General features: G+C 46.4%; 2 protein-coding genes and 1 long non-coding RNA gene across 3 annotated transcripts; 1 reads left to right on the top strand and 2 right to left on the bottom strand.

Annotated features, from left to right (window-relative positions):
- Positions 1 to 7,291: 7,291 nt before the first annotated feature.
- On the bottom strand, positions 7,292 to 91,095 carry LOC140719464 (SH3 domain-binding protein 1-like). Its single transcript, XM_073034162.1, has 19 exons — positions 90,897 to 91,095; positions 64,050 to 64,089; positions 62,581 to 62,685; positions 57,666 to 57,742; positions 52,562 to 52,673; positions 51,217 to 51,293; positions 47,287 to 47,404; positions 44,113 to 44,181; positions 43,474 to 43,564; positions 43,020 to 43,147; positions 40,074 to 40,185; positions 36,000 to 36,081; positions 32,167 to 32,247; positions 28,698 to 28,811; positions 26,823 to 26,920; positions 21,587 to 21,728; positions 17,513 to 17,667; positions 14,964 to 15,425; positions 7,292 to 8,496 (listed from the first exon to the last, which is right to left on the bottom strand). Exons 1-19 carry the CDS (start codon positions 90,950 to 90,952, stop codon positions 8,450 to 8,452), a joined length of 2,166 nt encoding a protein of 721 aa, XP_072890263.1. The 5' UTR covers positions 90,953 to 91,095; the 3' UTR covers positions 7,292 to 8,449.
- A 35,841-nt stretch (positions 91,096 to 126,936) lies between these two features.
- LOC140719358 (uncharacterized) lies at positions 126,937 to 129,898 on the bottom strand. Its single transcript, XR_012096898.1, has 2 exons — positions 129,775 to 129,898; positions 126,937 to 127,540 (listed from the first exon to the last, which is right to left on the bottom strand). It is a non-coding gene; the product is annotated as an uncharacterized lncRNA (long non-coding RNA).
- A 61-nt stretch (positions 129,899 to 129,959) lies between these two features.
- Positions 129,960 to 139,292, top strand: LOC140719357 (ATP synthase subunit f, mitochondrial-like). Its single transcript, XM_073033943.1, is given in 5 exon segments — positions 129,960 to 129,990; positions 134,300 to 134,367; positions 134,369 to 134,412; positions 137,799 to 137,911; positions 139,152 to 139,292. Coding segments are annotated over 5 exon segments (270 nt in total). The 5' UTR covers positions 129,960 to 129,974; the 3' UTR covers positions 139,181 to 139,292.
- Positions 139,293 to 144,179: the final 4,887 nt, after the last annotated feature.

Here is a 144,179-nt window from a genome sequence, read left to right on the forward strand (position 1 = left end):
CTTGCAACTGTCTGGGAGGGGTGGTACCAGAGGTGGCGTGGCCCCTCCCATCGGTACTGACCTCCAGTTTCGCGCAAGACAAGCTGGATGATGTGCATGTGTGCATTCGTCTGCAGACTGCTGAGGGCTTGATCTTGCCAATAACGCTTAAGCATCATCAATGTACAGGTCATTTCACTTGGAGACTTGGGCTATATATCCATTTGCCGTATGACTGTATGTTTACCCCCTTATTGTGTTGGCGCGTGGCCAAGTGGTTAAGGCATTGGTCTAGTGATCTGAAGGTCACTAGTTCAAGCCTCAGCTAAGGCAGCGTGTTGTGTCCTTGAGCAAGGCACTTAACCACACATTGCTCTGCGACGACACCGGTGCCAAACTGTATCGGCCCTTCCCTTGGACAATGTCGGTGGTGTGGAGAGGGGAAGGCTTGCAGCATGGGCAACTGCCGGTCTCCCATACAACCCTGCCCAGGCCTGCACCCCGGAAACTTTCCAAGGTGCAAATCCATGGTCTCTCATGACTAACGGATGCCTATAATTCAAAGATTCAAAGTGCATTTATTATCAAAGTATGCAGTATACAACCCTTCCCACAGACCACTAAAAAGCAAAAAAAAATCATTCAAAGAAAAAATTCAAACTCCCAATGGGCAAAGAACAGATTACACAAATGGTACAAAAAATGATCAAAAAACACAGATATGAAACTTCAAACCACGTCATCGAAGCAGTCCAGGAATATTCAGTTCAGTTCAATCTGGCACCCTGACTGCAGGCTGCAGTCAAAATAGCAACAAGACACAGGAGTGACCAGATACATATCACTACGTGAACTACAGAGTCCGACCCACAAACCACATCGATTAAACCCTGCCCCAGACCCAGAGCTCTGGCAGCAGCAAGTGATATGGAGACTGAGCAAAGACAGGCACCTTCCACCTAGAGAGTGAAAGAAAGACTGGTCTTTCACAGGCTTATAAAATGGCGGATGGAAACGTGGACAATGTAACAGGTTGAGCTGGAAAGATAAAGGGCTGGAGCGGAAGGAGACTGACAGGAGAGGAAAAAAAGTTGGGCACCCAGTGGGAAGTGATAGGCATTTGAGAAGAGTGGCCAGAGTGGTGAATAAAAGAAGAGGGGAGGGCGAGGGAATTGTTTCACTGGGAGGAGAAATCGATATTCGTGCCATCAGATTGGAGGCTACCCAGCTGGAATATATGGTGTTGCTATATATTCTGTGTTTTGCACCTTGGCTCCAAAGGAACACTGTTTTGCTTGGCTACATTGATGGGTACTTATGTATGGTGGACTGATCATAAAACGTAAACTTGAACTTAAGTTGTGAATCTGCTGGGATCGTCTCCCGATATGGCCTCCTCTGCATTGGTGAGACCTGTTGTAAATTGGGGGACTGCTTCATCGAGCACCTCTGCTCCATCCGCCACAGGCAGAACTCCCCGTGGCCAAACATTTTAACTCCAATTCCCATTCCCTTTCCGACATGTTGGTCCATGGCCTCCTGTGCCAAGATGAGGCCCCCCCTCAGAATGGAGGGGCAACACCTTATATTCCATCGGGGTAGCCTCCAACCTGATGGTGTAGATAACGATTTCCCCTTTTGGCAAAAAAGAAATTCCCTCTTCTTTTATTCCCCACTCTGGCCACTCTTAACTGCCTATCACCTCCCACTGGGTCCCCTCCTCCTTCCCTTTCTCTGAAGGTCCAGTCTCCATTTCTATCAGATTCCTTCATCTCCAGCCCTTGAACTTCCACACCCATCTGGCTTCACCCATCACTTTCTAGCTATTCTCCTTCCCCCCCCCCCCCAGTTTTTTATTCTGGCATCTTACCCCCTTTTTTCCAGTCCTGAAGAAGGGTCTCGGTCCAAAACATTGACTGTTTGTTCATTTCCACGGCTGCTGCCTGAGCTACTGGGTTCCTCCAGCGTGTCGTGTGTGTTGAACATGCCAGACAGGGTAGTGTAGCCGTACAACCCTACCTGTAAGGTCAGGATTCAATTCCCACTTCAGTCTGTGAGGATTTTGTGCATTCTCCCCGTGATGGTGTGGGTTTCCTCTCGGTGCTTAACTTCCTTCCAGATTCCAAAGATGTGCGGGTAGGTTTAGTGAGTTGTGGGCAGGCTACGGTGGCGTTGGAAGTGCAGTTACACTTGCTCAACTGCACAATCCTCGCTGATCGGAACCACACATTTCACTTTATGTCTTGATATATATACAACATACGTATACAAAGCCCAGCGGAACCGTTTCTACGGACAGAATGAGGGGCAAAGGTGGGTTACTGGCATCTTAAAACCAGTCATTTCAGGCAGATGGGCTCATCAAGCATGGTTGGCAGCTCATCTAGGAGAAGGAAAGCTCTGATTTCAAAGCTCTGCTGTTTGTGGCCGTACCCACTCACGGGGAAGGCTTCGGGAGTGAAACCCTGAGGGAAAAATCTGAAGCTGAAGTCCCAAAGCCAGTCACGCATTGACAATAGACAATAGGTGCAGGAGTAGGCCCTTCGGCCCTTCTAGCCAGCACCGCCATTCACTGTGATCATGGCTGATCATACACAATCAGTACCCCGTTCCTGCCCTCTCCCCATATCCCTTGACCCCGCTATCTATAAGAGCTCTATCTAACTCTCTCTTGAATGCATCCAGGGACTTGGCCTCCACTGCCTTCTGGGGCAGAGCATTCCACATATCCACCACTCTCTGGGTGAAAAAGTTTTTCCGCATCTCTGTTCTAAATGGCCTACCCCTTATTCTTAAACTGTGGCCTCCAGTTCTGGACTCACCCATCAGCGGGAACATGCTTCCTACCTCCAGTGTGTCCAATCCCTTAATAATCTTATATGTTTCAATCAGATCCCCTCTCATCCTTCTAAATTCCAGTGTATACAAGCCCAGTCGCTCCAATCTTTCAACATATGACAGTCCCGCCATTCCGGGAATTAACCTTGTGAACCTACGCTGCACTCCCTCAATAGCAAGAATGTCCTTCCTCAAATTTGGAGACCAAAACTGCACACAATACTCCAGGTGGGGTCTCACCAGGGCCCTGTACAGCTGCAGAAGGACCTCTTTACTCCTATACTCAATTCCTCTTGTTATAAAGGCCAGCATGCCATTAGCTTTCTTCACTGCCTGCTGTACCTGCATGCTTGCTTTCATTGACTGATGTACAAGAACACCTAGATCTCGTTGTACTTCTCCTTTTCCTAACTTGACTCCATTTAGATAGTAATCTGCCTTCCTGTTCTTGCCACCAAAGTGGATAACCTCACATTTATCCACATTAAACTGCATCTGCCATACATTTGCCCACTCACCCAACCTGTCCAAGTCACCCTGCATTCTCATAACATCCTCCTGACATTTCACACTGCCACCCAGCTTTGTGTCATCATTGAGTTCAATGTTGCCCGGCCACTCCTGTGACCCTGCTGGTGCCAAACTGTATTGGTCTCTGCCGTTCTTTTGGGTTCATCAGTTGTGTGGAGAGGGAGAACAGCTTGCTCTCCATGTCGTACAGCCCTGGCTTGCATATCACATAGAAAGCTGGGACGCAAGGTCCATGGTCAACCCCGACCAGCGAAGGGCCTCCATCTCTCCCTCTCAATGAAATGGTTGCTTGGTTGTCAGTGTGGACTCTATGACCCTATTAGATCTCTCGTGACTTTGTTGAATTGTGTGGTCGGTAGCCATTCCTATTTTTTTTGGCCTTTTGATAACTCTTATTTGCTGGTGAGGGCACAGCACAAAATCCTTTGGATTCAGTGACCGGTACTGAACGAGACCAGGGCAGATTATTGCCCCTCCATCGTCACTCCTTGAAAACGCATGTTCAGCATTTTAGGAAGGGGCTTCTCCCCCCCCGCCACCATATTTCTGAATGGCCTATGAACTCATGAACCTGCTCAGAGTGTCAGAGTTCAGAGGTCAATTCCAACACCATCTGTAAGGAGTCCATACATCCTCCCTGTGGAACATGGGGGTTTTCTCTGGGAGCTCTGGTTTCCTCCCATGGTTCAGAGATGTACTGGTTAGTAGGTTAATCGGTCATTGTAAATCATGCCATGATGAGGCCACAGTTAAATCGGGGTTGCTAGGCGGTATGGCTCAAAGGGCCCGAAGGACCCATTCGGTGTTGTATCTATCTCAATGAAAACACAAATAAATAAATAAACAATACTTCACTATATGAGGCCACTCTCAGGGTTGGAGGAGCAACACTATATTCTGTCCTCCAACCTATTGGCATGAATATCGATTTCTCCTTCTGGTAAACAAATTCCTCCCCCTTCCTCTATTCCCCACTCTGACATTTTACTTCTCACCCATCTATCACTTCCCCCGGGTCCCCTCCTCCTTCCCTTTCTCCCATGGTCCACCCTCCTCTCCTATCAGATTCCTTCTTCTCCAGCCCTTGACCTTTCCCACCCAACTGGCTTCAGACATCATCTTCCAGCTAGCATCCTCCCCCGTCCTTTTTATTCTGGCATCTTCCCCTTTCCTTCTCAGTCCCGATGAAGGTTCTCAGCCCGAACACAATACTGTTTATTCATTTCCATAGATACTGCCCAACTCACTGAGGCCCTCCAGCATTTTGTGAATGTTGTTCTGGATTTCCAACATCTGCAGAAATTCTCATGTTTACGATTTCATCACTATTTTGCTCTCTTTGTACTACTTATTTTTATTTTTTTTATTGTTACTTATGCTAGGGTGTATTCTGATTTCAACAGCAACCAGTCTTAAGATCTGAATGTGGATTGTAGACTGAATTTAAAACGCAGCTCCAAACAATGGTGTTCTTGGACCTGCAGGGCTGTCTACAAGAAGGGTCAGAGCCATCGCTATTTCCTGAGGAGACTTAAGTCCTTTAACATCTGCCGGACAATGCTGAGGATGTTCTACGAGTCTGTGGTGGTCAGTGCTATCATGTTTACTGTTGTGCGCTGGGGCAGCAGGCTGAGGGTAGCAGACACCAACAGAATCAACAAACTCATTCGTAAGGCCAGTGATGTTGTGGGGGTGGAACTGGACTCTCTGACGGTGGTGTCTGAAAAGAGGATGCTGTCCAAGTTGCATGCCATCTTGGACAATAACTCCCATCCACTCCATAATGTACTGGTTAGGCACATTCAGCCAGAGACTCATTCCACCGAGATGTAACACTGAGCGTCATAGGAAGCCATTCCTGCCTGTGGCCATCAAACTTTACAACTCCTCCCTCGGAGTGTCAGACACCCTGAGCCAATAGGCTGGTCCTGGACTTATTTCCACTTCCAGTTAAATTGGGGTTGCTAAGCAGTATGGTTCAAAGGGTCTGAAGGACCCATTTGGTGTTGTATCTATCTCAATGAAAACATAAATAAATAAACAATACCTCACTATTTTAATTCTGATTCATGATTAACTTATTATTATTTAATTATTTATGGTTTTATATTGCTATATTTCTTCACTATTCTTGGTTGGTGCAGCTGTAACGAAACCCAATTTCCCTCGGGATCAATAAAGTGTGTGTGTGTCTGTCTGTCTGCAGACTGGGGCCGATTGCAAACCAGGATTCATCTCATTGACATGCATATGTGTGGTGAATTACATATACCTGTCTGGACACGCCCCCCCCCCCTGCTGACTGCTCCTGTGGCTCCTCCCACAGACCCCGGTATAAAGGCGATTGGAGCCTGAGCCCTGGTCTCAGTCTCCAGGATGTAGCATGGTGGTCAATTGCTGCTTGTTCTTTCTTCCAGCCAATAAAAGCCTTTATCTCGCCTCACGTCTCGGAGAGTTATTGATGGTGCATCAATATGCATGAGTATAACTCAGAGACAGTGGTGATTTACAGTCAATCTAGGATGTGTGGGGTGCTGGTTGAAGATTGAGGTGTTTGAAAATTATATGAAAGTAAGCTCAAAGTAAGCATTGCCAACCCAAAGTATTGAAGGAAGCAATGTCATTGTAACTATTGAAACAGTATAGAGTTACCATTGATATTAAAGATATAAAAATGTGATGAACTTTGAGTTTATGAGCCTCTTCTTCCACCAGTGTCTCCGGTGTGATGCCCGCTTACTTTGCTGAATGAAGACTTTAATATTCACCAACTTCAGAGTCTCCCGGTTCATAGTCACAACAATTTGTGATATATTTTATATATTGATCTGTGCTGCTGCAAAACGACCAGTGTTATGACATTCTTTAGTGACAATAAATCTGATTCCCAATTTGACTGATCAAATTTGGCCACTCTCCCCTCGTCACTTTTATACCACTGCTCGTACGAAGTCAACAATTTAAAATCCAGATCAACACACACAAAATGCTGGAGGATCTCAGCGGGTCAGGCAGCATCTATGGAAAGGAATAAATAGTCGACGTTTCAGGTCAGGACCCTTCTTTAGGACTGAGAACAAAGGGGCAAAACGCCAGAAGGAAAAGGTGGGGGTGGGGGTGGGGAAGGAAGTTAGCTGGAAGGTGATGAGTGAAGCCAGGTGGGTGGGAAAGGTCAAGGGCTGGAGAGGAAGGAATCTGATAGTGGACCACGGGAGAAAGGGAGGAGGAGGGAACACGGGAGGAAGTTATAGGCAGGTGAGAAGAGGTAAAAGGTCAGAGTGGGGGAATAGAGGAAGGTGGGGTTGGGGAGGAACTTGTTCGTCCGAAGGAGAAATCAATATTTAAAATACTTGTTGGGGATTTGGATGGATATTAAGCAGAATTATTTTCATCCAGAAAGGTGCAAAGAGGCCTGAACTTTCCGCCTGAGAGTGTGGCAGAGGCAAGGGACACAGGACTGTAATGGTTGGCCTAATGCTATTACAGAGCCAGTGACCCCAGTTCAATTCCCACCACTGGCTGTTAGTAGTTAGTACGTTCTCCCATCGGACTGCACGGGTTTTCTCCAGGTGGTCTGGGTTCAATTCCTGCCACTGACTGTGAGGAGTTTGCACGTTCTCCCAGTAACGGCAGGGTTTCCTCTGGGTGCTCCAGTTTCATCCCACATCCCAGAGACATGCAGGCCAATAGGGCAATTTGTCAAATGTGGCATCATTCTGTTCCTATGCATTATGGTCTTATGGTCTAATTGGGCCTAATAGGTTGTTACCATGCAGTAGGTCTAACATTAAAAAGATCTTGTACAACTATAACCAACAGGGTTATAGACCAAAAGCTGAGACGAGGGATTAGGCCCGATTGTTCTTCCATGGCTAGCATGAACTCAAGGGACTGAACAAGCTGCAAAAATGTTCTTTTCTCAGATAAATGAATAGCAAGTCAGAAAACTCTATTTTCTTTTATTACTGTGGCATCAGACATATTTAAATTACACAAGGCACTTTTCACGTAGTATTTACAGTGAGATATTTTTGTACAAAAATAAAGGGGCCTGGGCCACTGGGGACAGAAGATGGCACTTCTGATCAGAGGGCTGAAGCAGGTGGAGGAAGAGGCGTCCCACCCCTCACTGGAAGCCCACTCACTGCGCCGCAGTCGCGGGCAGAGACCAGGCTGAATGCTCCACTGCGCTCACCGCAAGGTGCCAGCTCTGGCGCATGGGGTCGTACTCTTTGTCCTGAGGCGGGTGGCTGCGAGGTCGAGCTTCCCCCCACTTCAGAAACGCCGGCGCCGACGGGAGAACGGGACGGGCAGCACAGTAGCGTAGCGGCTAGCGCCACGCTGTACAATGCCAGCGCTAAGACCAGTGTTCAATTCCTGCTGCTGCCTGTAAGGAGTCTGGAATGTTCTCCCCGTGATGACGTGCATTCCCTCCCACATTCCAAACACGCAGAGGCTAGGGTCAGTAAGTTGTGGGGTTGCTACTTTGGTGCACTTGCGAGCTGCCCCCAGCACATCCTCGAACTGTGATGGCTGTTGACGCAAACGGCGCATTTCCATGTACGTGTGACAAATAAGGCTAATCTTTCGTGGAGTGACTACACGCTAATGGGAAATGCTCTGGAACGTCTTGCGTCTGAGGACAGCACCATTTTACCCCCTGGCTGAGACTGGGCAGAGGCCGCACTCAGTCCTCGGATCTCTGTCCCCGATTTGCATCCCCATGCCAGGGGGCAGAACATTTCCGGGGATGGGAGTTGGTCTTGAACTGGAACGCTCTTCTCCTGCCTGGTGACAGACTGCTCGCACTTGTCATGGTCATTGCTGGGTCCGTCAAGTCTCCTCCACCCTCACTCCAGACCTTCAGCCTTCCCCGTTGACAAAAGGAAAACCAGGATCTGCCCAAAGCAATTGGACACTTCTCCGGCGTGAGCTAGCCAATAGGACAGGCAGGTCTCAAATCCTCACTTTCTCATTGGATGCTGGAATGGTAGGGGAGCCAATAAAATAATTTGGATTACAGGTGCTCCAGTGCTGTCCAATCATAGGTTCTGTTTTTGGAACTGGGTGGGTGGGGGGAGTACAGGAAGGATGATGATGATCATGACTGCTCTTCTGTGGTGGCTTCTGGTAACTGCTCCTGGGAACCTGCAAGGAAACAGACGGTACAGGCTGAGTTCCCCTTATCCAAAATGCTTAGGGCCGGAAGAGCTTTGGGTTTTAGGCAAAATAATAGATCGGCATGGACTGAATTACCTGTTTCTGTGCTGTGTGACTAAGATCCTATCAGATCACTTCTTCTTCAGCCCTTTATCTCTTCCACCTATCCCTTCCCAGCTTCTTACTTCATCCCCCTCTCCTACCCACCCACCCGGTCTCTCCTATCACTTGCCAGTTTCTAATCCCTGTCCTCCCCTCCTCCCCTCTCATTCTGGCTTCCTTTTTAGTCCTGATGAAGGGTCTCTTTACAGCGAGCAGCACGGTAGTGTAGTGATTAGCACAACTCTTTACAGTACTATCGACCCGGGTTCAATTCCCGCCGCTGCCTATGCGGTGTTTGTATGTTCTCCCCATGACCGTGTGGGTCTCCTCCGGGTGCTCGGGTTTCCTCCCACAGTCCAAAGACGTACTGGTTGGTGCTCAATTGGTCATTGCAAATTCTCCCATGAATGGGCTAGGGTTAAATCGAGGGTTGCTGGGTGGCGTGGCTCGAAGGGCCGATTCCACACTGTATCCCAATAAATAAAGAAGAAAGACATCGACTCTCTATTCTTTTCCATAGCTGCTGAATTCCTCCAGCATTTAGTGCGTGTAGCTCGTGGTTGAGTTGTCCCTCTGTATCAAGTTATTATGATGTGCAGTGATCTGCTGCCTACTAACCCAATGCGACTGTGCAAGTTGCAGCAAGGCGAGGGTTGAAGGCAACGTCCAGGCAAGGATACCCCGGGGCAGTTGTGGTCCAGTGAGACCGTCAGAGACACCTTCGCTTAGGACAGACGAGATAGACTGGGGTGTCTGCGACAATCCAGATGAGTAAGGCCTCTGTCTTGTCACAGAAAGAGCTTTCTGGAACATAGCGCCCCTTTACACAGGGGATGCCTGAGACAGGTGGGATAAGGATGTGAAACCCTCTTTGCGGGCAGACAGACACAGATTGTGTCGGTCACTTTAATATCTATGTTTCTAAACTGTGGAATTCAAAACCTAAAGCTATAAGGGACGCAGCCTAAGTTCGTGCTTATAAATGGCAGGTCAAAACCTATTTATTTAACCTCGCCTTTAACTAACATCTTTTTGTCTTCTATTGCCATGTTTATTTTATTTTCATGTTTGTTCTTTTATCCTATTGTAAAGCACTTTGAATTACATCATCTTTCTTTAAAGCTCTTTAAATAAAGTTATTATGATTATTAAATCTCCTGAGGGATTGGCCATACTCCTGAGGGAGCCTGTGCTCATTTTGAGTTGTGGATTTTCCCCATTCCCACCACTCACAGCTCCCCCCATCCATCCCCTCCTTCCATCCTCACACCCTCCCCACCACCAATCCCCCCTTTCCTCATCTCTCACAACCCCCAACACCCATCCCCTATCCCCAGTCCTCATAACCCTCCAACACACAACCCCTTATTCCCACCCCTCACAACCCAACATCCATCCCCCTAACCCAGCCCTCATTACCTCCCCCAACACCCCTCCCATTATCCCCAACCCTCACAACAACCCCAACACGTTATCCCCACACTCACAAACCCCCCAACACCCATCCCCTATCCCGACCCCTCAGAACCCCCAACACCTATTCCCACCCCTCACAACCACCCAACACCTATCCCCCTATCCCTGGCCCTCACAAACCCCCAGCACATTATCCTCACCACTCACAAACCCCCAACAGCCATCCCACACCTCACACCCTCCCCACCAATCCCCCCTTTCCCCAGCCCTCACAACCCCCCAACACCCATCCCCCTATCCCTGGCCCTCACAAACCCCCAGCACGTTATCCCACTCCTCACATCCTCCCCACCAATCCCCCCTATACCCAGCCTCCACAACCCCCCCAACACCCGGCCCACTCCTCACATCCTCCCCACCAATCCCCCCTATACCCAGCCTCCACAACCCCCCAACACCCATCCCACTCCTCACACCCTCCCCACCAATCCCCCCTATACCCAGCCCTCACAACCCCCCAACACCCATCCCCCTATCCCTGGCCCTCACAAACCCCCAGCACGTTATCCCACTCCTCACATCCTCCCCACCAATCCCCCCTATACCCAGCCCCCACAACCCCCCCAACACCCATCCCACTCCTCACATCCTCCCCACCAATCCCCCCTATACCCAGCCCCCACAACCCCCCAACACCCATCCCACTCCTCACATCCCACCAATCCCCCCTATACCCAGCCCCCACAACCCCCCCAACACCCATCCCACTCCTCACACCCTCCCCACCAATCCCCCCTATACCCAGCCCTCACAACCCCCCAACACCCATCCCCCTATCCCTGGCCCTCACAAACCCCCAGCACGTTATCCCACTCCTCACATCCTCCCCACCAATCCCCCCTATACCCAGCCCCCACAACCCCCCAACACCCATCCCACTCCTCACACCCTCCCCACCAATCCCCCCTATACCCAGCCCTCACAACCCCCCAACACCCATTCGCCTATCCCTGGCTCTCACAAACCCCCAGCACGTTATCCCCACCACTCACAAACCCCCAACACCCATCCCACTCCTCACACCCTCCCCACCAATCCCCCCTATACCCAGCCCTCACAACCCCCCAACACCCGTCCCACACCTCACACCTTCCAGTTAGAAAAATCAGTCCTCTCTCTCCACCTTAAGTCATTATAAGCATCTTGACTTGAGCACCGTTACTTAAAGGATATGTCACCTAATTGTTTCTCCAAATTGCCGCAAGTTCAAAAATAACAGCTACCACACATAGAGGGTGCCTTGTTTTTGGCCACTCCGTTAAGAAATGGTTCCAAATAGATTTGCAAGGGCACTGTCAGAATTGTGAAACTTTACCGTTGGAAATGTGAAAGAGACGAGGCTCTTTTCTCTAGAATGGAGAAGACTGATGGGGCTTTAGAATCAGTAAAGGGATCTGAAGCATCTTCTCTGCTGGAAGGATGGACCAGAACAAGGGACCAGGGAGGTGGAAGGATGTGGAACTTGCTCTCGTGCAGTGGCTGAAGTGACCGGTGATGGGATTAAGGCAGGGCTTCTCAACCTGGGATCCACAGACCCCTCAGTTAATGGTAGCGGGTCCATTGTATAAAAGAGGTTGGGAACCCCTGGTTTAAGGTGAAGCACAAGAGGGAGAAGGGAGAAGGGTTAAGGATAGTAGCTGAAATGAAGAGGAGTGGGAGGAGGCACTAGCAAAGTTCAAAGTTTATTTATTATCGTAGTATTTATATGTCACCACATACAGCCCGAAGATTAATTTTCCTGCAGGCATTCATAGTAAAACAAACAAATGGAACATAGAAGAGGACAGCACCAATCTTGGCATCATCCACAAATTTACTAACCCACCCATCTGCATTTTCATCCAGACCATTTATATACATTATAAACAGCAGAGGTCCCAGCACAGATCCCTGCCGAACACAACTATGTAATAGAACCAATGAAAGACTACACACAAACCCAGAGTGTTCCCCAGGTTTTCTGTGTTTCGGATATGGACTTGGACTACAGACGTTTTTATGAGCGTTATCGTTTTTTTTATATTCTGCATTTTTGCCTGTCCTTTCTTGTTTCTCTGTGCATGGGGGAGGGGGATTTGGGGGGTTGACGTGCACCTGTTCCTTTTTTTTGTGTGGGGAGGAGGGATTTGGGGAGGGGGTAGGTTGATGGTCGCACTTTCCTTTCTTGGTTTCATGGCTATCTGGAGAAGAAGAATTCTAGATTTGTATACTTTGATAATAAATGAACCTTTGAACCTGCGGTCAAACAAAGACTGGCAGACAACCAAAGTGCAAAAGAAGCCAAACAGTGTAAATTCAAATGAATAAATAATCCAGAGAACATGAGTCCTTGAAATGAGTCCATTGAATCAGTTCATTGTTGAGGTGAGTGAAGTTATCCACACAGGTTCAGGAGCCTGATAGTTGAAGGGTTATAACTGTTCCTGAACCAGGCAGGACTGCTAACTGTGCCAATATTTCCATGTCGACAGCTGCACAAGAATTAGGGTGGTGAGAAAGGCACGCGTGGAATAGTAGCCTTTATATATCAAGGGACTGAAATCTAGAGTCAGGAAGTTATGTTGCAGCTTTGTAAAAGTCTGACTGGGCTGCATCTGGAGTTAGTGCATTCAAATCTGGTCACCCTATCACAGGAGGAATATTGAGGATTTGGAGAGGATATAAACAAGGTTTCCAGGATGTTGCCTGGATTAGAGGGCACGTGCTATAAGGAAAGGTAAGACGTACTGACGAAGAATCTTGGCCTGAAATGTGGACTGTTTATTTATCTCCATAGACGCTGGCTGCCTGACCCGTTGAGTTCCTCCAGCATTCTGTGTGTGTTGCTCTGGATTTCCAACATCCGCAGAATGCCTTGTGTGTGCACTTGTAAGACGCACTAGGGCAGCAGAAGCTGAGAGGAGACCGGATAGAGGTTTGCAAAATAATGAGATGCATAGAGAGACAGTCATTATCTTCGCCCTGGGTCAGAATGTATAATAACAGAGGGCACACATGTAAAGTGAGAGGGGGAAGTACAAAAGAGATTTGCGGGGCATGTTTTTTTAAAAAAACACAGAATGGTGGGTGCCTGGAATGTGGACGTTGTGGTAAGGTAAGAATAAAAGACAACATCCAGGTAAGGATGGCTGTGCTGTAGTCAAACCCAGACAAGAAAGACCTTTGAAGTGAAACAACCTCTGCTTACTACAGATGAGATAGGCGGGGGTGACTGTGACGGTGTGTAGTCAAGCCAGGTGAATGAAGCCCCTGTAGAGAGTCTAGAAAAGTCTCCCTATAACATAAGCTTCCCTTTACACAGTAGCGAGTGCCGGATACAGACGAGGTAGGACTAACGGAACGATGTGAAATACACCAACAGCTAAGGTCTGTACTAACTTCAAAATGACATCCGTTGTCAGCTTGAAGTTTTGATTGACTTTTAAAATCTCTACTGTGAACGGTGATTGATTTTATAAGTAAGAAATTCAAATAGATGTTCAATTTACCAAATGGTCAATATCCATAAATGGTAAGCCATTTCAGTATAAAAATAGTAGTTTTCTGTTGAGATCACCGTTGCCTCTAAGCTGTGCGGGTGTACAGTAACACAGTAACTGAAATGTCCCCGCATACGTAGCCTACACTGCCATGCAGCTAGAAAAAGTTTATGAAACGTTGACGGTTTTTTGTTGAATTTCATTATACCCTTTAGTTAACAAATAAAATCAAAAGTATGTGATATTTCTATTTTCATTCGAGATAGCCATAGTACGCATATTACAAAAAAAAATTAAAGTGTCGTGCAGTCTTCAGGCCATGTAAAAGTTTCCTGCCCAGAGCAATGGCTGGCCTGTAAGAAAAAAACATTTGAGGGAACACTGGTTCAGAACAGTGTGGGTGACAGGGCCATGCTGTTCTCCCTGTGCATGAGTACAGTATGCTTGAGTCATAGGAGAGTGTGAGAGAGAGGGAAGAGAGAGAGAGAGGAGAGAGAGAGAGTGAGAGAGAGAGTGAGACACAGTGAGAGAGAGAGTGAGAGAGTGAGAGACAGTGAGAGAGAGAGTGAGAGAGTGTGAGAGAGACAGTGAAGAGAGAGTGAGACAGTGAGAGAGTGAGACAGAGAGAGTGAGAGAGTGTGAGAGAGACAGTGAAGAGAGAGTGAGACAGTGAGAGAGTGAGACAGAGAGAGTGAGAGAGTGTGAGAGAGACAGTGAAGAGAGAGTGATAGAGAGAGTGAGACACAGTGAGTGAGAGAGAGTGAGAGAGTGAGAGAGAGAGTGAAGAGAGAGTGAGACAGTGAGAGAGAGAGTGAGAGAGTGTGAGAGAGACAGTGAAGAGAGAGTGAGACACAGTGAGAGAGAGAGTGAGAGAGTGAGAGACAGTGAGAGAGAGAGTGAGAGAGTGTGAGAGAGACAGTGAAGAGAGAGTGAGACAGTGAGAGAGTGAGACAGAGAGAGAGAGTGAGAGAGTGTGAGAGAGACAGTGAAGAGAGAGTGATAGAGAGAGTGAGACACAGTGAGAGAGAGTGAGAGAGTGAGAGAGAGAGAGAGTGAGTGAGAGAGAGTGAGAGTGAGTGAGAGAGAGTGAGAGAGAGAGTGTGTGTGTTCATTTGTTCTGGGCCTAATTATTTTAGTTACTTTATTTTATTTTCAGCAATGACAGAATCCGATACAATAGGGTGTTTAAGTGGCACATGAGTATGCAGATGATGGAGGGGTATGGATCAGTTGGTGGTAGAAGGATTAACTTAATTTGGCGTTATCCATTTAATTAGTTCAGTGTAACACTGTGAGCTGGAGGGCCTGTTCTGGACCTGTACTATACTTTGTTCAGTTTTATCAAACGCTTCTCCACATTCCCTCCCTCAACTGCTGCCCCCCCTTTTCCATGCTTACCACTTTTGTCCTCGGAGGAAGATCCGTTCATCTCCAAATTCACACCGGAAATCATCGCTTGACCGGCCGAGTAGACCCTGGTCCTGGGCGTTGCCTCAGGCTGCATGTCCCAGCAGACCAGCACCCGCTGGTGCGAGGGCAGCGTTTCGGGGATGGTCCGCTTGATCAGGGCCTCCAGCGTCTGCTTGCTCTTGTCCTTGGAGCCCAGCTGCAGGCCATCTGCCACCGTCGAGCTGGGCAGGTCCAGGCTGGTGGTCCGCAGGTGGGAGCGAGGGGCGGGAACGGGAGGGGGGGGCACCGCGGGCACCCGGACCGGACCGGTGGTGGCTCTGCGGTTGATGGGCGCCCGCTCCTCGCCGGTGTTGGTCAGGGTGCTGCAGACCGGCTTCGAGGTCCATGGCAGATTGGCTTTAGGCTGCTGTGGGGGAGGGTAGGACGGTCTGGTGGGGCCTGGTTTCTTTGCTGGAACAGAGAGACAAAACGCATTTCGTGTTACGGTCGGCGGTGGACCCCACTACACTGGAGTTCCTGGAGCCAATAGCTTTGCTGATGCACTCTTCTGCACAACGGCTTGGCACGGCAAACGACCACAAAATCTGCACAGAGTTGTGGACACACCTCAGAATTTAACCTCCCCTCCACGGACCCTGTCTACCCTCCTTGCTGCCTCGCTAAAGCAACCAACTCAATCAAAGACCCACCCATCCCACACATTCTTCCTCTTTTCTCCCCTTTCCCGTCAGGCAGAAGATACAAAATTCTGAAAGCATGCTCCACCTGGCTCAAGGACAGCTTCTTGTTATCATGGCAGACGACATGAACATTGAATTCTCCAACTTCCAGTAATTCTACCCCCCCCCTCCCTTCCCCCATCCCAGTTTCACTCTGCCTCCTCCTCCAACTGCCTATCACCTCTCTCATGATTCCGCCTTCTTCTACTACCCATAGTGCTTTCCCCTTACATTCCTTCTCCTGCCTATCCCCTCCCTGATTCCCCTCCCCCAATCTTTCCTCTGATTGGTTTTTCACCTGGTACCTTCCACCCGTCCCCCACCTTCTTTATAGGGCCCCTGCCCCCTCCCTCTTCAGTCCTGACGAAGGGTCTCGGCCCGAAACGTTGACTGCTCATTTCCACGGATGCTGCCCGACCTGCTGAGTTCCTCCAGCGTGTTGTGCGTGTTGCTTGTTATCAGACTCTCGAAATGGACCTCTTGCACAATAAGATGAATCCTGGACCTCATAATCCGCCTCTTTATAATCTTGTGGCTTACTGTTTACCTGCACACCGCACTTTCTCTGTGGCCGTTACACTTCATTCTGCATTGTTACCGTTGTACCTCGCTCTACCTCAATGCACTGAGTAATGGTCTGATCTGAATGAACAGCGTGCAAGACAAGCTCTCCACTGTGACAATAATAAACCAATACTAATGCCAGGCACAACTCTGCCACAGACGGGCCCAGTCCTGTCTGCGAGAGGAGGGGGGCCAGGCGTGGGCTAGCAACCTTATCCTGTAAACACCCCGTGCTACAGCCACACCAATCACCTCAGCCCTGGGAGAGGGAGGATTTTCGATGGGCTACACCTTGAAAGATTGAAAGACCGGCCCAGGACAGAGGACCATATTAAGTTGCTGTCGGCGGCCTATCTCACAGTAGGAATGAGGGGCCCTTAAGAAGAAGTAAGCAATACAAATACGTGCTGTGAGCAAGGCCCTGTAAAGTTGTTATGGTCGGGGTTGGTAATGGGGATAAGCTCCCACTACCTATTAAATAATCCCAGTGGCGTGCATCTCAAATAGCCTCTGACAACCGAGTCCAGCTCCTGGCCTTCACGTGTGGTTTAGCTACTAAGCCCGGCGGAACTATTTCTACTGACAGGAGAAGGGGCAAAGGCGGGTTACTGGCACCTTAAAATGAGTCACTTCAAGCAGATGGGGTTCGTCAGCCCATCTAGGAGAAGGACAACTCTGATCTCAAACCTCCGCTGCCTTGCAGCTACACCCACTCATGGGGAAGGCTTTGGGAGTGAACCGCGAGGGAAAGATCCAGAGCTGGGCACAGGCACAAAAATACACACACAAAAGCCATTCTGAATTCAATGATGAATCCACTCGATCGCACTGATAATCCCCGCCTGCACATTCCTCTAATCACAATCTTCACTCTTTCCTCACTACACTGCAAGTCTCCCTCTCTGTGATGTAGAGTTCTCACTTTCAATTGAAACATTTACCAAAATTACTGGAACAGAAACAGCAAACGCAGGAAATACCCAGCAGGTCAGTCAGCAGCTGTAGAAGCAGTATCAATAGTTTTCCATTCTTTCATTAATCAATAGCACCTCATTTTCATGTTCAGTTCCCTACCCCTCCCTCCCGCAACTCAAAGTGATGCAACAAAAAAACTCTCTCCAAAGTGGACCACAGCCTCTTCAACAAAAAGGAGACATGACCTCTCCCTCCAACCCGAACTGGAATCCTCAGCCTGACCCAAGCATCGTCCAATCTTAAAGTGACCAAACTAAGGTACGCTTCTTCACCGCTAACCTTTCTTCGCCGAGTTGTTAGGATTCTGGCTGGCGGTAACCTCGGCCTGGACGGATGGGGTCTGGTTCGGTCGGGCTTCCACTTTGCTGGGCCCCTCGGCCACGTGCGAGGGCGGCGATGGTGGAGGAACCAAGGGTTGTTCCTCGCTCGAGCACCTGTCCAGAGAAGCAGATGTACATTGACCCAGATCAATCTCAGCACGGTAGCGCAGAGGTTAGCACAACACTTTACAGTACAGACAACCCAGGTTCAATTCCTGCCGCTTGTCTGTAAGAGTCTGTACGTTCTCTGCGTAACCACGTGTGTTTCCTCTGGGTGCTCTGGTTTCCTCCAGCAGTCCAAAGATATACTGGCTGGTAGTTTAATTGGTCATTATAAATCACCCTGTGATTAGGTCAGGGTTAAATCGGGGCATTGCTGGGTGACATGGCTCAAAGGGCCAGAAGAGACTATTCTGCACTGTATCTCAATAAATAAGTAATTTATTCCTTAAAATAGGGATCATTGAGTAGACTTGAATTTAGTTTCCAGATAGTATTCTTTGGTTGTAGGTCAAAATCAACAGATAAGTATATAGGTGCATGGTCACTTACATCTATTGTCCCAATTCCACAGGTGTTTATTTTGTCTTTATCTTTTCTAAATGTTATGAATAGTCTGTTCTTGTATACACAGAATGGGGGGGCAGAATAATGAGTGTAATCCCTTCTGTCGGGGAAAAGGTCCCTCCATATATCAATTAGACCAACATCCTCAAAAAGTGTACTAACTTTCTTATGTAAGGATTTTGTTTCATAGGTTTTTCTATCGGAAGAGTCTAACTTTGGTTGTAATTGTAAATTTAAGTCTCCCCCACAGAATATACAATTCATAGAATTAGGGATCCAAGAACAAAAGTGATAAAAAATAAGTAATTTAAAATATTTAATCCAATCACAAACAAGAGAAAATCTGCAGATGCTGGACATCCAAGTGACACACACACACACACAAAATGCTGGAGGAACTCAGCAGGCCAGGCAGCTTCTATGGGAAAGAGCACAGCTGACGTTTTGGGTCAAGACCTTTTATCGGGACGAGGAGTCAGAATATGAGGGTGGGCAAAGGGGAGGGAGAAACACGAGGTGATGGGTGAAACCAGAGGGAGGGGGAAGGGGAAGGGGTGAAGTAAAGAGCTGGGAAGTTGATTGGAGGAAGAGGTGTAGTGCTGGAGAAGAGGGAACCTGATAGGAGAGGACAGGAGGCCATAGGAGAAAGCAAAAAAGGGGAGGAGAACCGGACGGAGGTGATGGGCAGGCAAGGAGATAAGGTGAGCGAGGGAAATGGGAATGGGGCGTAGAGAAGCCGGTGGGGGGAGGATTACCGGAAGTTTGAGAAACCGATGTTCAAACCATCAGGTTGGAGGCTACCCAGACGGAATACAAGGTGTTGTTCTTCCACCCTGAGTGTGGCCTCATTGAAACAACAGAGGAGGCTATGGACTGACATGTTGGAATGGGAATGGGAAGTTGAATTAAAATGTGAGGCCACTGGGAGATCCCGCATTTTCCGGCAGACGGAGCGCAAGGTGCTTGGTGAAGCCGTCAGCCAATCATCATCGGGTCTGACCGATATACAAGAGGCCACACTGGGAGCACCGGATACAACAGACTCTCAGAATCACAGGCAGTGTCACCTTGCCTGGAAGGACCGTCTGGGGCCCTGAATAGTAGGGAGGGGGGTGTAGGGGCAGGTGTGGCACCTGTTCCGCTTGCGAGGATAAATGTCAGGAGGGAGATCAGTGGGGAGGGATGAATTGTCAAGGGAGTCATGTAGGGAGCGATCCCTGGGGAAAGCGGGGTGGGGGGGGGTAAAGATGTGCTTGGCGGTGGGATCCCGTTGGAGATGGCGGAAGTTATAGAGAATTATCTATTGGATGCAAAGGCTGGTGGGGTGGTAGGTGAGGACAAGAGGAACCCTATCCCTGGCAGGGTGGCGGTAGGTTGGGGTGAGGGCAGACATGCGCAAAGTGGAAGAGATGTGGTTGAGGGCAGCGTTGATGATGGAAAAATTTAATCGCTGTTTTGCTGGCCGCTTCAACTGTATCCCTGAACACGTACATGTACGGTTCCTTAAAACGAATAATCCAGGAACATTATCAGGGAGAATTTGACACCAAAGAGCATGCACTGAATACAGACAGCCAACAGAGGTTTGAAGGAGATGGTTCAAGATTTTTTAGGAGCTGTTTAAGAGGCAGTTGGACAGTCATGGGGATAGTCAGGGAATAGAGGGATATGGATCGTGTGCGAGCAGAAGATAAAGTTTAATTTGGCTTCACGTTCAGCACAGAGGGCCAAAGGGCTTGTTCCGATGTTCTACAGTTCGATAGTGGCCACTTTATCAGGTACACCTGCTCGTTAATGCAAATATCTAACCAGCCAATCGCGTGGCAGCTGCACAATGCATAAAAGCATGCAGACATGGTCAAGTGGTTCAGTTGTTGTTCAGACCAAACATCAAAATGGGGAAGAAATGTGATCTAAGTGATTTTGACCCTGGAAGGATTGCTGGTGCCAGATGGGGTGGTTTGAGTATCTCAGAAACTGATCTCCTGGGATTTTCGCACACAACATTCTCTAGACTTTCCAGGGAATGGTGAGAGAAACAAAAAATATATATAGTGAGTGGCAGTTCTGTGGAGTAGAGACATTAGAGGAGAATGGCCAGACTGGCTCAAGCTGACAGGAAGGTGACAGTAACTCAAATAACCACATGTTACAACAATGGTGTGCAGAACAACATCTCTGAATGCTCAACATGTTGAACCGTTAAGTGGAGGGGCTATAGCAGCAGTTAAGACCATGAATGTATTGCTGTAGCTCTGGGTTTTGAATGGGATGGAGTTGCTAGCGGTAATGCCCAACCATCCTCCTTTCACAGCTGGCCTTGGGACAGTCCATGGTGGAGTTCCAAAGATAAATGTTTAGGGTCAGTGAGCTGTGGGCATGCTCTGCTAACCCTGGAAGAGTGGCCACTCTTCCCAGAACAATCCTCGCTGATTTGATTTGATACAAATGATGCATTTCACTGCAAGTCTCGACGTACTGTAAATGTGATTGGCAAAGCCAATCTTTAAATAAATAAGGCAAAGAGAGAGCAAATTAATGAGGTATATCATGGGTTCAAGGTCTGCTCAGAAATCTGATCATGGAGGGGAAGAAGCTGTTCCTTAAACATTGAGTGTGGATCTTCAGGCTCCTGTACCTCCTCCTTGACGGTAGTAATGAGAAGAGGGTGTGCCCCAGATGGTGAGGGCCCTTCGTAATTGCTGCAGCCTTCTTGATGTATCGTCTTTTGAAGAAGTGGACTGGTTTGATTCATTGAATTTGCAAGTTTGGGACCCAGGCCACTGAAGAAAGGGAAACAATTAATACTCCAGGCGGCCACTTTATTAGGTACCTCCCATAATTAATAAAGTGGCCACTGAGTGTATGTTTGTAGTTTTCTGCTGCTGTAACCCATTCACTTTAAGGTCCAACATGTTGTTATTTCAGAGATGACCTTCTGCACATCACTGTTGTAATGTGTGGTTATTTGAGTTCCTGTCACCTCCCTGTCGGCTTGAACCAGTCTGGCCACTCCCCTCTGACCTCCCTCATTAACAAGGTGTTTTCGAGCACTGGATCTTTTTTTGTTTCTTGCACCATTCTCTGTAAACTCTAGAGATTTGTGTGTGAAAATCCCAGAAGATCAGCAGTTTCTGAGATACTCAATCCACCCCATCTGGCACCAACTATCATTCCATGATCAGAGTCACCTTAGATCACATTTCTTCCCCATTCTGATGTTTGGCCTGAACAACAACTGAACCTCTTGACCATGTCTGCATGCTTTTATGCATTGAGTTGCTGCCACACGATTGGTTAATTAGATATTTGCATTAACGAACAGGTGTACTTAATAAAGTGGCCACTGAGCGTATAGGAACACACAACATCATTTTGTGTGTGTTGCTCTGGATTTCCAGCATCTGCAGAATCTCCTGTGTTTAGGAACACACGAGTTAAATTGATTGATAAACACTGAACCTACTCTTCCTTCTGCACCGCGAACTCCTTGACCGATGGGGCTGCAGTCTGTGTCGGCTCCATCGGGACAGTCTCTTTCTTTGGAGCTGTGTAACTCGAGTACAGGGAACTTGGGCCGAACATTCCCGACACACTGAAATCCAAATCTGCCAAAACAAAAGCACTCTGTGAACACCGATTGATCAGTAGGTTAAATGGTCACATGGGTATAGCTGGATAGCGCGGGCTCGTTGGCATGGAAGGGACTTTTACCGGGAAAGGGAAGGAGAAGGAGGAGGAAAGGTTGGGAGGGAGGGGGCAAGAGGGGAAGGATGGGGGGGGGGGGGAGTTCTTCATAGTTCCTAACTTGTTGAAGTGATGAAATCATTCCTTTTTCACTTCCGGCCGTTCTCTGAATGCTCGAAACCGCAGTGAGCAAAACAGTTCTGAATTGCCTTACTGCTTATTTCCCACCAACTATCAGTGACAAAAATCACTGCTTTTTGAACACAAGCACACACAACTGGTGCTATTTAAAAACTGTTCAGTCTGAGCACAGTGCAGGGTCCGACGGCCACACACGTGCACGTGACTGATGCTGGTTAGAAACTGTTTGGCAGCAGTCTCCTGCCCCAGTTAAGTGGAATATTGTCTAAATAAACAACGTTTAGAGGAAATCACTATTTTCTTGATTAGTTTTTCTCCTTTAAGGCGTGTCCCGAATAAACGGCTGCTCTGATTAACTGGTGGCCTAATTACCTGGATCAAACGTTCCTCATATGATAACCCTTTCATTCACTACTTTCATTGATTCTATTGTGTTTACTGTGAATGCCTGCAAGAAAATTAATCTGAGGGCTGTATATAGCGACATACATTTACTTTTATAATAAATTTACTTGAACTTTGAGACTGAGAATCTCCTATTAACACTGCTGTTGTGGTGAGCTGACAGATGATGGCGCTGTGGGACAGAATTGCCTCTCAATCCACTCTGACTGGTCAGAACAAAGTTTGAGTGTAGACTACTAGCCAAGATTCTCAGGATCTCTCACCTTTCCACTGTGCTGTCTGTGCAAAGGGTCGTTCGTGCCTTTTAAAGTCACAGCATGGGTTAGATACAGAGTAGAGCTTTCTCTAACCTGTCCTGTCCTGTCAAACATACCCGAAACTGGGGCATGCTGGTTACCGATACCAAAGCAGGGACCTTGCAGATTTTATACAGAGTAAATCTGCCTCTACTCTATCCCATAAACACAGCCAGGGATCGGACAACCTGGGTTAGGCACAGAGTAAAGCTCCCTCAAAGTTCACAAGGTTCGAAGTACAAAGTATGTATACCATAAGACAGAATCAGAGTTAGGCTATTCAGCTTATTGAGTTGGCACTGGCATTCAGTCATGGCTGATTTACCATCTCTCTCAACCCCATTCTCCTGCCTTCTCCCTGTAACCTCTGACACCCTTACTAAAGGCCAATTTATACTTCTGTGTCGAATCTACGCCGTAGGTACAGTGCAGGCGCGTACCCTACGCCGTAGCCTGACGCGCACCTCCTCAAAAATGTAACTACGCGGCGCGGCGACGCAGACAGCAACAACTGTGATTGGTCCGTTTGGTGGCATCGCATTTCCTCCTACGCATTTCCGGTTGCTTCTGAACGATGAACCAAATTGTCAAATCTACCTGCCACCATCCAAAAATATTTGACATGCATTTCCTCGTCCATGTCAGTGGCCAGACAAGCACAGAAAATTCACCCTCCTTCTGCCTCAATCCGTTCAATGGTTGTACACACCATCTCCTCCGACGGCTTCTCACTTTTCTGCGTTGCAGTAATTTCAATAAGTGTAACCCTTGTTCAACATTTATTAGCTCCAACTCCGACATGATGCGCTCAGTTTCAGTCGCCATTGTTTGAAATACACGAAGAAACTCAACACAGTGGCACAGAAACCCCGCCGCCAACCAGCGTTTTGGCGGCGAATTGCAGAGTGACGCAGACACACCAACGCACAAGTACAAATGCTCACAATGGTGTAGGCTATGGCGTAGAGCCTACACAGAAGTATAAATCAACCTTAAACAAGAACCTATCATCCTCTGCTCTAAATACACCCAATGACGTGGCCTCCACAGCCGGCTGTGGCAACGAATTCCTCAGATTCACCAGCCTCTGGCTCAAGAAATTCCTCAGGGACGTCCTTCTATTCTTCATAGAACCGTGAGATTCATCTCCTTGCAGGCATTCACAAAAGGAGGCAACACAACAGAACCCACTAAACCCCCCCCACTACAAACTCCATCAAACACCCGATGTGCAAAGAAAAAAAAAGAACAAATTGTGTGAGCAATAAAAAAAGAGTAAACAAGCTACACAGCACATGAACTGTAGAGTCCCCGAAAGCGAGTCCCCAGCCGTAGAGACAGAGTGGTGTTGTAGCGACTGCAGGCCACAGGTACACAACCGATCAGCACTGCAGACAGCTGCATTATTCTATTAAATATCACCAGGCAAGGACAACACAGTTTAGATACAGAGAAGATCTCACTCTAGACTAGACTGTCCCAATATACTCTCCCAGGACAGGGACAGCACAGGCCAGTGTCACGTTAGGTGACAGGACTGTGTATGGATGGACTATACCGATCCTCGCTGACAGCAGGGGCCAGTGTCTACCCACCGTCCCGTGCCCTAATTGTAGACATTTCTCCAACTGGTCCCTGGGTGAACCTGAGGAAGAGGATGATACCAAGCTCTGATTGGGTTAGTTGATGTCTTTAACTTGCCTTTCCTCAGATTACAAGAGCAACATGAAATTCCACTTGTCCCTCCCAAAATGATATTCGAAGAGCCTGTCGGTGGAGTGACGGCCTCCTCTCCACGGGCTCTCTCTTCACCTCCTGCTACCTCAGTGAGGCAGCCAGCAGAATCAAAAACTCCACCCTCCCCAGATATTCTCTCATCTCCCATCGGGCAGAGGGTACAAACGTCTGAAAGCATGTACCACCAGGCTCCAGGACAGCTCCTACCCCACTGTTATCAGACTATTAAATGGTTCCCTTGTACAGTAAAATGGTCGCTTGACTACCTTGCTATGACTTTGCACTTTGTTTCCCTGTTCTGCACTTTCTGTGTAGCTGTTACACTTTATTCTGCATTGTTATTGTTTCACCTCGTTCTACCCCACTGTACTGTGTAATGATCTGATCTGTATGAACTTTTCACTGTAGCTAAGCACACGTGAGAATAATAAACCAAATCCAATGATGGCATGGGCCAATCAATTGCCAGCTCTGAAGGGTGGGACGCTGAACATTTCCTCCCTAAATCTCCCACTGCCCCATCGACAACCCAACACCTTCCCACCTCAACGTTTTCCCCCATTCAAAAATCACTCCCTTTTCCACCAAAATTGATTAATTTTGAACGTCAGTCAAATATCAACCTACCCACCGCTTTCAATTTTCATACCACACTTGAATTTGTTTTAAACCTCCCCCCCCCCCCATGGTTTCTCTGCTAGTGCCCAAGACAATAATTCTATACGGTACAGTGCAAAAGTCTTAGACACATATGTATAGCTGGGGTGCCTTGTTGAAGAAAGGGAAGGGGGAGGAGCACCAGAGGGAGGTGATGGGCAGGTACGGAGATGAGGTGAGAGAGGGAAACGGGGATGGGAATGGTGGGGGGAGCGGGGCATTTACCAAATGTCTGAGAAACCGATGCTCATGCCGTTGGGTTGGAGGCTACCCAGACGGAACACAAGGCGTTGCTCCTCATTGCCACAGTAGAGGAGGCCAAAGGCTGTCTATTAAAATTATATTATTGGGGGGGGGGGGGGCAGCGTAGTGGTTTGCCTAACACTTTACAGTACCAGTGACCTCGGTTCAATTCCTGCTGCTGCCTGTTGCACGTGGGTTTCCTCCGGGTGCTCTGGTTTCCTCCCTTAGTCCAAAGGTGTACTGGTTAGTAGGTTAATTGGTCATTGTAAATTGTCCCGTGATTAGGCTGGGATTAATTGTGAGTGTAGGGTTCTCAGATTGTTAACTGTAATGTTAACCATATAACCATATAATAATTACAGCACGGAAACAGACCATCTCGGCCCTTCTAGTCCATGCCGAACGCTTACTCTCACCTAATCCCACTGACCTGCACTCAGCCCATAACCCTCCATTCTTTTCCTGTCCATATACCCATCCAATTTTAAATGACAATACCGAACCTGCCTCTACCACTTCTACTGGAAGCTCGTTCCACACAGCTACCACTCTCTGAGTAAAGAAATTCCCCGTCATGTTACCCTTAAACTTTTGCCCCCAACTCTCAAATCATGTCCTCTTGTTTGAATCTCCCCTACTCTCAATGGAAAAAGCCTATCCACGTCAACCCAATCTATCCCCCTCATAATTTTAAATACCTCTATCAAGTCCCCCCTCAACCTTCTACACTCCAAAGAATAAAGACCTAAATTGTTGAACCTTTCTCTGTAACTTAGGTGCTGAAATCCAGGTAACATTCTAGTAAAATCTTCTCTGTACTCGCTCTATTTTGTTGCTACCTTTCCTATAATTCGGTGACCAGAACTGTACACAATTGTACAATTGTACACAAACTGTACACAACTGTTAACTGCTTATACAAAATGGCTTCTCTGTAGCGTTATAATGAAGTGGCTTCTTTGTGGGTAACTGATGAGGTAATGCTCTGTTTAGTTGGAATGTTTGGGTTATAATTATTGATAACAAACCCGTGGAAGTGAAGTTGTTCTATCTGTATGTGTGGGAACCTGGAGTGAGTGCGCGGGATTTTCAGGATGTGCTGGACGCGCTCTGGTCGACCACGAAGGTTGTTCCCAGGCAGCGGGTCGAGGAGCTCGGAGATGGTGAACCGACGGCTTCGCTAATTGAGCTCCAACGGTTGTGCATGGATTGATTGAACTCTGATAAGTTCTGGCTCCTTTTTTCCCCTTTTCTTTTTATATTGTGTCGCTATTAATTACCTAGTTCCAGTAAGATTTATAAAGCGTACTCTGTAAACGTACATGGTGTGCGGTCTGATATTGTGTGTGCGAGTTTGCACAGCGTCCGTGCAAACGGGAGACACGGTTTGGCGGGTGGACGGATTCTCCCCTGGACACACACACAAGCCGATAGCCCTGGGCGTAACGTGAGGTTTACTGGATGGTGTGGCCTGAAGGGCTGGAATGGCCTATTCTGCGCTGTACCTCAAACAAATAAATGGAAACAGGACTGTACCTTCAGGGAAGATGCTGTCTGCGTTCTGTATGATGGGCTCGATGACAGACACTACCTGGACTGAAGATGCTGATGCCATGTCCATCATTGACACCTTCCTGGGAAATGAGAAAACACAAGCGTCAGGTCCTCAGTACTAATCGACCAACTTCGAAACTCCGGCCTCTGTACCTCCCCCTGCAACCGGATCCTCTACAGAGGGGCTGTGGAGAGCATCCGGTTGGTAGGTTAATTGGTCATTGTTATGGTTAGGCTAGGGTTAAGTTAGGGGATTGCTGTGTGGCGTGGCTCGAAGGACCACGCTGTATCTTAAAAAGCAAAATAATTTTTAAAAAATAATGAAGTGCTACACAATACAGTAGTATAGTGAACATAAAGGGAGCAGGAAAGACACAAGCTATCTGGAAAATTGACCCAGGTACCTGAGCCTTGGTATCTGGACCCCAACCCACAATCTGTACCCTGGCTGCAGCTATTCCGCCCCCAGGGTCATTCTGGACCAATGAATGAGTCAGATACTGGACTGTCAGGATTTCTGATCAACCAGATGCCATATTATTGTGTTACATCAGTTGCCATGGGATCTTTCTACTCTCAGGACAAAGTGATACAGAACAACTTACTGATCTAAGGAAACAGGAGACAACAGGCACCTCTCTGTCATAGAGAGCTTGCTGTGACTGAAGTCAAAGTGGAGTTTATTGTCATATATGTGTGTGCACAGACATAATGAGAAACTTACTTATAGAAGTATCACAGGCAAATAGCGTCAGATATGCAACATTTACAAGAAAAATATAAATTAAAGATAAACTGTACAAAATGTTTAACTCTTCCATGGACAGTCCCAAGCCCGGCTGTGAAAGGAGGAGGGTTGGGCATGGGGCTAGCAACCCCATCATGCAAAAACCCAGAGCTACAGAAACACCAAGCAACACAGACAAAATGCCGGAGGAACTCGGCAGGCCAGGGAGCATCTATGGAAAAAAGTACAGTTGATATTTCTGGCTGAAAAACCCTTCAGCAGGACTGGTTGTAGTTGTTTCCATAGATGCTGCCTGCCGAGTTCCTCCAGCACTCTGCGTGTGTTGCTCAGATTTCTAGCACCTGCAGATCTTGTGTTTGTGCTACAGAAACACCAACAGGAGCTCCAAAGACCTCATTCCTGGAAGAGGAAGGAACTTCACCTAAAAGACGTAGGAGGTTGTGCGGTGAAAGAAGCCACAGGGCTGATCAACCTTTGGCCTAGGACAGAGGATTCTCGGCGGCCTATACCACCAGAGGTGTGGTGGGCTTAAGGAAGAAGCAGATACGAAATTTTGATGAGAAGCAACCCATTTCCCTCAAAAAAGAAGCCAAGTGCATGGTAGTGCAAAGTGATCATAGTTTTGCTATGCTGAAGTACTGATCAGGGTTGCGCAGGTAGGTTCAAGAACAGAACAGATGAAGGCCGATAGCTGTTCTTGAACCTGGTGGTGTGTGGGACTTTGTGCCTCTGTACCTCCTGCCCAGTGTTAGCTGTGAGAAGATGGAGCAGCTTAGGTGATGGGTATCTCTGATGATAGACGTTGCCTTCTTGAGGCAGTACCTGACAGTAGGGAACGATGTGTCTGTGATGTATTATAATAGATGCAAGCTACACTTTGCAGTAAGTTCAAAGTATATGCATATATTACCATATATTACCTCATAAAATATTCCTTTTCCTTGCAGGCATTTAGAGGAAAAAAGAAATACAATAGAATTTTACAAAAAAGATTCAGATACCGACAGACAACCAATGAGGAAGAAGATGAATAGTGCAAAACCACAATACTGAGAACACAAGTTGTAAAGAGTCCTTGAAAGTGACCTCTTACCTGACCTTTAACCTACCCTTCATTCCTGGGCCAGAGAAGATTTGGCCCTAGCACAATGGCGATGTTGCTGGGCGTCATTTTGTTCACTTCCCGGTATTCCGCTAACTTCGCCAAAAATTTAATGAGATACCTGGTTTTCAAAACAAAATAAAGATCTATTTTCTCTTGAGGTAGATAGTCAGCCAACTGGGATCACCTTTGGCGGTGAGCTATTTAACTGTGTGAGGCATCGCAATACAATTAAGGCGACTTTGTACAAAAGTGGGTGTGGTATTGTGGGTGAGTTTGGTTAGTGGGTGGATTACAGAATTGGGACCTTCTCCTTGTGTCCCATTTGTAGCGGATTCTGTTAGTGGGGGTAAGAGCGATTCCCAAACCATACCCTCACAGAGATGGCAAACCTATGGCACACTTGCCCAAAATGGCACATGCAAACTTTTTGTTAGCATGTGGCACAATGAGAATAAAGGTCTACTGCCACAGTGATGCTAAACTCACAATGAAGCAACACCTCATATTCTGTTTGAGTAGCCTCCAACCTGATGGCATGAACATTGATTTCTCTAACTTCCGGTAACCTCTGCTAACTTCCCTTTCTCTCTTTTCCCATTCTCATTCTGGCTCCCCTCTTACCTTTCTTTTCTCCTCACCTCCCTCTGGTGTCCCTCCTCCTCCCCTTTCTCCCATGGTCCACTCTCCTCTCCTAGCAGATTCCTTCCCTTCAGCCCTTTACCTCTTCTACCTATCACACCCCACCCAGTTCCTACTTCATCCACCTTCCCCCTCACCTGGCCTCACCTATCACCTGCCAGCTTGTACTCTTCCCCCCCCCCCCCCCCCCCTCTGCCTTCTTATTCTGGCTTCTCCCTTCCTTCCTTTCCAGTCTTGATTATTTATTGAGATCCAGTGCCTTTCCTGCCCTTCGAGCAATGCCACCCAGCAATCTCCCAATTTAATCCTAGCCTAACCACAGGACAACGACCAATTAACCTATCAACTGGGAGGTCTTTGAACTGTGGGAGCAAAACCAGAGCACCCGGAGGAAACCCACGTGGTCGTGGGGAGAACATACAAACTCCTTACAGGCAGTGGCGGGAATTGAACCTGGGTCACCTGTACTGTAAAGCATTGTGCTAGCTGCCCTGATGAAGGGTCTCAGCCTGAAACGTTGACTCTTTATTCCCCACCATGGATGCTACCCGACCAGCTGAATCTCTCCAACATTTTGTGTGTGTTCCTCAAGATTTCCAGCACCTTGTGTTGACGAGAGTAAAGTGTGTTTATCTTCCTTCTCGTGATCTTTTATGAATTTGCACTAATGCTTACAATTCCAAGTTCATATTTCTTATGGTATATTTGAGGTACAACAGCAATTTTACATGTAAACTGGGCCGCAGGGTGGAGATACGTCCCTACCAAAGGAGGTGTAAGGCACTCCTTCCCTCCACTCGCCTGCAGGTCACCCTTGGGCAAGGTGTAGCACCTGCTTAGCGCCCTCAATCAGGGTCATGTGAAGCCATGGGAGCAGGTGGTGGACAGTCACGTGAGCAGCCGGTGCACATCACAAGTCCTGGTTATGTGACCACTGACACCAGGCAGACAATCTCTGAAGAGTATTGATAATGGCCAGGGTCACCCGTCTCGTGAAGACACTGCCCAGAAGGTGGCAATGGCAAACCACTTCTTTAGAAAAACTTGCCCAGAACGATCCTGGTCACATAGACCATGATCGCCCACATGATGACTAAAACAATACAGACACAGACTCATGGAATACTACAAGCACAAAAACAGGCCCTTCAGCCCATCTAGTCAATGCTGAACTATTATTCTGCCTAGTATCATCGAACTGCACCCGGATTGCTATTTAAAAATTATACACACAAAATGCTGGAGGAACTCAGGAAGCCAGGCAGCCGATCTGTAAAAGAGTAAATATTTCTGGGTGAGACCCTTTCTCAGTCCTGAACAAGGCTCTTGGCCAGAAACATCGACTGTTTGCTCTTTTCCACAGATGTTGCCAGGCCTGCTTCGTGTGTTGCTTTGGATTTCCAGCATCTGCAGATCTCGTGTTTGTGATTTAAAAATTATGGAATTTTTCCATTGTCCTTTTACAAGATTAATATTAATAACCTTAAACACGCTTGATTTTATTTTAATCGGTCTCTGTTATAGTTTTATTCATATTAAACAATGAATATATGTAAATAAGACCCAGGATTCATTATTTTTCCTTAAAAGGTTCATGATTAAAATTACTTATTCACTAATCAATGATAATCTCTTTGGAAAACCACCATGACATACAAGAGAATCTGTTGATCATCGCCAATATGGGCACATGATCTCACCAAGGTTTGTCACCCCTGCTCTGTCTTCCCCATTATGGGGGGCTCTGTCTAACAGAAGGGCGGAGGCACGGAGCCACAGCTGGTAGAGCCTGCCTCAGTGCACCTGAGAACAGAGTTCAATCCTGACCTTTGGCACTGTCTGTGCGGAGTTTGCACACTCTCTCTGTGATAACACAGGTTGGCCTCCTCTCCAGGTGCCTTGATCCGCTCCTGTAAGGCGTGCAGGACGGTCGAAGGTTCCAGTTCAAGGTTCATTTATTGTCAAAGTATGCATGCAGTATACAACTCTGAGATTCACCTTCTCCAGGGAGCCACGAAACAAAGACAGCCACAGAAGCCATACAAAGAAAAACATAACCCCCCCGCCCACGAAAAACAAATCGTGCAGACAACAAGAACTCTAACCCCTACCTGCGCAAACACAAATCGTGCAGGCAGCAACAAAAACATCACACCCCCAAGTCCCGTTGGCCGCTGTAAAGCACCCTGAACGTAGGTGAGTGGTGGGATCCAGTGGGTGGTGATGAGAACGTGGGGAGAACTTAAAAGATAAATACAAAAGAGATTCTGCAGATGCTGGAAGCCCAGATGAACACACGTAAAATCCTGGAGGAACTCAGCAGGTCAGGCAGCATCTATGGAGAGGGATCAAGATTTGATGTTTTGGGCAGAGACCCTTCATCAGGACATGAAAGGAAAGGGGAAGACAGCAGAATAAGAATGTGGAGAGGGTGGAGAAGTACGAACTAGAAGGTGATAGGTGAAGCCAGGTGGAAGGGGGAGAGATGATGAAGGAAGATTTGAAAGAGGACAGGATAATGTAGGCTAAGTATAAATAAGTCAGAATGGACATTGGGCCGAAGGACCTTTTTCTGCTCCTGGTCTACATCAGGAATTTCTGCCTATCCAGCACATGTACATCGCCCTCTCTGTCTCACCACGTTAAGACTATCCATTAAACCCACTGAGCCTCTGCTCATTTGCCCAGTATTGAGCTTGATATCTGCTCATTATTTACGCTTTATAAATGCAAGCGACCACTGCACCCTAGCTCAGTTCTTGGCCAGGGGCGGGGTGGGATGGGGTGGGGCATCATCGTACAGCAGCAAGCACCATTCTCCCGGGTGGCCTTACCGCAAGTTCTTGTAGAATTCTTCAGGCATCTTGGCGCACACGTCTTTCAGCCGTTCTATCTGCTTAGGAAGATCTTTCTCACTGCGCAGGGTAAAGTAGACAACATGAGTTTTGAAAGCAGTCTCTCCCGGCATTCGCTATTTTATGCCCATGCCTTTGAATCCACTCTGTCTGATCTTTGATCCGGCCACTAATTGGACCATTTCCCCTAATGCCCACTTTATAAGGTACCTCCTTTTCCAATCAAGCGGCCACTGAGTGTATATTTGTGGTTTTCTGCCACTGTAGCCCATCCACTTCAAGGTTCCATGTGTTGAGCATTCAGAGATTGTAACATGTGGTTATTTGAGTTGCTGTCACCTTCCTGTCAGCTTGAACCAGTCTGGCCATTCTCCTCTGACCTCTCTCATTAACGAGGTGTTTCAGCCACAGAACTGCAGCTCACTGGATGTTTTTTGTTTCTCACACCACTGTCTGTAAACTCTCGAGACGGAGAGACGGTTAGGCGAGAAACTCCCAGGAGATCAGCAGTTTCTGAGATACTCAAACCACCCCATCAGACACCAACAATCACTCCACGGTCAGAGCCACTTAGATCACATCTCTTCCCCACTCTGGTGTTCGGTCTGAACAACAACTGAACCTCTTGACCATGTCTGCATGCTTCTATGCATTGAGTTGCTGCCACGTGATTGGCTGATTAGATATTTGTATAACCTTATATAATCCAGTCAAATCTCCTTGCAATCATTGTGCTTCAGTGAATCAGCCCAGCCTCTTCACTCTAAATCTGATTGAAAGCTCTCACTGTATCATTAGGGTTTACTTACTATGTTGCCAGAGGCTATTCAGCCCATCAAGTCTACACTCCCAGGCCTACTTCCATCTTCCAGCACTGGGTCTGTAACCCTGTAGGAGGCAACTCTTGTAGATAATAGAGAGTCATTGTGCACTGTAGCACAGAAACAGGCCCTTCAGCCCATCTAGTCTGCGCCACCCTGCTTTGCCCTGAACCATCTTCCTGCACCCAGATAACAGTCCTCCGTGCCCTTCTCAACCATTGAAACATCTCCCAGACGCTGCAATTGAACCTGCGTCCAACGCCTCCGCTGGCAACTTTTACCACATTCACACCACCTTCTGAGAGGCAAAGCTCCCCCCCCTCAGGTTCCCCTTAAATGTGTCACCTTTCACGCTAACCCTGTGACCTCCAGTTCTAGTCTCACCCAATGTGAGGGGGAAAAGCCTGCAAACATTCACCCTATCAATATACCCATCATAATTTTGTATATTCCCGACCTGGGGCCCATGGAGCGTTTGGTTAAGGGCAGGGGTCCAAGACATAAGAAAGTTTGGGCACCCCTGGTCTCTAAGACCTCCTCCTGTATTGCAATGTATAAAGTCCTAACTTATTCAACTTTTTTCTATAACTCAGGTCCTCAAGTTGCAGTGACTTCCTTTTAGTTTTCCCTGCACTCTTTCACACCTTATCATTTTATTTGTAGTTAGGTGAGCAGGTACTCCAAATTCAGCCATACAATGTCATGTACAACTTCAAAATAGCATCCCAGCTCCCGTGTGCAATGCAATGTGCCCAGACCGCGCTCTACGCCGTTTGAATTGAAGCTGTACCTTATCGAAGCACTGCTCCAACGTGATGAGGGGTCTCTGCCTTCACCACCCTTTCAGACACTGAGTTTCAGACCCACCACATTCTGGGTGAAATATTTCCCCTCACCTCCCCCCATAATCCTCCTGCCTGTCACTCCGGTTCCATGCATCTGCTTTTCAAACCCTTCTACAGAAAATGGGTTCTTCTCGTTTGCACTGAGCCCCTTGTTATTTTACATGCTTAAGTCTCCACTCGGCCTCCTCAGCCGCAAAGTAAACAATGTTTAGAAACAATGTTCTAATGCACAGTATCTCCAGAACCTTCCCAGCAATCTTCTTGGCCCTTTGCATTTTCCCAAAGTCCAGCAACTAGAGATGAATACAGTATAAAGAATACTGTATACTGTATACAGATGAATACAGTATTCTAAATGTGGCAGACTGCGTGATATTCCTGCCTCATAGGTGGAGTCAATGTGGGTTAGGTGGGCAGACTTATCTACCAATGTGATTCATCTACACAGAACAGTTTACTCCTTAGACAACCAATCAGAGATCAGAATATAAGCCCAGATATCACCCAGTGGCTGTCTTTGGTTGCAGGCCACTGCATTACTCAGAAATAATTCAGAAAATGTGTAGCTCCGGCTGGGTTGAGTTGCTCTCCAATCTTGGCAATTTACTTGTAAATGTTTCATCACCATACGAGGAAGTATTGTCAGTGCGCTGTTATTTGTGGTGCATCCATAAGATATAGGAGCAGAAGTAGGCCATTTGGCCCGTCAAGTCTGCTCCGCCATTCCATCATGGCTGATCCAGTTCTTCCAGTCATCCCCGCTCCCCTGCCTTCTCCCCATACCCTTTGATGCCTGGGCTAATCAAGAGCCTATCTATCTCTGCCTTAAATGTACCCAATGACTTGGCTGCTTGTGGCAACAGATTCCACAGATGTGGGCAATGTGTCCTCCGAATGCTTGGCCTTTATATACTTTCCAACCAGCTGACTGGCTGTCATTTTGGAGACTCAGTTGTCACGCGAGGAGGAATTCTCATCGCTGATTGGTTGTGTGGTGAACTTCGTACGTTGTGGGTGCATTGTGCAAAATGACAGCCCGACTGCTCCAAGAACATAGAATTTCAGTTGTGCATAAGCTAACAGCAATGTTGAGGAGAGTACTTCGCAGACTGGAAGAATGAAACAGGCTACTGGATGAGACCAATGCAGCAAATATTACGTCGGCCAAACTGGGAGCAAACTATCCACAGGGATCCATTGACATCAACTGGCCGTAAAGCGGCATGGCCAACTCTCCCTCGTCTCTACCCATGGAGATCAAGAGGGACACAAGTTCGACTGAGCGTCGGTGGAAGTTTTGGCGCAAGCAAGCATGGCACGCAAGAGAATTCCTGGAAGCGTGGCTTTCTGCGAACAATTCTGTAAACAGACATGTAGACCTTGATCCTATTTATGAGCCAATGTGGGCAGAATTCCAGACCACAGTGCACGAAGTTTGCCACGCAGCCAATCAGCGAGATTTCCTCCCCAAGTCACAACTGAGTTTCCGAAATGACAACCAAACAGCTGATTGAAAATTATATAAAGGCCAAGCATTCGGAGGACACACCACAACCAACAGCACGCTGACCATGTCTCCTCGCACGGTGATGAAACGCTTGCAAGCAAATCGCCAAGGTCGGAGAACAGCTCCATTACCTTCGAAGAGGTTCCAGCTGTGGCACTGGAGGAAAAGGGATTGAAAGTAGCTTTAAAAGGTACACACGCTGCGCAGAACCACAAAATTCTCGCTGGTTTCATCACCATTTCAGGAGACACCAATTCACAGAATCTTTATAGGTTTCAGGTGGTTATTATGCAGCCACCTCCATCATCAGCAAAAGCCTACACACCATCGAGGACATCCTCAAGAAGGCTGCGTCCATCATTAAGGACCCTCAACATCCAGGACATGCCCCCTTAGCGTTACTACCATCAGGGAGGAGGTACAGGAACCTGAAGGCGCACACTCAATGATTCAGGAACAGTTCCTTTTCCTCTGCCATCAGATTTCTGAGTGGACATTGAACCCGTGAGCACCACCTCACTGTTCCTCTTCCGCATTATGCATTGTAACTCACAGCAACTCGTCCTGCCCGCACCGTACCGCTGCCCCAAAGCAACACACCCCGCGGCTGATTGCAGTGACGAGCGTGCCATCACATACCTGGCAGCTTGAAACCATTCATCGTACAGGTCAAATGTCATGAGCGGCTGAGGTAATTCACGCAGGTAGGACTTCAGTGCACCTGTCCCAGAGAGGAAGATTCATAGAGACACGACAATTGAATTCACCTGCATTCCACCCTTCCTAATTTTAAATCACCAGAATCCTCTTCTTTGACAAATACAAATATCTTAACATCCAATTTTCTCATTATTGATTATTTATTTAGTGACCTTAGGGTCAAAGTTTACATCTCAGCCTGTTGTATGTGACACACCAAGACATATCCTGCCATCAGATACCTCCAGGGCACTCCCGAGTGGGACAGGTTAGATGTGGAGGTAACGCGCCTCCCTCCACTGAACCATCAAACATCCCCAAGTCAGAAACAGCACAGAATAAAAGACAGAAAATGAAAATAATTTCAAAAAGCTGCAGGTGGAGGAAATCTGAAAAATGCTGGACACACTCAGCGGGTCAGGCAGCGTCTGTGGTGAGGAAAAACAAGCAGGGGAAGTATAGTGCAAATTAAACAGAGAGGGTCAGCACAGGTTAGATACAGAGTGAACCTACTTCAATACTGTCCCATCACAGACTCCCAGGACAGGGACAGCACAGGTTAGATACAGAGTGAAGCTCCCTCTACACTGTCCCATCACACACTCCCAGGACAGGGACAGCACGGGTTAGATACAGAGTGAATCTCACTCTACACTGCCCCATCACACACTCCCAGGACAGGGACAGTATGGGTTAGATACAGAGTGAAGCTCCCTCTACACTGTCCCATCACACACTCCCAGGACAGGGACAGTATGGGTTAGATACAGAGTGAAGCTCCCTCTACACTGTCCCATCACACACTCCCAGGACAGGGTCAGCACAGGTTAGATACAGAGTGAACCTCCTTCAATACTGTCCCATCACACACTCCCAGGACAGGGACAGCACGGGTTAGATACAGAGTGAAGCTCCCTCTACACTGTCCCATCACACACTCCCAGGACAGGGACAGCACGGGTTAGATACAGAGTGAAGCTCCCTCTACACTGTCCCATCACACACTCCCAGGGCAGGAACAGCACGGGTTAGATACAGAGTGAAGCTCCCTCTACACTGTCCCATCACACACTCCCAGGACAGGGACAGCACGGGTTAGATACAGAGTGAAGCTCCCTCTACACTGTCCCATCACACACTCCCAGGACAGGGACAGCACGGGTTAGATACAGAGTGAAGCTCCCTCTACACTGTCCCATCACACACTCCCAGGACAGGGACAGTATGGGTTAGATACAGTGTGAAGCTCTCTCTACACTGTCCCATCACACACTCCCAGGACAGGGACAGCATGGGTTAGATACAGAGTGAATCTCACTCTACATTGTCCCATCACACACTCCCAGGGCAGGGGCAGCATGGATTAGATACAGAGTGAATCTCACTCTACACTGTCCCATCACACACTCCCAGGGCAGGGACAGCATGGGTTAGATACAGAGTGAATCTCACTCTACACTGTCCCATCACACACTCCCAGGGCAGGGGCAGCATGGGTTAGAATCAGAGTGAAGCTCCCTCTACACTGTCCCATCACACACTCCCAGGACAGGGACAGCACGGGTTAGATACAGAGTGAAGCTCCCTCTACACTGTCCCATCACACACTCCCAGGACAGGGACAGCACGGGTTAGATACAGAGTGAAGCTCCCTCTACACTGTCCCATCACAGACTCCCCGGACAGGGACAGCACAGGTTAGATACAGAGTGAAGCTCCCTCTACACTGTCCCATCACACACTCCCAGGACAGGGACAGCACGGGTTAGATACAGTGTGAAGCTCTACTACGCTGTCCCATCACACACTCCCAGGACAGGGACAGCACAGGTTAGATACAGTGTGATGCTCTACTACGCTGTCCCATCACACACTCCCAGGACAGGGACAGCACGGGTTAGATACAGTGTGAATCTCCCTCTACACTGTCCCATCACACACTCCCAGGACAGGGACAGCACGGGTTAGATACAGAGTGAATCTCACTCTACACTGTCCCATCACACACTCCCAGGACAGGGACAGCATGGGTTAGATACAGTGTGATGCTCTACTACGCTGTCCCATCACACACTCCCAGGACAGGGACAGCACGGGTTAGATACAGAGTGAAGCTCCCTCTACACTGTCTCATCACACACTCCCAGGGCAGGGACAGCACGGGTTAGATACAGAGTGAAGCTCCCTCTACACTGTCCCATCACACACTCCCAGGACAGGGACAGCATGGGTTAGATACAGAGTGAAGCTCTACTACGCTGTCCCATGATTGGAAAATTGCAAATGTCACTCCATTTTTCAAGAGAGGAGAGGCAGGAGAAAGGAAACTATTGGCCAGTTAGTCTGACCTCAGTGGTAGGGAGATGTTGGAATTGATAATTAAGGATGAGGTTTCAGGGTACTTGGAGGTACATGATAAAATAGGCCATAGACAGCATGGTTTCCTTAAGGGTAAATCTTCTCTGATAAATCTATTGTAATTCTTTAAAGAAATAACATACATGATAGACAAAGAAGAATCGGTAGACCTTGTGAACTTGGATTTTCAATTGGCCTTTGACAAGATGCCACACACGAGGCGGCTTAACAATGCATGAGCCTATGGTATTACAGGGAAGTTTCTAGTATGGGTAAAGCAGAGACTGATTGGCTGGAGGCAAAGAGTGGGACTGAAGGGAGCCTTGGCTGCCGGAGAATAGTGGTGTCCCACGGGGACCAATTCTTTTTACGTTCTATGTCAATGATTTGGGTGATGGAATTGGTGGCTATTTTGCCAAGTTTGCAGACAATATGAAGATAGGTAGAGGGGCAGGTAGTTTTGAGAAAGTAGAGAGGCTACAGAAAGACTTAAACAGATTAGGAGAATGGGCAAAGGAATGACAAATGGAATACAATATTGGGGAGTGTATGGTCATGCACTTTCGTAGAAGTGACAGGGCTGCTTTTTTGCTAAATGGAGAGTAAATGCAAAAGACTGACGTGCAAAGGGACTTGGGAGTCCCTGCGCAGGATTCCCTGAAGGTTAATTTGCAGATTGAGTCGGTGGTGAGGAAGGCAAATGTGATGTTAGCATTCATTTCAAGAGGACTAGAATATAAAAGCAAGGATGTAATATTGAGACTTTATAAAGCACTGGTGAGGCTTCACTTGGAGTGTTGTGAGCAGTTTTGGGCCCCTTATCTTAGAAAGGATGTGCTGAAATTGGAGAGGGTTCAAAGGAGGTTCATGAAAATGATTCCAGGATTGAATGTCTTGTCACATGAAGAGTGTTTGATGGCTCTGGGCCTGTATTCACTAGAATTCAGAAGAATGAGGGGTGACTTTATTGAAATCTATTGAATGGTGAAAGGCCTTGCTAGAGCGGATGTGGAGAGGGTGTTTCCTATGGTGGCAGAGTCCAAGATCAGAGGACACAGCCTCAGAATAGAGGGGTGTACTTTTAGAACGGAGGTGAGGAGGAATTTCTTTAGCCAGAGAGAATTAAATCTGGAACTATATGCCACAGGCAGCTGTGGAGGCCAAGTCTTTGTGTATGTTTGAGGCAGAGGTTGATAGATTCTTGATTGGTCAGGGCATGAAGGGATACAGGAGAAAGCAGGAGACTGGAGCTGAGAGGGAAAATGGATCAGCCATGATAAAATGGCAGAGCAGACATGATGGGGCCCAATGGCCTAATTCTGCTCCTATATTTTATGGTCTAAACACCAATGGACCATCATCCTGCATGTTTTTGGGTGTGTGAAGAAAGAGGATATTGCAGTCACAGGGACAACCACAGGCTGCACCCGAGGTCGGCATTGAACCTGGACTGAGGGAGTTTTGGGGCAGCAGCACTACCAGCTGCACCACTGCTCCGCCAGGCTTGCTGTGAGCGGCAACACTGTATGGCGGCGAGGGGCAGAAGGGTAATTTCTACACACCATCCCATCAAAAGTCTCCGACCAGTTACAGCAAGGCTACTGTAAGGTGCGTACAAAAGAACCCCACGAAATCTGTGCCGGGAAAAATTCTTACCCGCTACAGCGTGTGGGTCTGAATTAAACTCCTGCGGGTCGAAGGAGCCACTGTCCAGCGCAGATTTTAAACGCTTCAGAACAGAAGCTGCAGCTGCCAGTCGGAACAGGCCCTGCAGAAATTGGAAGAGCATTATGGCTTAATAATTCAGACTGGATCACTCATAAACAAAGATTAAAAAAAATTATCTTAGTGTATCACATTAGATAAAACAAGCAAAACTGCATGTTGTGTAGTCTTAATCACTTGCATGGTCTGTGCCTTCCCTTTTGGTGTCATACCTCAAACCGACCACCAGAGGGAGGCAGATGAGAAGGCCAACCCCTTCCCACTAACCTACCCATTAGGCTAATTATTAGTTCATTGTAATTACCTGTGCTTTGTTTGCAGCCAAAAATAAGCTGCTTATCTTTGCTTTTATCTTTGTTCGCTCTTGGAGTTATATTTTGTAAGTGAAATTTGTAGGAATCTCTAGTTTCTGGAACTATAGTTAATGTTCTTTTTCGGATTTTGACTTTGCCTGTGAGTTTTTTTAAGACACTCTGCTTGTACCTTGCCTGTTAAGGAATCCACTAAAGCCTCGTTGGATTCCTTCCTCTCATCTTGTGCGACTTCTCCCTGCAATTCGGTTCACCATCATTCAGTGTGAGGGAAGTTCAACTGAAGGTCAGCTGTGACATTTGAACTGCCATTCCTTCCTGATAACTATATGATATGAACTTCACATTTACACACAGACTCAACTAGTGTCACAACCACAGGCTCTGCTGTGGGAGGTCTGCGTTTCCTTGTGGGCAGGCTGTGCAACAGTTCTGGCAATTCCGCTCGTGAGTAACCAAGCTTGAGCGAATCATTGTTCCATTATGGTGGTATTTAACTCCCCTTTTTCTGCGCTCCAGTCTTGTTGACACTTGACCAAAAGCGCAGCGACATTTACGCTCCCTGCTTACCCTCTCCGGGAAAGCGGACTACCATTTTGACTGACACTGTGAAGGAGCTGTATTCGTTTAGTATTTGGTTATTCCTTACAGCTGCAGTGTTGGTGTTAACTTCCAGTTTGAGAGTTTTAGTTAACTGTCCTGTAGGCTGAGTGTTTATTGCATTCCTTTCAATTCTGCAACAATTCTCGTTAAAGTCAGTGAACTGTCGACCCGCTTCGTTGTCTCTCTCTGCACTTTTGCCATAACTGGACGTTTTGACAACTCGATCTTTCTTTGCATTTTCCTCAAAACTCACTATTTAATCTATAGATTAGCTTTATTTGTCACATATACATGGAAACGTAGAGTGAAATGCATCATTTTGCATCATGATAAATCAGCAAGCTATGTACTAGGGTGTCGCCATGCTTCCAGCACCTTAAATAGAAAAGTATGCATGATCCTGACTTGGAAATAAATTACTATTCCTATACCTTTGTTAGGTTGCAGAAACAGGCCATTTAGCCCATCTGGTCTGTGCCGAACCATTTAAATTGCCTACTCCCATCGATCTGTACTGGGACCATGACCCTCCAGACCCCTACCATCTGTGTACCCACCAAACTTTTCTTAAACGTTGAAATCAAGCTCACAAGCACCACTTGCGCTGGCAGCTCGTTCCACACTCTCACCGCCCTCTGAGTGAAGAAGTTTCCCTCAATGTCCCCTGAAATTTCTCATCTTTCACTCCGAACCCATGACCTCTGGTCCTAGTCCCACCCAACCTCGGTAGAAAAAGCTTGCTTGCATTTACCCTATCTATACCCCTCATAATTTTGTTTAACTCTATCAAATCTCCCCTCAATCTTCTACGCTTCAAGGAATAAAGTCCTAACCTACTCAATCTTTCCTTATATTTCAGGTCTTCCAGATTCGGTAACATCCCTGCAAATTTTCTCTGCACTCTTTCAACCTTATTTACATCTTTCCTGTAGGTAGGTGACCGACACTGCACACAATCCTCCAAATTAGGCCTCACCAATGTCTTAAACAACTTCAACACAACATCCCATCTCCTGTACTCAATACTTTGACTTATGAAGACCAACGTGCCAAAAGCTCTCTTTACAATCCCATCTACCCGAGACATGTTAAGCATTCTTGTTTCAATAATTCATGTATTATATGTAAAAATACATGAATCACGCATGTCATCATGCTACCATGTGATGCGTGAGCACCTCGCTTAAAGTTAACTCAAAGTTAGACTTACATTTTGGACTCCCGTGTCTTCTATTGAATTAGTTCAATGTTTTGAAGTCACAAAGCACAACGCCTCCCTAACTATTGTGGGAATACCACACCTCAAAGACAACAGAGGTTCAAAAAGGCGGCTAATCACCACCTTCTTAAAGACAAGGAGGGACGGACAATTAAACATTTGCCCCGCCTGCGAAGCCCACACCCCTTGAGTGAATTATTTAAAATAAACACTTCACTTTTACAAAATGCTGGAGGAACTCAGCAGGTCAGGCAGCATCTATGGAGAGGAATAAGCAGGCAATATTTCAGGCGGAGATCGTTCATCAGGACTGAGGAGGAAAGGGGGAAGAAGCCGGATTAAGAAGGTTGGGGGGAAGCAGTACAAGTGATGGGAAAAGCGAGGTGGAAGAAGTGAGTAGCTGGGAGGTGATAGTTTGAAGAGGAAAAGGGCTGAAGAGAAGGAGGAATCCGATGGGAGAGGAGAGTGGACCATGGGAGAAAGGGGAGGGGACCCGGGGGAGGTGAGGTGAAGAGAAGGCATGAGCAGGGAACCAGAACGGGGAATGGAAAGAAAAAGAGAGAGGGGAGAAATTACTAGAAGTTAGAGAAATTACTGTTCGTCCGGGAGGCCAGCCGCGTTCCTCCAGCAGATTGTGCGCGTCGCTCTGGATTTCCAGCATCTGCAGAATCTCTTGCTCTCTCCCCTCCCCACCCCCGTCTCATTCATTTCACTCTCTCACTCCTCACCCAGCCCTCATCCTACCTCTTCTTTCATCCCTTTCTCGAGCAGCATCATGACGCAGGCCTCGATGGGAAGGGCGATGTCCTGCCCGCGGCTCTCCAGGTGCTCCTCCAGCGGACGTCCGAAGGCGGGGTTCTTTGGGATGACAGCTTCTCACGGAGAACGGGCAGGGGGTTAAGGACACGGGGCAGAGGAAGGAGCCGTCATTGGCATGTGACTGACGGCCGGGGGCCAATAAACACCCTGTGCCATTCAGCTGTGCGGGCGTGTATGTACGAGAGTGTGTGTGTGTGTGTTTGTACGTGAGTGTTCAAGTACGCCTGTGTTTGTGCGTGCGCACGTTTGAAATAATGAACGCGAGCACAGAAAGTGGCCTCGTTTGACGGTTCGAGCCGAGTCTGGTACCGGCCCACGCTGGACACGGAGCAGCCGAGTCTGGTACCAGCCCACGCTGGACATGGAGCAGTCTACTGACCTGGTGTGTTGGTGCTGGTCTTCAGTGTCGGCAGTAGGGTGTCCAGAGCATTCAGTGACCTCCTGTGGTAATCCGCCTGGGCTTCCATCAGCTTCGAAAGTTGAAGAAAACGAAGTTACATTAACAGGACCTCGAACAGCGTAGAGATGAGCCCAACGCCATTACCGCGTCCGCGGCCCGAGTTCAATTCCCACCGCTGTCTGTGAGGAGTTCGCACGTATCCCTGTGACCGCACGGGTTTCCTCCGAGCGCTCCGGTTTCCTCTCACATTTCAGTTTCAGGCCCAGTAGGCCCGTACAGTCCAGTTACACCCACGTGGCCAACTAACCGATTAACCGGTATGCCTTTAAAAGGTGGGTGGAAACCGGAGCACCCGGAGGAAAGCCTCGGGGTCGGGGAGGGGCGTGGGGAACGTCCAATCTCCTTTCAGACAGCAGTGAAATGGAACCCCCATTGCTGACCCCCCAGCACTGAAATAGCGTTACCTCACCACTCCATCCCTCCCATCAACCCTGAAGTGATCGTTCATTGATAATTGTGCCGAGTCCAACCTCTCGGATGAAGAGGTAAAGCCCATCCCAGGAGTGTTTGACGTCGAGGGCCTGGACTCAGTGTTGGCGTTCCGTTTTTCTGGCTTACCAAGTAAAAGTAGTTGGAGTACTCCTCCTCTTTGCTGGCGAAGTGATACAGGTCAGCAGCGTACTCGTCCTGTAACGAGACGAAGGAAATAGATGCTAGCGATTCTACTTCACACCAGGAGAGAGTTTGCTGCCGGTGCTCGAGTTGGGGGACTCGGAATAAGGGCAGTGCTGCAGACAGACTGTAACGTCGAATCGGCGACCGTTTGCCGCCGCCCCCCCCTCGCTGTGGGAGGAGCGATGCCCCCCCTCCCTTGTCAGTGAGGGAGGGGGGAGCCTGAGGGAACTGTGGCCCCTCTTCGGGGGGCTTTGCTGTTGCTTATATGGTGAGGGGGAGGGCTGATGTTTTTCTAATGGAATTAGTGAGGGTGGGGGAAAGAGGGAGGGGTTGATGTTTTTTCTACTGCATGTGTCTGGGAGGGGGAGTGGGCTTCAGGGTTCTTCTGTTTTTTTCCCTGTCGTTTGTTCTTTGTGTTTTCTTTCTCTGTTTTGCGGATGCCTGTGAAGAGTAAGAATTTCAGGTTGTATACTGCGTGCGTTCTCTGATATTAAATGGGACCATGGAAGTGACTGGTTCGGAAGGTACTGACCGAGGGGTAACTGCAGGGCAATTTACAAAGACCAATTAACCAATCATCCGGCGTGTCTATGGGACTGCGGGAGGAAACCGGAGCACCCAGAGGAAACCCACACGGTCACGGGGAAGAGCGTACAAACTCCTTACAGGCAGCGGCAGGAATTAAGGCAGAGGTTGATAGGTTTTTGATTGGCGGGGGGGGGGGTGTTTAAGGGTTATGGGGGGGAAGGTGGTTGAAAACAAAACTGTCATGACTGAACAGTGGGGACTAGATGGGCAGAATGGCCTAATTCTCCTCTCATACGTTACGGTTGTACGGTGTTATATGGTGTTAAAGGGGTGGAGAGAAATACGGAGAGAGGGAATGGGACAGACGGGCTACTCTGCTGGGGGCCAGTATGGGCATGGAGGGGCGAGTGGCCTGTGTTGTAGTGAGTAACGTTGGGTCACATTTCCTGGGATTCAGGGGACAGAAAGCTGATCTAAAAGAAATCTCCTTTCTTGCCGGGGCGTTGCATTGCAAGCATGTGTAGCTCGGGTGGTTGATGGTCAGATTGAGTTGTTCTTGGCAATTTATTTGCAAACGTTTTGTCACCATGCGAGGAAACATCGTCAGTGTGCTGTTAACTGTGGTGTGGCCCATACAGACTTTACAATCAGCTGATTGGACGTCATTTCCGAAACTCAAGTCCTGGAAACTTGGTTTTCAGAAACGCAATTCCCAGAAGCATGATTTTCTACGAATAATTCTGTAAACAATTATCAAAACACGTAGACCCTGATCTGTTTATGAGCCACTGAGGGCAAAATTCCAGACCACACAACACACGAAGTTCGCCCAAAAACCAATCAGCGACAAGATTTCCTCCCCACATCACAACTGAGGTTCTGTCATGACGTCCAATCAGCTGACGGGTAAGTACATAAAGGCCAAGCACTCACGATGTCTCCTTGCATGGAGACGAAACATATGCAAGGAATTTGCCAAGATTGGAGAACAACTCAACCCAACCGTTGCTAGGCAATGCTATCACGGTGCCGGCGAACTGGGTTCAATTCCCACCGCTGTCTGTTGAGGAATTTCAAATCATAAAAACAAGGACATTTTGCAGATGCTGGAAATCTAAAACAACAGTGAAAAAAAATGTTCCAGCTCCTCCAATATTTTGTGTGCGTTGTAAGAAGAATAGACATTCTCCCAGTGACCACATGGGTTTCCTCCGGGTGCTCTGGTTTCCTCCCACATTCCAAAGATGTATGGGTTAGTAGGTTAATTGGTCAGTAATTGGACGGCATGGCCTCGTTGTTACAGTAGCACGTTTCTAAAGATTCAAGATTGTTCAATGTCATTTCCAGTACACAAAGTGTAAAGGAGAACGAAAGAATTGTTACTTTGGATCTGGTGCAACACAAGAAACACACACTCACACACAAACACTCACACTCACTCACACTCACACAAACACACTCATACACACAAACACTCACACTCACACACACACACACACTCACACACTCACACAAACACACTCACACACACAAACACTCACACTCACTCACACACACACACACACACAAACACTCACACACACACACACACAAACACTCACACACACACACACACAAACACAAACACTCACACACAAACACTTACACTCACTCACACAAACACTCACTCACACACACAAACACTCACACAAACACACACAAAAAAGATAAAGAACACTATAATAATAAAAAAACACAGTAAATATAAATACATAAGATAGCTTACATAAATAAATTGATTATATGTCTACAAAGTGACACCAGGCTGAACATAAGGTGACTGACGGGAAATAATAAAGTAGTGGTGGAGTCAGTGGGTGGAGGTGTTGATCAGCCTCACTGCTTGGGGAAAGGAACTGGTTTTGAGTCTGGCGTAGCCTCCTCCATGAGCAGGGTGAGTGGAATAAAGAAATAAAACTCAATGCACAAAAGCATGTAGACATGGTCAAAAGGTTCAGTGGGGAAGAATGGGGAAGAAATGTGATCGAAGTGACTTTGACTGTGGAATGACTGTTGGTGCCAGATGGGGTGGTTTGAGTATCTCAGAAACTGCTGATCTCCTGGGATTTTCACACACAAGTCTCTAGAGTTTACAGAGAACGGTGTGAGAAGCAAAAAATAATGTCCAGTGAGTGGCAGTTCTGTGGGTGAAAACACTTTGTTAACGTGAGAGATCAGAGGAGAACGGGCAGACTGGTTCAAGCAGACAGGAAGGTGATAGTAACTTGAACAACTACACATTGCAACAGTGGCGTGCAGAAGAGCATCTCTGAACACACAACATGTCAGAACTTGAACTGAACCGGCTACAGTAGCAGAAAGCCATGTACGTGCGGTCAGTGGCCACTTTATTAGGTACAGGGGGTGCCTGACAGAATGTAGCCACTGAGTATATACCCGGGTCTCCACTTTCAGGGAGCTACGGACCAACACCCCAACTTTGCCATACATCAGTATTCCTAAGGTCCCTGAGCGTATGTAGCTTGTTTGTGTTTCTGTTAAGAGGACACGGTTCATTTTATCCCCGCCTCTGACGTGCTCCCCATGCACCTTAGATAGCTCGACTCTTCTCCAGATTTCCTCCACCTCTTCTTTGAGGAGGTCCACCTTCGTTGTCTGAGACTGAGCGGCCGCTCCTGCGTTGGTCGACTTGGTCGCCTGCGACAGCCTAGGAAGCAAAGAGTGGGAGTCAACGGGACCTTTTCAGAATGGCAGGCAGTGACTAGTGGGGTACCGCAAGGCTCAGTGCTGGGACCCCAGTTGTTTACAATATATGTTAATGATTTAGACGAGGGAATTAAATGCAGCATCTCCAAGTTTGCGGATGACACGAAGCTGGGCAGCGGTGTTAGCTGTGAGGAGGATGCTAAGAGGATGCAGGGTGACTTGGATAGGTTAGGTGAGTGGGCAAATTCATGGCAGATGCAATTTAATGTGGATAAATGTGAGGTTATCCACTTTGAACAGGAAAGAACAGGAAAACAGATTATTATTTGAACGGTGGCCGATTAGGAAAAGGGGAGATGCAACGAGACCTGGGTGTCATTGTACACCAGTCATTGAAGGTGGGCATGCAGGTACAGCAGGCGGTGAAAAAGGCAAATGGTATGTTGGCATTCATAGCAAAAGGATTTGAGTACAGGAGCAGGGAGGTTCTACTGCAGTTGTACAAGGCCTTGGTGAGACTGCACCTAGAATATTGTGTGCAGTTTTGGTCCCCTAATCTGAGGAAAGACATTCTTGCCATAGAGGGAGTACAGAGAAAGTTCACCAGATTGATTCCTGGGATGGCAGGATTTCATATGAAGAAAGACTGGATCAACTAGGCTTATACTCACTGGAATTTAGAAGATTGAAGGGGGATCTTATTGAAATGTATAAAATTCTAAAGGGATTGGACAGGCTGAATGCAGGAAGATTGTTTCCGATGTTGGGGAAGTCCAGAACAAGGGGTCACAGTTTAAGGATAAAGGGGAAGCCTTTTAGGACTGAGATGAGGAAAAATTTCTTCACACAGAGAGTGGAGAATCTGTGGAATTCTCTGCCACAGGAAACAGTTGAGGCCGGTTCATTGGCTATATTTAAGAGGAAGTTAGATATGGCCCTTGTGGCTAAAGGGATCAGGGGGTATGGAGAGAAAGCAGGTACAGGGTTCTGAGTTGGATGATCAGCCATGATCATACTGAATGGTGGTGCAGGCTCGAAGGGCCGAATGGCCTACTCCTGCACCTATTTTCTATGTTTCTATGAAAGAGAGAATGACCACAAGCAGCTTGAGGTTGGGTGGAAGACGGCCCAGTATCCACATCCATAATCAAACACGTTTCAATGTGAGAACAGCCCTCAAGCCTGGGGTAAACTGCGCGCAATAGAGCTCCCTAATCGGAGGGTTAAACGGAATACACTTGCCATTCCATTCCTCAACCTGCCTGCAATAATCCTGATCCAAGCTCAAATAATGATTTAACTGGGGGGGGGGGGCAGAAATAAACTTCATTCTGTCCAGCATGCGTGTGTGTGTGTGTGTGTGTGTGTGTGTGTGTGTGTGTGTGTGTGTGTGTGTGTGTGTGTGTGTGTGTGTGAGTGTGTGTGTGTGTGCGCGTGTGTGCGTGTGTGTGTGTGTGTGTGTGTGTAAGTGAGTGTGTGCGTGTGAGTGTGTGTGTGTGTGTAAGTGAGTGTGTGCGTGTGAGTGTGTGTGTGTGTGTGTGTGTGTGTGCGTGCATGCGTGTGTGTGTGCGTGTGTGTGTGTGTCTTGGCGCCTGTGATTTGGTGCTTGTGAAGTTGTTTCCTCTGATTCCGCGCCAGTGTCTGCATGCCCGCGTTTCCATGCCAGCGTCTCAGTGCCCGCGTTTCCGTGACCGCATTTCCGTGCCAGTGACTCCGTGTCTGCGTTTCTGTGCCAGCGACTCTGTGCCCGCGTTTCCGTGCCAGTGTCTCCGTGCCCACGTTTCTGTGCCAACGTTTCCGTGCCAGTGACTCTGTGCCAGTGTTTCCGTGCCCACGTTTCCGTGCCCACGTTTCTGTGCCCACGTTTCCGTGCCAGCGACTCTGTGCTCGCGTTTCCGTGCCAGTGTCTCCGTGCCCACGTTTCTGTGCCCACGTTTCCGTGCCAGTGTCTCTGTGCTTATTCTACTGTACCGGAGGTTCTCTGTGCATGAGGACTTGTGGCCCTCTATGAGGGTGTTTCTGTACTGTGCTCATGTTGCTCTATGACCTTCCCTCTCTGCGTGTGCTCCTCTCTGTGTGTTTTTCTGTATATGTCTGTTCTCTCTCTCTCTCTCTCTCTGAGTTGTGGCGTGTTTCTATGCGTGCGCACGTGCAGATAGACATTAAAATCAGGATCAGAACGAACCGTTACTTGGATAAAAATTTGGAAAGGCCAATATGGATGTAAATGGTCAGGGTCGGGTGGTAATTTCACAGATTTGTCTTTTTTTTTAAAAACAAGGCCAAGTTGCTCAACACTGAACCCAGCACGGATGGAAAGCAAGCAAGGAGCCAGCCCGATCTGAAGTCAGGACCTTTTGCTTCAAAGTCCAGTGTTGATGCCACTACACCACCAGCTGACTAGCTAGGCTGACTGGCCAAATTGAAAATCTTGTCCGACCAACTCTTTTTAGTGAGTGCCACAGAGAAAGCAGACAATGACTCTGAAATGTATGTAGGTTTAGCAAAGGGCACCAGTAAGTTATTTCACAATGGTCTATTGCAAAACATCAGTGAAAGTGGCACTGATTGTAGCAAGGCCAAAATACAGACCCTGGGACGAAGGAGTCACTTTTCACAAGGGAGAAAGATGTTCCCCAAGGACAGCACCGCTCAGTTGAAAATTCAAACCCTGAATCAGAAGCACAAATTCTAAATTGGGAGATGCTGTTAACTCAAAATAGAGCTGCCACAACTACAGGAGGACTTTAACAAACTGGCAAAATGGGCAATTAATTGGCACATTGACTCAGATAAATGCAGTGTAATGTTGCATTTTTCTAGAACGGTGGGAGTTGAAATGGCGTAGAGCAGGTGCTGCCAACCTGGGGTCCACGGACCCTTTGATTAATGGGAGGAATCCATGGAATAAGAAAGGTTAGGAACCCTGGCCTAGAGGGATGATTACAGTCCGTGGCATCTTTATTAGGTACACAGGCTCATTAATGCAAATATCTAATCAGCCAATCACGTGGCAGCAACTCAATGCATAAAAGCATGCAGACATGGTCAAGAAGTTCAGTTGTTGTTCAGACCAAACATCAGAATGGGGAAGAAATGTGATCTAAGTGACTTTGACCGTGGAATGATTGTTGGTGCCAGACAGGGTGGTTTGAGTATCTCAGAAGCTGCTGATCTCCTGGCATTTTCGTGCACAACAGTCTCTAGATTTTACAGAGAATGGCGTGAAAAACACATGCAGTGAGTGGTTGTTCTGTGGGTGAAAACACCTTGTTAGCGAGAGAGAGGTCAGAGGAGAATGGCCAAGCTGACAGGAAGGTGACAGTAATTCAAATAACCACACGTTACAACAGTGGTGTGCACAACAACATCTCTGAATGCACAACACGTCAAACCTTGAAGTGGATGGGCTTCAGCAGCCGAAGACCATGAACACACACTCAGTGGCCACTCTATTAGATACAGGAGGTACCTAATAAAGTGGCCGCTGAGTGTACACCAGTGTGGCGCGTGGCCGAGTGGTTAAGGCGCTGGACTAGCGATCTGTAGGTCATGAGTTCGAGCCCCGGCCGAGGCAGCGTGTTGTGTCGTTGAGCCAGGCACTTAACCACACATTGCTCCAGTCCGCCCAGCTGAAAATGGGTACCTGCAAAACGCTGGGGGTTAACCTCATGATAGACCGGTGGGGAGGGGGGGGGAGAGGCTCGTACTCTCAGTCGCTTCACGCCACGGAAACCGGCATAAGCACTGGCTTTAACTGAGTGTACACCAGTCACCGGAAATGGCTGAGTGTTGGGCTCTGCCCTCACTTACCGATTCTTTGCTGCTGTCCAGTCCTGCGTCAGCTTGGCGAGCTGCTTCTTGTGTTTGAGAATGTTGGGAAGCTCCTCCTGTTTCGCAAGAGAAAGCGAGGTTAGGTCGGGTGGGAGTATGTCTGGGAAGTGACTGGCCCCATTGGTTTCGCTTCCCAACAACCCTGACTCCCATCGGGGCCTCCCCGGCCCCACACTCCTCAGGGACCTTCCTCCTCGCCCAACACGTCAATCCAACGGGGAATCAATAACAGATGAACACAGAGTGGGTCAGGCAGCATCTATGGAAGGAGGAGAGTTAATGCTTCACATCGAAGCTTCTCTGTCTGAAATGCCAAGGAGTGGCCGAGAAGGTGGGGGGGAGGGGTTGAAAGGCCGCGGGCTTAGCATAAGGGTACATTGTAGAGGACATCTAGTTTTTGGGGGTGGGGGGTGAGAGGGATAGAGACAGAGAGATCCACTCAGTACAGAGTGACCACAAACCACTCAATGTGACACCACATCTCTAAAGGACATACCTGTCTCAATTGACCTAGGCCCGTTCTGCCTGAGACAGTGACGAGAATCCCAGAGTAACAGAACGCTCCTCTGCCCAGCTCGGAGTAACCCCGAGCTCGTTCTCTCTCTCAGCAGAGCAACCGCCAACCCACCCCCCAACCCCTCCGCTCGAGTGCCCGCCAACTCTGCAACGTGGAATTTTATTTTACTTTCTTTCGCGATAGAGCGCGGAACAGCCCTTCTGGCCTCCTGAGCTGGGTTGCCCAGCAACCCATCGGTTTACCTCTAGCCTAATCACCGGACAATTTACAATGACCACAAACTGGCACATCTTTGGACTGTGGGAGGAAACCAGAGCACCCTGAGGAAACCCACGCACATGTGCTCGGGAAAAACGTACGAACTTGCTGCAGAGAACGCCGCAACTGAATTTCAAAATCTGATACCCGGAACTGTATCAGCATCGCCCGGGGCCTACATACAATTCCATAAGGACACGGAGCTAACTCCTGGGAATTTTGAATGCACCCTTGGGATAATTCAGTTCACGGAGAAATAGCTTGTGAACCGACTATATATAGAACCATTTCCACACTCCCCTCATGGGTAGTGTGTGGAACTGACAGTTACACATCGTTAAGGGGAGCCGTTCCAGAGAATGACTGCACACAGCAACAGCGGCCTGCGGAGAACTTGAACCAGCCTGGAACAAATCAATCTGATACCCTTCTGTGCAAATGACCGGCACTTTGGAAGTGCCCGCTGTGCGTTAATTAGCTAGACACTGTCGGGACGGGAATGGGAATTGAAATGTTTGGCCACACCCCGTGACTGTCTTATTCCCTCACCTCGGATAACTTAATGAGAGGGTCCAGGATTTCTTTCTCCAGATGGAGTTCGTGTTCAACGTGCACCTTCGCCAAAGTACCTTCCACGTAGCAGCACACCTCCAACATTTTCCTGCGGGAGAGTCCAGGTAGAGTGAGAAGCAAAGAGAGCAGGTGAGAACCTGGGTCCAGGAAGGCAGGGTGTATCATGTCAGAAGCCCATTCCGAGACTCTCTCTGATGGGGCTACTAGGTGAATTAAATTGACTTTATTTCTTACATCCTTCACATACATGAGTAAAAAATCTTTACATCTCCAGCTAAACATGCAATGTGCAGTCGTAGTAACTTATAATAAATAGAACAGACAATGTAATATAGAGTACATTCAAATCAATTCATCAGGCTGATGGGCCTGGTGGAAGGAGCTGTCCTGGAGCCTGTTGGTCCTGGCTTTTATGCTGCGGTACCGCTTCCCAGATGGTAGCAGCTGGAATAGGTTGTGTTTGGAATGGCTTAGGTCCCTAGTGATCCTATGGGCTCCTGTTATACACCTGACCTTGTAAGTGTCCTGAATCATGGGAAGTTCACAACTACAGATGTGCTGGGCTGTCCGCACCACTCTCTGCAGAGTCCTGCGATTGAGGGAGGTACAGTTCCCATACCAGGCAGTGATGCAGCCACTCAGGATGCTCTCAATTGTGCCCCTACAGAAAGTTCTTAAGATTTGGGGCCCAAATCTTCCTCAACCGTCTGAGGTGAAAGAGGTGCTGTTGTGCCTTTTTCACCCCACAGCTGGTGTGTACAGTGGTAAGTGGACTAAACATTGAGAATCAGAATCAGGTTTAATACCTTTGGCGTAAGTCGCTAAATGATTGCATTGCGACTGCAGTGTATTGCAATACATAGTAACAAAAATAACTATGTATTTTAATTATATTATCAGGATGGCACGGTAATGTAGTGGGTAGCAGTGCCAGTGACCTGGGTTCAATTCCCACTGCTGCCTGTAAGGAGTTTGTACGTTCCCTCTGTGACCACGTTGGTTTCCTCCGGGTGCTCTGGTTTCCTCCCACAGTTCCAAGACATCTCAGTTGGTAGATCAATTGGTCATTGTAAATCGTCCTGTGATTAAGGTTAAATTGGTGGGATGGTGAGTGGTTTGGCTGGAAGGGCCTAAAAATAAAAAATATATACAGATCTGTGCAAAAGTCTTCGACATATATAGAGTTAGGGTGACTAAGAACTTTGCACGGGCGAAGGGGAAGGTGTTGTTACTCCATACCATCAGACGAGCATCTACACTCCGTCCGCCAGAGAAAGCAGGATCTCCCAGTGGCCACCCATTTTAATTCCACTTCCCATTCCGATGTGGCCATCTACTGTTGTGATGAGGCCATACTCGGGTTGGAGAAACAACACCTTATATTCTGTTTGGGTAGCCTGCAACCTGATGGCATGAACATCGTTATCTCAAACTTCTGGTAATGGTCCCCCCCCCCAACTTCCCCCCTTCACCATTTCCCATCCCTTTTCCCTCTCTCGCCTCATCTCCTTTCCTGTCCGTCGCCTCCCCCTGGCGCTCCTCACTCCCCCCCCTTTTCTTTCTCCCATGGCCTTCTGTCTCTGTCGCCAACCAACTTCCCAGCTCTTTACTTCAACCCTCCCCCTTCAGGTTTCACCCATCACCCTGTGTTTCTCTCCCCCCCTTCCCCACCTTTTAAATCCGCTCCTCAGCTTTTCCTCCTCCAGTCCTGCCGAAGGGTTTCGGCCCAAAATGCTGGCTGTACTTTTCTCCCCATAGATGCTGCCTGACCTGCTGAGTTGCACGGACAGGTCACTGGAAATGTGAGGTATCGGTTCCCCTCAGTACAAGGCTTCCCTGATAAACATAGAAACATAGAAAACCTACAGCACAATACAGGCTCTTCGGCCCACAAAGTTGTGCTGAACGTGTCCTTAGCTTAGAAATTATCTACAGTTACCCATAGCCCTCTATTTTCCTAAGCTCCATGTACTTAACCAAAATTCTCTTAAAAGACCCTATCATATCCGCCTCCACCACTGTTGCCAGCAGCCCATTCCACGCACTCACCACTCTCTGAGTAAAGAACTTACCCCTGACATCTCCTCTGTACCTACTCCCCAGCACCTTAAACCTGTGTCCTCTTGTGGCAACCATTTCAGACCCGGGAAAAAGCCTCTGACTATCCACACGATCAATGTCTCTCATCATCTTATACACCTCTATCAGGTCACCTCTCATCTTCCGTCGCTCCAAGGAGAAAAGGCCGAGTTCACTCAACCTATTTTCATAAGGCATGCTCCCCAATCCAGGCAACATCCTTGTAAATCTCCTCTGCACCCTTTCTATGGCTTCCACATCCTTCCTGCAGTGAGTGGACCAGAATTTATATTTTATTTTATTTATTTACTTACAAGTTTAGTGTGGAGCAGGCAACCCAGTAATTTTAACCCTAGACTAATCACAGGAGAATATCTCATGACCGATTCATCTTTGGGCTGCGGGAGGAACCGCAGAACCTGGAGGAAACCCAAGCACAGAGGGGGAAGTATGAGCTTTCTTACAGAGGACGTTGGAATTGAACTCCGACATCCCGAGCTGTAACAGCATCACGCCAACCGCTATGCTACCATGGCAACCCTATTCAGCGACGAGTCTCCGAGCGCACCTTCTAGTGGGTTGTGGTAGGACACACCATCCAGGAGGAACTGACAATTCCCTGAAAGGCTGAGGCCAACAGACGTGAAAAGTCAAACGCTGAGCACCTGCCCATCAGCAGATGATGGCTACAATGGGAAGAGGCGCCGGACTTTGAACGGGAGCAGGTACCTTAGCGGAATCTCTCATTGCCTCCTTAGAAATAAAGTGAAAACGGCATTGACTGGTGATAGAACGGGAGGTTCCACTTGGCTCATTACCGCGTGGTGGGCTATTGTTGATTGTGGCAGCCCGCAGGCATAGTGGCTATCATAACGCTTCCCAGGACCAGTGATCAGAAGATCCAGGTTCAATTCCAATCCCCACCGCTGTCTTTGAGGAGTTTGCACGTTCTCCCCTCGACTCCTTGATTTCCTCTGGGTGCCCTGGTTTCCTCCCACACTCCACCGACGGCGGTTGTGGGCAGTGTGACGACACCCGTGGACTGGCCCAGCGTAGTGTTGGTCAACACACTTCACTGCGCGTTTCAAAGTACTTGTAACGAGTTAATGGTTTCATGAAACTTGAGGCTTGTTGTGTGACTTTGTGGAAGATGTGGCAAGGCAGGGGTTGAAGACAACAAGCCAGGCGACGATGGCTAGAGACCTGAGAGAAGGGAAACCAGGAGCAGGAGGACCCCAGAGGTCCACGAGCCAGTCCTCATCGGGGGATCAGAGGTGGAGAGGGTCAGCAATCTAAAATTCTTCAGTGTTGTCATTTCAGTGGATCGGGTCCTTAAAGCAAGTGTGATTATGAAGAAAGCACAGCAACTCCACTACTTCCCTAGAAGTTTGAGGAGATTCAGCATATCTGAACTCTTGACAAACTTCTATAGACGTGTGGTGGACAGCATATTGACCGGCTGCATCACAGCCTGGTGTGGAAACACCGATGCCCTTGCACAGAGAATCCTGCAAAAGTAGTGGATACGGCCCAGTCCACCACGGGTAAAGCCCTCCCTACCACTGAGCACATCTACACAGAGTGGTGTTGCAGGAAAGCAGCGTCCGTCATCAGGGACCCCCACCACCCAGACCATGCTGCTGCCATCAGGAAGAAGGTACAAGAGCTTCAGGAACAGTTATTACCCCTCTACCATCAGGCTCTTGAACCGGAGGGGATAACTTCACTTTCCCCATCACTGAACTGTTCCCACAACTTATGGACTCACTTCCAATGACTCTTCATCTCATGTTCTGGATACTTATTGCTTATTTATTATTACTGATTTTCTTTTGTATTTGCAGTTAATTGTCTTTTGCACACTGGCTAGTTGTTCTGTTGGATGTAGCCTTTCACTGATTCATTCTATCATGTGTCTCGGATTTACTGTGTATGCCTGCAAGAAACGAATATCAAAGAAATGAATATCAAGGTTGTGTATGGTGCCAAGCGTGCACCTTGACAGTAAATTTGCTTTGAATTTTGAACTTTGAATGAAGTCTGCTGGGGCCAAATTTGCTTACTGCAGACGGAGAGGTGAGACCGGGTTTGGCATTGTGGACAAAAATCGAGAAGAACACAGTTATGGGAGCTGGGGACAGATGAGGCAGGAATAATGGAAGGACGTGAACTACACCCAACAACTAAGGTTGTCAGCTTAAAGTTTCAATCAATAAACAATCAATTGTCTTTACTAACACCAAAATATCGTCAGTTGTCAGCTTAAAGTTTCGATTGATTCAGTGTCTGCATTATTATTTTTCGTGTGGCTGTATTTGACTGATACTGTGTCTTGCTGTCTCATACGTGCTGAGTGTGACTGTCGGTGTTGTGTTTTGTACCTTGACCCTGGGGGAATGCTCTCTCAGCTGTGTTCATGTGTGGTTGAATGACAATTAAAATTGAATCGAACACCTCTATTGCAAATGTCGGTTTATCTTTTGCAAGTAAGAAAATCCAACGTACACAATCTGAAATAATCAATACCCGTAACTGATAAGCCAGTTCTCTATAAAGATTGTAGTTCTCGGTTCAGAATTCAGAACAGTGTGGGTGACAGGGGTTGTGCTGTTCTCCCTGCGCACAAGTAAAGTGACGTATGTTTGAGTGGTAAGAGCATTCCGTTATTTTATTCTGTTTTGCTCCTGCCCTTTCTCTGTGACCCTAACACTTTATTCTGCATTCCGTTACTGCCTCAGTGTCAACGTGGTGAAATGATTAGTATGAGCGGCACGTAAAGCAAGGACTTTCACTGCACCTCGGTATATGTAACAATAATAAACCTCAGATCTCATTAACATGACTGCGTCACCCTCAGACCAATCAGCCATTTTGATGTTATTTCCGTAACTATTTTCCCTCTGGTCATTCTCCACACCTCGCGGGGCATGTTTGGAACATTCCTGTCCCTCGTCCCGGCCACGTCTAGACTTCCACCTTTAACGGGCGGCTTCTGACTCACCGAATGAAGGACTCGCTGTCCAGCTCTCTACTGCTTTCTGCCATACACTGTGACAACACCATCAGCGGCATCTTTTTCTGCAGAACAAGAAACAGTTATTGTAGGCGTTGCCGAAGGGAAGAGTGTGATACAATCAGTGGCCATTTCATTAGGTACACCTGCTCATTAATGCAAATATCTAATCAGCCAATCACGTGGCAGCAACTCAATGCATAAAAGCATGCAGACATGGTCAAGAGGTTCAGTTGTTGTCCAGACCAAACATCAGGATGGGGAAGAAATGCGACTTTAACTGTGGAATAATAGTTGGTGGCAGATGGGGAGGCTTGAGTATCTCGAAAACTGCTGATTTCCTGGGATTTTCACATAGAACAGTCTCTAAAGCAAGCAGTTCCCGACCTTTTTTTTTTATACCATAGACCAACGCCATTACGCAAGGGGTCTAGGGACCCCGGGTTGGAATCTCCTTCAGTAGAGTTTACAGAGAATGGTATGACAAACAAAAAAAAATCCAGCGAACGACACATTGTGAGCCAAAGGCCTGTTTCTGTGCCGTACTGTTCAATGAAAATGCCTTTGTCAAGGAGAGAGAGGTCAGAGGTGAATGGTCAGACTAGTTCAAGGGCCAAGACAGTAGTCACTCAAATAACTGGACGTTAAAACAGTGGTGTGCAGAAGAGCATCTCTGAATGCACAACACGTCGAGCCTTGAAGTGGATGGGTTCCAGCAGCAGAAGACCGCACTGGGGTCCACTTCTGTGGCTAATAAAGTGGCCACTGAGTGCAAGGTGATGGCGGGGAGGGAGAGGGTAGTCACCGTGAACCAAGTAGGACTTCAGGAACATCGGAAGGATGCACACCTAAACAGTGAATAACAGGCTTAGGAAGATGCACTCCTTTTTATGCCAAGCGTGACCTCACCCATCTTATCCTCCCTACACTTTCGTCACCTTCCCTCCCTCCAGACACTACCACTCACCTACACAACAGAGGCGATTTACAGCCATTCCCCAATTTGTACGTCTTTGAGATGTGGAAGGAAACAGGGATAACCAGAGGGAAACCCCCCCGGGAAGGCATGCAGAGTCCACACAGTCGGCGGACCCCCGCCGCTGTCCGTAAGGAGTTTGTACGCTCTCCGCGTGACCGCCTGGGTTTCCTGCCGCAGTGTAAGAGACGCCCAGGTTTGGGTTAGTCCGTTGTGGGAACGCCATGTCGGTGCCAGGAGCATGTCGAAACTTGCCGGCTGCCTCCCAGCACAGCGTTGCAATTCCATAGATTACGGGTTAGGACGAGTAAGCTCTGGGTACCTTTCACTGCACGCTCTGACATACAATAACGTTGACCTTCTCTTTAAAATCGTAAAGGTGGCAGCTCCACCCGAGGGAAGAGAAGGTGAACTGAAGGGTCAAGTAGACGGTGGTAGGGACAGTGGAAACGTGTATGCCGGGGTGTGAATACAGGCAAGGTCGGGGGGTAAGTTAATTCTCAGCATGACTGGCAGCTTCTGGGGATGGGGTAAACAATCACATTTCAGGCTGACAACTCTCCATTGGCGCTGGGAATAGATACTTGCAGCAGATTCTCACTTTCGGCGACTCTTTACAACACATCTTCACCGTATTATTTTCATCTGCCATTTCTCGAAGACGCAACAGGTTCTACAGACGCTGGAAATCCAGAGCAACACACGCAAAATGCTGGCGGAACCCAGCAGGTCAGGCAGCATCTTTGGAGGGGAATGAACAGCCGGCGTTTCGGGATGAGAGTGGAAAGAAAGGGGAAGAAGCCTCTGTCTCACCTGCCAACACAGATGCCTTGTGCAGGAAGGCACAGAGTCGAATGTACTTCCTAAGAAGGTTGGCGTCATTCAATGTCTGTAGTGAGATGCTGAAGATGTTCTATAGGTCAGTTGTGGAGAGCGCCCTCTTCTTTGTGGTGGCGTGTTGGGGAGGAAGCATTAAGAAGAGGGACGCCTCACGTCTTAATAAGCTGGTAAGGAAGGCGGGCTCTGTCGTGGGCAAAGTACTGGAGGGTTTAACATCGGTAGCTGAGCGAAGGGCGCTGAGTAGGCTACGGTCAATTATGGATAACTCTGAACATCCTCTACATAGCACCATCCAGAGACAGAGAAGCAGTTTCAGCGACAGGTTACTATCGATGCAATGCTCCTCAGACAGGTTGAAGAGGTCAATACTCCCCAATGCCATTAGGCTTTACAATTCTACCGCCAGGACTTAAGAACTTTTTAAAAGCTATCATTAATGCTTTTTGAGATGGTGATTTAGATGCATATCATATTTTTTTTACTGAGTTAAGTATTGTATGTAATTAGTTTTGCTACAACAAGTGTATGGGACATTGGAAAAAAGTTGAATTTCCCCATGGGGATGAATAAAGTATCTATCTATCTATCTATCTATCTATCTATCTTATTCTGGCGTCTACTCTTAGCAGTCACCTATTCACCAAATTGCCATCAGGAAGATGCTACAAGTCCATCACCACCGGGACTACACATCATCTCTGAAGCACCTTTCCTGTAGCTGTCCAGCTTCTCAAAACTCACTCAGGTGTAATACCTGAACTGTCCCTGCACAACACTTGTTAAATGGATTTTTCCTGATCTCCTTGTCCTGGTGATAATTATTGAGTCTGTTTCTATGTATTTTCCATTGTTGGGAATCAGTTTTTTATACTTTTAAAAGATATTAGTTGAATTAATGATTTAAATTGGAATTGCAGTTTACTAACTCATATTTTTCACAATATGTGGTGTTTGCCTCCACCTACTGGTGGAAGAGTGGTATAGCAGTTACATAACGGTTTACCCTTTGAAGTGTTGGCACATGAGACATTTACTGTAACTGTGTGTCTTTTAATCGGCCCTTTGCTTATCTCAGGAATTTGCCTTGGCTTTGGTTAAAAGCGCCAGTCTCTGAAAAAATTGCCATCTTGTCTTTGTCTTAAGTTTCTTCTCTTTAGTTTCATGTGTTCTGTACCTGTTTTTTTCCCTTTAAACGTCAAATAAACAATCGTGAAGCGGTAAGTTTTTGCTCCTCCTTGGACTCTTATTAAAAAAAAAACCTGGGGATGGAAAACCGGGGCCTGTAGAGTCAGAGAGAAGTACAACATAGAAACACACCATTCAGCCCATCTAATCCATGCCAAACCATTTAAACTGCCCACTCCCATCAACCTGCACCAGAACCAAAGCCCTCCATACTACCACCCCCCCCCATCCATGTACCCATCCAAACTACTCAAACATCGAAATCGAGCTCGAATGCACCACTTGTGCCGGCAGCTCATTCCACACTCTCACCACCTTCTGAGTGATAACTTAAACTTCTCACCTTTCATCCTTAACCCATGACCTCTGGTTGAGGTCCCACCTAACCTCAGGTGGAACAAGCCTGCTTGCATTTACCCCATCTGTACCCCTCAGAATTATGTATACTCGCTGGAGTTCAGAAGAATGGGGGAGATTCTCATTGAAATATGACTAGTATTGAAATGCCTAGATGGAGTGGATCCTCTAAGAGGCCCACAACCTTGTTGTAGGGTTTGGAGGCTCGCGTGCCTCAATGACCCGGAGAGCTATGTTGGCCGGAGTCAGGGCTTTATGCTTTGACTCTTCATGGGGTCACCCATGCCAAACAGGTCAAAGGGTAGAGGCCAGACTGAGTGTTGTCCACCGGTCCTCCAGCTTCGGGGTTCAGCTCAGGGCTAACAACCCTGACTGATAAAATAGAATTGTTATGGAAACAGCAATTAAAAATCCTTCTACATCTGTGTGCGATGGTATAGGACAGAGAGAGACGGAGGGCCTTCATTACTGCCCCAAATGCCAGCGGTGTAACTAACTAACTAACTGGATCGAGTGAATGTTTTCTGTAGTGAGGGAGTCTGCAACCAAACGGCACAGCCTCAGAATAGAGGGCCGTCCATTTAGAATACAGATGAGGAGTAATTTCTTTAGCCAGAGGATGGTAAATCTATTGAATTTATTGCCACAGATGGCTCTGGAGGTCAAGTCATTGGGTACATTTAGAACAGCAGTTGGTAGATTCTCGATTAGTAAGGGTGTCAAAGGTTAGAGGGAGAAGGCAAGAGAATGGGGTTGAGAGGGATAATAAATCAGCCATGATAAATAGCAGATCAGACTCAATGGGACAAATGACCTAATTCTGCTCCCATGTCTATTCCATTTGTATCCAATAAATTAGCAACACTAGCCATGAATATCTTAATGATTATGATTTAAGTCACAATTCTATTTATCACACGTTCGTTGAAATAGTTCAGTATGGACTAGATGGGCGGAAGGGCCTGTTTCTGTGCTGTACTTTTCTGTGACTTCATGACACATACAGTATGGTGAAACACATCGTTTGCGCTAAGAACACACCAGAGGATGCGCTGGAGGCAGCCCGCAGGGTGTTGCCACATGTTCCGGAGCAAACATAGTGTGCTCACAATGCTTGGCAGAGCAACAAAGAACACAGCAAGCAACAAGACAAACCCAATTTCCACAGACACGCACACACTCACTCCTCTCATCTCAAGACAGGCCATCGTCTTCAGCCTCCAGCCTACTTGGATTCACGCTTGGACACGCAGACGCTGGGCTGTCTAGCCTCTGGGGTTGAGAAGTCTAAAGGTTCACAATCCTCTATGTGAAGAAAGTTTAGTCCCAACGTGGTCTAACCCCTTCTGCCAACACACTGAACCCCTCCCAATTCTAGGCTCTCCAAACAGGGAAATGGCCTCACACTATCTTCCTTCCAACCCCTCTCAAGCATCCAAGCTATGATTGGTGGTATCACTCAGGCTAATTTCAACTGCGCGCAGATTGAAGTGTGCGTGGCGGGGCGTCAGCCCGTTGTTATGAACACGGCGTTGCTTCACTCACCAGGCGTCTCTCCAGATCCGACCCCTGTTGGCCCTGAAGACAGGCCTGCAGCTTCTTGTATGTGTTGGATGTGGCGCGCCGCGCCGGTTCGATCCTGTTCTCAAACTGATCAATGGGGGAGACAAGAAAGAAGGTGCGAGATCAACTCACTACTCTGCATCGACATGGTAGTAGAGTTGCCATAGCAACAAAGGCCGAAGACTGATCGAAGAAAAAGTGTTTTGTTCAACTCTCTAAAAACCCAGGCCTCTTACCTCGCAGTGTGGCTTAAAGACAGAGTAATCAGTTTAGGCATTGCATCTCAGGCAATACAAGACTTCCTTAGTTACCAGAGTGACAGTGCCGCCTCAGTATTAGTTATCACTGGGGCCTCTCTTCCACCGTTCCGAGACATTTATCAGGAGCGCAGGGCCCTCGGTATTGCCAATGACCCCTCCCATCAGTCCAACCATCTCTTTGACCCCTACCATCAGGCAGGAGGTACCGTAGTGTTAGGACAAGGGTTGTTAGAATGGGAAACAGCTTCTTCCCTCAGTGAGACTACTGAACTCCCTACCCCCACCCAGGTCTTATCACTAGTTTAACTTCTGCATTTTAACGTGTGGTAAATATTACTACAAATAAATTAACAACTTGTATATAAATATTCCAGAAGGTCGTTGTAAATGGCAATCTTCTGGAATATTTATATATAATTGGTTAAATTATTTGTGGTAATATTACTTTATGTGTTGTGCGTGGAGTTAGAAGTACTGTTTTGTGCACCTTGGTCCAGAGGAACATTGTTTCGTTTGGCAGTATACATGTACCTGGTTGAATGACAATAAATGAACTTGAACTCGTCCCTCAGCACCTCTAACCTGCATGTACAAATACTGCCAGTGTGGTTAAACTGTGTGAGAACGTCAAAATGCGTGGGAGTTATGACTCCTTTGCGAAAAGCCTCCAACACTGGAATGAGCCAGTAGTCAGGAGAGCGCAGTGGGTAGCACAGTGCTTTACTGTACCGGCAACCCAGGTTCAGATCCTGCCGCTGCCTGAGAGGGCCATGCACATTCTCCCTGTGATCGTGCGGGTTTCCTCCGGGTGCTCTGGTTTCCTCCCCCGGTCCAAAGACACAACTGTCCGTAGGTTAATTGGTCACTGCAAATTGTCCTGTGATTCGGCTCGGATTAAACTGGGGGGGGGGGGGGGGGTTGTCGGGCAGCATGTCTCGAAGGGCCAGAAGGGGGTGGATGGGCGGGTTGTCAAGATCAGTGGGCAGTGAGAAGCCTCTGGGTTACAATTCTGTTTCTTTTCAGAACCTTTAATGTCAGGACGTTCTTGCAGGCGTGCCGGAGAAAATGGGACCATTTGCCTCAGCCCACTGCTCGTTTCCCAGCATGCCTGCTTGTAGTGCAAGCACAGCCTGACATTAAAGGTTCTGAGTTGCATAACAGGGATCTTCCAAGTTTGTAGCAGCAACGTACCTGGATGAGGTCCTCGCTGAGAAGCAGTGAATTCTCGGTTCTAGAGGGAAGACAGAGAGGAGAAAACAGGATTAGGTGTGTCGTTTATTTAAAAATATATGTTTCTGGTTGAAAGGAGTTTGTGAGCTGTGTGGTATAACACATCTATATTTATGACGTTCGTATATTTTCATTCCCCAGAACTAACTGGTAGGGTCTCCCAGACCTTCTGCAGTCCCTCAGCTGAAGAAGTCCTAAAGTTCATACCTTGCATAAAGCAAGATGGGGTGGGGGGCGGGGGGTGATGTTGGAAATTGATCATCCCAGCCTCCGGAAACAGAGCTGCAGTTCCTCGGGCAATGTCCCAGGTCTAACCAAACTCAACTGCCTTTCAGTGGTAGATCAAATCACCAACCTTCTCTTCTGTATTACGGCCAGAAGTGCGTACTTTCATTAACCTACATAGTACAGGCCCTTCGGCCCACAATGTTGTGCTGATCTTTTAACCTAGTCCACAAGATCAATCTAACCCTTCACCCCTACGTAGCTCTGCATTTTTCTGTCGTTTACTTTCCTAAGAACTTCAATGTCCCTAACGTATCTTCTTCTACCACCATTACCCACCACTCTTTGTGGAAAATACATCTCCTCCCCCCCCCCCCCATACTTTCCTCCAATCACCTTAAAGTGATGCCATTTCTGTCCTGGGAATAAGCCACTGGATCAATGCCTCTTATCAGCTTGTACATCTCTGTCAAATCACCTCTCATCCTCCTTTGCTCCAAAGTTATAAGATTATTAATCTCCACCTCCTTCAGGATCATTGCCGTAGGTCGACAACAATGACCAGAGATTCAACAGACCAGCCGCATAAATACCTCGGCTACAAGACCAGGTTGCTGGCAGGGTACTCACCTCCTGACACCCCAAAACCTTTCTAGCATCTACAAGACACAAATCAGGAGTGTTCACTTGACTGGAGAGGTGCACCTCCAACACTCCACACTGGAAAATAGTTACATTTTGGACCAATGCCTTTGAACGGAAAATCCTACCAAGATGATGGATTTGGCCCAGTCTGTCACAGGTAAAGCCCTTCCAACCAGTGAGCATGTCTACATGAAATGCTGTCGCAGGAAACCAGCATCCATCATCAGAGATCCCCACCACCCAGGTCATGCTCTCTTCTCACTGCTGCCATCAAGGTAGAAGGTACAAGAGCCTCGGGACTCGCACCACCAGGTTCAGGAACAGTTACTACCCCTCAACCATCAGCTCTTGAACAAAAGGGGATAACTACACTCACTCGCTCCATCATTAAGATGTTCCCACAACCAATGATCTCACTTTAAAGACTCTTTATCTCATGTTCTCATTATTTATTGCTGTTTATTTATATTTGCATTTGCACAGTTTGTTGTCTTCTGCACTCTGGTTGATCTTTAATTAATCCTGTTACAGTTACTACTCAATAGATTCATTGAGTATGCCCACAGGAAAATGAATCTCCGGGTTGTATATGGTGACATACATGTACTTTGACTTTGGAAGGTCAACTTGAAAGGCAGAATACAGGGTTAATGGCAGGATTCTTAGCTATGTGGAGGAACAGAGGGATATTGAGATTCAGGTCTACAGCTCCCTCAAAGTTACCACACAAGTTTATAAAGTTGTGAAGTAGGCATTCAACATGTTCTCTTTCATTGAGTTCAAGAGCTGCGGAGTAATCCTGCAGATCTAAAAGGCACTAGTTAGACCAGAGGAGATTCACCAGGGTGCTGCCTGGGTTAGAGAGGGTGCAGAGGAGATTCACTAGGATGCTGCCTGGATTAGAAAGGGTGCAGAGGAGATTGACCAGGATGCTGCCTGGATCAGAGAGGGTGCAGAGGAGATTGACAAGGATGCTGCCTGGGTTAGAAAGGGTGCAGAGGAGATTGACAAGGATGCTGCCTGGATCAGAGAGGGTGCAGAGGAGATTGACCAGGATGCTGCCTGGATTAGAGAGGGTGCAGAGGAGATTGACCAGGATGCTGCCTGGATTGGAGAGGGTGCAGAGGAGATTGACAAGGATGCTGTCTGGATTAGAGAGGGTGCAGAGGAGATTCACCAGGATGCTGCCTGGATTAGAGAGGGTGCAGAGGAGATTGACAAGGATGCTGTCTGGATTAGAGAGGGTGCAGAGGAGATTGACCAGGATGCTGTCTGGATTAGAGAGGGTGCAGAGGAGATTCACCAGGATGCTGCCTGGATTAGAGAGGGTGCAGAGGAGATTGACAAGGATGCTGCCAGGATTAGAGAGGGTGCAGAGGAGATTCACCAGGATGCTGCCAGGATTAGAGAGGGTGCAGAGGAAATTCACCAGGATGCTGCCTGGATTAGAGAGGGTGCAGAGGAGATTCACCAGGATGCTGCCTGGGTTAGAGAGGGTGCAGAGGAGATTCACCAGGATGCTGCCTGGGTTAGAGAGGGTGTCTTACGAAGAGAGGCTAAGTGAACGAGGGCTTTAGAGAGGAGGAGGATGAGAGGTAACGTAATAGAGGTGTGTAAGATGATAAAACAAGTAGATAGAATGGACAACCAGAGATTTATTCCCAGGGTGGAAATGGCTGATATGAAGGGGCACAACTTAAGGTGCTTGGAGAAGAGTATGGGGGGGATACCAGAGGAATGGGTTTTAAACACAGGGAGTGGTAGGTGCGTGGAAGGCTCTGACAGGGGTGCTAGTTGTAGAGATACTTTAGGGCAGGGGAGGGAAGGGTTAGGTTGATCTTAAAATTAAAAGGTTGGCACAAGACCATGGGCTGCACTGTGCTGTTCAACCTTCTAACACTTAAGAAGCTCCACACCACCCCGGGACAGGATAGGTCACCCATTCAACACCCCCCATATTCATTTCCTCCCCGACACGTTGCGACTGCAGCGGCACCCCCCACGTCTCTCCAGAAGGACAAGGGTAACGTTCCAACTTCCAAGTCCCACACCGCTAACTTGATAAGTACATCACCGTCCCTGCATCGCTGCCGGGTTTAAACCCTGGAATTCCCTCCCTATGGCACTGCGGAACACTTCTACCAGTGGGACTGCAGTCGTTCACCAGTGCAGCTCATGACCACCTTCTCAAGGGCACCTGTGTCACGGGCTGGCATCAGTGACCGGAAGTTCAACTGGACTAGCCGTACAAAGCCTCCAAGAGGACCACAAGTGCAGCGTGGTTTGGAGGCTCGTGCACCTCAATGACCCAGAGAGCCATGCTGGCTGGAGTCAACTCTTTAGGCTTCGGCTCTTGGTGGGGTCACCCATGCCAAACAGGTCAAAGGGTAGAGGCCAGACTAAGAGTGGTCCACCGGACCTCCAGGTTTGGAGGGTTCAACTCAGGACTAACAACCCTGACTGGTAAAACAAAATTGTCACGGAAACAACAATGAAGAACCCTTCTACGTCTGACAGGCCAAGGACGGGCAGAGATGGAAAACCTTCATTGGGACAAGTAGATTTGATACAACTAAATACCAGGTAAGTAAGCCACATCGAAAGTGTTTACAAGGGCAGGTTGGGACTGGCTTAGACAAGCTTCTTGTTTGGCTTGGATGATGTTGCAATAGACTGTATGAATGTTATTTTCTTTGCAGTTTAACTTCCTTCTGCTTATATGCTTTTAAAAAATTACAATTACCTATATAGAGTGTTTTAAGACGTATTCACCTCTCTGGGAAGTTTCATATTTTATTGTTTTACAACATTGAATCACAGTGGATTTAATTTGGCTTTTTTTGCCACTGATCAACAGAAAACGACTCTTTTGTGTCGAGGTGAAAACAGATCTCGACAAAGTGATCTTCATTAATTCCAAATATAAAGTAATTAGTTGCGTAAGTATTCACCTGCTTTAAGTCAGTATTTAGTAGGGGTGCTTTTGGCAGCAATTACAGCCCTGAGTTTGTGTGAACAGGTCTCCATCGGTTTGTAGATCTGAACACTGCAATTGCTCCCCCATTCTTCTTTACAAAACTATCAAGCTCTGTCAGATTGCACAGGGATCGTGAGTGAACAGCCCTTTTCAAGTCCAGCCACAAATTCTCAATTGGATTGAGGTCTGGACTCTGACTTGGCCACTCCAGGGTGTTAACTTGTTGTTTTTAAGCCATTCCTGCTTTGCTTTATCCTTGGGGTCATTGACTTGCTGGAAAACAAATCTTCTCCCAAGCTGTACTTCTCTTGCAGACTGCATCAGGTTTTCCTCCAGGATTTCCCTGTATTTTGCTGCACTCATTTTGCCCTCCATCTTCACAAGCCTCCCAGGGCCTGCTGCAATGAAGCATCTCCACAGCATGATGCAGCCACCACCATGCTTCACGGTAGGGATGGTGTGTTTTTGATGAAGTCTGATGCCCGAAAAGCTGAATTTTGGTTTCAACAAACCACAAAACCTTCTTCCTGCTGACTTCCGAGTCTCCCACGTGCCTTCTGGTAAACTCTGGCCAAGATTTCATGTGAGTTTTTTTTCAACAGTGGCTTTCTCTTTGCCACTCTCCCATAAAGCTGTGACTGGTGAAGCACCCCGGGCAACAGTTGTTGTATGTCCAGTCTCTCCCATCTCAGCCACTGAAGCTTGTAACTCCTCCAGAGTTATCATAGGTCTCTTGGTGGTCTTCCTCACTAGTCCCCTTCTTACACAGTCACTCAGTTTTTGAGGACGGCCTGTTCTAGGCAGATTTACAGCTGTGCCAAATTCTTTCCATTTCTTGACGATTGACTTAACTGTACTCCAAGGGATATTCAGTGACTTGGAAATTTTCTTGTATCCATCTCCTGACTCGTGCTTTTCAATAACCTTTTCGCGGAGTTGCTTGGAGTGTTCTTTTGTCTTCATGGTGTAGTTTTTGCCAGGATACTGACTCACCAGCAATCTGGACCTTCCAGATACAGGTGTATTTTTACTGCAATCAATTGAAACACCTTGACTGCACACAGGTGATTTCTATTTAACTAATTAAGTGACTTCTGAAACCAATTGGCTGCACCAGTGATGATTTGGTGTGTCATATTAAAGGGCGTGAATCCTTATGCAATCAATTACTTTGTGTTTTATATGTAACCAGGTGACCACTGAATGCTATTCATTGTCGTTAAAAGTGTGTTCAGGCATTCACCTGGGTAACGCTAGAATAGTTGTATGTGCCTTTAAGTGGAGATGGTGACGTAATTACGCACGCGCGGGATAGCGGGAAGACCATTTTGCTTTCTGCTGCTGAAGCTGGTGGGGCTTTGGGATTGATGCACCATCAATAACTCTCTGAGACGTGAAGGCGAGATATCGGCTTTTATTGACTGGAAGAAAGAACAAGTAGCAATTGACCACCACACTGCATCCTGGAGACTGAGGCCGGGCTCAGGCCTCAATCGCCTTTATACCGGGGCCTGTGGGAGGAGCCACGGGAGCAGTCAGCCGGGGGGGGGGGGCATGTCCAGACAGGTATATGTAGTTCACCACAGGGATCAAGCTCCCCCAGAGGTGCTACGCATGGTGAGGAGAGATTTTCACGAGTAGAGGTCTCGACGCTGGATAGCGTGGCTTGTGCAAGGTTCCTTACCAGCCAAGCAGAATGAATTGCCACTACCGTATTAGTACTGTATTAGTTTTGTGCGATTCCCTTTGTATTTTTTATACTGCATACGCAACTGGTGGACACACAAGTGTGCGGATTGAACATTAAACGGAGATTGTAACGGGGGATCTGACTGTAAAGTTCGTTCGTTTTGTTTTAAGACCCTCTTCTGGCACTTAAACATCTAAAACAGATAAAGGAATTAAAACCTGAAAAAGTAGTTGTTGTCAAATGTGTACTTTTCCCAAGGCTACAACATATAGTTGTAATTAATTTAGATCACTTTGTAGAGATCTGTTTTCACTTTGACATGAAAGAGTCTTTTTTCTAGGGATCATGGTCAAAAAAGACAAATTAAATCCACTGCGATTCAATGTTGTAAAACAATAAAACATGAAAACTTCCAAGGGGGTTGAATAGTTTTTTTTATAGGCACTGTACATGCAATTGTTAAAACTTTTTCAAAGTTTCAAAGTGCATTTAATAGAGTATGTACCCAGTACACGACCTGACATTCGCACACTTCACAGAAGACCACAAAACAAAGAAACTCTACAGAGCGACAGAAGCTGCAAAGTTATCAAATTTCACAACATGCGCCAATGATATTAAACCTGATTCTAAAGACTTGATGCTCACCCCCCCCACCCCAGCCCCACCCTCACCTGCAACAGCAGAAGTACCAAACCCCTCCCCCAAGCAACAGAAGCACCAAAGAGTCCATCAAAACTATAGATCTCGACCCAGTGAGGGAGAGAGGGTTTGCTCCTGCAATAATGCGAACATAGACCAGTTACTTGCTTTTCCAATGCTACAATCTTCTGCATTGCTTCTCCAAACCCACACTCCGCACCCCCCCCCCCCCCCACTCGAGGACCAACAGGCTCTCACTCGTTGAAAGAGAAAGGGGGAGGGGAAATCACGCCAGTACAGGGGCCATCCTCCGACAGCAGCAGGTGATGAGCAAACACACCGCCCGCTGCCTCAGGGTTCCAGTCCTGACGCTTCAGTTGGCGAGATCGACGAGGAACCGGGACACCCGCGGGGCTGCTCCCTGACCTCCGACCTCCCAGTCCCGAGGGCACACGTTCCTGGAGATAGCGAAGCGCTAGGCCACCCAGTCAGTCCGAAGATCCACCGCTTGTGCAGAACCGGAGTTTGAACTTCGGATCACAGACTCTGCCAGAACCACAACATGCTTCAGTGTGTTTCTTAGGGGTTACAGTTCTGTGTTCTTCTGGAAGCTTCTTGGGTATTGCATTATTTAAATAGGGGCTATCTGACTGGTTAACTCTTATCTACTAATTTTTAATGGAATGCCTGTTATCTATGGAGTTAGCACATTGGTACAAGAGGAGCAGAACACGTTGTCTTGAGCCCTCTTTTTCTGCCATCGGCTTTTCTCTCATTACTCTCCTTGCCCAATCTCTTTGTTCTCTTGATGCTTAATAACACTGGACAACAAAGATTTTGCTTCCTGAATGCTTTTGGGTGCATCTTGTGGATTTTGGGCTGCTGATCATGAAAATCACCGTGAAATTTACCTATCATGCACCATTTTTTTGAAATCGCCCAGATGCGTTATTTCAATCCATAATTCCAGACAGAATAAACGATGCCAAGATTAAGGAAGACATTTACGTTGGTCCACAAATCAAACTGGCAATTTGAAAAACTTCTACTGGGACCAGAGAAAATCGCATGGAAGGCATTCAAGGATGGTGTTGAAAGTTTTCTTGGCAACTACAGAGCACCAAACTACATGCAGCTGGTTGACAACGTGCTTCAAACATACAAAACCATGAAGTGCAACATGTCACTAAAGATTCACTTTCTACATTCCCATTTAGATTTCTCCCCCGCAAATCTTGGCTCTGTCAGTGACGAGCATGGTGAAAGGTTTCACCGGGACATTGCAGTCATGGAGAAACGGTATCAGGGCAACTGGAATCCATCAATACTGGCTAATTATTGTTGGACACTTAAGCGAGAAGCCTCAGACGCTGAGTATGAATGAAAATTGTCTACAAAACATTTTTAGCTTAGTTGAACGATTGCAAAGCATCAGCACCGTTACACAATTTAACACATCATATTCAATAGAAGTTAACTTCCTGTTTCTGCAGATTCCATGTGGAAACGGTCTATCATAACCAAAAAAATTTCTCAGGAAGTAACACTTTTGAAAAAAATTTGTTGTCCAGAGCAAGCAATCACAAAGCGATGATTCGTCTCAACCCTGATGGCTGAACGACCGCAGATGTCGAACAGCAGCATCCAATGATGATTTGGGCCAAAGGGCCTGTTTCCCTGCTGTACGACTCTCTAATTTCCAGCTTTGTCGACAACACACAGAAAACCATAAATAACTGGTGAGCTGCAGGATTTATATGATGAAGAACCAGCAAGATATTCGCAAGTCAGTGTGGCGTAAAACTTATATAGTACTAATTATGGATTGAAATAACGCATCTGGGCGATTTCAAAAAAATGGTGCGTGATAGGTAAATTTCACGGTGATTTTCATGATCAGCAGCCCAAAATCCACAAGATGCACCCAAAAGCATTCAGGAAGCAAAATCTTTGTTGTCCAGTGTTATTAAGCGTCAAGAGAACAGAGAGATTGGGCAAGGAGAGTAATGAGAGAAAAGCCGATGGCAGAAAAAGAGGGCTCAAGACAACGTGTTCTGCTCCTCTTGTAAACTTATAAGTATATAGTACTGGAGCTGCTCCAGTGATGCAGGTTCAATGTTGACGTCCAGCGCTCTCTGTGTGGAGTTTGCAGGCTCCCACATACGGCGCTCCAGTTGCCTCTCACACCCTGATTGGTAAATTGGCCACTTAAAATTTTACCTCAAAATTATATTTTAGTATTTATTTATTGAGATACAATGCAGAATAGGCCCTTCCGGCATTGAACTGAACTAGTGCAAGATTATTAGTCTGAGGTAATGTTAAAGGTCTTTCGGGTTGGTAATGGGAATATTCATGAACCAATAAACACTGCCTCACTATTTTTGCACTACTTATTAATTTTTAAAAATATATAGTTCTTACTGAAATTTATAGTTTATGTATTGCACTGGACTGCTGCCACAAAAATCAACAAATTTCACGACATATGTTAGCGATAATAAATCTGATTCTGATTTCACGTTAGTGTTGCCATGGGAACTGGCGGACATTTTGGGGAACTGGCTGCAAAATGACCCCACTCTCTGCTGCCATTTTGTGATGTAATGCTGTACGAGAGAGAGAACACAGGTTAGAGGGAAAAGGGGTTTGGATGGGATTAGTCTGAGACTCAATGGGCCGACCAGTGCTCCTCTACACTGTTAGAGAACGCAAGAATAATTGGAGGTGGCGGCAGCCCCATGAAGCTGCTGCCTTGGTGGTGAAGATGGAGATGCCTTGGTGAGTTGCCACAATGCATCTTATTCATAGACTACACTGCCCACGTGTGCTGGGGCTGGTGGGAATGGGGGTCTAGGGTGGTGGATGACATGCCAATCTGGTAGCTTCTGTTTGAGATGCTGTGGAGCATCAAACTTGGTGCCAGAGTTGCACTTCTAAGACCATACGTTAGAGGAGCTGAATTAGGCCATTTGGCCCATTGTCTGCTCTGCCATTTCATCATGGCTGATCCATTTCTCAACCCCAATCTCCTGCCTTCTCTCGGTATCCTTTCATGACCCTGTCTAATCAAGAATCTATAAATCTCTGCCTTTAAATATACCCAATAACTTGGCCATTTAGATAGATAGATAGATAGATAGATACTTTATTCATCCCCATGGGGAAATTCAACTTTTTTCCAATGTCCCATACACTTGTTGTAGCAAAACTAATTACATACAATACTTAACTCAGTAAAAAATATGATATGCATCTAAATCACTATCTCAAAAAGCATTAATAATAGCTTTTAAAAAGTTCTTAAGTCCTGGCGGTTGAATTGTAAAGCCTAATGGCAAATTTAGCCAATTTGCAGAGCTGATTGGCTTAATGTCTGTAGCTCTGTTGAGCTAAGACCACGAGAAAGAGGAGCATTATTAGGCCATTCAGCCCATCGTGTCTGCTCCTCCACTATTCTATCATGACACCCTTTATTTTCAATCCCATTCTCCTGTCTTCTCGCAGTCACCCTTAATCCCCTTATTAATCAAGACCTTATCAATATCTGCCTTAAATACACCTGTTGTGGCTACTCGAACAAACTATCATCGCTTGGAGACTAAGCATGGGGGGGGGGGGGGATTAATCCCGTGTGATGTGCCTTCCAATCAAATCCAACAATAAGGCTTCAAAGTCGAAGAAAATATTCAATCCTTTATTGAAAAACCAGCACAATGAACAACCTGGAAACGATAAAACTAATGAACTAGTACTAGTGATATAACAAAATAATCAGTCTTAGTGTAATAAACGTACTTAAGCTTTCTTCAACGTAATTAAGCCATTTTAAAATGTAATTAAGTGGCTTTGAGCAAAGTTAGGTGGTCAACATGAAAGATGTCATTTCCCACTGTCTCTAATTCTAACTGAACTAAAGACACAAGTTATGAATAAGTAACTAAAACTCTTCGCCCCTACCACACCCAACCCACGTGACTAATCACCATAATAAACATAAACACACAACATAGACTACCATGCGGATAGAGAACAGATTCCTGGCCCCTACAACAACCAATGACCTGGCTTCCACAGCCCGCTGTGACAACAAATTCCACAGATTCAAATTCATCACCCGCTGGCTGTAAAAACTCATCCTCATCTCCATTCTAAAGGGATCCCTTTACACTGACCCTCCTACTAATGGAAACAGCCTCTCCACGTCCACTTCATGCAGGCCTTTCAGTACTCCGTAGGTTTTAATGAGATCCACTCCACCCACCCATCCAAGCCTACAGACATTAAGGCTCCTCACATGTCAAACCTTTCGTTTCTGAGATCGTTCTTGCGAACCTTATCTAGACCCTCTCCAGGGCCTTAGATATCTTTTCTTAGATATGGGCTTCAAAATTGCTCAAATATAATCTGACCGGCGCCTTATAAAGTGCATTGTTGGCCAGAAAGAATGGAAGTTAGTGAACAGGAATGGAGGCGGCCATTTTGTGATACCGTCCGTGCATCGCCCCCCCCCCCCATTTTGTGAACTGATTCTCGCTCTGCGATAACGTAATCAGAGCAACTGAAGATGGGCACAAGGAATTTCAACCAATGACCTGCTAAACCTGAGAACAATCGCAGACCAGAAGCTATATAAAATGTAAAGTGGCGGGCTTGCAGGAGAAGCAATCTGTAATCTCGTTAGACTCACCTGGTTTGAACCAGTTAGAGGTGGAAAGAACAAAGGCACAAGGTTGAGAGCAGAGACGATAGAACAATGCCGGCTGTAGCCCCGGACCAGAATGAGCAAGGTGGTGACCCAGGTAGGTCAGGTGACCTTGAGCCAGTGGGATGGAAGAGCATCATGAGGAACACTACAAGAGCTATAAGCTTCAAATGCAAAGGAGCGACATCTCTTCAGATTCTAATCATCGAGGATGTGGAGGACCCCACAGACACGTGAGATGAAATCGGGACTCTGAGGAAGACATGGGCAGCATAGACTCCTTTCCCGGGTAATATCTTTTCTATTGTTTTAATGTTCAGGGTGGGTCAGAAAAACTTAGCAGGTGTACACACAGGTTGTGTAAATATACATGCTCTTCAGCTGAGACAATAAAGGTACTTGTAGGTAATCTCGGATTCTCTCTGTGTCTCTCTATTACTAAGGGGTAGATCCGTATCACAGAATGAATTACAAAGCCCATAGAGTAAAGGACTGAATCACAAACAAGAGAAAATCTGCAGATGCTGGAAATCCGAGCTGGAAATACGGGCCAAGACGTCAACAATACTCTTTTCCATAGATGCTGCCTGGCCTGCTGAGTTCCTCCAGCATTTTGTAATTTATATTTTTTATTGAAGTTCCTCATCAAACAAACATTCCCACAAGATGTATTTCAGACATTGTACATATATAGCATATAATCATATATATCACAAATCTCCACAAAGTATTTATCTGAGGTATACACTTATAGAAAAGAGTGGAAAGAAAAAAACAAGCAAAAGGAAAGAACTATGTACAAGTAGGGAGTGATCTTTTTTTTTTACAACAGATTCATTGATTTGTGAGAATAAAATCAGGCCTATGAGGCATTATGTAGTTAAACCATTTTTCCCCAGTATGAATCAAAATGTTCCAGCTTATGGTTAACAGATGCTGTTATCTTCTCCATTTTGTAAATGTCCTGATGCACCATCAATAACTCTGAGACGTGGGTTAAGGTAGGCTTTTATTGGCTGGAAGAAAGCACAAGCAGCAAGTGACCACCACACAACATCCTGGAGACTGAGGGAGGAGCAGTGCCTCCAATCGCCTTTATACAGGGGTCAGTGGGAGGAGCCACAGGAGCAGTCAGCAGGGGGTCAGTGGGAGGAGCCACAGGAGCAGTCAGCGGGGGGGGGGGGGGGGGCGTGTCCAGACAGGTATATATAGTTCACCACATGTCCATTGTAATTTCCATCCATGTATTTAAAGTTGGGCTCTCCTGTGATAACCATTTCCTAGTAAGAGTCTTTTTACCAGCCACCAACAGTATATTCATTAAATATTTATCTCTTTTCAACCATTCTTGAGGTATATATCCAGAATATATGGTTCCTCCAGCATTTTGAGTGTGTCGCTGAGAGTAAAGGACTGTTTCCTGTCCCGTGTGCTGTTGGCTCTTATGTCACAGTTTGAGCTTTTCTTAAAACCAAACACCAGAAGTGAAAGAACATGTTATAGTCCATTGCGCAAGACCCAGTAGGAACGGGTCAAACCAATTATACTTTCCACCTTTCACTGGAGCGTACAAAATCCTTACCGGGCTTGGCGGGTAAATGCAGGGGAGACAGGGGCATCACGGTAGAGTTGTGGTTGGCGTGACATTATTACAGCTTGGGGCAGTGGGGTTCGAAGTTCCATCGCCCCGCTGTCTGTAAAGGGTTCGGACGTCCTCCATGTGGGCTTCCTCTGGATGCTCTGGTTTCCTCCCACAGTCCAAAGACTGTTAGTAGATTAGTCCGTCTTTGTAAACTGTCCCGTGATCAGGCTAGGGTTAAATAGGTGGGCTGCTGGGTAGTGTATCTCTTTGGGCCAGAGGGGCCTGTTCCAGGTTACAGCTCAGGATCAAATAAATTTCTCCTGGCTGGGGTGTCACGAACCCAGGGTCACCATGTCAAAATTAGGGGCTTGTGAGAGAATTGAATTGACTTGTCTTTATTTTTTTTTAAATCCTTCATGTACAGGAGGAGCAAAAATCTTCACATTAGGTCTCTGTCTAAATATGCAATTTATAGTAATTTATAATAAATACTATGTACAACAGGACAGTCAATATAACATGGAGATACAATAGTATCAGCATGAACTTATCAGTCTGATGGCCTGGTGGAAGAAGCTGTCCCAGAGCCTGTTGGTCCTGGCTTTTATGCTGCGGTAACATTTCCAGATGGTGACAGCTGGAACAGTTTGTGGTTGGGTTGACTCAGTCCCCAATTATCCTTTGGGCCCTTTTTACACACCTGTCTTTGTAAATGCCCTGATAGTGAGAAGTTCACAACTACAGATGCGCTGGGCTGTCCGCACCGCTCTCTGCAGAGTCCTGCGATTGAGGGGAGTACAGTTCCCATACCAGGCAGTGATGCAGCCGGGTCAGGATGCTCTCAAATGTACCCCTGGTATGGAAACTGGGGGCCCATACCAAACTTCTTCAACCTTCTGAGGTTAAAGAGGCGCTGTTGTGCCTTTCTCACCACTCAGCCAGTAGGTACAGACCACGTGATATCCTCGGTGATGTGTATGCCGAGCTGTTCACCCTTTCAACCCCAGATCCATTTATGTCAATAGGGGTTAGCCTGTCTCCATTCCTCCTTCGCTGAGGGAGAGGTTGTTTACTTGACACCACTGTGTCAGGGTGATGACTTCTCTGTAGGCTGCCTCATTATTATTTGAGATTAGGCCAATCAATGTAGTGTCAATGTTCTTCACCCAGAGCGTAGTGAATCTCAGAAGTGATTGGGTTTCATTTTTATACTGTCTGTTGCCTTTGTCTACAAAAAAATGCCTTCATTATGGTAACTGTTCATTCACAGTATTGTAATGAATAGCACTTAAGACGCATAAAATGGATATGAAAGAATGATTACTAAAAGTGAAGTGGGGGAACTACTTCTGTTAATCAAAACAAATGTACGGATGTGCATTGGACTTATGAAACTATTAATATTATGGGAACTTAGTGAAACGGGAGGCCTTTGTCGGTCAAGGTCGACTATGGTCGCTATGTTCTAGCTGTCAAAGTATACAATAATTTACAACACAGTTCAAATATTGAAGACACGACAATGGGCTGAGTGACAAACAGTGAGAGAGAAAGAAACAGCAGGAGAGGGAGGGGGATGGAGACACACAAAAGAATGTGGAGATCTCTGATGAGCTCAGTCTGACTGTCTGTGTCCTCTCCAGTCACCGAGAAGTCAGCACCCGTCTCTGTTTTACCTCTTGCCCTTTGTCCTCTGACATCATGCAGCACTGTTAACACATAGACTGTGCCATTTCAGGATGAAGGTTCATTTCCTTCCCCCCACCCCTCCGGCACATTCCTGAGGGGAATTAGGAAGCAATAGATATTCACTTTGCAAGTTGGACCTTGTCATGGCCAATAAGCAAGTTGAGTGATACATTTCTGTGTTTCAGAAGATCACAAGACATAGGAGTAGAATTACTCTGCCCCCCCCCAATTCCATCATTAGCGATTTATGTCATGGGCCCCGCAGACCTCTGTGGCGTGACGTAAAGCATTGAGCAGCTATATTTACGAATTGTGGTCGTTAAGCTCTTGCGCTTTCTGTTTAATCTTGTGAAGGTAATTGTGACTTCCACGGGTTTTACGTATTCTATGGTTAGTTAAAGCGGACTCCGGTTTAGAGAACATCGCGGGGTCTTTGTGTTGAGAATGATTTGTCTCGCGGTGTCTCTCGGTTGTGCCTCTGATGTTCTGTTGGTATTCCAATGTACAACCTCCTGCTTCAGTCTCTTCACGGAAAGTCTGCCATTTCTCCACTCCCAGGTCCAGTTCTGTCAATGGCCACTGTGACAAATTATTATCCTTGTCTCATTTTCATGAGAGAGGGATAATAAACCCTAACCTCCAGCCTTCTTTTCAACCAAGAACTCTTCAACCTCCTCTTTAAATATACCCAATGACTTGGCCTCCACAGCTGTCTGTGGCAATGAATTCCAACAGATTCACCACTCACTGGCTCAAGAAATTACTCCTCATTTCTGTTCTATTCTGAAGCCTTGCACTCTGGTCCTAGACTCCACCACCACAGGAAACATCCTCTCAACATTCACTCTATCCAGGTCTTTCAATAGTCGTTAGGTGTAATATTCTCTGTGCCACACAGGACTTAAAAGCTTCCACTTTCAAGCATTCGATGCCTTGGCAGGATCTCATTTCTGGAGTCCACCCTGAGTGAGTCATGTTGCAGTTTAGGGATAGCACGCAGCACAGCTGGTCGAGCAGAGGTCTCACCTGTCCAGCTCAGTGTGGACCTTGACCTCACAATCTACCTCGTTGTGAACTTGCACTTGATTGTGTACCTGCTCTGCACTTCCTCTGTATCTGTTACACTTTATTCTGCATTGTTGTTGTTTTACCTTGCTCTAACTCAATGCACTGTGATCTGATTTGTATGAATTGTACGGAAGGGAAGCTCTTAACTGTATCTCAGGAGTCGTAGAAAGGTACGGTGCAGAAATAGACTCTTCGGCCCATCTAGTCCATGCTGAACCATTTAAAACTGCCTACCCCCATCAACCTGCACCGGGACCATAACCCTCCATACCCCTACCATCCATCCAAACTTCTCAAACATTGAAATCAAAATCGCATCCAGCACTTGTGCTGGCAACTAATTCCACACTCTCGTGACCCTGTGAGTGAAGAAGTTTCCCCTCCATGTTCCCCTTAAACTTTTTCACTTTCACCCTTTACACATGAACTCTGGTTGTAGTCGCACCCAACCTCAGTGGAAAAAGTCTGCTTACACTTACCCTATCTTAGTTTTATATATTTCCACCAAGCCCTCCTCTTAATCTTCTAAATTTCAAGGAATAAAGTCCTAACCTAGTCAATCTTTCCTTATAACTCAGGTCCTCTTGAGCTGGTAACGCCCTTGTAAATTTTCTCTGCACATCTTTCCTGTAGGTAGGTGACCAAAACTGCACACAATACTCCAAATTAGGCCTCACCAACTTCTCACACAACTTGAACATAACATCTCAGCTCCTGCATTCAATACTTTGACTTATGAAGGCCAACGTGCCAAAAGCTTTCTTTACCACCCTGTCTATTTGTGACACCACTTTTAATGAATTATGGAGCTTGTATTCTCAAATCCCTTTGTTCCTCCGCACTCCTCAGTGCCAAAAATAATCCAATCCCAATGTTATCGTGTCGGCCTACCCACTACAACCTGTGTAAAAAAAAAATCATGTCCTTCACATCTCCTTTAAATTATCCCCCTCTCAAATTAAAGCTATGCCCTCTAGAAGTAGACCCTGATTTGATTGTCTACCCTATTTAAGTTACTTATAAAAATTCTATGAGGTCTTTCCTCAGCTTCCAAAATTCCAGAGTAAACAGACAAATCCGTCCGGCTTTCGATTCAGTTGAGGTTTGGTCTGATGTCACGAGGAAATCACCCCGTGTTGTTTCGGTATCCAATGACAATATTCAGAATCAACATTATTTATTGAGATACGGTACGGAATAGGCCCTTCTGGCCCTCCGAGCTGTGCTGTCCAGCAGTCCCCTGATTTAAACCCAGCCTAATCAAGGGGCAATTTACAATGACCACTTAACCTACTGACCAGCATGTCTTTGGACTGTGAGGAAATCAGAGCACCCAGTGGAAACCCACGTGGTCACGGGGAGACAGTACAAACTTCTTACAGGCAGCAGCGGGAATTGAACCCGGGTCACTGGAACCGTAAAGCGTTGTGCTAACCACTACGCTACCGTGCTGCCCCCTACAAGAGAATTGATTGTGGGATGGAGTCACAGGATTCCAATCCTCTCCTCCCGGGCTGTCTATGCGGAACCTGCACGGCTTCGAGAGTGCTCCAGTTTCCTCCCGCTTGCCAGAGACATGCTGGGCAGTGGGTTAACCTTGCCCCAGGAGTGTAGAGGAGTGGAAGAGTCCCAAGGGAGAGGATGTTAACATGGAGAGAATTAAACGTGATTGGTGAGTTGATGGTTAGTGTGAACATGGTGCACTCTCATAAAAGATATAGTGAACTTAAAGTTAGATGGTTAGAACACAAGAAATAGGAGCAGCAGTAGGCCATTTGGCCCGTCAATCCTGCTGCACCATTCAATAAGATCTAGCCATGGACTCATCTCCACCTACCTGCCTTTCCCCCATAACCCTCAACTCCCCTGCTATGCAAAAATCTATCCAACCCTGACAACGAGTGGCTGTCCTGGGCTCCTTGCTACAGGGATATCACAGCAACTAAGAGCATTCAAGTCAGAACTTGATTTTTTATAGCCTGTGGATTTTATGCCATAATATTGCAGAAATTGACTGGAGAAAGAAAGAGAATTTCTCCCTCTAAAACAGCATGGAAAATAAAATGTAATTACAATCCAGGGTGCTGCCAGACTGTTCTATCCCTCAGCAGGAGGTAATCCCTCCCCATCGCTGAGCACATCTACAAGGAGAGCTGTCACAGGAAAGCAGCCTCCATCGTCAAGGTCCACCACCATCCAGGCCACGTTCTCTTCTCGCTGCTGCCATCAAGCAAGCCGTAGGTCCCACTCCACCAGGTTCAGTAAAGTTATTACCCCTCAACCATCAGGATCAAAGTACGTTATTCTCAAAGTATGCATGCAATACACAACCCTGAGACTCATCTTCCCACAGACTGCCAGGAAACAAAGAGAACCATGGGACCCGCTCTTGGACAATTTCACTCACCTCAACACTTAACTGATTCCACAACCTATAAACTTATTACAACTCAGTATTCTAATTGTTTTTATTGTTTGCACGATTGGTCTTCTTTTGCACACTGGTTGTTTGTCAGACTTTCTTATTTATAGTTTTTCCACAAATTCTACTTTATTTTCCTGTGAATGCCTGCAAGAAAATGAATCTCTGGGTAGGTACAGTACACAGTGACATATGCATACTTTGACACACACGCACACGATAAAAGTACAGGCCGAAATATCGGCTGTACCGTTTTTCCATAGAGGCTGCCTGACCTGCTGAGTTCCTCCAGCATTTTGTGTGTGTTGCTCGGGATTCTAGCATCTGCAGATTTTCTCTTGTCCAGGATCCTGATGTTAGGTTCAAAGTACATTTGTTTTCAAAGTATGTACAGCATATCCAACCTTGAGATTCATGCAGCTACACAAGGAGAGAGTGAGCAGTTCCAAATTCCTGGGCGTCAAGACCTCTGAGGATCTAATCTGGTCCCAACATATCGATGCAGTTATAAAGAAGGACGACAGTGACTATACTTCATTAGGAGTTTGAAGAGATCTGGTATGTCAACAAATACACTCAAAAGCTTCTATAGTTGTACCGCGGAGAGCATTCTGACAGGCTGCATCACTGTCTGGTATGGGGGGGGGGGGGGCTAATGCACAGGACTGAAAGAAGCTGCAGAGGGTTGTATATTTAGTCGGCTCCATCTTGGGTACAAAGTACCCAGGACATCTTCAAGGAGTGATGTCCCAGAAAGACAGCGTCCATTATTAAGGACCTCCAGCACCCAGGGCATGGCCTTTTCTCACTGTTACCATCAGGAAGGAGGTAGTGTAAAGGCACACACTCAGCGATTCAGGGAACAGCTTCTTCCCCTCCGCCATCCGATTCCTAAATGGACATCGACTCCTTGAACACTACCTCACTTTTTAAATGTATACTATTTGTTTTTGCACGATTTTTAATCTATTATACTGTAATCTGATATATATATACTGTAATTGATTCATTATTATTATTTTATATTTTTTCTTCTATATTATGTATTGCATTGAACTGTTGCTGCTAAGTTAACAGGTTTCGTGATACATGCCGGAGACAATAAACCTGATTCTGAAAAGAAATGCAACAGAATCAAAAAAAAAAAACCACATTACAAAGACTGTCAAACATCTAAATTGCAAAAAAATACTAATCGTGCAAACCATAAAAATATGACCAAATAACACACAGAACAGGAACTGCGGAGACCTCGAAAGTGAGGCAAATACAGCCGGTCAGGACTCCAGCACTTTGCGCCCAACGCTAGGAGCGAGAAAAGAGGGGAGGCGGGTTAGGCTCACGCAGCTGTCCTTTAAGACATAACTTGTGTAGCCCTGTTGATTTTGACTTTGTTTCAGAAACTCATTGAATCCCTGAGGGAGAATGTCACAGATAAAAGAAAAGGCAGCTAAGATATCTGGAACATGCTGTGTGGGGAAAATTTTGGGATCTGCCAATAGGCAGTGGAAATGGCTGAAAGCTAATTAAGGAGGGACTTTGGGGACATCTGAAATCATTTAACGTTTGGGATCCTCTGCACCCAGAACAAACTCCAGGGTCAAACACCACATCAGACCAAGACGCAGTGGAGTGATTCCTCTTGTGTCATATTGAGAGCAGCATTCTACAGTTCACAGGGCCGAGCTGGGAGGGATATGATTCAAGTGACCGCACCAATATGCCATTTAACAACTTCGTCACACACCAGACATCCTTCTGCCTGCAATGATCTAAAAAAAAAAATGGTAAAGATATGTCTGCAGAAATTGGGAAGACTTGAAGATGAAATGGACTGGAGCGTAGTGGTTAGCTCAGGGCTTTACAGAACCAGCGGCCTGGGTTCAATTCCCACCGCTGCCTGTGAGGAGTTTGTACGTTCTCCCCGTGACCATGTGGGTTTCCTCCGGGAGCTCTGGTTTCCTCCCACAGTCCAAAGACTTCCAGGTCTTAGGTTAATTAGCCATTGTAAATTGTCCTGTGAATATGGCTAGAGTTAAATTGGAGTTTGCTGGACGGTTTGAAGGTTGGACGGGCCTATTCCGCGCTGTATCTAAATTTTTAAAAATTAAAATACATTTTATTTTAGCAATTCAGTGCGGAATGGGCCCTTTTGGTCCTTTGTGCCACACTGCCCCACAACCCACCGACTTAACCCTAACCTAATCACAGGGCAATTTACAATGACCAATTAACCTACCGACCGGTAACTGAGCGGGAGGGAACTGCCGCACCAGGGGAAACGCACGCATTCCATGGGGAGGACATACACAGAGGACGCCAGGGCTGAGCTCTGAACTCCGACACCCCAGAGCTGTAACGGCGTTGCGTACTGCACACATTGCGGTAGGTTTGAGATGACGGGAATTTGGGAAAGTTATTACGTAAATTCCCCCCCCCCTTCCTCTATTCGCTGAACTTTTACTTCTTCTCACCTGTCTACTGCTTCCCCCTTTGTCCCCTCCTCCTTCCCTTTCTCCTATGGTCCACTCTCCTATCAGATTCCTCCCTCTCCAGTCCCCGACCTTCCCCACCCGCCTGGCTTCACCCACCTCCTTCCAGCTGGCCTCCTTTCACTCCCCGCACCTTTTCATTCTGGCGTCTTTCTCCTTCCTTCTCAGTCCCGAAGAAGGGTCTCGGCCCGAAAATTCGACCTCCTATTCATTTCTATAGATGCCAACGCTGCAGACTGTAACATCAAGTTAGCGATCTGCCCTCTCACTTTGGAAGGGGGTGACACTTCTGAGTGTAAACTGTGTACTCAGAAAAAGGCAATGCGATGAGAATCGCATTTGGCTGAAGAGTAAGTGTTGGCCAAGGGCCTCTTTTCTTCTTTCAGCTGATGGCCAAGGGATCTTTTTTGTAAGTCAGAGGGAGAGAGACGACCTCTCAAAGACCTTGCCAAGCAACAGAATCAGATTTAATATCACCGGTGTATGTCGTGAAATTTGTTGTCTTACTGGCAGCAGTACAATGCAATGCATAATAGAGGGAAATCTGAATTACAGGATAGAGAAACATAGAAAACCTACAGCACAGTACAGGCCCTTTGGCCCAAAAAGCTGTGCCAAACATGTCTTTACCTTAGAAGTGACCAAGGGTTACCCGTAGCCCTCTGTTTTTCTCAGCTCCATGTACCTGTCCAGGAGTCTCTTCAAGGACCCTGTCATATCTGCCTCCACCACCATCGCTGGAAGCTCATTCCACGCACTCACCACTCACTGCGTAAAAACTTTCCCCTGACATCTCCTCTGTACCAACTTTCAAGCACCTTAAAACTGTGCCCTCTCGTGCTAGCCATTTCAGCCCTGGGAAAAAGCCTCTGAGTATCCACGAGATCAATGCCTCTCATCTTATACACCTCTATCAGGTCACCGCTCATCCTCCGTCGCTCCAAGGAAAAAAGGCCGAGCTCACTCAACCTACGAGTGATGTTCCCCAATCCAGGCAACATCCTTCTAAATCTCCTCTGCATCCTTTCTATAGTTTGCACATTATTCCTGTAGTGAGGCGACCACAACTGAGCACAATAGTCCAAGTGGGGTCTGACCAGGGTACTATAGAGCTGTAACATTACCATGTACGTGTAGTGTATCTTCTGTAAGTTTGCTCATGAAGCCAAGCTGAATGGAAAAGCATATTGTGCAGAGGATGAGGAAAATCTGCAGACAGGTTCAGTGAGTGGACAAGGGTCTGGCAGATGAAATGTAACGTTGGTAAATGCAAAGTCATCCACTTTGTGTAAATATTGTTTCTATTTTTGCACTACATATAAATATAATAGTTAAATTAAATTAGTACAAAAATATAAATTAAAAAGTAGTGAGGTCGTGTTCATGGGTTGAATGTTCATTCAGAAATCGGATTGTAGAGGGGAAGAAGCTGTTCCTGAATCAGTGAGTGTGTGTCTTCTGGCTTCTGTACCTCCTTCCTGATGGTAGCAATGAGAAGAGGGCATGTCCTGGGTGATGGAAGTCCTTAATGATGGATGCCACCTTCTTGAGGGATTGCTGCTTGAAGATGTCCTGGATACTATGGAGGCTAGTGCCCGTGATGCAGCTGACTAAGTTTACAACCCTCTGCAGCTTACTTCTATCCTGTGCAGTAGCCCCAAAACCAGACAGTGATGCAGTCAGTTAGAACGTTGTTCATGGTACATCTGTAGAAATTTGCGAGCATATTTGGTTACATATCAAATCTCCTCAAACTCCTAATGAAATATAGCTGTGGTCTTGCCTTATTTATAACTACATTGATATGTTGGGTCCAGGTTAGGACCTCAGAGATATTGACACCCAGGAAATTGAAGAGGTGGAAATGGGTAAGGCCAGGCAACAGGGCTCTGGTGAAGCTGTATGGGTCAATCCCCTGTACCGTGGACACAGTGGATTACAGAAACATTGATGAACTCCAACCATACCACTGACTTTCGACAATGGAGACGGGAGATCATCGATGACGTATGCTCCACTGGGAGCTAAGGGCCCAAGAAGAAGACAGACAGACAGGGACATTACAGTAGCTTTGCATCTTGTTAAGAATGAATCACACTTCCTCAATCCCATAGAATCTCTGGCCTCTTGTTCCAATATGATGAAACCAAGAACGTTTCATGAAACAGTTGAAGTATGTGTTAAGATTCATAGAATTCAAACAGATATGTTGCACACTTTCAATATCATCATCTAAAAGATGCAAGAATTAGAATGAAAGCAATAAACATTCCACAGTGGTTCCTTAATTTTCATTTTAGGCAAAGATTCTTTAAACTCAGGTGGTGTGCCTGTGCGCACACGCACCCACACGTGCGTGAAGAATCAATAACGAACATTGGTGCTCCCAATCTAATTGGATACGTTTACTGTTTAACCACTGGGTGTGTCAAGAACCTTTGACAGATGCAGGAGATACGAGCCGCACATGGACATCATCACCTTTGCACATTGTGTCGCTGGCACGATAGCATAGAGGCTAGCGCTGTCGCTTTACAGTGCCCGTGATTATTGATTGGGCCTCAATTCCCGAAGCTGCCGGTAAGGAGTTTGCACGTTCCCTCCGTGTCTGCGTGGGTTTCCCCCGAATGCTCCGGTTTCCTCCCACTTTCCAAAGATGTACAGGTTAGAACTGGTGAGTGGTGGGCATGGTATGTTGGCGCCGGACACGTGGTGACACTTGTGGGCTGCCCCTACCACGTCCTCAGGTGGTATTGGCCATTGAACCAAAAAGATGCATGTCACTGTATGTTTCGAAATTTCAATGTACATGTGACAAATAAAGCTAATCTTTCTCTCTCTGTCCCCCCTCTCCCCATTTCTCCCTCCCTACCCCTCTTCATCTCTCTCCTTCCTTTGTAACGTAGATTAGTGACAAAGGACAGCCTTTTCTACCCCTCCCTTATTGCCCTTTGAGAATGTGTTGGTGAGCCATTTGCAGTGGTGGTGTGATGAAGACGCTCCTACAATCCCAGTAGGACGGCCACGGAGGGGGATCTCCATTACAGTCACGCAGCATGGAAATTGGCCCTTTGGCCGAACTTGAGCAGACACGTTTCAGTCCCGGATGGTACAAAGCTTCATGAGCATCATTAGTCACTGAGGCAAGCTCTCGCAAATTTCTCCCGATGTAACAGGTTGCCTCACAGTCTATGGAGGGGTCACTGCACAGGACCCCTTTGGCAAGTATCACAGCTTGTAAATGCTTTCTGTAGCCAGCTAAGAGTCTTTTAACTCTTGTTTGGGGGATTTTCACCCATTCTTCTTTGCAAAAGGCTTCTAGTTCTGTGAGATTCTTGGACCGTCTTTCATGCACTGCTCTTTTGAGGTCTATCCACAGATTTTCGATGATGTTTAGGTCAGGGGACTGTGAGGGCCATGGCAAAACCTTCAGCTTGCGCCTCTTGAGGTAGTCCATTGTGGATTTTGAGGTGTGTTTCTGATCATTATCCTGTTGTAGAAGCCATCCTCTTTTCATCTTCAGCTTTTTGACGGTTGCTTCCAGAATTTGCTGGTATTTAATTGAATTCATTCTTCTTTCTACCAGTGAAATGTTCCCGGTGCCACTGGCTGCAACACAAGCCCAAAGCATGATCGATCCACCCCCGTGCTTAACAGTTGGAGAGGTGTTCTTTAATTTCATGAAATTCTGCACCCTTTTTTCTCCAAACATACCTTTGCTCATTGCAGCCAAAAAGTTTTATTTTAACTTCATCAGTCCACAGGACTTGTTTCCAAAATGCATCAGGCTTGTTTAAATGTTCCTTTGCAAACTTCTGACACTGAATTTTGTGGTGAGGACGCAGGAAAGGTTTTCTTCTGATGACTCTTCCATGAAGGTCATATTTGTGCAGGTGTCACTGCACAGTAGAACAGTGCACCACCACTCCAGAGTCTGCTAAACCTTCCCGAAGGTCTTTTGCATTCAAACGGGGGTTTTGATTTGCCTTTCTAGCAATCCTATGAGCAGTTCTCTCGGAAAGTTTTCTTGGTCTTCCAGACCTCAACTTGACCTGCACTGTTCTTGTTAACTGCCATTTCTTAATTACATTACAAACTGAGGAAACGGCTACCTGAAAATGCTTTGCTATCTTCTTATAGCCTTCAAGACGCACAGAAAAGCTGGATGAACTCAGCAGGTCAGGCAGCATCCGTTGAAAGGAGCAGTCAACGTTTCAGGTTGAGGCCCTTCATCAGGACTAAAGAAGGAGGGGGCAGGAGCCCTATAAAGGAGGTGGGGGGGGGAGGGTAGAAAACCAATCAGAGGAAAGATCAAGGGGTGGGGGAGGGGAAGCAGGGAGGGGATAGGCAGGAGAGGTGAAGAAGGAATCTAAGGGGAAAGCACTATGGGTAGTAGAAGGAGGCAGAGTCATGAGAGATGATAGGCAGCTCGAAGAGACAGAGTGAGGGTGGGATGGGGGAAGAGAGAGGGACGGAATTACCTACGCTCCGTCCGCCACAACAAAGAGGATCTCCCAGTTGCCACTCACTTCAACTCTGCTTCACATTCCCAGTCGGATATGTCCATACATGGCCTCCTCTACTGCCATGTTGAGGCCAAAGTCAGGTTGGAGGAGCAACACCTCATATACCGTCTGGGTAGTCTCCAGCCCCTTGGCATGAACATTGAATTCTCCAACTTCCAGTAATTCCCTCCCCCTCCCTTCCCCCATCCCAGTTTCACTCTGCCTCCTCTTCTAGCTGCCTATCACCTCTCTCATGACTCTGCCTTCTTCTACTACACATAGTGCTTTCCCCTTACACTCCTCCTTCACCTCTCCGGCCTATCCCCTCCCTCACCCTTTGATCTTTCCTCTGATTGGTTTTCCACCCTCCCCCCACCTTCTTTATAGGGCCCCTGCCCCCTCCTTCTTTAGTCCTGACGAAGGGCCTCAACCCGAAACGTTGACTGCTCCTTTCAACAGATGCTGCCCGACCTGCTGAGTTCATCCAGCTTTTTTGTACGTCTTGATTTGACCACAGCATCTGCAGTGCACTCTGTGTTTCTTATAGCCTTCTCCTGCTTTGTGGGCATTTATTTTAATTTTCAGAGAGCTAGGCAGCTGCTTAGAGGAGCCCATGGCTGCTGATTGTTGGGTCAAGGTTTGAGGAGTCAGGGTATTGATAAAGCTTTGAAATTTGCATCACTTGGCCTTTCCTAACGATGACTGTGAACAAGCCATAGCCCTAACAAGCTAATTAAGGTCTGAGACCTTGGTAAAAGTTATGAGAGCTCAAATCTCTTGGGGCGCCCGAACTTTCGCATGCCACTGTAATATTGGTGACATTAAACCCAATTCTGAAATGAGGGAATTTCCTCCGTTTCTAATCTGTGCTTTGTGGAAGGTGGAAAGACGATGAGGCACTTGGCTTCCAGTTATTGGTTCACAGGATGTCTACGGTGTCTACCCTAACTGTACACGAGCTGAGAAACCAGCTTACAGCCAGTCACAGTGGGTCAGCCTGGAGTCAGACTGGCCAGACCAGAAAAGGGCATCCGATTATTTAATTTGCTTATAGATTTAACCCTAGCCTAATCACGGGACTGATTTCAGTAGCTTGATAGTCACTGTTACTAAGCCTTGCCTCAGTTTTTTTTTAAAAAAAAACGAAAGACAAGATTTACTTAATTTCTTACATTTGAATCCCCCAGCATCTGTCGTGGATTAGAACTCCGACTGCCCAGAAAATTTACAGCACTGAGACACCCTGCTGAGTGAGTCCTCCCGAATACCAAACCCTCACCTGAAGTCGCTGCCTCGGTAATTATGCGGCCAGTACCCCTAAGGTTGTGGTACAAGGTACTTTTCACCTGGTCAGTGTTGAGAGACTGAAGCAGTGGTAAATGAGTGCTGGGTGGTTAGATTCTGTCCTGCCGGAGATGGCCAACACTCAGTGTGGAAGTTCTCTCCAAAAATCCGGAGCATCCAGGGCATCTTTAAGGAGCGATGCCTCAGAAAGGCTGCGTCTATCATTAAGTACCCCCACCACCCAGGACATGCCCTCTTCTCGTTGCTACCATCAGGAAGGAGGTACAGAAGTCTGAAGGAACACACTCAGCGATTCAGGAACAGCTTCTTCCCCTCTGCCATCCGATTTCTGCATGGACATTGAACCCATGAACACCACCTCTCAGCTTTTTTTTTAAATTTCCTATTTTTGTACTGCTTATTTAACTATTATATATTTACTAAGATTCAGTTTTTTTCCCCTCTGCATTATCGCGTACTTCTGCCGCAAAGTTCGCATATTTCACGACGTACGCCGGGGATATTAAATCCGATTCTGATTTCTGGTTCAACCCCAAGGCCAGTTGCACAAAGGAGTGGAGGGACAGGGAGAGAGAGAGGGATCGCGTTTGCGAGCACATTTCTGGGTTATGATTGTGCAGTGAAGATTGAAAAAAAACCTGGCACGGCACATGCCTCCAAATCTCCAGCGGCCACCCACCTCCCAGATGTGTCCAGTCAGTACATCATTGAAGGCATTTACGACCTGACGGGAGGAGCCCCCTGCTTTTTAATGTAACCGAAGAGCAGTCAAACCAGCCAGCAAGACTTCAACTTCCTTAATCGAGTATTGCAGAAAGCAATTGTCAAGGCGTTCAAAACGACATTATGCAGGTCTCTTACCTTCCCGCAGCGTGGTTTGCCAGCTGTAACATCCGATTAAGCTGTTTCTTCATCATTTTTAAAAACTTTTTTTAAAAAACAAAACAAAACAGACAATTCCCTGCCCGTGTCTCCGTTAGTTTGCCTGTATCTGCAGTTTCTCCTCTACCAGGCGCTCCGGGTGCCGTGGGCGTGTGTAGATCCTCCCCTCCCACAACAGGCGAATATGAAACTTGTCTTAAAGTGACACCGACAACACATGAATCGGTCAGATGGCAAAGAGTTATGAGTTTAGAGTGGCGTCTCTTCCATAATGACCATAAGACATTGGACCAGAGTCAGGCCATTCGGCCCGTCGAGTCTGCTCTACCATTCTATCATGGCTGATTTAATATCCCCCTCAACCCCATTCTCCCGCCTTCTCCCTGTACCTATTGATGCCCTTACTGATCAAGAACCTGTCAACCTCTGCTTTAAATATACACAATGACTTGGCGACTGTCGGTGGCAATGAATTCCACAGATTCGCCACCATCTGGCTAAAGAAAGTGATCCTCATCTCTGTTCTAAATGGACGTCACTCTATTCTGAGGCTGTGCCCTCTGGTCCTAGACTCCTCCATCATAGGAAACATCCTCTCCACGTCCACTCTATCTGTGCCCTCTGGTCCTAGACTCTCCCACTATAGGAAGCATCCTCTCCATGTCCACTCTATCTGTGCCCTCTGGTCCTAGACTCTCCCACTATAGGAAGCATCCTCTCCATGTCCACTCTATCTGTGTCCTCTGGTCCTAGACTCTCCCACTATAGGAAGCATCCTCTCCACGTCCACTCTATCTGTGTCCTCTGGTCCTAGACTCTCCCACTATAGGAAGCATCCTCTCCATGTCCACTCTATCTAGGCCTTTCAATATTCAGTAGGTTCCACCAGTCTTCTACACCCCAGCGAGTACAGGCCCAGAGCCATCAAACACTCCTCGTACGTTAACCATTTAATTCCTGGGATAATTCTCATGAACCTCCTCTAGACCCTCTCCAACGCCAGCATAACCCTTCTGAGATAAAGGGCACGAACCTGCTCAACGTTCTCCACTTGTGGTCTGACCGTTGCCTTATAAAGCCTCAGCAGTACCTCCTTGCTTTTAATACTTTCAGCACTGGATCAGACAATGGAGTCTGGAGTTCAGTTCCCGGTGCCGTCTGTAAGGAGTTCGTATGTTCTCCACACAGCCACCTGGGTCTCCTCCGGGTGCTCTGGTTTCCTCCCACATTCCAAAGACAAACGGTGAAGTTTACTGCTATTTAATACATGCTATGTGTGCTTTGTGTTGTGTATGACTGTTGGTACTGGGTTTTGTGCCTTGGTCCTGGAATAACGGTGTTTGGTTTGGCTGTATTCATTGGTCCATATGTCACATATGTCAACCATTTGTCACGTATGGTTGAATGACAACTAAACTTGAAAATTAGTGGTGATTGGAACTCAGCAGGTCAGGCAGCGTCTGTGGAAAAGAGCAGATAATCGATGTTTTGAGCCGAGACCTTTCTCCAGGACTGCTGGGTTGCTGGACAGCATGGCTCACTGAGCCAGAAATGCCTGCTCCATGCTGTATTTCTAAATAAATAATTATATATCTTCTGTTCTCTTTAGAGAAACGGTGTCCCTTAATGTCAATTCTGTCTCCACGAATTCCACCCTGGCTCCCGGTCACGAACCTTGCGGATTTAACTCCCAACTCTGGACGACGTATGCTCAAAGGGAGAATTTGAGGCTCTTTCTCGAGGATTAGAGGTTGGACGGTGTATGTCAAAGATCTCATGGGCTTGTCCTGTGGCCATCCATCCATGCCACGTCACAACATACGTCAGTGACAATTAACCCGTCCGGTAGTCGAGACTGCCCAACACATCATCAGCACCAGCACACCCACTATCAAGGACATATACACAGAAAGGTGATGGAAGAGGACCAGTAACATCATGAAGGATCCCACCCACCTTGCTCATGGACCGTTTGACCCACTCCCATCATTTATTAATTAATTTATTTATTTTGCGATACTGTGCTTAGTAGGCCCTTTAAACATAGAAACATAGAAAATAGGTGCAGGAGTAGGCCATTTGGCCCTTCAAGCCTGCACCACCATTCAGTATGATCATGGCTGATCATCCAACTCAGAACCCTGTACCTGCTTTCTCTCCATACCCCCGATCCCTTTAGCCACAAGGGCCATATCTAACTCCCTCTTAAATATAGCCAATGAACTGGCCTCAACTGTTTCCTGTTGCAGAGAATTCCACAGATTCACCACTCTCTGTGTGAAGAAGTTTCTCCTCATCTCAGTCCTAAAAGGCTTCCCCTTTATCCTTAAACTGTGACCCCTCGTTCTGGTCTCCCCCAACATTGGAAACAATGTTCCTGCATCTAGCCTGTCCAATCCCTTTAGAATTTTATACGTTTCAATAAGATCCCCCCTCAATCTTCTAAATTCCAGTGAGTATAAGCCTAGTCGATCCAGTCTTTCTTCATATGAAAGTCCTGCCATCCCAGGAATCAATCTGGTGAACCTTCTTTGTACTCCCTCTATGGCAAGAATGTCTTTCCTCAGATTAGGGGACTAAATCTTTGAGCCAGGTTACCCCAGCAACCCTTGGTAAACACAATTGACCAACTTTAACCTAATCACAGGACAGTCTGAAATGAGGAATTAGCCTTCTTGGCGCATCTTTAGACCGTGGGAGGGAAACTGGAGAACTCGGAGATAAAAAACGTGCATTCCACAGGGAAGATGTGCTGAGAGCTCCGAACTCCAGAACTCGCCAAGCTATGACAGAGTCACGCTAGCTGCTACTCTATCATGAGAGGAGGCTGCGGAGTGTCCGTGCCAGGACCACCAGATCCAAAAAACAGTTCCTTTCCCCAAGCGGTAATGATCAACACCTCCACCCACTAACTCCACCGCTATTTTCCCGTCACCTACCTTATGCAGAGCCTAGTGTCCTTTTTGGGGTGGCAGGGGTGGAAACACATCTCTCTCAAAAGAGTTGTAAGGAGCTCCTTCCCTCCGCTGGCCTGCAGGTCCCCCTTGGGCAAGGTGTAGCACCTGCTTAGCCCCTGATCAGGGTCATGTGAAACCATGGGAGCAGGTGGTGGATGGTCATATGAGCAGCCAGTGCACATCACAAGTCCTGGTTATGCGACCACCGATACTGGGCAGACGATCTCTGAAGAGTATTGACAATGGCTGGGGATTCACCCGTCTTGTAAAGACACTGCCCAGAAGAAGGCAATGGCAAACCACTTCTGTAGAAAAATTTGCCAAGAACAATCTTGACGAAAGATCATGATTGCCCACATCATACAAAACAGCACATAATAGTGATTATGCTTTATCTCTGCATAGCATTGGAACGGTAACAGAGTCTACTATTACTGCACCAGTGACCTGGGTTCAATTCCCACCACTGCCTGTAAGAGTTTGTACATTCCTGTAAACGTATTGTACATTTATCTGTGGAATTCTCTGCCCAATGACGCAGTGGAGGCTACCTCAGTAAATATACTTAAGACAAGGTTGCATAGCAGGGGGAGTTAAGGGTTATGGGGAGAAGGCAGGTAGGTGGAGATGAGTCCATGGCCAGATCAGCCATGATCTTACTGAATGGCGGAGCAGGCTCGATGGGCCGGATGGCCGACTCCTGCTCCTATTTCTTATGTTCTTATACTGAAGTGACCAGAACCGAACACAATGCTCTAAGAGGGCTAACTGGGAGGGAAGGGTTAGATTGATCTTGGAGTAGGTTAAAAGGGTGGCACAACATTGTGGGCTGGAAGGCTGTACAGCGCCAGCGATGGGAAGATTGGGGCTCAGTTCCTGCTGCTGCCTGTAAGGAGTTTGTACGTTCCCAATGTGTCCACGTGGGTTTCCTCCACATTCCAAAAAAAAAAGACACACAGGTAAATAAATTGCAGGTTAGTAAGTTGTGGGTGTGCTATGGTGAGGTCAGAAGCATGGCAACACTTGCAGGCTGCCCCCCAGCACACTCGCACTGCATTGGTCACTGATGGAAATGATGCTGTTCACAGTCTGTTTTGATATGTATGTGACCAATAAAGCTATTAGTCTATAATCTTTAAACGGCTTGATTAACGCTTTATAGCTGCAGAATTCAGCCTGCTGAGGAGCTGACTTAAAGGGGGTCGAACAGGGAATGAGTGGGGGGGGGGGAGTGGAAGCAGGCTCTGTTATACAGCAGGGGCACACGGTTTGAAACTTTATTTGGAGTGAGATCAGACAGGAAGGCGGAGTGCATAACCTTTGGTGACTGAGTCTATTTAGAGCCTTTTGCAATGCTGCAGGCAGGTGTTGCACACACACTCACACACACCCCCCCCCCTTGGGTTGAACGTGGGGCACAATGATTTGCTGCATGTGGTAGCGAAACCCTCCATCGCTCCTGCACCAGATGTAAAGCAAAGCCTCGGGCTGCAAGAAATAATAGCACCTTGCATTGTCACAGCACCTCTAACTCAGCAGTGCCTTACGGCTGCGTGTTCACCGCGGTGTCTGACGATTCATGGCTGCATCCTGAGCTTGGTACTTTACACTGGCTGACACAGGAACAGCTATTACTCTACAACCGTCAGGCTCCTGAACCGGCATGGATAGCTTCACTCAACCAACACTCAACTGTTGCACAACCTACAGGCACACTTTCAAGGGCTCTACAACTCATGTTCTCAGCTTTATCTATCTGTCAGTCTGTCTGTCTAACTATTTCTATTTTTTCTATCTGTCTAACTATCCTTTTCTATCTATCTTTCCATCTGTCTGTCTAACTATATCTATTTTTTCTATCTAGCTATCATTCTCTCTGTCTAACTGTATCCTTTTCTATCTATCTATCTTTCTATCAGTCTGTCTAACTATATCTATTTTTTCTATCTAGCTATCTTTCTATCTACCTCTCTCTCTATCCATCTATTTATCTATCAGTCTGTCTTTCTGTCTGTCTATCATTTATCTGTCTATTTATCCATCTAATTATCTAACTATCTAGCTATCTATCCGTCCATCTATCTATCCATGTACCTCTCTATCTGTCTAACTATCTGTCTACTTTTTATTTTCATAATTTATTTTCTTATACACATTGGTTATTTTTATTTATTAGTGTTTTCACGTGTAGTTTCTCAGAAAAGCTATTTGTTTTTACTTTTCTGTAAATGCCCACAAGGAAATGAATCTCTGTATATGGTGACATATACGTAAATTGAAATTTACTTTGGAATTTGTCAAAGCCACACGAGGACGGCACTAGGAGGCAGATTTTGAGGTGTTTTTTGAAGGAGGAGAGAGAACCGCTCATCAGCTACTGGGAGGAATTTGCTGAGGTTTAAGCATGCCACAGAGGCACAGCTGTTAAACATAGAAATCTACAGCACATTACAGGCCCTTCGGCCCACAATGCTGTGCCGACCATGTAACCTACTCTAGAAGCTGCCTAGAATTTCCCTACCGCAGAGCCCTCTATTTTTCTAAGCTCCATGTACCTGTCCAAGAGTCTCTTAAAAGCAGAGCCGCGGCCTCACAGATTTCAAAGTCTGATCTGTCTGTGTGGGGTTTGAACGCTCTCCTCAGGACCACACGGATTTCCTCTGGACGGTCCGGTTTCCTCCAACGTTTCAAAGAGTGCAGGTTGATAGGTGAATTGGGTGCTGATAGATAGATAGGTAAAAAGATAGACATAGAGAGGTAAAAAGATGGACAGATTGAAAGACAGATAGATAGCTAAATAGATCGATAGGAATTGTCCTGACTGTGTAGGTGACTACTGTCATCCAGGAAGAGTTGAAGAGAATCTGGGAAGACCATGGGAACACTTCAGTGTAGTACAGGTCCACCGACCCAGGACGTTGTGCTGATTTTATAACCTACTCTAAGGTCAATCTAACCTTCCCTTTGACATAGCCCTCCAGTTTTCCATCACCCATGTGGCCTACTTGAGTGTTTCTTAAATGTCCTGAATTCACTGCCTGTGCCACCATCCCTGGCAGGGCACTCCACACACCCATCACTCTCCGTGTAAAGAACTTACTTCTGACATCACCCCCTCCCCATCTTTTCTTTCAATCACCTTAAAATTTCCCCTCCTGTATTAGCCATTTTTGCCCTGCAGCGGGAAAGGTAGAGGAGGCTTGACCAAACAGCAGAGCAGCAAAGACGATTTAGCAGTAAACAATATTTTACAAGTAAACTTCAAAATAACAGGCCACAAGAGGCCACAAAACCAGAGAGAACAGATATTTAGCATGACAAGGCAACAAGGTAACTGAACATAGAACATAACAGCACAGTACAGGCCCTTTGGCCCACAATGTTGTGCCGACCCTTAAACCCTGCCTCCCATATAACCCCTTACCTTAAATTCCTCCATATACCTGTCTAGTAGTCTTTTAAATTTCACTAGTGTACCTGCCTCCACCACTGACTCAGGCAGTGCATTCCACGCACCAACCACTCTCTGAGTGAAAAAAAAACCTTCCTCTAATATCCCCCTTGAACTTCCCTCCCCTTACCTTAAAGCCATGTCCTCTTGTTTTGAGCAGTGGTGCCCTGGGGAAGAGGCACTGGCTGTCCACTCTGTCTGAAGACCAGGAGTAACTGGCTCATGCTCGCTGCTTTGTATGAGTGAACATAGGCTGTGTTTAAATAGGCTTCGGATGCGAACTGGGTTTAAATAGGCTGCAGGTGATGAATCGGAAACGGGTAGCAGGTGGTTCCTGTTAGCTCTGAGTTGACCTGGAGACGCCTGCCTGTGCAGGGCTGAGGGAAAGGGTGTCTGGCTATTCATTCTATCGATGACTTTTATTATTGTGTAACCTTTATCAAGTCACCTCTCATCTTAAATCCCAATAAGAGATTATATTAATGTAGAATTAGTTTAAATGGATGATTGATGTCCAGTGCATATGCTGTGACAGAAGGTCATGTCTATCTATCTATCTTTTTATTTATCTCTCTATCTGTCTAACTATCTAACTAACTATCTATTTATTATTTTTATTTTCACACTTTGTCTTCTTACACACATTGGTTATTTTTATCTATATACAGTATACTGTTTTTACGTAAAGTTTCACATAAATTCTTTTCAATGTTTTAACTTTCCGGTAAATGCCCACAAGAAAATGGATCTCAGGATTGTACATGATGACGTACAGCATGTGAACTTTCATGATAAATTTTCTTTGACTTTGACTAAACTGCACAAGGACAGCACTAGGAGGCAGATTTTAAGGTGCTTTTTGAAGGAGGAGAGAGAAATGGAGGGGATAGGGAGGGCATTCCAGAGGTTAAGATGTTCACCAGCTGGTGGGAGAAATTGTTTAAGAGTGTCATAGTGACACAGCCGGTAGACTGCAGGACTACTGTGTGACTATCTCCGTCAGAAGCTGTTAATTTGCTAAGCTGGTTTATCATCGTCACATGCACTGAGCAACAATGAAAAACATTGTTCTACAGATAATTTCTGCACATCGGTGCATTGAGGTCGTACGGGCAGAGCAACAACAGAAGGCGGGTGAAATGTCACGGTCACAGAGGAAGTGCACTGCAGGCAGACAAAAGGTGCTGTCACGGTGTGCGTTGACAGACAACTGAACCCAGGTGCCGAGGAACGACAGACTCCCATGTTGAGATGGAAACAAGAGCTTATTTATCGGAATTCCAAGCAACACTGCCAACTGAGTCATTCTCAAAATACAAACAAGGACCCTGCGCTAATTGGGAATCCTCTTTAAGTAAGTGCGATGCGCTGAAAACCCATGCCGGTCAAAGTAAACTTCATAAGATTAAACTGAAAGCACAAGGGCTTAACAACTCCCGATAAGACAAACGCAGAGGCCCGGGCTCACGGGGCTCATGGCAATACCTCCCTCCCTAAGGCTGGCACCTGATGGCCCAGGGATACCTGATGCTTTCAAGACAAGGCTGGTAAACTGAGACAGATCTGATGTTCTTGAAAACTCAGGAACGTAGCACGTAACTCAAGAACAAAGCATATAACTCAAGAATGTAGCATCAAACTTGGGAGCATAGCTTCAAACTCAGGAGCATGAAATAGTACTTGGAAATATTGCATCAAATTTGGGACCATGGAATAGTACTTGGAAGCTTGCAATAGTCCCTGGAAGCCTGGAAGAGTCCTTGGAAACCTGGAGGGCCATGGGAAACTCAGGAAAACTTGACCACCTTGTATTAGACTAGAGAAGGTCAGGACATGGAAGCTAGAAACTCAGAAATCCTTGGGAAACTTGGGGTATTGCAACAAGCACTGAGAGTAGAAGGCACCTTTGCCTCTGGCCGGCCAATGCCCAGGCCTCTGTTGAACCTCTGTTGGGTCCGTTTACGGCGCAAGGTCCTTCTGTCACAGAGTACGCTGACCAATGACAGGCGCAGTGGAACGACAGCCTCCCACGTTGAGACAGAAACAAGAGTTTATTCATAAGAATTCAAACTGAACATCGAGCGACCCCGTGAGCTGAATCATTCTCAGAACACACACAAGGACCTGCGCTAATCGGGAGTCCGCTTTAAATGAGTGCAGTACACTGAAAACCCCGTGCCAGTCAAAATAAACTTGACAAGATTCAACAGAAAGCACAAAGGCTTAACAACTCTAGATGAGGCACCAATGAACTAATGCAGGTGTAAAACTGCAATGAGGTAGCTTGTGAGGTTGAGCCCTCCTTATCAGACCAGGGAACTGTTCAAGAGATATATAACCGCGGGATAGAAGCTGTCTTTGAACCTGATAGTACAGACTTTTGTGTCTTCTGCATTCAAATCCTGGAGCTAAGAATCAGCACCAGACAGACAGACAGACAAACAGACATACTTTATTGATCCCGATGGAAATTGGGTTTCGTTACAGTCGCACCAACCAAGAATGGTGTAGAAATATAGCAATATAAAACCATAAATAATTAAATAATAATAAGTAAGTAATGCCAAGTGGAAATTAGTCCAGGACTAGCCTATTGGCTCAGGGTGTCTGACACTCCGAGGGAGGAGTTGTAAAGTTAGTAAATTTTACCAGAAAGGGTAGAATTGCCTTCCCCTGCTATTTGGAAAGTGCTTCGTTATGAAAGGCATGTTCTTTTCATTTTCCTTCCATGTCTTCCTGAAAGCTAAGTTTTCCTCTGGAATAGGGCTCCACAAAGTCTCCAGATTTTCCAGTCAGAGCATTAGTTCAAGGTCAAATTATTATCAAAGTGCGTATATGTCACCATATACTGAGATTCATTTCCTTGCAGGCAGTCACAGTAGGACAAAGAAACACAGTAGAGTCAATGAAAACCTACATACAAAGACTGTCAAGCTTTCAATGCGCAAAAGAAGACAAACTGTGCTTACACAAATAAACAAATTGTAATAATAAATATTAACAACCTCAATAAATATTATTATTGGTGACACAGTAGTGTAGTGACTAACATGATGCTATTCCAGCAATTGGGGTTCAATTCCTACTGCTGCCTCTCAGGGGTTTGTACGTTCTCTCTGTGACTGTGTGGGTCTCCTCCGGGCGTTCTGGTTCCCTCCCACATTCCAAAGACGTAGGAGTTAGTAGGCTAATTAGTCACATGGGTGTAAATGGGTGGTGCAGACTCAATGGGCCGAAAGGGCCCGTTACTGTACTGCATCTCTAAGTAAAAATAAAAATGAATAAATAATATAAATGAATAAATAATACTGGGAACATGAAAATGAGTACTAACTAATCTAACAGTATCCCTAATCTCAGCATTCCCTTCATCCATGTTGGATCCAACTGTTTAATTCTTAGACAGTATAATTGATATTTTCTTTGTAGCTTAACAAGTAATTATCTGCGTGAATTTTATATAATTACTTATTTACATGTAACTTCTGTAGTATAAAAATAGCTGGCTGTAAGGCAGCAACATTCTTTTCGTAGCTTTCTCTCTCTCTCTTTAACCAGTAGACCTCTGTCAGTGGTTCATTTTTTCCTTTCTTCTATCAATAAAATGACCATGAAGCAACAAGTTTTGTGCCCTGTTCCTGACTTCTGAAAGAACTTTTGATTAAAACATCAGAATCCAATATGCACTATGCATGTCTGATCCTTTCTGGGCCCAGAGTAAAGGCACTGGCTTGTCACTTTGGAGTTTCTTCACTGCCCCATTCTCATTCAGCAAGATTAGTGAGATGGATGAAAGAGGAAGCCCAGTCATGTTATCAGCAATATAATCTGTTGTAAAAGGGGAAATTCCTTTCATTCTGTCATTGTTCCTCTTTTCCAGTTTATTTAAAATTCTTGGAGCATGGCTGCTATTGCTGAGCTCACACTTACTGCCCTCAAGTAGATGGTGGTGAGTCCACCTTCTCAAACCTTTGCCGTGCTCCAGAATTTAGTACCGATGCTGATGAAGGAATAGAAATAGATTGTTTAGGGGATTCTGTGTGATTTCAAAGTTCAAAGTAAATTTTATTATCAAAGTACACACAGTATACGTCACCATATACAACCCTAAGGTTCATTTTCTTGTGGGCATACTCAACAAATCTATAGAAAAGTAACTCCTATGGAATCAATGAAAGACCGTCCAACTAGGCGTTCAACCAGAGCAGAAGTCAACGAACTGCGCAAATGCAAATATAAATAAATATTGAGACCATGAGATGACGAGTTCTTCAAAGTGAGTCCACTGGGGCATGATGGGGCAAGTGAAGTTGAGTGAAGTTATCCCCTTATGTTCATGAGCCTGCTGGTGAATGTTCCTGAACCAGGTGGTGCGAGTCCTGAGACTCCAGCACCTTCCTGACGGCAGCAGCGAGAAAAGAGCGCGGTCTGGGTGCTGGGGATCCCTGACGATGGACGCTGCTTTCTTACGACAGCGTTCCATGCAGATGTGCTCAATGGTTGTGGGGGAAACCTATGAGTTCCTGTGCACCTGGAGTATCACAGTCTGAGGGGAGACCGAATAGAAGTGTATTCGTTTGTGGCTTAAGATAGCAGGAGTCAATTTTAGAAAACCTGGCACATTTATCTTTCAACATAGTCCCCTCCTACATTTACACACTTAGTCCAGCGGTCGTGGAGCATACGGATCCCTTCTTTGTGGAAGTGGTCCACAGCAGGGGTGATTGATAAGTTCGTGACCTAAGGTAGAAGGAGATGAGTAATTAACTTCAAACTAGAGTTGAACTGCACGTGCATGTAACAAGACCTGTATAACTCATCTCCTTCTACCTTAGCCACAAACTTATCAATCACCCATCTGTGGACACTTTCTGGAGGTCCAAGGTCCGTATGCTCCACGACCGCTGGACTAAGTGTGTAAATGTGGGGATGATGTTGAAAAATAAATGTGCTAGGTTTTCTAAAATTGACTCCTTCTACCTTAGGCCACAAACTTATCAATCACCCCTCGTAGATAGGATAGTCAGAGTCCTTTTCCCAGTGAGGAAAACTTTCCTCTCCAATCAGTTTCCTTCTTCTTAAGCCATTTATATTTTTCACCTATCACTTTGCAGCTTCTCACTTCACCCACCTTCACCCTCATCTGGCATCTTGTACTTCTTCCCCTCCCCCAACCTTCTTAATCTGGCTTCTTCCTTTTTTTCCAGTCCCGATGAAGGGTTTTGGCCTGAAACGTCAAGTGTTTATTCTTCTCCATAGATGCTGCCTGACTGGCTGAGGTCCACCAGCTTTTTGCATGTGCTGCTCTGGATTTCCACCATCTGCAGAACAGTCCTGAAGAAGGGTCCTGGGTCGTATCATCGACTGTTTATTCTACTCCACAGATGCTGCCTGACCTGCTGAGTTCCTCCAGCATTTTGTGCATATTACTGCAAATACAAGAGGTGAGAGGGGAAAAGTTTGAAGGAGATTTGTGAGGTGAGTTTTTTCACACCAAACACAATAGGTACCCAGAATGTGATGGCGGGGGAAACGGATGCAATAGAAACGTTTAAAAGGCTTTTAGACAAAGTTCAAAGTAGATTTTATTATCAAAGTACACACATGTCATCATATACAACCCTGAGATATGTTTGCTTGCGGGCATACTCAGTGAATCGAAGAACCATGATAGAAGCAATGAAAGACCGCAGCCAACAGGACGGACGGCCAGCGTGTAAAAGACAACAAATCAAAAGGAAAGAAAAAAGTAATAACATTAATAATAATAATAATAATAATAATAATAATAATAATAATAATAATAATTGAGCAATAAAAATCAAGAACATGAAATGAAAAGTCCTTGAAAGTGATAGGTTATGGGAACTTTTCAGTGATAGGGTGAGTGATGCTCTCCTGATTGATTCAACACAGATACATGAACAGACAGAAATTGGGAGATGTGGACCATATGCAGGCCGATGTCGGCACGGACAAGATGGGCCAAATGGCCTGTTACCATGCTGTACTGTTTTGTGTTCCATGTTCTTGATGGTAGAGTTAGCAATTTTAAAGTTCAGAGGCCATTTACTGTCAAAGAACATATATTACCTTGAGATTCACTTTCTTGCGGCCAATCTCAGTAGCACAAAGAAACACAATAAAAAACAAAGACTGGCAAACAACCAGTGTGCAGAAGAAGACAAACTGCAAACACAAAAATAATAGTAAAAAAAATAAATAATACAGAGAACGTGTTTTTGAGTCTTTGAAAGTGTTTCCATAGGTTGTAGAATTCGTTAAGAGTTGAGGTGAGTGAAATTATCCACGCTGGTTCAGGAGCCTGACGGCTGGGGAGTAATAACTGTTCCAGTTTCTGAATTGACATGGAACCATGAACATACCTCACTACCTCTTTATTTCTATTTTTGCAATACTTATTTTAATTGAACTATTTAGTATATATATATATATACTTAATGTAATTCACGGTTCTCTTTCTCTATTATGTATTTCAACGTACTGCTGGCGCAAAGTCAACAAATTTCGTAACAGATGCCGTTGACGTTAAACCTGGTTCTGACTCTTTTACAGCTTCTCTATGCTTGAGAAATAGGAAGTGAGGGAGCAAGGCTGGGTACGAGAGCTCTGATTTGAGGTGGATAGACGTTACTCTCCGTGGCACTACACACTGGCGTAAAGCCCGCGCTGCTTTGAGCACATGCGACACGGTCAGCGTGACGCTATTACAGCTCGGGGCGTCGGAGTTCAGATCCAATTCCGGCGTCCCCTGCCAGCGAGATTGTGCGCGTGCGGGTTTCCTCCGGGCGCCCCGGTTTCCTCCCACAGTCCAAAGGCGGGCCAGTTAGAAGGTTGATTGGTCATTGTAAGCCGTCCTGCGATTAGGCTAAGGTTAAAATCAGTGGGTTTTGGGTGGTGTGACGGGGTGGGCTGCAAAGGCCTGTTCTGGACTGTATCTCAAACAGATAGAAAAATCAAACAAATAGGTGACTAAATAAGCAAGCATGCATGCAGAATATTCTGCTCAAGATGTCCCAGTCAGAGCTTAGTACTGGGCAGGAACAGTCCCTTCTGTTCACAGCGCCTGTGCTGACCATAATGCCAATCCATCTGCCAGCTGGTGTCCATATCCCTCCATGAGCTGCCTCTAAGGCTGCTGTTGTAGCTGCTTCCAGCTCCTCCCTTGCCAGTGAATTCCGGGCATCTAGTATACTCCGTGTAAAAATACTTGCTTTGAAATCACCTTTGAACTTTCCCCCTCATCTGGAACCTGTGGCTTCTCATGAACATTTGACATTTTCGCCCTAAAAGACTCTCTCAGCTTTATATATGGCACTTAGTCCCCAGCACAGAGTCAATCACTTAACGCATTAATCTTTAGCCAGTGGATGGTGGAATTCGTTGCCACAGCCGGCTGTGGAGGCCAGGTCATTGGGAATATTTAAAGCAGAGGTTGATTGGGTCTTGATTAGTCAGGGTGTCAAAGGTTACGGGGAGAAGGTAGGAGAATGGGGTTGAGAGGGATAGCACATCAGCCAATGGTAGAGCAGATTCGTCGGGCTGAATGGCCTAATTCTGCTCCTGCGTCTCCTATGGTCTATCTGCGCCACAGAATCAGGGAAGTGTCCCGGGTTAAAACTTATGCACCAGTACAGGGGATTTGTTGTGGGGGTGTGGTTCTCCACTGGTCAAAGACAACCCCCGAGTCTCAGCACTCTTACCCAACCCGTGCAAGGACCCAAAAAGGAATCGTCCGCTCCAGTGAACGATGAGGAAGAAGCTTTATTTGTAAAGTCATTGACATTCGTGAAGAAAACATGCCTGAAGATGCTCTACAGGAGCACCTCCTATTGTAAATAACCCCCACACCAAGCTACAATGTGAGATCACCCCTCTGCAACCTCGCCACACCGCATCCCACCTGTGAATCCAGCGTAAGGAGAGGCCCTGGTCCCTCTTCAGCATCGCAGCCTCCTGTTGGATAGCCCTCCGAAAATCAGGCAGAAATGAAGGGGAAACGCTTTGGGCAAGGGGGAACGCAGAGCTTCCGACAAACTCCAGGAGAAAGAGCACTTGAGAGAGAGAGTCTAACTTGCTTCACTTTTCATTAGGAAGTCATTTCTGTAAGAACGTGAGCATCATTTGAGCGTTGCGGAAACCGGTTTGTGAAACTGACTAGAAGGTAGAAATTCGGTGTTACTCCATATGAGCAGAGCCCGTTTCTGCAGGCATTTTCTGTGCCCTGCTCTCCTTGAACAGCAGTGAAGCTCCCTCAAGATTGTCTCTTTACTCTCAGCACAGATATAGCAGTGGGAGGGATACAGTTTACAGCTCCCTCTGAATTCTTCTAATACACACTCCCTGCCCCTGGACCACAAGACCATAGGACTGTAAGATATAGGAGCAGAATGAGGCTATTTGGCCCATTGAATCTGCCCCACCATTTCACCATGGCTGATCCAATTTTCCTCTCAGCTCCAATCTCCTGCCTTCTCCCTTCAAGCCCTGAGCAATCACAAATCTATCAACTTCTGCCTTTAATAAACATAAAGACTCGGCCTCCACAGCTGCCTATGGAAAAGAATTCCACAGATTCACCAGTCTCGGGCTAAAATTCCTCCTCATCCCTGTTCTAAAAGGACACCCTTCTATTCTGAGGCTGTGTCCTCTGGTCTTAGACTCTCCCACCATAGGAAACAGCCCCTCCACAACCACTCTATCAAGGCCTTTCAGCATCCAATAGGTTTCAGTGAGGTCGCCCTCACTCTTCTGAATTCTAGTGAATACATCAAACACTCTTCATGTGACAAGCTGTTCAAACCTGGAATTACTTTTTGTGAATCTCCTTTGAACCCTCTCCAGTTTCAGTGCATCCTTTACAAGACAGAGGGCTCAAAACTGCTCACAAACACTCCAAGTGAGGCCTCACCAGTGCTTTATAAAGTTTCAACATTACATCCTTGTTTTTATATTCTAGTCCTCTTGAAATGAATGCTAACATCGCATTTGTCTTCCTCACTACAGACCCGACCTGCAAATTGACCTTTAGGGAATCCTGCACAAGGACTCCCAAGTCCCTTTGCACCTCAGTCTTTTGCATTTTCTCTCCATTTAGAAAATAGTCAGCCCTTTCATTTCTTCTACCAAAGTGCATGACCACCATAGATGTCTTGGATGCAATGGAGGTTAGTGCCCATGATAGAGTTGACTAAGTTTACAATTCTCTGCAGCTTATTTAAATCCCGCCCACCCCCCCACCCTCATACCAGACGGTGATGTAGCCAGTAAGAATGCTTTCCACGGTAGATCTGTAGAAATGTTCATGAAAATTAGAAAAACAATAGAAATTATGAAAAAACAACGAAGGATAAATAATGAATGTGGAAAAGGTGGGCAAATAAAGAATAATTACGTAGATAGATAGATAGATAGATAATACTGAGAACGTGAGTTGTAGAGTCCTTGAAAGTGAAATCTGTTCAGCTTTGTGGAGAGCCTGTGGTACGTCGAATGCTAGATGAAACGCGACGTCTTTGGGGTAACTGCAAGTCTGTATCTTTGCTATTGCCTTGCTTGCACTTGATGCTCAATGGTGGGGGTGCCGATGCTTTTTTTGCCGGTGGAGGGGGGGATTGTTGCTCGCTGCCGCTTACGCACGGGAGGGGGGGAGCTGGGGGGGGGAGGGAACTTTGGGGTTCTCACGTTTAACTGCCGTTCATTCTTTGGGGCACTCCTCTGTTTTCGTGGATGTTTGCGAAGAAGACACATTTCAAGGTGTTTATTGTATACAGTTCTCTGGTCCATTTCCAAATTGGACCTTTGAACCTTTGGATAGTGTTGACAGCCACACTGGCTCGGTAGCCTGATGGTTGTAGGGTCACGACTGTTTCTGAAAGGTATGATACAGAGTAAGGCTCCCTCTGTTCACTGCATTTACACACTCCTCCTCAGACACTCCACTCCACAGGAGGACTGAAGGGCCATAGGAAACATCGAAAGAGTTGAGATACCCGAAGAAATTAGTATTTGGAGGAATTCAAAAGGTTCAAGAGAATCTGATGAAGATATTTGTTTCTGGAAATTGGATTGTACAATGCTATTTTAGGAGAACTTGCAGGTTGAGCCAGGAGGCAAATGCAATGTTGGCATTCATTTTGAGAGGACTAGAATATAAAGGCAAGGATGTGGTGTTCAGGTTTTATAAGGCACTGGAGTATTTGCAAGCAGTTTTGGGCCCCTTATCTAAGAAATTATGATTGGAGAGGGTCCAGAAGAGGTTCTCAAAAATGATCCAGGAATTAAAGGGTTAATGTGTGAGGAGCCACTTGATGGCTCTGGGTCTGGGTCGCTGGAGTTTAGAAGAATGGGGGGGGGGGGAGCTTATTCAAATCTATCGAATACAGTATCGGAAGATTGGACAGAGTGGACATGGAGAGGATGCTTCCTATAGTTGGGGAGTCTAGGACCAGAGGGCGCAGCCTCAGAAAAGAGAGATGTCCATTTAGATCAGAGGTTAGAGGAATTTCTTTAGCCAGAGGGTGGTGAATCTGTGGAATTCCTTGCCGCAGACATCTGTGCAGGCCAAGTCATTGGGTATATTTAAAGTAGAGGTCGATAGGTCCTTGATTAGTTTGGGGGGGGGGGCAGGGCAGAAAGCAGAAGTTTGGGGTTGAGAGGGATAATAAATCAGCCATGATGGAATGCCAGAGCAGATTTGATGGGCTAAAAGGCCTAATTCTGTTCCTATGTCTTATGATTATGATCTTTAGGTCAATGTAATTAAAGTTTGACCCTTCCAGGAGTGTCGCACAGCGGCTACCATCTCACCATGTTTTGCATCACGTATAATATGCAGCCAAGTGGACGCTGCTGTGGGCCACACTCGAGATCCTAAAGCAGCTTCTGCCTTTGAGACGCGTGCTGCCGTCCTTCACCATGCAAGTGTTTAGGCAACCAGGTAGTCCCACTTGTGGTGGATGGAGCAGAAGCGCTCGACGGAGCGGTCCCCCAGTTTACAGGGGGCTGCATTGGGAGCATTGGACACAATAGATGATCCTAGCAGATCTGCAGGCGAAGTTTTGGCCCACCTGGAAGGACCGTTTGGTGTATGGGCAGGTGTAGCATTTAGGGAAAGTGCTTGGAGGGAGATTAGTAGGGAGGGACAAGGGGATCCAGGAGGGACTGACCCTGTGGAAAGCGGAGGGAATGGTTGGTAAAGGTAGGGTTCCTTTGGAAATGGCGGAAGTTGCTGAGGATGATGCGTTGGATGTGATGGATGACGGGGTGGTAGGCAAGGACAAGAGGGACTCTGTCACTATTACGACGGCAGGAAGATGGGGTGAGTGCGGATGTGCAGGAAGTTGAGGAGATGCAGGTCAGGATGGAAGCCCCATTCCTTAAAGAAGGAGAATATCTCTGGGATGTCCTGGAATGGAAAGCCACTTCCTGGGAATGGATGTGGTGGAGGTGAAGAAACTGAGAAAAGCGAATAGCGTTGTTACGGGAGATAGGGTGGGAAGAGGTCTAGTCCAGTTAAATGTGGGAATCAGTAGGTTTATAAAAGATGACATTTGACAGTTCGTCTCCAGAGATGGAAGCAGAGAGATCAAGAAAGGAGAGGGAGGTGTTAGAGATGACCCAACTGAACTTAAGGGCAGGTAGGAAGTTAGAGGCGAAGTTGATGAAATTCAGGAATTCAAGAGTTGGTGAGTCAGAGGATTGAGTTCAAGAGGTAAAATTGCAGCTCTATAAAACTCCAATTAGGCCACGCTTGGAGTATTGTGTTCAATTCCGGTTGCCTCATTATAGGAAAGAGGTGGAAGCTTTAGAGAGAGTGCAGAGGAGATTTACTAGGATGCTGTCTGGATTAGAGAGCATGTCTTATGAAGATGGGTTGAGTGAGCTAGGACCTTTCTCTTTGGAGTGAAGGCAGATGAGAGGTGTCAATTGAGATTACAAGATGATAAGAGGCACAGATTAAGTGAACAACCAGAGCCTTTTTTCCAGTGACAGAAATGACTAATATGAGAGGGCATAATTTTAAGGTGATTGAAGGAAAGTGTAGGTGGGATATCAGAAGTAGATGTTTTGCACAGAGGTTGGTGGGTACATGGAATGGGGCTGCCAGGTGTGGTCGTACAGGGAGATATATTACGGTCATTTAAGAGACACTTGGATTGGCACATGGAAAAAATGGAGGGCTAAATTAGAGGGAATTCCTAGATTAATCTTGGACTAGGTTAAAAGATCAGCACAACATTGTGGGTCAAAAGACCAGCACGGACCCATACTGTCTCATGTTCTAAAAAGGAATAAAATCTCAGATACAGAGAACATGCGGGACTGGCAGACAATAAGGTGCAAGTTCACAGTGACGTCAAGTGTCCTCCTTATTGTCCAAGATGTCTGTTCAATAGCCAACATAAGCTGTGCTTGAGCCTGGTTACTTGTCTCAGAAATCCTACCCCTCCAATTAACTCCACATCTCTAAAGCCACTGTCAAAGTTTCCATCTTCCTCAGCCCACATCTCTGTCCCAATATGAATTGGCACTCAGTCCAGATAAGTCACAGGAGCAGGATTAGCCCATTCGACCCATTGAATCTGCTCCGCCATTCCATCGTGGCCGATTCATCTTCCCATTCAACCCCATTCTGCTGCCTTCTCCCCGAAACCTTTGACGCCCCAACTAATCAAGACCTTCTCAACCTCTGCTTCAAAAATATCCAATGACTTGGCCTCCACAGCTGGCTGTGGTAATGAATTCCACAGATTCACCATGTTCTGGCTGAATGCGGAAGTTGTAAGCTAAGAAAGCCTCCGGTTTCCCTTTTGGCACGATCTGTTTCACTTTTCGGCATATGAGCACAATGCTGAAACCAACAAATTTATCATTGCAAAACTCAGTCCTCAAAGGCCAACCCCTACTGCTTACAATGTAGCTGTCAGCTGAGCCTGGGCATGTGATCAGAGTCTTTTTTCGAACTTTCCTGAGTAAAAGCTTCTGCTTTGCACTTCTCGTTTCCTTAGTGGTGAACCCACTCCTGAGGAACTACATCTGTGCTGGGGAAAATACACCCAGTATCAACTTTACTATGTATACCTGCACACCTGCTCATTAATGCAAATATCTAATCAGCCAATCATGTGGCAGCAGCTCAATTCATGAAAGCATGCAGACATGGTCAAGAGGTTCAGCTGTTGTGCAGACCAAACAACAGAATGGGGAAGAAATATGATCTAAGTGACTTTGACCTTTGAATGATTGCTGGTGGTTTGGGTGTCTTAGAGACTGCTGATCTGCTGGGATTGCTACATGCACCAGTCTCTAGAATTTACAGAGGATGATGGGAAAAACAAAGACATACATCCAGTGTGCAGCAGTCTGGAGGGACAAAACACCACAGAGGTCAGAGGAGAATGGCCAGACTGGTTCAAGCTCACAGGAAGGCGACAGTAACTCAAATAACCACACCTTACAACACTGGTGTGCAGAAGAGAGTCTCTGAATGTACAACACGTCGAATCTTGAAGTGGATGGGCTACAGCAGGAGAAGACCATGAACATACATTGTACTGTGTCCATTGTGAGAGAGAGGAGCTTCCTAGGAGGGAGTTCTGGGCTAGAACAGGTTGAACTCCAACATCAATCATTTTATAAGATGCCACAATTAGTTACAAGTGTGATCTTCTCTCTCCTTCTTCCCATCGAAAGCTCAAAGATTCAAAATTCAAGATTCCAGGTTAGTTATGATCTGGACATTGAAACATGCAGTCAAATGTGTGGTTTGCATAAACAGCCAACGCACGTCAGGATGTGCTGGGGGTGGTGGGGGGCAGCCAGCAAGAGCCACCACACATTCTGGCGCCAACATAGGATGGCCAAGATGCTTGGCACATCCAACACAGAACAGAACGAGCAACAAGACAACAATAGCAAAACAAGTCCCGTTCCTCCCTCTCTCTCTCTCTCTCTCTCTCTCACACACACACACACACACACACACACTCTTCTTCTTCTTCAACCTCCAGCCTCCGGAGGACTCAGACTCGGACTTACAGACATTGTGCTTCGACCTCCCTAGGAAACTCGTGGAGATTCGCATACTCGGCCCCAGAAACCGGTCTCGACTCCTGGACTTCTGATTTGACCCCCAGGTCTCGATGCTCGGCATTGATCCCAGGACACGCTGATCAGCAAGTACTTGAACTCCAGACTCTATCACCAAACACTAAAATTCAAAGTTCAAAGTAAACTTATTATCAGAGTACGTATATGTTGCCACATACAACACCGAGATTCATTTTCTTGCAGGCATACTCAATAAATCCATAATAGAATCAATCTTAGTACAACAGCGGTCTAGTGTGCTGGTGCTTCAGATGGTAATTGGGCAGGGATTTCCTCAAGCAAGCCCGCTTGAAGTCCATGACTATGATTTGAAAAGTGTTGGGAGGGACTGTTCCTTGTTTGGTGACGGCACCATGCATTATCTCAAGCACTTGATTATAATCATCGGCTGGTGGTATATCAACTGCAGTCAGACTTATGGAGGAGAACTCCCTAAGTAAATAGAATGAACAGCACTTGACCGTTAGGTGCTCAAGATCAGGGGAACACGAATTTGGCCAACCCACCACATCGGAGCAACACCGAGATTTTATCATGAAACGCACGCTTCCACCTTTTTGCCTTTTCTGAATCAGCAGTTCAGTCCATCCTGTGAATCGAGAAGCCTTTGGGCCTGATCATCAATCTGTCAGGCTAGGAGAAAGCCATGTTTCGTTTAAGCATACATTGCCTTGAAAAAATATTCAGCCCCCCCCCCCCCCCCCCAATCCATCGTCCATATAAATGAACATTACAGCCATGGATCAATTTAACTGAGATTTTTTATTTGTGAATCACATGTTTGTTTTTCACAGAAGAGCCCAAAAAAACAGGGAGAATTGTAAAGGATGAAAAACTAAAGATTCAAAAACTGAAATGTCAGCAGTTGAAAAGTATTCATCCCCCTTTGCCCAGTTGAACCGCCTCTCACAGCTATTACAGCCAGTAATCTGGACAAGACTCTATTAACTTTGTGATGGGGCAAGATTTGTCTAGTCCTCCTTGAAAAATTGCGCAGCTGCACCGGGTTAGGTGGGGAGTAGCGGTGGACAGCAGTCTTGGAGTCTTGCCAGAGATGTTCAATTGGGTTAAGGTCAGGACTCTGACAGGCCCACTCCAGGACATCAATCTTCTTCATTTGAAGCCGCTCCATGGTTGCTTTTGGCAGTGTGCTTTGGGCTGTTGCCCTGCTGAGAGGTGAACTTCCCCACCAGTTTGTTTTCTGACAGAGGCTAGCACCTCTCTGAACTTAGCAGCATTCATCTTCCCGTCAAACCTGACCAGAGTTCCAGTACCTGCTACTGAAAGGTATCCCCACACCATGATCTATCTCCACCATACTTTACAGCAGGGATGGTGTTACCTGGCTATTGCACAGTATTAGATCTATGCCACAAGTGCCACTTAGAATTGGGGCCAGAAAGTTTCACTTCACTTTCATCTGACCACAAGACTTTCTTCCATAGTTTTACAGCATCTTCCAAGTGACACTTTGTAGAGTCTTTACAGGCAAGGACATGCTTTTCTTCAGTGGAACATGTGACATTAATCTAACAATGCACATCAGCCAGGTAAGACCACATCTACTGTAAAGTATGGTGGAGACAGATCATGCTGTGGGGATATCTTTCAGTAGCAGGGTTTGGAAATCCGGTCAGGATGGGTGGGAAGATGAATGCTGCTAAATACAGAGAGATCCTAGATAAAAGAAAACCTGCTGTCCTCTGCCAGAAAGCTTAAATTGGGGAGGAAGTTTGTCTTTCGGCAGGACAACTCAAAGAGTAACCATGGAGCGGCTTCAGATGAAGAAAATTGATGCCCTTGAGTGGCCCTGTCAGAGTCCTGACCTTAACCCAATTGAACATCTCTGGCAAGACCTCACAATTGCTGTCCACCACCACTCTCCAACTAACCCGGCGCAGCCTGAGCAATTTTGCGAGGAGTACTGGGCAAATCTTGCTCCATCACATTGTGCAAAGCTAATAGAGACTTATCCAAAAAAGGACTACTGGCCATAATAGCTGCGAGAGGTGGTTCAACTAAATACCGAGCAAAGGGCGATGAAGACTTTTGAACTGCTGACATTTCAGTTTTTGAGTTTTTAATTTTTCATGCTTTACAATTTTCTCAGTTTTTTTTTTGGCTCTACTGTGAAAGAATGAGTGTGTGATTCACAAATAAAAATTCTCAGTTGAATTGATCAAAATCCCTGGTTGTAATACGCATTTATGTGAACAAAGGACTGGAACCCAAATACTTTTTCAAGGCAATGTAAAGCACAACAATATTCCATTTCCCTCTGATACAGCAATCTTGCCCTCGGGTCCTCAAGTTTGTGCTCCGCCAACTGCACATTTGCTTACAAGCTGAGAAGGCGGGGGGGGGGGGGGTTTCTCATTGTTCTGTGTTTTAGCCTGGCTTGGAGATCCCCCCTCCCCTTGCCTATGGCCATGATGAGGAACCTTTGTCTGCTCAAAGGTGTCGTGCCTGCCTGCTTGAGAGTTAAGCCCACTGAGTCCTTCAGAAGATCATGAAATCTGTAGATCATTAAGTCGATTTAAAAGTAGATTGTTTAAAGGGCAACTACATGCTGCAGATTGCAGTGAGAGTAATCCAAAAGAGGTACACTGGACGTATTGTACGTAGCTTGAGATGCACCATCAATAACACACTCTGAGACGTAAAAGTGAGATATTGGCTTTTATTGACTGGAAAAGGAACAACAGTGGTTGACCACCAAACTACATCCTGGAGACAGAGAGGCCGGGCTCAGACCTCAATCGCCTTTATACAGGGGTCTGTGGGAGGAGCCACAGGAGCAGTCAGCAGGGGGCGTGTCCAGACAGGTATATGTAGTTCACCACAGCTTGCAAAATCGTCACTGTGGTTCACCAGCGCCATCTTGGAAAGCATAATAAGCCTTGAACTTCAGATTCTGTTACCAAACACTAGGCCTCGAACTCCAGGCTAGATCAGCAAACACTAGGCCTCAATCTCCAGACTATATCACCAAACACTAGGCCTCAAACTCCAGGCTATATCATCAAACACTAGGACTTGAACTCCAGACGTCCAGAGCAGGAGAAGCACAGGTTAGGCACAGAGAGAAGCCCCCTCTACATTATCCCATCAAGCAATTCCAGAACAGGTACTGCAAGGGTAAGATAAAAATTAGAGCTTCAACAAGCCTGAGATTGTTTCAGAGTCTGGGACAAATCAAGGTATCTGCTTGCTGGTGAGGAAGGAGGCTATGGTTGGCAGGAGTGGATGTGGTGATGACCCGATAGTTGAGGAGCAAGCTGTAAAAAAGAACTGAAGCTCTCAGTCGATGCAGCGAGAAGATAAGCCTATGTGGGAGTCAAGTAGACTCTGATATGTGCAACGTGCTTAGCTTCACTCAGTGCAATCAGATTACTGGACCCAAGCCCCTAACACTCCTTAGCTCTTAGAAATGCCCTTCCTTATTGCTTCCAAAAAGTTTCATGCAAGGACTATTCCTGTAAACTCTCCACTTCCTCACCTCCCCCCCGCCAGCCATTATCTGGAAAAGGCATGAACGTGATGTGGAATCCCTCCCCCTTTAGACTGAGGAGCCGGGGTATAGATTCTTGTGCAAAGTGGTGTCAGGTAACAGGAACTTGATCTGTAAATACCAAGCACCATAGGGGATGGAGAATCTCACTGAATCAGAGTCAGAATCGGGTTTAATATCACCAGCATATGTTGTGAAATGTGTTAACTTTGTGGCAGCAGTACAATGCAATACATGGTAAATATTTTTAAAAAATGAATTACAGTAAGTATATATGTGTATATTAATTGTCAAGTTAAAATAAATAGTGCAAAAATAGAAATAAAAAAGTAGTGAGGTAGAGTTCATGGGTTGAATGTCCATTCAGAAATCAGATGGCCAAGAGGAAGAAACTGTTTCTGAATCACTGAGTGTGTACCTTCATGCTTCCTGATGGTATCAATGAGAACAAGGCATGACCTGGGTGATGGGGATCCTTAATGATGGATGCTGCCTTTTGAGGCATCGCTCTTTGAAGGTTGTCCTGGATACTACAGACACCAAGAACACTTTCATATAAGGATTTGTTGTTTTTATAAAATTTTAAACTCAACAAAAATAACACATAAAGATGAGTTAGATACAGAGTAAAACTCCCCCCCCCACAAAACGGAAACAAAACAATCCCAAGAGATGTACATCATTGATGCACCATCAATAACTCTTGGAGACATGAGTCAAGGTAGGCCTTTATTAGCTGGAAGAAAGCACCGTCAGCAGCAAGAGACCACCACACAACATCCTGGAGACTGAGGGAGGAGCAGTGCCTCCAATCGCCTTTATACAGGGGTCTGTGGGAGGAGCCACAGGAGCAGTCAGCAGGGGTCTGTGGGAGGAGTCAGCAGGGGTCTGTGGGAGGAGCCACAGGAGCAGTCAGCGGGGGGGGGGGGGGGGGCGTGTCCAGACAGGTATATGTAGGTCACCACAGTCATGGACTGATGGAACACCTTCAATACAGTCCCATCATAATTGGGCAAATAAAAAAGGTCTTGGAAATTATGAGTAGCAGCAAGGAGGCTATACAGCCCTTTGTGGCTGTGCTGGTAAAATGCCAAAGGAATCCTACCTTCCAGCACTTTGTCCAGAACCCTGAAAGGTACAGATCTTAAGTAGTATTTAAATTTGATGAGGGTTTCGCAGGATCAGAATCATGTTCATTATCACTGATTATATCTTGAAATTTGTTGTTTTGCGGCAGCAGTACAGTTCTGGATGCTGTTTGCTTGCTTTTATTGTTGCCTGATGGTTTATTTCTCCCCCTCTCTGAATACTGGGTGTTTGACGGCCTTCTTTTGTTTTTAATGGGCTCTATTGTGTTTTGCGGCTGCCTGTAAGGAGACGAATCTCAAGGTTATAGAAAGTACACATACTTTGAAAAGAAATGCACTTTGAACTTCAATCTCCTGCCAGTAAGTTTTGAAGCAAGTTTGCCACTCTCCCTTCGATCCGCTGCTTTGACCACTCTGATGTGGGTCAGACGCAGAGTGAGACTCCCTGCACACTGAACCATCAACCAAGCCCAAGGCAGATATAGATTTGTCAGCCTGAAACATTAGCTCAGATCCGTTTCCTAGCTATACTGTCTGAGCTGCTGAATATTTCAAGCGCCTCTTGTTTCTATTTCAGGCACAGCACAAGTTACATTGAGAGTTAGTCCCTACCTAACCTGTCCTGGGAGCGTTTGATGGGACAATGCAGAAGGAGCTTCACTATCCCCTCCAACACTGAATGGGGGTTAGATTACAGAGTAAAGCTCCATCTACATTGGAGAGGATGTTTCCAAGAATGGGAGAGTCTGGAATCAGAGGGCACATCCTCAGAACAGAAGGATGTCCTTTTAGAACAGAGATGAGGAGGAATTTCAGTAGCCAGTGGGTGGCAAATCTGTGGAACTCATTGACACATACAGCTGTGGGAGCCAGGCCATTGACATATTTAAAGCAGAGATTGATAGGCTTTTAATTATTAAGGGTGTCAAAAGTTACAGGGAGAAGGCAGGAGTATGGGGTTGAGAGGGATAATAAACCAGCCATGATGGAATGGTGGAGCAGACTTGATGGGCTGAATGGCCTAATTCTGCTCCTATGCCGTATGGTCTACCCAGTCCCAACAAACACTTGCAGAACGGGCTGGTTACAGAGGAAAGATATCTCCACGCTCTCCCATCAAAAAGTTAGCCGTGGAGCGAAGCTCTGTCTGCTGTGTCCCACCACCTCCAGGACAGGCAAAGCATGGGCTAGATAGAGAGTAAATCTGCCTCCGCACCATTGCGAAGTCCTAACTTCACTGCGGCGGAGCAAGAAACCTAACACAGAAAGGAATTTCTGACTTGGAGTTGGAGAGGTGGGTGTTAGTTAACTTGATAGATTTTGCACCCACCATTTTGTAAATATTATAAAAAATAGCCCAAAGCTGCAAATTTCCTGTTTGAAACCACAGGAAGTTCAGCTAAACGTAAGGACAGACTCTTTGTCTCATATTTCTGGAGGCGAGGGAGTTTATTTTTTGCTGAGAGGTGTGGAGTGGTTCTGATGCTTTCTGCTGATGTGGTCAACTTAATTCTCTTGGTTCTCAGTACAAAAGTGAAGCTAAAAGGGAGAATTTGGCTGCTCGGAACAGTTCAGTGCAAATCTGAATGGAATCTTGATTTTTGGCTCTTAGTTGTGTTTTATATATATTTGAAGATGAAAGCGAGAATCCAAAAAAGGACACAAGCTGGGCTTATGAGGTTCTATTTCATTCAGGAAGCGATTCCAATTTAATTAGCAGAGGCCTGGGATTGGGTGCTGCAAGTACTTCAAAGGGTTCAAAGGTTATTGGAAACCACAATTTAATGTTGATGAACTACGAATGTTCCTCCTCCAAATACTTCGCACGCCTCTTTAATTTTTTGAATAAAATTTAGCTTCAGTCCCCATTTTCATAAGTTATTCAGTCAGAATCAGGCTCGAGAGTCAGAATCAGTTTTCACATCTTTGGCAGTTGTCCTGAAATTTGTTGTTTTGCAGCAGCAGTAAATAATAATAAAACTATAAATTACAATAAGTATATATAAAATATTAAACTAAATAAGTGATGCAAAAAGACAGGGGGGAATACTGAGGTAGTGTTCATGGGTTCAATGTCCGTTCAGAAATCTGACGGCAGAGGGGAAGAAGCTGTTCCTCAGTCACTGAGTGTGTGCCTTCCGGCTTCTGTACCTCCTCCTTGATGGTAGCAATGAGAAGAGGGGATGTCCCAGGTGATGGGGGTCCTTTGCGATGGCCGCCGCCTTTTTGAGGCGCTGCCTTTTGAAGGTGTCCTGGATGCTGGGGAGGCCAGTGCCCCTGTTGGAGCTGGCGGCCTTGATCCTAACCCCATTAGCATGGAAGTTCCAACATGAAGGAACATAGGACACTGCAGAGAGTAGTGGACTCAACCCAGTGCACCCATGGGTGCCTCCCTCTCCACCGTCAGTGGACCTGTCTCGAGAACATGGCATCCACCAACTAGACTCCCATCATCTGGGCCATGCTATCAGCTTGCAGCCACCATCGGACAGGCGGCACAGAAGCATGAAGATTCCGGGAATGAGGGGGTTAACACACAGTACGAGGAGCATTTGATGGCTCCGGGCCCACACTCTCCTGTGTTTATGGGGTATTTCATTTAAAATTTTTGAATGTTACCAGGCCTAATTGGAGTGGATGTGGAGTGGATGTTTCCTCTAGTGGAGGAGCCTAGGAGCACGGCCTCGGAATAGAAGGGCATTCCTTTAGGACAGAGATGAGGAGGGATTTCTTTCGCCGGATCGTGGTGAATCTGTGGAACCCACAGATGACGGTGGAGGCCAAGTCATCGGGTATATTTAAAGCGGAGGTTGATAAGGGCGTCAAAGATTATGGTGAGAAGGCAGGAGAAGGGGTTGAAAGCGATATTAAATCAGACATGGTGGAATGGGAGTTCTGAATCGTTGGTGCCTGAAGGCACACACTCAGTGACTCAGTAACAGCTTCTTCCCCTCTGCCATCCGATTTCTGAACGGACATTGAACCCGTGAACACTACCTCACTACATTTTTTATTTCTATTTTTGCACTGATTATTTAATTTAATGATATATATATATATATTTACTGTAACTCAGTTTTTTTCTCCATTACTACACTGCAGTGTACTGCTGTCACAAAGTTAACAAATTTCACGAAATACGCTGTTGATATTAAACCCGATTTTGATTCTGAGTTCTTCTTGTGCCTTATGGTCTTATTAAATCCCACACCACCAGGTTCAAGAATAGCCACTTCCCTTCAGTCATTTAGTTTTCACACCAACCTACACCACTCTAATCATTACTTCAGTGTAGGGTAATACTTTGACCAGTTTACAATGCATTTTCTTTATTAGTACCAATTCTGTTCTTTCTAGTATAATTTTGTATAATTATACTGTGTCCTTCTGCTGTATGGATGACAAGCTTTTCTTTGTACTTCGGTAATAAACCAATTTACCAAACTAACTTACGTTTAGCTTACATTTTTATTTGGGAGTATTGCATCTCGGCTGCCGCGTGGGAGCTGTGTAGCCTCGGCTGCATTGAGAACTAGGCCTCAAGCCTTGGACATGCCTGCTGCTGCAGACCAGGTGAGAAGGCCGGGAAGCGTTACAGCGTGGCGCCTGCGCTCGGCTGGGGGGCTGGCCTCCCTCGTCAGTGCTGCCCTCCCGTGTTCGAGCGGTGGAATGACAGGCTGGATTGCGTGCGTCTGCGCACCGTCGGGAGACTGCACCACCGACCGCTGGACATTGTCGCTCGGGGACTTGGACTACACGTATTTCCTTTTTTTTTTAAACCCCGAACGATTATGATTCTTTGCTTGCTATTTTGAAGTTTGCTTGCTATTTTGAATGTTTTGCACCCTGGCCCCAGAGGAACACTGTCTCGTTCAGCTGTCTCTAGGTACGGTTGAATGATAATTGAACTTGACTTGATCTGATTTCATTTTGACATGCCTTTGATGCTGCTGTGAGTAAGATTTTCATCGCACCTGTGCATAAATGGACTTGGCCACATGACAATAAACTTTGTTTGGAACATCTGCATCCTCTTTAGCTCAGTTTTTTTTTAGCGCATCGCACCAGACAGTCGGCCATTCTTGTCTGGCGCGTGGTGTCAGGATTGGTCTCCTTTCGGATTAACCGGGTCACGGTATGAACGTTCCTGACCCGACCCTTTGTTTTTTTTTTACGAGGACGAGTGGCTAGCTCGACACTCAACCCGGCACGGATGGAAAACGTGCTCGGGAGCGGCCCGACTTGGATTCGAACTCGGGAACCTCCGCTCCGGAGTCCGGCGCTGATACCACTGCGCCACCAGCTGGCTGGTGCTCAGTAACTCTCGTTAATGAAAACGAATGTTTTTTTGTTGTTGTACAAACTTAATTGTCTCGTAGAACAGGTCTCCTGATGTCTGCTGGGGTCATCTACTGTGTCCTCTGTGTTGGTGAGACCTGTTGTAAATTGGGGGACCGCTTTGTCGAGCACCTCTGCTACCAGCAGAACTTCCCCATGCCCAAACATTTTAATTCCCATTCCCATTCCGGACATCTTGAGCCAAGATAAGGCCACCCTGAAGGTGGAGGAGCAAATCCTCATATTCTGTTTAGGTAGCCTCCAACCTGGTGGCACGACATCGATTTCCAGTAAAAAATCTTCCCTCCCCTCCCCCTTCCTCTATTCCCCACTCTGACCTTTTAGCTCTTTTCACCTGCCTATCACTTCCTCCTGGATCCCCTCCTCCTTCCCTTTCTCCTATAGTTCACTCTCCTCTTTTATCAGATCCCTTCTTCCCCAGCCCCTGACCTTTCCCACCCACCTGGCTACACCTATCACCTTCCAGTTAGCCTCCTCCCCCTCCCCACACCTCTTTATTCTGCCGTCTTCCACCTTCCTTCTCGAAGAAGGGCCTCAGCACGAAACGTTGACTTTTGATTTCCCCTCCACAGATGCCGCCTGACCTGCTGAGCTCCCCCCAGCATGTGTTGCTCTGGGTTTCCAGCATCTACAGACTTTCCCGTGTCCCTGATGTCTAAAAGCCTCTGTGCAAATTTGCCTCCTAAATAGCGTAGCTATTGCTTCAAGATTATCTGTGGAATGCTCTGCCTCAGAAGGCAGTGGAGGCCAACTCTCTGGATGCTTTCAAGAAAGAGTTAGAGAGAGCTCTTAAAGATAGCGGAGTCAAGGGATATGGGGGGGGGAAGGCAGGAACGGGGTACTGATTGTGGATGATCAGCCATGACCACATTGAATGGCGGTGCTGGCTCGAAGGGCTGAATGGCCTACTCCTGCACCTGTTGTCTATAAGATTATGATCCTTTTGTTTTTGATCTCCCTCACCCCCTTGCTCATGCTAATGTAAATAGATTCCATTAGAAAACATGGTTCATTAAAAAATTACTTTAGTTTAATTTGTCCCACTCCCATTAGGGAGGAGGCTACATAGCATCCATGCCAGGTCCACCAGAGTCAAAACCAGTTCCTTTTTCCCAAGCAGTGAGGCTGATCAACACCTCCACCCACTGACTCCACCACTACTTTATTATTTCCTGTTAGTCACCTTGTGTACAGCCCAGTGTCACTTTATGTACACACAATCAATCTATGTATATACGCTGTCTTAGGTATTTACATTCATTGTGTGTTTTGCTATTATTGTGTTCTTTATCTTTTGTGGGTTTTTTTTTGCACTGCACCGGATCCGGAGCAATAATAATTTTGTTCTCCTTTACACTTGTGTTCAGGAAATGACATTAAACAATCTTGAATCTCGAATCTTTTGTTTCACTTCATTTAGTAAACAGCAGAGTTACAGGGTGGCGCTGCCCGATCACACGCATGCGACCAATTAACCTACTAACCTGCGGGAGGAAACCGGAGCAACCTGAGGAAACGCGGGCGGTCACGGGGAGAACGTACAGACTCCTTACAGGCGGCGACGGAATTCACCCTGGGCCGCTGGCGCAGTAGGAGCGTCACGTTAACCTGGCCAGCTTTTCCTCTCTAGCTGAGGTCCTCAAGCCCTGGCAACATGCTTGTGAGGATATGTAGATAAGTTGTACGCCAATAAATAAATAAAAGTCTCTGAAGATCCTGCTTCTATAACCACTCCTGGCAGTTCACCCAACCCCCACCACAACTTCAGTATTTCTTGCCAGTCGCATTATGTATAGCTTAGTGTCACTTTATGGGCAGACAATCTATGAATATAAGCTATCTTACTTTATTTATTGTGCGTTTTGTTATTAGAAACTTAGAAATCTGCAGGCCCTTCGGCCCACAATGTTGTGCTGACCATGTAACCTACTCTGGAAACTGCCTAGAATTTCCCTAGCGCATAGCCCTCTATTTTCCTAAGCTCCATGTACCTATCTAAGAGTCTCTTAAAAGACCCTATTGTATCCACCTCTACCACTGCTGCTGGCAATGCATTCCACACACCCACCACTCTCTGTGTGAAAAACTTACCCCTGACATCCCCTCTGTACCTATTTCCAAGCACCTTAAAACAACGCCCCCTCACTGTGGTATTTATCTTTTGCGTTTTTTTTCTGCTATATTGGATCTACTATTTTCAATTATTCAATAATTCAATAAAATATTAAATAAAATCAATTATTTTCATTCTCCTTTACACTTGTGTATGGGAAATGACATTGAACAACTTTTCTAGGACTGATAAACGCAAAGTACACTGCAGATGCTGTGGTCAAATCAACACGTACAAAAGCTGGATGAACTCAGCAGGTCGGGCAGCATCCGTTAAAATGAGCAGTCTACGTTTCGGGCCGAGACCCTTTGTCTGACGAAGGGTCTCAGCCGGAAACGTTGACTGCTCATTTCAATGGATGCTGCCTGACCTGCTGAGTTCATCCAGCTTGTTTGTACGTGTTGATTTTCTGGGACTGATCTAGGAATAATGGTGCATAGTTCCCTGATCTAGAAATAATGGTGCATAGTTCCCTGAAGGTGGAATCTCATGTGGATAGGGTGGTGAAGAAAGCTTTTGGTTTGCTGGCCTTTATAAATCAGAGCATTGAGCATAGGAGTTGGGATGTAATGTTAAAATTGTACAAGGCATTGGTGGGGCCAAATTTGGAGTATTATGTACAGTTCTGGTCACCGAATTATAGGAAAGATGTCAACAAAATAGAGAGAGTACAGAGGAGATTTACTAGAATGTTACCTGTGTTTCTGCACCTAAGTTACAGGGAAAAGTTGAACATGTTAGGTCTTTATTCTTTGGAGCATAGAAGGTTGAGGGGGGACTTGATAGAGGTATTTAAAATTATGAGGGGGATAGATAGAGTTGACGTGGATAGGCTTTTTCCATTGAGAGTAGGGGAGATTCAAACAAGAGGACATGAGTTGAGAGTTAAGGGGCAAAAGTTTAGGGGTAACACGAGGGGGAATTTCTTTACTCAGAGAGTGGTAGCTGTGTGGAACGAGCTTCCAGTAGAAGTGGTAGAGGCAGGTTTGATTTTGTCATTTAAAAAAAAATTGGATAGGTATATGGACAGGAAAGGAATGGAGGGTTATGGGCTGAGTGCAGGTCAGTGGGACTAGGTGAGAGTAAGCGTTCGGCATGGACTAGAAGGGCCAAGATGGCCTGTTTCCGTGCTGTAATTGTTATATGGTTATATAACGCCCCACCTTTGAAATTACCTCCTCTCAAATGTATGCCCGCTGGTGAAAGATACTGTCTGTCTACTCTATCTATGCCTCTCACCATCTTATAAACCTCTGTCAGATCTCTCCTCAGCCTCCGACGCACCAGAAAAAACAACCCAAGTTTGTCCAGCCTCTCGTGATGGCACATCGGAGCCCCCTTTCGAAGACTCGCTCAGCTCTGCTGTCACAAGGATTGTTACAGAAAATCTTTCCTACCAAATGGAATAAGCGCATACAACACTTCATCTCTGTCCAACAGAACACACATCATAGTACGATAGTCTGTTTTATTATTATTGCAAATTATTGCACATTGGTAAATTATTATTGTCTATATTATTATTCTGTACTTTATTATTAAGGTCTGCTCACCGCTAAGTGTGTTTTTAAATGTTGCTGCTATAACGAAAAAAATTCCCACTTGGGATCAATAAAGTTGTTGTTATATCTTCATAAAAACACAAAATGCTGGCAGAACTCAGCAGGCCAGACAGCATCTATGGGAGGAGGTAGTGACAACGTTTCGGGCCGTTGCTGTCGATGCTGTCTGGCCTGCTGAGTTCTGCCAGCATTTTGTGTTTTTATTTATTTCCAGCATCTGCAGATTCACTCGTGTTGTATTATATCTTCATGTTTATTTTTGTGTTTTATTTTATATTCATGTTTGTACTTTTATCCCATTGTTAAGCACTTAGAGCTACATCATCTGTATGAAAAGTGGTCTATAAATAAAGTTATTTGTCAAGAATTGTTCCTGTTCAATTCACTGTAACAGCAATTTTAGGCTCCCAGGGATCCCTCTTTAGCTAGTTGTGGGTTCAGTCCCGAGACTGAAACATCCAAATTCCAGATTGTCTCCCAGAGCAATACTGAGAGGCTGCTACCTTGTGAGAGGAACCATCTTTTGAGTGAGTCATTATTGGCATTTGCTTATTACTTTCACATGTACAGTGAAAAGCTTTTTGTTCCCATGCCATCTAGGCAGATCGTACAAATATACGTAGATCATAGTGGTAAAAAGAGAACAGAATCGAGATTATAGTGTAGCAGTACCAAGAATGCGCAGATAAGGGCCACAGCGGGACATCAGAATCAGGTTTAATATCACCGGCATATGTTGTGAAATTTGTTGTCTTTGCAGCAGCAGTACAATACAATACATAATAGGAAGAAAACTGAGTTACAGTATGTATATATATATATATATATAATAGTTAAAATAAATAAGTAGTGCAAAAAATAGTGTAACGTGCTGTAATGTTCCACTGCTAATGTAATGGCCTGTCTGTAATGTTCCACTGCTAATGTAATGGTTTCTCTGCAGCAGCAATGTTTGGGTTATGACTAGAGATAATGGGGGCTTTGGAACGTGCGCCATCCGATGAGAGGCCTCTTGTGGGTCTGGGAGCAGGGATTTCACGGGCTTTTGTCGGCGAGAGATGAAAGAGAGAAGACGCGAATGGAAAGAGTTGGTAGACTGGCGGACGGAGTGGACTTGGAGCGAGGGTCCAACGGTCAGCAATGCTCAGAGGAGGTCGATGGGGAAAAAAATGTATGAATCTGTGAGCTCCACAGTGCAATTTAAACTGTTTCATTAAAATGGGCCCTTTTTATTTTCTTTACTATATAGTCAGATTAAGACTTATCAAGTTCAATTGTTTAATTGCATATGGTGTACAGTCCGATATTTTGCAGTTCGGATTCGTATCCGGGTAAAACATCACACCGCATCCACACAAACAAGATTCCTCAGTTTGGCTGGGCCAGAGGCTGTCTTCCCCTAGACAAATGCATGCAGGTCGAACCTGATGGTTACAGTAGAAATAAAAATTACTATTGCTTCAATTTTTTAATATACTTACTGTAATTTACAGTTTTTTATTTATATGTATTGCATTGTACTGCTGCCGCATGACAACAAATTTCACGACGTATGCCAGAGATATTAAGCCTGATCTGTGAGCCGTCTGTGACTGTTGGTTCTGTGTTTTGCACCTTGGCCCTGGAGTAACACTGTTTCATTTGGCTGTATACACATCTACAGTTGAATGATAATTAAACTTGAGCCTGAACTCGTATTATATTCCTTGGAAACATATTGATGCAATTATGAAGTGAGCACGCCTGCGGTTATATTTCATTAGATGTCTGAGGAGATTTGGAATGTTACCAAAGAGGGGCCAGTGCACAGAATCTGTAAAAAAATCTGCAGAAAGTTGCAAACTTGGCCAACACCATCGTGGGCGCTTAGCCACCTCACCATCGAGGACATCTCCAACCTCAGAAAGGTAGCACCCATCATTGAGGACCCTCATCACCCTTCTCATTGCTACCATCAGAGAGGGAGGTACAGGAGATAGCGTCTGCGGAATCTCTGGTGTCTTTCCTTCAGTGGTGGCATCACTTTAATTGTTCCTCCTTCCATCTTGACTGAAAACGCACTGACACACAACCACAGGCGGACAGCGCCCCCCAGTGTTCTGAAGACAAACTGCAGGGGAACTTCCCTTTTCAGCATCATTTACAGAACACCCCACAGAGAAATTGGATTAATCATTCGGAGCAGGGATAAGGAGCAGTTCTGGTCTCAATATTTCCTAGAATCAAGAGTTCTAGCTATAAAAGGAGGCTGGATAGTGTAATTGAATGCCACTCTCAGTTACCTCATCTTATTCCATCAGACAGCCTGAGCATTGATTTCTTTAACTTTTGGTAATTTCTCCCCCTCCCCCTTCTTTCTTTTTCCATTCCGCTTCCACTCTTAACCCCTTGTTTTTTCCCACCTGCCTCTGGTGCCCCTCCTCCTTCCCATTCTCCCGTGATCCACTCTCCTCTCCTGTCAGATTCCTTCTTCTCCCGCCCATCACCCCTCCCAGCTTCTCCATTCATCCTCCCCCCCCCACCCACCTCCTTCTCCCCTCACCCGTCTTCGCCCATCACCTTCTAGCGTGCACTCCACCCCCTTCCCCCTAAGTGTGACATTTATCCCGTCAGCGGTCGAGGGCTCTGAATTCCCACTGGTAAGGAGATTGCATGCTACCCCACCCCACCCCTGTGGCCATGTGGGTCTCCGGTTTCCTCCTACATTCAAAAGACATATGGGTTTGGGCTGGCATGCTGTGTTGGTGCCAGAGGCACGGAAACACTTGTGGGCTGCCCCCAGGACTTCCTTGAACTGTGTTGGTTGTTGTCGTAAATGACACATTGCACGACGAAAACGTTAATCTTTAAATTAAGATCATTATTTAATCACTCTCCAACTGCAGAGTAAAGTGTAACAGCTACAGACCTGTATATAGAGCTGGATGGCCTGAGTCCATTCTTATCGGAATACGGGAGGCCAAGGGTTGATCTCAAAGGGTTTATAAAATGGTTGGGTTGAGCTGTTCTCTGATCTTGGCAATTCATTTGCAAACGCTTTAAAAGCCAAGCATTCGGACGACACGCCGCAAGTGAACCGGCTCACCGACGCAACGTCTGCAAATGGATCGCCAAGATCGGAGAACAACTCGACCTATCCGTCAACCAGCCGAGCTGCACATTTTTCGAGTTATTTCCAGCTTATATAATCACGGTCAAGCTGGCGCCAGTGAACAGCGCGACCATGGGCAACATCTTCCAGATGGACCATTTGTTTTTTGAGCAGGGGGGATGAAGGTGGGGAGGTTTGATGTTATTGTTGCCATTTAAATGATTTGACTTTCCTCATGGGGGGGGGGGGTGGTTGATGTTCTTGTTGCCGTTTGCAAGATTTACTTTTCTTGTGCGTCGGGTGGGCTTGCTGTTTTCTTGTTGAACGGGTTCCGTGGTTTCCTTTGTTTCGTGGCTGTCTGTGGGAAGACGAATCTCAGGGTTGTTAGCTGCATACATACCGTGATAATAAATGTACTTCGCATCTTTGAATCTATAAGGGGCACAGATAAAGTGAATGGTAGGGGCGCCTACATGCCATTGGTCTATGGTGAGATGGGTACGATTTAAAGGGGGTGTGAGGGAGAGGGTGGTGGGTGTAGAGGCGGAAGAGAGGGGTACAACTGCAACGTTTAAAAAATATTTGGACAGATACATGATCGGAAGATACGGCCAAACAACGGCAAATAGGACTAACACTTTGAGTACTTGCATCATGGGCTGTTGTGGAAATTTAAATGTATAAGATGCTACAGACAGGGGTAGACTCAGACAGCTTCCTTGTGGGTACATTTCTCTCCATCTTTGAGAACATCAACAAGAGGCTACAGACAGGAGTAGACTCAGTTCCATTGTAGGTACAGCTTTCTACACCATTGTGGACATTCACAAGAGGCTCAGGCAGTTCCATGGTGGTACAGCTCTCTGCACCATTGAGAAAAACTACAAGAGGCTACAGGCAGGAGGAGATGCAAACCTGTTCCATTGTGGGTACAACTCTCTCACTTTCGAGAACATTTACAATAGGATCAGACAGTTCACTGTGGGTAGCGCTCTCCACCATTGTGGACATCTACGAGAGGTTGTGACTCAGGGTTGTGATGTCCATCATTAGGGACCCCACCATCTAGACCATGTTGCAGATACCAAGCAGGAAGTACAGGAGCCTAACCACCCAAGTTCAGCGACAGCATCTTCCTCACTGCCACCAGGATCTTGATTCTACCTGAAAAACCCTAACGCTTCCTCGGACGATATTTTATTTTCACTCTCTCTCTCGATGTGATTAGCATCATTATGATCACCATCCCAATGCAGATCTTGATGCGAAACATCAACCATTTCCTGACTTGCTGAGTTTATTTGTTGGGACAGAGCGTGGAATAGGCCCCTCTGGTCCCACAAGCCCAGCAACAGCCGATTTAATCCAACACTTTGTGTGTTGCTCTGGATTCCAGAACCTGCAGTCCCTTGTAATTATGTTTATTTTGTCATGCTAATTTATGGTTATGTTATGTTTATGCAACAAAACGTTAATTTTTGTGACCTGGATGAGGAAGTGGAGGGATGGGTTAGTAAGTTTGCGGATGACACAAAGGTTGGAGGTGTTGTGGATAGTGTGAAGGGCTGTCAGAGGTTACAGCAGGACATTGATCCAAAACTGGGCTGAGAAGTGGCAGATGGAGTTCAACCCACATAAGTGTGAAGTGGTTCATTTTGGTAGGTCAAATATGATGGCAGAATGATAAGACTCTTGGCAGTGTGGAGGATCAGAGGGATCTTGGGGTCCGAGTCCATAGGACACTCAAAGCAGCTGCACAGGTTGACTCTGTGGTTAAGAAGGCGTACGGTGTATTGGCCTTCATCAATCGTGGAATTGAATTTAGGAGCCGAGAGATAATGTTGCAACTATATAGGACCCTGGTCAGACCCCACTTGGAGTACTGTACTCAGTTCTGGTCGCCTCACTACAGAAAGGATGTGGAAGCCATAGAAAGGGTGCAGAGGAGATTTACAAGGATGTTGCCTGGATTGGGGAGCATGCCTTATGAGAATAGGTTGAGTGAACTCGGCCTTTTCTCCTTGGAGTGAAGGAGGATGAGAGGTGACCTGACGGAGGTGTATAAGATGATGAGAGGCATTGATCGTGTGGATAGTCAGAGGCTTTTTTCAGGGATGGAATGGTTGCCACAAGAGGACACAGGTTTAAGGTGCTGGGGAGTAGGTACAGAGGAGATGTCAGGGGTAAGTCTTTTACTCAGAGAGTGGTGAGTGCGTGGAATGGGCTGCTGGCAACGGTGGTGTCTTTTAAGAGACTTTTGGATAGGTACATGGCGCTTAGAGAAATAGAGGGCTATGGGTAAGCCTAGTCATTTCTAAAGTAAGTACATTTTTGGCACCTTTGTGGACCGAAGGGCCTTATTGTGCTTTAGGTTTTCTATGTTTCTGTGTTTTTATACCAGGACATCCGGGCCTACGACAGTAAACTTGACTTTGAACACAGGTAGGCATCTTGGTCAGCATGGGCTAGTTGGGCCGAATGGCCTACGCCCTCGATTTATAACTATTAAATGTAAATACGTCTGCGCCTCCGACGGGGCAAACTTGTTGCTTCACGTACAGCAACTGACCTTTTTGACTTGAGCAAACTTACTTCTCGATGGAGTTATCCCACGAAGACAAAACCAGCCTCCCATAGGCCAGTAAAATGGACCATCTTCTCGAAGGTGATTGGCCCCGCTGGTTCGCCGGCCTTCCTTCGGCGGCACGTGATTGGAAGAGCAGCGACGGCCGTCTCTCCTGACGTAATCACGCAAGAGTAGCGCGGGGCTCCGACCGGGCAGGGCAGCGAAGATGGCGGACCGGCCAGGTGAGTGCGGGGCTGGATACAATGTAGCGAGCGGGGATACTGTGGCGTTCTCAGCGCCGGGGCTGGATACAATGTATCCGAAGGGGGTGCTCGATACAATGCGTCCCATGGGGTCGGGGGACGGTGTATGGGGAGCAGGGAGCCGGGCGGAAGCATTTGTCAGCAAGGTCACCCTGAATGGGTGGAATCCTGCCCTGGGTCGTTGGCTGGATGGCTGGACAGTAAGGGCAGAGGTCAGTGTTTGGGGGGGGGGGGGCGGGATTTGAGTGGTGTAGCAACACGCTGAAGGAAATCAGCGGGTCAGGAAACATCCATGATTGGGAACTGTCGTTGCAGCCCGAGGCCCTTCGTTAGGATCTCCAGCCTTTTGCGTGTGCTGCTCCAGATTTCCAGCTTCTGCCGTCTCTCCGACCCACTGAGGGTAGGGGGCTTGGGAGCAAGAGGGTGCAGATCGGGGCGGGTGGTGGAGACAACCCCAGGCAGAGTGTGTTGGACATGGAGCCAGATTCCAACGTAGGAGACGATTGGCTGTGAGGTGGAGGGGCAAAGGCGATGTCCCTTTGGAGTTGACTGGAGGTTGAATATACCCTTGGGAGGGGGACTGTGTGTTGGAATATTGGGAATTAAATTGTCAGTGCCAGTCATTCCAGGGATTTTGTGATAGAGCTGGTAAGAGTTCAGCTTGGGAAAGAGTGTGTTGGATGAAATCAGCATAGGAATGTGGTTTGAAATTAATTGGAATCTGTGCTCAGTACAATTTAGCCGACTAGGAGATGATTAAGGTCTGTAGTATCCAGGACATTTTCAAGGAGCGGTGCCTCAGAAGGTGGTGACAATGATTAAAGACCCCCATCACTCAGGACATGCCCTCTTCTCATTGTTACCATCAGGAGGAACAGGAGCCTGAAGGCACACACTCAACGATTCAGTGACAGCTTCTTCCCCTCTGCCATCTGATTTCTGAATGGACATTGAACCCAGGAAAACTACCTCACTGCTTTTTTATTTCTATGTTTGTACTAATTGTTTAACTATTTAATATATGCTGACTATAATTCAGTTTTTTCTCCTATTACGTATTGCACTGCTGCCACAAAGACAACAAATTTCACCACGTATGACAGCATCTGATGTGATTGAGGAGGGTATTGTGCTTGGAGACAGACACAAGAGGAACGGCAGCTGTGGAGGGAAACGGATAGGCTACCATCTGATGTGATTGAGGAGGGTATTGTGCTTGGAGACAGACCCAAGAGGAACTGGAGGAACTCGGCAGCTGTGGAGGGAAACGGATAGGCTACCTTTTGCGTTGAGACCCTTTCGGCTACCTCGGCCTGAAACGTCAACTTGTTTATTTTCCCTTTGTGTAGATGCTGCCTGATCTGCATTTTGTGTGTTGCTCTGGACTTCCAGCAGAACCTGTTGTGCAGCTGATTCTTCTTCTTGTGTGTTATGGTAGCTTTCGGTTCTTCTGAGGCCTGTCACCCCTACTGGGGCGTGGGCAGCTCACCAGAGTCCCCTGTCCTGGGCCAGCGGACGGTTGATCGGCCTGTGGCTTCCACTCTCACCTCATGACTTCACTCGTCTCGGTGAAGATCCCGGGGTCGAGGTCTTAGGGCCTTCTGCTGGCATTTCTGTAGCTCTGGGTTTTTACGGGATGGGGTTGTGGGGCTGCTAGCCCCATGCCCAACCCTCCTTTTGCGGCTGGGCTTTGGGGGGGGGGTGGGGGCGGCTTGACCATCCTCAGCGGAGTTGTAGCACTGCGTTGTACCTAAGGAATTATGTTTGAGGATAGATTTTTAATGTTTGAAAAACCTGCTGATCAGTGTCAGTGGGAATTTGATGAATTTGTATTAAGATTTTAAATGATCCTGGGTGGAAGTAAAGGTGCGGATGTTTGTATTATTGGTGTCTATGAATTCAAACAAGGAAACAGCATGGGCCCCTCGACCCAGGATGTGCTGAAATTTTAACCCTTCCACATAACCTGCAACTCTCCATTTTTCTCTCATCCTTGTACCTAAGTCTCTTAAAAGCCCCTCGTTATCAGCCTCTAACACTCCCCCCCCCCCCCCCCCCCCCGCTTAGCAGAGTCTGGGCACTTTTTACACTCTCTGTAAAAAGAAACACTTCCTCTGCCATCTCCACTCAGCTTTCAGCTTTCATCCACTCACCTGAAATGGATGCCTTCTGGTGTGTGCCATTGCCACTCTGGGAAAAAGACACTGGCAAGTCTACTCCATTCATCCCCCTTATGATTTTATACACCTCTATCAAGTTGCCCCTCACTCTTCACTCCAAAGCAGGGGTCCCCAACCTGGGATCTACAGACCCCTTGGTTAATGGTAGTTAGTGGTCCATGGTATAAAGAGGGTTGGGAGCTCCTGCTTTAAAGAGAAGTGCCCTAATGCTCCTAAGACAACTATGCCATATAAAACCATAAGACATTGGAGCAATATTAAGCCATTTGGCCCATCGAGTCTGCCCTACCATTTCGTCAGGGCTGATCCATTTTAACGCCCAATCTCCTGCTTTCCCCCCAAAATCTTTCACGCCCTGATTAATCAAGAATCTATCAACCTCTGCCTTAAATATACCCAACGACCTGGCCTCCAGAGCTCTCTGTGGCATCAAATTCGACAGATTCACCACACTCTCTGGCTAAAGGAATTCCTCCTCATCTCTGTTCAAATTGGACGTCCCTCTCTCTATTCTGAGGCTGTGCCCTCTGGTCTTAGATTCCCCCGTAAAAGGAAACATCCGCTCTTAACTAGGCCTTTCAATATTCAGTAAGTTTCAATGAGAACCTTCCTTACTCTGAATAAAATTTAGTATAGGCCCAGAGCCATCAAACACTTCTCATACGAAAACCCTTTCATTCCTAGGAACATTCTCGTGAACCTCCTCTGAAACGTCTCCAATGTTAGCACATCCTTTCTTAGATGAGGGTCCCAAGTCTGCTCACAGTAAGTGTGGTCTGACCTGTGCCTTATGACATCCTTGCTTTTATACTCTAGTCCTCTTGAGATGAATGCTAACATCACATTTGCCTTCCTCACCACCGACACAACCTGCAAGTTAACCTTCAGGGAATCCTGCGCGAGGTCTCCTGAATCCCTTTGCATCTCAGGTTTTTGACATTTTTCCCCGTTTAGAAAGTAGTCTGTGCATAGTCTGCACGACCATACGCTTCCCTACACCGTATTCCATCTGCCATTTCTCTGCTCATTCTTTTAATCTTAGTCCTTCCGCAGACGCCCTGCTTCTTCAACACCACCCGCCCCTCCACCTACCTTTGTATCATCTGCAAAGTTGGCCACGAGGTCATCAATTTCATCATCCAAGTCATTAACATAAAACTTATAAAGAAGCGGTCGGAACAGAGACTCCTGAGGAACACCACTAGTCGCTGGCAGCCAACCTGAAAAGCCCCCCTTTAATCTGAATCTTTGCCTCCTGCCAGTCGGCCTTTCTCCTATCCTGTAATATCATCAGCTGTTAACTTGCTAAGCAGCACCTTGTCAAAGGCCTTGTGAAAATCCAAGTACACCACATCCACCAGTTCTCCTTTGTCCGTCCTGCTTGTTGTTTCCTCAAAGAATTCCCAATAGCTTTGTCAAGCAGGAGTTTCTCTTGAAGAAACCATGCTGACTTTGGCCTATTTTATCATGGGCCTCCAGGTACAATGAGACCTTCTCCTTGACAATCAGCTCCAGCCTCTTCCCGACTGCTGAGGTCAAGCTAACTGGCCTATCATTTCCTTCCTTCTGCCTCTCTCCCTTCTTGAAGAGTGGAGTGTCCTTTGCAATTTTCCAGTACTTCGGAACCATGCCAGGATCCAGTGGTTCTTGATCGAGCTTTACCAACGGCTCCACAAACTCTTCCGCTACCTCTTTCAAAACCCTGGGGTGTAGTCCATCTGGTCCAGGTGACTTATTAACCTTCAGACCTTTAAGTTTCCCCAAGCACCCTCCCCCCTAATGATAGCAATATGTAATGATCATATTGCTGTATATAACAGAAATAGTAATATGCCGGGACACTTACAGACGGGTAATTGTTTTGCTGGGGGGCTGAGGGTGATGGGCAGTCGTGCTGCCGTCTTCCTGCTGCCCACAGTGGTTCATGAGGCTGGCTGACCATTCTGGATGGACAATGTGCACTGATCCCAAACGCTGAATAAATACGTTAAAAATCGTAACCTCTTGAGGAAATTGCCAGAGAGGAAGTGTTTGCGGTTATGTGTGTGTGTGTTGTGTGACCTTTGTGCCTGGAACCATGTCTGACCTCTCTGCTTCTGTGCCACCAGTTCCAGTTGCGGAGAAGCGCCTGATGGACGTGAAGCTGGGAGAGCTCTCCCGCTGGGTTTTTGCGCGGGGATTTCAGTCCCAATGGTGCTCTGGGTGCTTTACGGCGAGGGTAAGTGTATCAGCCCACTTAACCCGTGAAACGGTGGTGAATTATTATAGAACACGACAGCAAGTTCAAGTTTATTGTCATTCAAATGTATACAATTGTCAGGACATGTTTCTCAGGGTCTTGGCTATATATATATAATAAAAGTTTTTGTTCACATGAATATGCTTCTTTCCTTGCTATTTTCAATGTGCTATATTGTTGGTTTTTGCACCTTGTCCCAGAGGAACACCATTTTGTTCGCTGTGTGCATTATGGTTTGAACGATAATTAAATTTGATTTGACATATCCACGGGAATGGTACCGGAGGATTGGAGGGAGGTGAATGTTGTCCCCTTGTTCAAAAAAGGTGGTAGGGATAGTCCAGGTAATTATAGACCAGTGAGCCTTACATCCGTGGTGGGAAAGCTGTTGGAAAAGATTCTTAGAGATAAGATCTATGGGCATTTAGAGAATTATGGTCTGATCAGGGACAGTCAGCATGGCTTTGTGAAGGGCAGATCATGCCTAACAAGCCTGATAGAGTTCTTTGAGGAGGTGATCAGGCATATAGATGAGAGTAGTGCAGTGGATGTGATCTACATGGATTTTAGTAAGGCATTTGACAAGGTTCCACACGGTAGGCTTATTCAGAAAGTCAGAAGGCATGGGATCCAGGGAAGTTTGGCCAGGTGGATTCAGAATTGGTTTTCCTGCAGAAGGCAGAGGGTCGTGGTGGAGGGAGTACATTCAGATTGGAGGGTTTTGACTAGGGTGTCCCACAAGGATCTGTTCTGGGACCTCTACTTTTTGTGATTTTTATTAACGACCTGGATGTAGGGGTAGAAGGGTGGGTTGGCAAGTTTGCAGACGACACAAAGGTTGGTGGTGTTGTAGATAATGTAGAGGATTGTCTAAGATTGCAGAGAGACATTGATAGGGTGCAGAACTGGGCTGAGAAATGGCAGATGGAGTTCAACCCGGAGAAGTGTGAGGTGGTACACTTTGGAAGGACAAACTCCAAGGCAGAGTACAAAGTAAATGGCAGGATACTTGGTAGTGTGGAGGAGCAGAGGGATCTGGGGGTACATGTCCACAGATCCCTGAAAGTTGCCTCACAGGTAGATAGGATAGTTAAGAAAGCTTATGGGGGTGTTAGCTTTCATAAATTAAGAGACGCGATGTAATGATGCAGCTCTATAAAACTCTGGTTAGGCCACACTTGGAGTACTGTGTCCAGTTCTGGTTGTCTCACTATAGGAAGGATGTGGAAGCATTGGAAAGGGTACAGAGGAGATTTACCAGGATGCTGCCTGGTTTAGAGAGTATGGATTATGATCAGAGATTAAGGGAGCTAGGGTCTTTACTCTCTGGAGAGGAGGAGGATGAGAGGAGACATGATAGAGGTGTACAAGGTATTAAGAGGAATAGACAGAGTAGACAGCCAGCGCCTCTTCCCCAGGGCAGCACTGCTCAGTACAAGAGGACATGGCTTTAAGGTAAGGGGAGGGATGTTCAAGGGGGATATTAGAGGAAGGTTTTTCACTCAGAGAGTGGTTCGTGCGTGGAATGCACTGCCTGAGTCAGTGGTGGAGGCAGATACACTAGTGAAGTTTAAGAGACTACTAGACAGGTATATGGAGGAATTTAAGGTGGAGGGTTAAATGGGAGGCAGGGTTTGAGGGTCGGCACAACATTGTGGACCGAAGGGCCTGTACTGTTCTATGTTCTATATGTTCTCCATAATGAAACAACGTTCCTCCAGACCAAGGTGTACAATGCATAAAGTGATATCACCGTAAATAAATTAACAAATATTCTAGCGGATTGACATTTAGCATAAGGTTAATTTACAACTCAAGTTAAACAGTATAACGCTCCTGACATCTCATACGTGATGAAATCTAGGTGGTCTCAGGGAGTTCAGTCTACAGCCCCTTCAGCCCATGATGTTGTGCTGACCTTAACTCTAGGATCAATCTAACTCTTCCCCCCCACCACACACACATGTTGTTAAGGGCCAACAAGTCATTGTCGACTCATGACGACCCTATGGATAGTTGCCCTAAATGAATTTTGATCCTCGTAAAGGCAGCTCAATGTAGATAATGTTGCATTCATAGCTGCCTTATAGTGTCCATCCATAGTCCTGCTATATACCCTTCCATTTCTCTATCATCCATGTGTCTTGAGATTTTCTCAGATGTCCCAAATGTATCTGCCTGTACCACCACCCTAGCAGATTAATGTACCAAGGTACAATGAAAAGCTTGCCTGGCAAACCGATCAATTCATTGCATTGAGGTAGGACAAGGTAAAACAATAACAGTATGCAGGATCAAGTGATAACAGGTACAGAGAAAGTACCATGCAAGTTGACAATGGGGTAGACTGTGAGGTCGAAAGCCTAAGCTTTCTTACTAGGGGACCATTCAGCAGTCTGATAACAGTAGATAAAAGCTGTCCTTCAGCCTGGTGGCACACATTCCTGACGAAGGGTCTCGGCCCGAAACGTCGACAGTGCTTCTCCCTGTGGATGCTGCCTGGCCTGCTGTGTTCCACCAGCATTTTGTGAGCTTTGCTTGAATTTCCAGCATCTGCAGATTTCCTCGTGTTTGCCTTACGCCTGGTGGTACATGTTTCAGGCTTCTATACCTTCTACTTGATTGGTGGTGGTGGGGTGGGGGGGGAGGGGGGTTGGTAGAAAACAGTTTTTATTTATTTAATTTTTAGTTGAGATACAGCGTGGAATGGGTCCTTCTGGCCCTTTATGCTGTGCTACCTAGCAACCCCCGGATTTTAATCCTAGCCTAATCACAGGACAATTTACAGTCAAGCAATTAACCTACCAACCTGTATGCCTTTGGACTGTGGGAGGAAACCCATGCGGTCATGGGGAGAACGTGCAACCTCCTTAGAGGCAATGGTGGGAACTGAACCCCGGGTCGTCTGTACTGTAAAGCGTTGTGATAACCACTGCACTGCCCTGATGTCCAGGGTGGTGGATCTTTGATGATGCTGGCTGCTTTACTAAGTCATGGATTCAATTCAGCCACTGTCTATAGGGAGTTTGTACGTTCTCCCCGTGACCGTGTGGGTTTCAAACGCATGTTCCGGATTTCCCCCACATTCCAAAGACGTACCGGTTAGTAGGTTATTTGGCGACATGGGTGTGATTGGTGGAGTGGACTCGTTGGGCCAGAAGGGTTTGTTACCATGTTGTATTGCTAAAGAAATAAATAAACAGCGGGTGTGTGACGTGAACGTTCCGTGCTCTGAAGGAAGTGCAGTGCTGGGTTTGGTTTCCCTTAGCCGGGGCGACTCTCCGTGCTGTGGAAATGAGCTGGTCAATACCGATCTGGACTTAAGCCACGTCTCCGGTGTCTTTCTTTGCTCTCCATCCTCTAGGCCGCGATCGATACTACAACAAGTACATCAATGTGAAACGAGGTGGCATTGGCGGGGTTGCCATGTTGCTGGCTGGCTACGTCGTGCTCAGTTACGTCTGGGACTACGATCACCTCAGTAAGTGGAATCCTTTGGTGGAGGGGGAAGAAAAGACAGGGTTTGATAGAAGAGCTCACCAGCACGTCTGTGTTAATGATCCAGTGACGGTTCTGATCTTGGCACAGCTGAGAAATTTAAATTGAAATTTCAATGGAGTAAACCTGGAAGATAAAGTCAATATTGATATAGGTGTCCGTGAGACAACCAGGTTCTTGCTAAATGAACAAACACAAGAAATCCAAAAGGACGCTGGAACTCCAAAGCAACGCACACAGACTGGAGGAACTCATCAGGACTCTGAAGGGTCTCAGCCTCGAATGTCGAATGTTCACTCTTTTCCATTGAGGTTGCCTGGCCTGCTGAGTTCCTCCAGCATTTTGTGTTTGTTGCTTTGTTAAATTAATTTTAGAGACAGAAATACTATTTGTCTTCCGCTTAAAAATTGGAGGGAATGGCGAAGATGCCAGTCTGCTGAAGGTAGAAAAGAATTTGCTTGATATTAAGGTGAACGTGACTTTCTTTTGTCACAGGGTGAGAGTTTTTGAAATGCTCTATTTTTTGGATTTGAGTCCATCCCTGGAGACTTGAGTTTGTAATCCTCAATTCTGAGAAAATGCAGAATTCTTGCCATCTTTCATATGAGATGTTAAACTGGGGCCTCATCGGCAGTGACATTGATTCAAGAACAGAGCGAACAGCATGTATAAAGTATAGAACAGTACATTGATACTTGTGCAAAACACTACGCCAAATTAATTTGCCAAATGCCAGATCATTTGCCATAATTTGTCAATAATATTTTTATCTTTGTATTAAATATAGAGTAAACTGGATAAACAATATCTTCTGGGTTTTTTTTAAATGCCTGAGATCAAGATTGTCCAATCTCATTTCCTGTACACAAGTGGAAAGGAGACCAAAGCCATTGTCACTCCAGATCCGATGTAGCACAGAAAAAACACAAATGATAAAAAACGCAATAATAATCCGAACAAAAACACACTAAGTATAAATACCATAAGATACAGGAGCAGAATTCGGCTATTTGGCCCATCGGGTCTGCTCCGCCATTTCATCATGGCTGATCCATTTTCCCTCTCAGCCCCAATCTCCTGCCTTCTCCCCACATCCCTTCACACCCTGACCAATCAAGTATCTATCAACCTCTGCCCAGAAAATAGAGCTCTACAGGTTGGGTTTGAATGTCCAAGAAGGCTGACGTTCCTCTGACTGACCTGCTGGTTTTGTGTCCTTGTAGAGCACGAACGCTGGAGGAAATACCACTGAACCCTGGGGGATCACGGACCTTACCGCTCGCTGTATTTATGGAGCTGTCTACAAGCGCGACTTCTGAGTTGTAATCCTGGAAAATAAACTAAGGACCAGTTTGAAGGCAAAATGTTTTGTCTTTGTTGTGTGGTGATATTTATTCCTATGTTGCAGACTTTAATCAGGCATGGAGAAGTTTGCTTACTGCCCATTACGCTGCTGGACGTTTAGGGCAGCAACGAAGGTCTTCCATCACACAAAGATATAGAAGGATTCTTCATTGCTGTTTCCATAACTATTTTGTTTTACCAGTCAGGGTTCAGCCCTGAGCTGAACCTGGTGGACCACTCTTAGCAGTCAAAGTGAACCCTCTACCCTTTGACCTGTTAGGCATGAGTCAAAGCACAAGGCCCTGACTCCAGCCAAAGTAGCTCTCCAGGTCATTGAAGCACCCTGACAAGGTTGTAGTCCGCTTGGAGGGAGGAGTTTAATACTGAAACTTGTTTCCTGCTGTTAACTCTGGTTAATGTTATCACTGACAGCACAGATAATGTCCAGAAGAGGAAGGATCACTGATGACCATGAGTAACAAAGACAGACTTTGTAACTATCTGGATTCTCCTGTATTCCAGATTTTGCTGAGCACCTTTTCACTGCATCAATTAAGTCAGGGTGGATCAATCATAAATGCAGCAAGGGGAGACTAGCACCGCACAAGTGCCGGTGATGGCCTCCAAAAAAAAGACGACATAGCCACTCCTGTATACACAAGTACAGCTATTCGTGCTTTCAGTCAAGGGAAGGATGCATTCTATCCTGCTTAATCAGTGTATGTGTCATTCTTCCAGTGACAGATCTGCTGGTCTGCAGTTTGTCAAGGACTCCGGTTCCATTGGCAAAATGTTGAATGAACACTATTGGCAAAACAATGCAGGTTCCATTTTGTTGCAGACAGAAATGCCGTTCTGTTACTACATTTCCACAATTTCCAGCACCTCTGTGTTCTACAACTCAACGGCATCAAGGTCTATTTTTTCCTCTTCTCTCTCTGGGGTGGTGGTAGAGAGTGAAATATTAGAGACTTTTCAGAGACTCTTGGACAGGTACATGCATGATAGAAAAATGGAAGGCTCTGTGTGTGTGTGTGTGTGGGGGGGGGGGGCGCGGGCAGAGTGCTGAAATTGATTTTGGAGCAAGTTAAAAAGTCTTCAGAATATCATGGACCAAAGGGCCTGCTATGTTCTGTTGATGAGATGGGGTAAATGTTCAGAGGCTCCTTCACTTCCTGGAAGAATGGAAAACCACAAGGTTGGAGGGCCTGAATGGCTTCCAAGCGGGGAGAAAATTCAGAGGTCCAAGGTGCAAAAGTGACTTGGGAGTCTTTGTGCAGGATTCCCTAAAGATTAACTGGCTGACTGAGTTGGTGGTAAGTAATGCAAGTGCAAGGTTGTATCAGAGCTATAACACTAACCTTGAGATGACTAGAATGTAAGTGCGAGGATGTACTGCTGAGGCATTTGTCAAAGCACATGGAGTATTGTGAGCAGTTTTGGTCCCCTTTTCAAAGAAAGGATGTGTTGGCATTGGAACGGGCCCAGTGTAGGTTCATGGGAATGATAGCGTGAATGAAAGGGTTAACGTATGAGGAGCATTTGATTGCTGGGCCTGTACTTGCCAGAGTTTAGAAGTATGAGGGGGAATCTCAATGAAATCTATCAAACATTGAAAGGCCTAGATAGAGTGGAAGTGGAGGGGGAGTCTAGGACCAGAGAGCACAGTCTCAGAATAGAAGGATGTCCCTTTAGAACAGAGATGAGGTGGAATTTCTTTAGCCAGGCGGTTGTGGAGGACAAGTCATTGGGTATATTTAAAGCGGAGAATAAAAGGTTGTCGATTAGTAAGGGAGTCGAAAGTTACGGGGAGAAGGCTGGAGAATGGGGTTGAGAGAGAAAAAACCAGCCATGATGGAATGGTGAACAGTCTTGATGGGCTGAATGGCCTAATTCTGTTCCTATCTTTCATGGTATTGTGTCCTCATCCATTTCCCGTTTATAAATAGAGTGTCAGACTTGATCCTTTCAGTGTAATTGTCCACACATCGGGATATTTGGATGTTGTTGGTTCTTTGGTTTAAGTTCTGATCCTTGCGGTTCTTCTGGGAGTCAGGAATGATGAACAGTCTTAATTCCAAGATTTCAGTTCATTTTAGAGTACAAACGGACATACAAATACTTAAGCGAACTAAATAAAGAGCTGAGAAACTATGCTCTGAGGTGTATAGATGTGAAGACAAAAGAATAAAGATAGGAAGGAAGCCATTATGGAGCCTCTGAAAAATCCATTTTATAGATAAGAGAAACTCCTTCGGTAAAGATGAACTATTTAATGGGTTACTTAATTTAAAACAATTACGTCACATGGATAATGTGTTAATACTTAGCCAATGAAAAATGAGAATAAGTCATAAGTCAATAAGGTAGTGTTAGCACAACGCTTCACCGTACAAGCGACCCCGTTTCTTTTACCACCGCTGTCTGTAAGGAGTTTGTATGTTCCGGTGACCGCGTGAGTTTCCTCCGAGTGCTCTGATTTCCTCCCACATTCCAAAACGCACCGGTTGGCAGGTTAGCTGGTCATTGTAAATCGTCCTGTGATTAGGCTAGGATTAAACTTGGGGATTGCTGAGAGGCGTGGCTCGAAGAGCTTGCTCAACTCTATACCCCAATAAATAAACACACTTAGTTTAACTGCTTTCTGCCACTGAGTGTGAAAAATACAGGAGTTTGTTATAAGTTTTTAAAAAATTCTTTTTTAAAAAAAGTTGTTTCCAACAATATGATAGGTGAGATGTTTAGAGGTGATTTAACCTCTGGGTGGTCGGATTTCACGTCAAGTTTGCTAACAACTGGACACTTGGGCCGGCACTGGAAGCCACTGGAAGCTGTGGTTTCACTATGTGAATGGACGCGTTATCTATACACTGCTAACCATCATCAGAGTGATAAACTGAACAAGTCAATAGCCTCTTGGGAGTTCGACATCTTTTAAGATCTTTCACACCTTTTCAGAGGTGAGTATGAATTGCAATTACCCAGCAAGTCCAATGAATCTAGAGGCTTCCCTCAGAACGGGGTATTTCAACATGCAGTGTGGAATTTTGGATTTACACGGAAGATTCCCATTCTGTCAACACATGCCTCTGAGTTCAGGGGAGTATGTCACCGTTCAACAGAGCCGACGTTAGCTGGGTGGGTCCTTTAGTTCAGTTTCGAGAAGCTGAAACAACTGTTGAATGCTTCAACGGCAAACGCCTTGGATCAATCCTGTCGCTGGGTCTGAAGGGATGCAGTGAACGGAGACACCTCTGAACCCTATTCGTCAGTGGTAACAATCCACTCTGCCATGGGCAGTGCCTCAAGAAACAGAATCAGCTTTAGTATTAATGACACAGTCCACGCAAGGGACATCTTCCTCTCCACCATCAGATTTCTGACGGACCACCAACACTTCCTCTGTTTTTGCACTACTTCTTTATTTTTCTATACACTCGGTGGCTACTTTGCTATGTACACCTGCTCGTTAATGCAGTTATCTAATCAGTCAATCATATGCCAGCAACAAAGTCTGGACTGAGACTTTACAAGAAATAGGAGCAAGAGTCGGCCATCTGGCCCATCGAGTCTGCTTCGCCATTCAGTCATGACTGATCTGGCCATGGACTCATCTCCACCTACCTGCCTTTTCCCCATAACCCTTAACTCCCCCTGCTATGCAAAAATCTATCCAACCTTGTCTTAAATATATTTACTGAGGCAGCCTCCACTGCTTCATTGGGCAGAGAATTCCACAGATTCACCACTCTCTGGGAAAAGCAGTTCCTCCTCATCTCCATCCTAAAGCTACTCCCCCGAATCTTGAGGCAACATCCCCTAGTTCTAGTCTCACCTATTAGTAGGAACAACTTTCCTGCCTCTATCTTACATATCCCTTTCGTAATTTTATATGTTTCTATAAGATATCCTCTCATGCTTCTGCATTCCAGCGAGTACAGTCCCAGGCGACTCAATCTCTCCTCATAGTCTAATCGTCTCGTCTCTGGAATCAACCTGGTGAACCTCCTCCGCACCGCTTCCAAAGCCAGTATATCCTTCCTCAAGTAAGGAGACCAGAACTGCACTCAATACTCCAGGTGCGGCCTCATCAATATCTGGTACAGTTGCAGCATAACCTCCCTGCTCTTAAACTCAATCCCTCCGGCAATGAAGGCCAACATTCCATTTGCCTTCTTGATAGCCTGCTGCACCTGCAAACCGACCTTTTGTGATTCATGCACAAGCACTCCCAGATCCCTCTGCACAGCAGCATGCTGCAATCTCTAGCATTTAAATAATAATCTGATCTTCCGGTTTTCCTTCCAAAGTGGATGATCTGAAGGCCCTTGAGCCAAGATGTTGACTGTCCGTCTCTCTCCGCAGGTGCTGCCTGGCCTACCGAGTTCTTCCTGCACCTTGTTTGCTGCTGGGTGTGGGGGGGGGGGGGGGAGATCTGCATTTTTTTCTTGGAAACAGGGACAACTGGAGGCGATTATCAGCTGAGTTAAGATGGCTTTGCATTCCCGAGAGGCAGAGTCAGCTACTTTTCATGTCCTCTCCTAACAGATTCCTTCTTCTTCAGACCTTTACCTCTTCCACCTATCAGCTCTCAGCTTCTTATTTCATTCTCCCCTCCACCAACCACCTGCCAGCGTGTATTCCGTCTCCTAATGCCCCTCTTGGGCTTCTGGCTTGTTCCCCCTTCCTTTCCAGTCCTGATTGAGAGTCTCGGCCCGAAACGTTGACTGTTTACTCCCGTCTGTAGATGCTGCTTGACATGCTGAGTTCCTCCAGTATTTTTTTTCTCAAGATTTCCAGCATCCACAAAATCTCCTGTGTTTATTATTAAACTGGCTGATTCGGGACCTCAGTTGAATTTGCAGTTTGGATCAATCTCTTGGCATCAGAGTGAGCACAGATATCAT

Source organism: Hemitrygon akajei, chromosome 31 (genome assembly GCF_048418815.1).
Source record: "Hemitrygon akajei chromosome 31, sHemAka1.3, whole genome shotgun sequence".
Classification (NCBI taxonomy): domain Eukaryota; kingdom Metazoa; phylum Chordata; class Chondrichthyes; order Myliobatiformes; family Dasyatidae; genus Hemitrygon; species Hemitrygon akajei.

What these genes read in the sequence shown, in the direction of transcription:
- LOC140719464 (XM_073034162.1), bottom strand. Translation starts at nt 90,952, where the DNA reads ATGATGAAGAAACAGCTTAATCGGATGTTACAGCTGGCAAACCACGCT. An exon ending in ACTCCAACTACTTTTACTTG is followed by an intron (nt 43,565 to 44,112) that starts GTAAGCCAGAAA and finishes CAACTTTCGAAG; the next exon opens with CTGATGGAAGCCCAGGCGGA. An exon ending in AGACCCACACGCTGTAGCGG is followed by an intron (nt 36,082 to 40,073) that starts GTAAGAATTTTT and finishes TCTCTGGGACAG; the next exon opens with GTGCACTGAAGTCCTACCTG.